The sequence below is a fragment of the Lepidochelys olivacea genome (genome assembly GCF_965140295.1).
Source record: "Lepidochelys olivacea isolate rLepOli2 genome assembly, chromosome: 2".
In the NCBI taxonomy this organism is placed as follows: Eukaryota; Metazoa; Chordata; order Testudines; family Cheloniidae; genus Lepidochelys; species Lepidochelys olivacea.
In genome coordinates, this window is record NC_140412.1 from 258,442,981 (window position 1) to 258,572,639 (window position 129,659).

Genomic DNA, 129,659 nt, shown 5'->3' on the forward strand with positions numbered 1-129,659 from the left:
TTTCAAAATAAATCACTTTTAAAATGTATAGTGTGTACCTTCTAAAAATGAAACCAATATCTATCTCTGAGTTGTGAAGAATATGTATTAAGGTTATAACAACCAACAAGAATGCACTTTTATGTAGAAATCCATGATTAAATCGAGTCTTCCTGACTAGTGATTTAAATCATGATTTAAATCAAATTCACCCTGGCTGCCACCATCCCAAATCCATGCTGATAAAAATCTTTGGTACCATTCCATCTTGTATCCTACATTATATACAATCTCAATCCATCTGCTCTCTCTTGCAACAAGAGAGAATCAGGGCTTCATCCAACAGAGAGTGATCTTTGACTGCAAGCAGTCAGTCAGTTTGCACTTGACCTTCATCCCACATCTTCCTGCCAATTCACAGGCACTGCTCTGAAGGGAAGGGAGGCAGACCTGGAAAATATAGCTGTAACATGTTGGTTTACAAAGCTGCTAGGCAAGAGGAATTCCATGGTAACTCCAAGCGTAATCAAGGCCAAACCGCTTGAAGTAGCTGGCTTCCTTGCAAGACAGATGAACAAAGTATCTCTGTAGCTTGGCCAGAGCAGTGAGTTCCAGACAAATGTAAATAGCCTGAGGGGCTTTTGGCACTTTGCATTCTGTCCTGCATGCAGCTGGTAATGTTTTAGGCTTTGTCTATACCACACTGAGGGCGGTCCCATCAAGGGTAGGGCTTCCCAGAACTGAACAGGAAACACTTCAGGTACGGAAATGGGTCTCGGCCAGGATGGATAAAAATTAATGATTTTTTAAAAAATAAAAACATTTTAAAAATCGGGGGGGTTTTAATTTAAATCGGATTTTTTTTTTATAAAATGCTTTTTGAGGAAAAAACTTATCTAAAGATAGTTTGAATTAAGATACATTATAGCTCAAAGATAGCTCCTCATGGAATAGGGATTATAAATTCTAATTCTATAGTATGAGACAATACACCTCCACCCCGATATAACGCGGTCCTCGGGAGCCAAAAAATCTTACCGCGTTATAGGTGGAACCGCGTTATATCGAACTTGCTATGGAGGGCCAGGTAGGGAAGGCTGTGCCTCCCCAAACACCCTGGCCCTGCCCCCTATCTGACCCCCACCTACTTCCCGCCCCCTGACTGACCCCTCAGAACCCCCGACCCATCCAACCCCCCCTGCTCCCTGTGCCCTGACCACCCCCCCGAGACCCTCTGCCCCTTATCCAACCCCCGAGCCCAGCCCCCTTAACACGCCGCTCAGAGCAGCATGTCAGAGCCAAACACGCTGCTGCCATAGGTGCCAACTCCGTGGGTGCTCCCCCCAGCAGCTCCCCGCCCCAGCTCACCTCCGCTCCGCCTCCACCTCCTCCCCCAAGCATACCGCTGCTCCACTTCTCCCCCCTCCCTCTCTCCCTCCAAGGCTTGCCGCGAATCAGCTGTTTGGCACACCAAGCCTGGGAGGGAGGGGAGAGAAGCGGACCGCCGGCGCACTTGTGGGAGGAGGCGGAGCGGAGATTAGCTGGGGTGGGGAGCAGTTCCTCTGTGGCTCCCCCCTTCCCCCGTTACTTGCTGCGGCCCACCCCGTGCCCTCCCCACCCCAGCTCACCACTGCTCCGCCTCCTCCCCTGAGCGCGCCGCTGCTCCACTTCTCCCTCCTTCCTCCCTCCCAGGCTTTACCACGTTATATCCGAACTCGCGTTATATCGGATCATCTTATATCGGGGTAGAGGTGTATATTCATGCAATGTTTAAGAAAAGTTTTGTAAATGAGTTCCAATACTTCATGGATAAGCGACCCAATCTTATGGGGTTCCACAGGCTTCTGCATAGATTATGTAGGTTAATCTTCTATCTACCCAATAGGACTCAGTGTTCAGTCTAGAAGATACCCTCAAAGATGCTTAGTTTGTTAGTTCTCAAACTGTGGATATGTGTCTCTAGAGGTAACATGCTTGTTAACAGCAAAAAAAAATTAATTAAATAAATAATATAGAGAGGTGAGAAATAACAGACCTCAACTCTATTGTCCCTCTGCAAATTTGTGTACACAGCGTCAATCCCTTGCCTCTCTCTAGAAGTGCAAAGTTTCAGAAAGTTCAATGACTAGAAGACTGTTGGGGGCGGAATAGATCTGGACAAGGAAAAGAAGTATGGAGATAAATGTGAGAAGCGAAGGACATATGTGTTTTGGTAAAATATTAGATGTCTGCTGTTGAAGAAAAACATCCAGAATACATAACATTGTTGTTTTAGTTAAACAAAACAATTTAAATGTCTGTCTGGTGATGTTCTCCTCCTAATACAGCATGGCAAGAAAATCCTCCAAATATTAATGATTAACCTGTTGAATTGGAGATAGTTCACCTCCCAATGACTTCATAAATATCTGCTTCAATTACCTTTGGTAAATGAAATAACTAAACAATCATGCATTTTCTGATATAGCTGTAAAACTAATCTTAAAAGTTTTCAAAATAAATCAGTTTAAAAATGTACATTGCGTACCTTCTAAAAATGAAACCTACATCTATCTCTGAGTTGTGAAGAATATGTATTAAGGTTATAATAACCAACAAGAATGCACTTTTATGTAGAAAACCATGATTAAATCAAGTGTTCCTGGTCTCAGGGGAAATCAGTGAAATCTTAAGCCCTTTGCATTTCTTTTTCCAAGTCAGTGTTCCACTTTTATACTAAAAAATGTCTGGAACTCCACGAAGGCTGTGTATATTTGGAAGCCATATTTAGCACTGCTTCTACTACTATCGGCCTAGATCCTGGATACACTTAGGCACGTGAGTAATTTTATGCCCCAACGAATACATGGGGCCAGATCCTTAGCTGGTATAAAACAGTGTGGCTCCATTGACTTTAATGGAGCTATGACAATTTACACCAGCTGAGGATCAGGCTTGTGGAGTTCAACAGAAATGCTAGTGCTCGTTGCATATGTGTTTGCAGGATCAGGGCCATGTGGTTCTAAGGTCAGATCATATCCACCTGAGCTGTCCCACTGATTTGATTACTCAGGTGAGGAAAGCAAGCAGGATTTGAAGCATAATCATCACTGTAGCACTGGAGGCTGGTTTCACTGGAAAGGAGAAGAGATTAGATATGAAAGGCTTCATGATTTGTCAAAAAAAATCAAACTGATATTTACTCTCTTTTTGAAGATGAGGTTTAATTGTAATTTAGCCTCTTCATTTTTTAACTGTACAGATATCTGTCCAGCCTCCGGGTAATTAATGTACAAAGGACCACAAAGAAAAACCACTCTCCTCCCACCTTGTAGGCTTCACGGATTTCTTTGGCTTCGTTTTGAAATGTAACACATGGTGAATAATTCCAATATTTCTTACAATGGGACCTCATAACAAGATTCTCCCTTTTTGCAGTGTACAGAACTGGAAAGCAAAAGTGTCACAATAAAAAATTCTTGTTGGAATGCCCTTGGTTTTCCATACAGCTGTCAAATGTGACAAATGGCCACACTTGCTATGTCTTTGTATTGCAGCTGCACATTATGGAAAGTCAGAGGGCCTGGCAAAGGTCTAGAAAGTCAGAGAAAAGGCACTGCAAGTAACCAGAGCCAGACTCATAACAGAAAGTGTGCTGTTAAAAGAAAGAAAGAAAGAAAGAAAGAAAGAAAGAAAGAAAGAAAGAAAGAAAGAAAGAAAGAAAGAAAGAAAGAAAGAAAGAAAGAAAGAAAGAAAGAAAGAAAGAAAGAAAGACCCCAACACACAAGTATATGAGCTCATAAAGGTTCTCTCAGGTTCGGGGTCTGATCCAATTCCCATTATTGACTTTAATGGGAGTTGCATCAGGCCCTTTATGTGCAATATTTAATCTCCTTCATCTCAAAATGCAGTGCCCTCTATACGTGTTGGACCTTCAATGGCTATATAAACTTTTCAGACATTTACAGTTATTTTACAATGGCAGATGCCAAAGAACCAATCTGCCACTAATTACACAACACAAAACATTAGGTTTACATTACAGTGTAAATCAGACTGTTGTCTAGTCACCAGGCTGCAAAGTGTTTGGGTTGGTCTCATGCTGATGACTCAGATGAGCAATGCCAATCTACACCTGCCGAGTGTCTGGCTCAGAATTGATAAATGAGTCTTACATACAGGAATTGGGGTGGAAGAGGCAGAGATCCACAATGGGAGGAGGCAAGAGGCTTGGCACTGGGTTTGGAGTCGCCTCAGAGAGAAGAGGATGAGGAGAACATAATTGTAAAGGCAGCCACTGCATGGCATAGACACAAAGGTGCTGGCATCAGGGCTGCTGGAACAATTTTTATGGAGAGCCATTAAACCAAACTGTAAACCCTGTATATAATGGAAACTACTTCAAGCCAGGAGGTGTGGCAGCAACCCTAGTTCCAGCACCTATGGCTGGCATCCTTTACCACAGTGTAGGCACTCAGTGTATGTCTCACTGGTTGCTTCCAAAAAATACACACACCCACAGCACGTGGCTCATCAGAGCCATCCCAATCACACATCGTGACATCAGTTGGTTGTAAACTTTTCTTCTGGACAGCTCTTAACCCCATATTAATATTACCATTGTTTTCATGGGCCCAAATTCTGGTCCCCTTTCTCATATGGAATAGCACTTTTCTCCACCAATAGCCTCATTAAAGGCAGTGGGGTGTAAGTTATCACTCAAGGTATCAGAATCCAGCATTTTGTAACTCCAGAAAAAAAGCCAAGCAAGACAAGAAAGCATAAAAAGCTGACAAAGCAAGATAAATCGGTGGCATAAATAAAATATGTGATGGTGCAGGAGGCGGTGCCATAAAGATATTTTTATTGCCACTTGTCTGGAAAGACCAGCATAATTCACTACCTCATCACTGCTCTGTCACTCATCAGTAATGAAGTCACTCACACACATGCTGATAAAAACTTTATAGCAGCCTGGACCATCACATCTGACCTGTAAAATGGGCAAGGAAATAAAAGAGTTGAAGATTGTTAATAAAGATGAGGTTCCCATCTCCATAATCTTGAATAACTGGTATAATTATTGTTTTAATATTAAATTTTTTTTATCTCACATACTATCTCACATACCTCAGTCCCTGTCCTGTCTGCCTTAGAGTGATAAGGTGGGTGAGGTAAAATCTTTTATTGGACCAACTTCTATTGGTGAGAGAGACACGCTTTCAAGTTTACAAAGAGCTCTTTTTCAGGTCTTGTCCTGTCTTAGGTACTTTAACAAAGCTGGTCACTATAGTATCTCAAGGATCTTGAAGTGAAATCCCAGCCCCATAGAAATTAACAGGAGTTTTGTCATTGATTCAGTGAAGCCAGGATTTCATCTTTATAGTCCAGAAGCCTGTGCCTACACTCGTAGTGTGGACACAGGCTCTGACACATGTTTAAACCCAAAAGCCCTATTATCCACACACAAAGCCAGACACAGATTAAACAGTTCAGTGAACATAGTACACTTGGTAGTGGGAGACAGGGTTTCCAACTTTCTAATCCCTGAAAATTGAACACTCCTGCCCCACCCCATCCCCGAGCCCCTGCCCCACCTCTTCCTCTGAGTCCCTGCCCCCTGCCCGCCTGCCAAATCAGGGCACAGCAGGGCAAAATTGGGGCACAGTGGAGCAAGGGGCCAGTCCTTGGAGCAAAGGGCTGGGGTGCGGAAATCAGGGCACAGCAGGGCGAGGGGGTCAGTGCTGGGAGTGAGGGGCCAGGGAGGGGAATCGGGGCATAGCAGTGAGAGGGGAATCGGGGCCTGGAGCAAGAGGCTGGGGTGGGGAAATCAGGGCACAGCCGGGTGGGGGGGCAGACAAATTACCCCCTCCCCCCCCCCGACGGTGCCAGTACCTACTTTGGAGCCTGGTCCGGGAGCCAGCAGTTCTCTCCGCGCAGCTGGGGTGGGGGCAGGAAGAGCAGCGGGTCCTAAGCAGAGTTGCTCCTCTCGCCTCCTGGTGGCAGAGGCCAGTTACTGCAGGTAACCGGACTCTCATAGTCCGGTCAGCTGTGCTGACCTGATGCTGCCAGTTTCCCTTTTGGACCGGACTTGTGTGTGACTGTATGTGCTAGATCAGGAATGAGAGAAATGAATAGTGCATGTCTATGACACAGGTAGCGTGCAACAGAAAAGCAGGTGTATAGATAGTGTACATACACGTCACTTCAGGGATTTGGAATGAGCGCATTTGTAATTGGGCCTTTGAACAACTTCACTCAGAGTTACAGCACTGACAAACCCAAACCCCCAACAATATCCAGCCAAAGTTCATTCCCATCTGCTAATTTATATTATGTTCTGGTAGCTCCGTGGCACCAGCCTGCACTTGGGATTAGGGGAGGCAGAGGGTCTGGAGACCCATGTCACTTTGTTACCCTCCCTTTTCCTGGTGACATTGTGTAACACTTCATATTGTTGCAAAGAGTCAGTTCAATATTGTCTCGTGACACTTTGGCTGTGTTACTACATCACACCCCAATTAAGCTCTAAGGGGATGAAGTACTACAATGAAATATCTCAGTCACCGGTGAGCTATCACCTGACAAAGCAAGGTCAAATCCCCTACAACTCTGCTTGAGTATTTAAATATAAGAGACTGGGTCCTCAGCTAGAATTAATAGGTCTAGCTCTACTGAAGTTGTTATAGCAAATCAAGGACATTGTGAAATCTGTCAAGTAGTCGTGATATACATATAGCTGAGTGGAATTTTTCAGCCAAAACCTTTTTTTCTGTACTAATGCAGATTTGGGTTGACCAAATTTTTCAGAAATTTCTGCCATTGTGGCTAAACACAACATGGGACTGAGGGTTCTCAGTACATCATAGAATCAGACCCTTTGCACTGAGAGGGGAAAGGTTCCATGGACCATTACCTATCCCTTCAGCCATCTTATCCCTGAAACCGCATTTGCTGGATAATTAGGGCATAATCCTCAGCCGACGTCTATTAGTGTTGACTTCAATGGAGCTAATCTGATTTACACCAGCTGAGGATCTGGCCCTCAAAGCTCTGGGCATACAAGCCCATTGCAGAGGGGCTGCTTGTTTATTCCAGAGTAGGGCTGCATGTTAAAGGGTGGTGGGCAGAGTTGAGGACTTTAATATGCGGTTTCTGGAGTTTAATTTCTTGTCTAGGGCAATAAAACTGAAATGGCCACATAAAGTTTAAATAGAAGTTAATGGCATTTAAAGTTAGAAGTGGAACACATCACCTGAGTCATGAGTCACTTCCCAGCTCCCAGCCCTTCAAATCATTTACTGCAGGTGACAAGCATGACAATGAGGAGGTCAGACATGTCCTGGGGAGCATGCAGGGAGACGCCCAATTAACTCTGAGCCACGGACAATAGTTTTTATTAAAAAAAACAACACTGACATTAGTAGCGAGCGGCACTTTGTGTGAGGGGCAGGAATTTGATGAGGGGATTTAACAAGGGCAGTTTGATCATTCTAAGGAGTGGAGTTCTCTCGAAACAGAGCAGATTCAACAACAGTGCAAGCTTCCCTGGCCACCCACTCTCTTGTGTGGATGAGGTCGTAGCTCCATCATTCCTTGGCCTTTCTAGCTGCCTTAGGTACATATATGGCCACTCTCACCACAGTATCTGAATGCCTCACAATCTTCCCTGTATTACCCTCACCACACCCTCGTGAGGTAGGGCAGTGCTGTTATCCCCATTTTACAGAGGGGGAGCTGAAGCACAGAGAGGTTAAACGATTTGCCTAAGGTTATACAGGAAATCTGTGGGCAAGCAGGGGATTAAATATGGGTCTCCTAAGTCCTAGGCTAGCAGCCTTGCCACTGGACCTTTCCACTGCCCACCAGGGTGTAACTAGGTGGGGTTTTTTTTAATAAATTATTTGTATTACAGCAGGCGATTCTGGTACCTAAATCCCATTTTAGGTCACTAATCAGGTTCCTAATGTTTAGTGCCTATCTTCAGACACTCAACTGAGTCTAGAGCCTCATTTTACTATGTGCAGTACAAACACAGGTAAAGACATAGTTCCTGATCCAAACCAGTTATAATCTAAGGGATACTAAACAAATTCCTAACAGGGAGGGTAATTAACCATTGGAACACATTGAAAAGGGATGTGATAAACCCATCAGCACTTGAATACTCTAATTCAGGGGTGGACAAACTGTTTGGCCCGAGGGCCACATCGGGGTTCCAAAACTGTATAGAGGGCCAGGTAGGGAAGGCTGTGCCTCCCCGAACAGCCTGGCCCCTGCCCCCTATGCACCCCGTCCCACTTCCCGCCCCCTGACTGCCCCCCTCAGAATCCCCGACCCATCCAATCTCCCCTGCTCCTTGTCCCCAGACCACTCCCTCCTGGGACACCCTAACCCTAATTCTAACTGCCCCCTGGCACCCCATTCCATATCCAACCCCCCCTTCTCCCTGTCCCCTGACTGTCCTGATGTTTATCCACACCCCCGCCCCCTGACAGGCCCCCAGGTCTCCCACGCCTATCCAACCCCCCCTGCTCCCTGTCCCCCTGACTGCCCCCAGGGACCCCTGACCCTTATCCAACCCCACCGCTCCCCGCCCCCTTACCATGCCACTCAGAGCACTGGGACTTGCATCTGCACCACCTAGCAGGAGCCAGCCATGCCACCACACAGTCTAAAGCACCAGGCCAGGCAGGCGGCTCTCACAGCCACGCTGCCCGGCAGAAGCTCACAGCCCCGCTGCCCAGACTGCCGGTGGCACGATGAGCTGAGGCTGCAGAGGAGGGGGACAGCAGGGGAAGGGCTGGGGGCTAGCCTCCCAGGCCAGGAGCTCAAGGGCCGGGCAGGAGGGTCCCACGGGCTGGATGTGGCTGTGGGCCGTAGTTTGCCCACCTCTGCTCTAATTGGAGACTTGCCTCCTCTAATATAAACACACAGCAATAATCATATTAATAAAAAAAAATCCCTTCCAAAACAAGACACTCCACTGTATATGCTTCTCCCTCTGGGGAAAGGATAAGAGAATGAACAACATATGATACATTTTAGTCACGTTGCTTAATGCATTACTGGAAGGCACTCAGACTCTACAGAGATGAGCAGAGTATAAAATCCTATATAGAATAGAAAAAAATAAAATAGATGCCTTTTTAAATGACGTATTCTAGTTCAATAACAAGTTATTGGGCTGGATAGAGCTCATGACGGATATGGCAAATTCCTGCAATATTGTTGGGAGCTCTTACTATATTAAGCTTAGGTATCATCGTGGGCCAGGGACTGTCTGTCATTCCATAGGGACCACAGCCTTCCAGGAACTAAGAACAGCCTGGGGTGATTAGGCAAATTCACTCAGGTTGAAACACCTCCTGAGAAGCACCACCACCTAGACAGACTGGCATATACCTGATTCAGACTGGATTCTCTAGAGGCCAAGAGACCCAGAAAGGACTTTTGAATAAATAGGCTGAGTTTAAGCTGACTCAGGGCCTCCTTTCTGATCCAGCAAACGGATAAGACCTTCTGTCTGAAGGGGGCCCCAATCCATCCTGGGAAGCGTTGGAAGAGGACTAGACTAGGGGGCTTCTTGTTCTGAGCAAAAGGCGTTATGAATTGGTCAGCACAGGAAACACCTGCGGGGGTTGGAATGACAGTTTGCAAGCCAGAGCCCTTGTTGGCATGATCTCTGTTAAGTGTGTTAGCATCCGGGTTAATATGTTTCCTCTGTAATGCTTTTACCTCAAGAATAGATGTGCTTGCTTAGAAAGAGCTGTGAGGTAGCTTAACTGTGGCCTCTGAGGAGAGGGCGAAGCAGGCCTGCTGAGGCAGAATTCACAGTGTAGGCAGTGGGCTGGGCAGCCTAGAAATACCCTGGCCAGGCGGGAGAGAGGAGCATGTCTCAGTCCAAGAGCAGTGATGGCTTGGGAGATGGAAGCCTGAGAGTCGGTGTCCTTGCTGGAGCGGAAATACAGATGCGGTCATGCTGAATTGTGACAAAGCTCATTTAACATAGAGAAAAATAATGCCCTCTGCTGGCAGGAAGCAGGTGAGATTCTATGGCCTCTGTTACTCATGAGGTCAGACTAGATGATCACAGTGGTTCGTTCTGTGGAGGGTAGCTGGGGGAGGGGGTATGGTTAGGAGCTCTTAGCGATATTTTTCATTCAGCATCGATAGCATGAAAGAATAAGAAACCAGCCCCCCATTTCCCTCTGCCCTACCAGCCTTCACCCATTTCTAGAACCAAACTCAAACTCAACTTCAAAGTTCTCAAATGCTCAGATACAGTATTGCCACCACCATCACCCTTCTTTCTGACATGCCTCCATGCTTCCTACTGGGAATGCAAACAAGAAGATATCATAGCATCATAGACATGTAGGGCTGGAAGGGACCTCAAGAGGTCATCTAGTCCATCTACCATCCTAAGGTAGGACAAAGTAAATCTAGCCCAGTGGTTCTCAAACTGTGGGTCAGGACCCCAAAGTGGGTCACAACCCCCTTTGAATGCTAGGGCTGGCTTAGACTTCCTGAGGCCTGGGGCTGAAGCTCAAGCCCCACTGCCCAGGGCCAAAGCCAAAGCCCGAGGGCTTCAGCCATGGGTGGCAGGGCTCAAGTGGCAGACCTCCTGCCCAGGGCTGAAGCCCTTGAACTTCAGCTTTGAAGCCCCCTGCCCAGAGCGATGGGGCTCGGGCTTTGGTCCCCCCACCTGAGGCAGTGGGGCTTGGGTGGACTCAGGCTTCAGTCCCCCCTTCTGGGGTTGTGAAGTAATTTTTGTTGATAGAAGGTGGTCATGGTGCAATGACATTTGAGAACCCCTGACCTAGACCATATCTGACAGGTGTCTGTCCAACCTGTTCTTAAAAACCTCCAGTGATGGGCATTTCACAGAGTCCATTGGAAGCCTATTCCAGAGCTTACCTACCCTTATAATATAGAATGCTTTTCTATCCTACATCTCCCTTGCTGCAAATTGAGCTGGTTATTTCTTGTCTCATCTCCAGTGGACATGGAGAACAATTGATCCCTGTCCTCTTTGTAACAAACAAACCTTAATATATTTGAAGACTGTTCTCAGGTTCCCCCCTCAGTCTTCTTCTTCGAGACTAAACACGCCCAGGTTTTTTAACCTTTCCTCATAAGCCACATTTTCTAAACCTTTATTCATTTTTGTTGCTCTCCTCTGGACTCTCTCCAATTTATCCACATCTTCCTTAAAGTGTGGTGCCAAAAACTGCAGAATAATTATTTCCCCATGTCTTACATATGACACTCCTCTTAATATACCCCAGAATGATACTAACCCTATTTTGCAACTGCATCATGCTGTTCACTCATTCAGTTTTCCTGCTGTGCTACCACCTAGCCAGTTATTCCCCATTTTGGAGCTGTGCATTTGATATTTTTGTCCTAATTGTAGACTTTGCACTTGTGTTTATTGAATTTAATCTTATGGATTTCAGAACAATTATCCAATTCATCAAGGTCATTTTGAATTATAATCCTGCTCTCCAAAGCACTTGCAACCCACCCTAGTTTGGTGTCATCTGCAAATTTTATATCATATCATATTTATATCATACTCCATTATCCAAATAATTAATGAATATGTTGAATAGTATCAGACTCAGGTCAGGTCCCTGTGGGACACCAGTAGATGCACCCTCCCAGTTTGACAGCAAACAATTTATAACTATTGTTTGAGGTCAGTTTTTCAATCAGTTGTGCACCCACCTTTTAGTAATTTCATCTAGGTCACATTTCCCTAGTTGGCTTATGAGAATGTCATGTGTGGGACTGTGTCGAACAATTTACTAAAATTAAGATATCATATCTACTGTCCATCCAGTAGGCAAGTAACCCTGTCAAATTAGGTAGGTTTGGCATGATTTGTTCTTGACAAATTCATGTTAACTATTACTAATCACCCTATAATTCTCTAGGTGTTACAAATTTATTGTTTAAACGTTTGTTCTAGTATCTTTTCAGGTACCATAGATTCACAGATTCCAAGGCCAGAAGGGACCATTGTGATCATCTAGTCTGACCTCTCTGTTGCATAACGCAGGCCAGTGAACTGCTCCAAAAATAATTATTAGAGCAGATCTTTTAGAAAAACATCCAATTTTAATTTTAAAAATGGTCAATGACAGAGATTCCACCATGGTACTTGGTAAATTGCTCCAATAGTTAATTAGCCTCACTATCAAAAAGTTACATCTCATTCCAGTCTGAATTTGTTTAGCTTCAACTTCCAGCCATTAGATCATGTTATACCTTTCTTGGGTAGATTGAACAGACCATTGTTAAATATTTGTTCCACATGTAGGAATGTATAGACTGTAGTCACCCCTTAATCTTCTCTTTGTTGAGATAAGCTCTAAGAGCTCAATCTATTTATCACTATAAGGCAGGTTTTCTACTCCTTTAATCATTCTTGTGGCTCTTCTCCAAACCCTCTCCAATTTACCAACATCCTTCATGAATTATGGGCACCAGAACTGGACACAGTATTCCAGCAGCGATCACACTAGTGCCAAATACAGGGGTAAAATAACCTCTGTACTCCTACTCAAGATTCCCCTGTTTATGGATCCCAGGATTGCATTACTCTTTTGGCCACAGAGTCACATTGGAAAGTCATGTTCAGATGATTATCCAGCACGTCCCCCAAATCTTTTTCAGAGTCACTGTTTGCCAGGATAGAGTCCCCCATCTTGTAAGTATGGCCTGCATTCTTTGTTCCTAGACGTATACACTTATATTGGCCATATTAAAATACATATTGTTTGCTTGCACCCAGTTTATGAAGCGATCTAGATTGCTCTGAATCAATGAGCTGTCCTCCTCATTATTCATCACTCCCCCAATTTTTGGGTCCTCTACAAACTTTATCCATGATGAATATGTTTTATGTTTTCTTCCAGAGCATTTATAAAAAAGTCATATAGTATAGAGCCAAGAGCTGACCCTGCAGATCAAAGTTAGGCTGACAGGTCTATAATTGGCTGTGTCCTCTGTGTTCTCCTTTTTAAAGATAGATACTATGTTTTCCCTTCTCCAGTCCTCTGGAACCTCACCTATCCTCTGTGAGTTCCCAAAGATAATCATTAATGGTTATGAGATTGCTTCATTTAGTTCCTTAAATACCCCAGGGTGAACTTCGTCAGACCCTGTTTACTTAAATACAACTAACTTATCTAAATAGTCTTCAACCTGTTCTTTCCAGATGCTAGTTTGTGTTCCTTCCCTCTTGTTGTTAATATCAATTGTGTTGAGTATCTATGGTCACAATTAACCTTTTTAGTGAAAACTGAAGAAAACTAGGCTTTGAATACCTCAGCCTTCTTGCACAGAGGAACTTGACCTCAAGGCCTCTCCTGCTCAGTTGGAAGCTGAAATGCTGGAAGTGTTATCAGAGAACCTAATTCTGTAGACACAAGCAGCCTAGAGAAGCAGCCGTATTTTTAGTACTAATTATTGCAATTTAATAATTGAATTGTGGGAGTTCCCAATAAGTAGGTATCAAGCCCCCATTGGGCTAGGGACTAGATAAACACATAGGAAAATGCTGTCCCTGCCCCCAAAGAGCAAAAATCTGAGGTTTGCCCATTATTGTGATTTACCTATTATTTCAGGGTTATTGTGGCATGGAAGAGAGGCATCACATGCAGAATCTGTTTAAAACTAAGGTGAAGGTGCCCTCTACTGTCCTCCCTTGGAAGCTGAGTTGTTTCATTAGTTGCTTCAACATCTGCGGCTCAGAAAACAGGCCTGCGCTTGTTCCCCCTTGTGTAAGTCTGTAACACCACTGCTGTGTAATGAAAAAAGAAGCATGAACAAGGAGCTCTTACTGTCTGACATGACATGAGTGCACTGGAAAAGCCCTATCTCCTGGTACAAATGCAGTAGGGGGAGGAGTGCTATTCACATAGAGACGTCTCTGCTCCCAAATCAAAAAATAGGCCAGTGAGAAAGCCAAGTGACTTTCGACGGAGCCACAAGGAAACCTTAGTGCTCAAGCAACCTACAGAGCCAACCATCTTTCTGTGAAAGATACAGACAGGGGCTATGGGGAGGATGCTGGAAAGCAGAGGGATTGCGAGCGTCGCTAGGTAAAATAAAGCCATCAGGAGTGAGAAAGACTTGGACAGACAAGCAGGGAATGGAGATGATTTGGGAAATGGGATGACATGAGTACTATGCAAATAGGGCCAGAGCCAGCTCTAGGCTCGGTGAGGCTTAATGCATAGACCAACATGCAAGGCCCTAGGCATAGGTGCTGGACCTATAGGTGCTGGGGGTGCTATGAAGTGGATTCCCTTATAAAAAGTGTTTACAGTTCGGTTCAATGGCTCTCAGCACCCCCACTCTACAAATTGTTCCCGCACCCCTAGCCCTAGGTAGGCTGAGGTAGCCTGCATGCAGGGCTACCCCTAGAGGGGCGCAGGGCCTGAGACATAGGTGCTGAGTTTAAAATTTGCCAGAGGGTGCTCCCCACCGGCCTCACTCCACCCCCACCTCACCTCTTCCTGCCCCCACCCTGCCTCTGCCCAGCCTCTTCCCGCCCCTGCCGCACCTCTTCCCCGCCCAGTTCCACCCCCACCCCCAAGCGCACTGCGCCCTCGCTCCTCTCCCCTCCCCCCAGCGCCTCCTGACACCACGAAACATCTGATCTGCAGCAGGCGGTAGGTGTTGAGAAGGAGGGGGAGGCGCTAATCGGCGGGGCCCACCAGTGGGCAGGAGGCACTGGGGGAGGGAGACGTTCTGATAGGGGGGCTCCCTCCTCGCCACCCCCACCTGCCTGCCACTCGCCTCCCCATTCACCTCCTCAGCCTGCCTGCCTCCCGCCTCACCTTCCCGCCCACCTCCGCATGATTTTATTGAAGCGTGGGGCCCCGCAAAGTGCAGGGCCTGAGGCTGTTGTCCCAATTCGCCGTACCCAAAGGACGGCTCTGTCTGCATGGCACATGCAGGAGAAGGTTGGACATCTTTAGAAGCACTTGTCATTAGAAGAATGTGGGAGACTAGTGTTTGCTAGGAGGGGAACTGAGGCACAAATTATCCTGGGCAGGTGGTTGCATGGATTGCCCGGGAGAATAGGGGTTAAAGTCAGGGGGAGCAGGTGAGAAGCTCAGCTCCCATCTTGGGCTAAAAGCAGAGGGAAAATCCCCCTGCCTGGCTTTAGTAAGCAGCACTTCTATAACACCCCCTCCTCCTAGGCTGGGGCAGCGAGAATTTTCCCTCCTGGTTCAGTTTACTTTATCCATTGCTGGGGCACCAGGCTGGGTTAAGCTCCAGCAGGTAGGAGATGCAACCAGGGAGAGGTGGGATGGAGTGCTGGAACAAATGGAGACCCTCAGAGTCACTGGATCCTATGAAGACCCTCAGTTGGCAGAGCCTTGAGGTGGTCTGGGTAACCTGAAAGGTGCAGGGGTCATGCTACACAGCAGACATGATGCCCACAGTAAGCGTGAGAGTGGCCCATCTGGCTCCTGTGTACTTCCCCTCATAGACAGGCACCAGCACAGAGGAAGGATGACGGTTCCTGTCCAAGTTCTTTCCGTGCACAAGAGCTGTCCAAAAATGGATGCTATCAAGAGACAAGACTAGCTCTGCTCCCACCAGCTTGGTCAAGGGAAGGCTCCCTTCTGGGTAACCTAGGAGTACTTCTGGCTGTGCACCAAGCCAGTCTCTGTTTGAGTTGAGAAGAATACCAGCCAGTGTGTGTGTGTGAAGTGGAGGGAGGGGGGAATCCACTAATTGGCTAAGCCTGCTATGGCATCTGACCACAAGTTGGCAAGCAGAACAGGCTAAAAAATATGTCTTAAATTCCTCTGAATGGGAGACGAGGAAAGAAAATACCACCCAGGAGCAAGGCAATGACTTGGCAGCCAAAACAGGTGACAGATGCAAGACCAATCCCAAAACAAAATCAAGGTCCTGTGGTGTTTTCCCAGTCCCCAGATGTTTCTGCTGGCAGGACCACTCCCACCGCTTGGCACCTGGCTCCTCTGAGGACGTGAGGAATGTGACGGAGCATGGAGTCCGTGGCATCTGTCCCTAGAATGAGCTCAACACTGGCTACTCCCCCAACACACAAACTCTTGCAAACAGGCCCAAGGCTCAATAGAGAAAACCTCTAACAGGCTCTGTGCTGCTTTGCTTGGCAGGCTGAGGTCGAAAGGCAAGATGGAGCGCTCCTGGATGCAGCAAATACAGGGGCAGGCAGGTCTAATAGACAGAGAGACAGTCCTGCTGTCCAAACCTCTGCAATCGCAAGCAGTGGGGAGGAGAAGAAGCTGCTCTTAAAGGGGCACTTAGGAGGAATTCCAGTTCACTGGGGCCCAAATCTGTGCGATGCTGAGCACCTGCCACTTCCATTGAAGCCCACTGAGAATTACAGATATTCCAGTACCAGGGCTGTTCAAAAAATTTCCATCAAAATTTTTTTCGATGCGAATTTGGGGTTTCATCTAAACAAGTTTTTTTGCTAACAGGTTTTTGTTGTTGGTGTTGTTGCTTTCTTTAGAAAATTTTAACTTTTCATAAAAAAAACCCCACAACACCCGAAAACAGAGAAATGTTGATTTGGAAACGCTGCCACAGTGCCTCATGAGAGTTGTAGTTCCGGTGCCTCATTTCCTCCATTCTACTTTGTAGGCTGAGTTACCCAGCACTACATCTCCCATGATGCACCATGGCTGGAGACTCCCACGATGCACCACATTTTCCCTCTTGCCGAGCCACAGCAGTGCATCATGGTGATCAGAAAAATAGTCTGGTCAGGGAGCCTGGGCCATAATGAGACTATGGGCATGGAGGACCCAAACTACCACTCTCAGGAAGCATCATGGTGACATTTCCGAGTCAAAGTTTTGGAGTGTTGGATGAAAGTTTTCAAGTTTTTCATCAAAAGTCAAAATTTCCAATGGAAATCCCCCACCATTTTCCAACTACACAGCACCTCTCAGAATTTGGCCCCACTGGACTGGGGTCTTTGCTAAAGGGGAAAAGAGCAGAGAGATAACACACCAACTGAAGCTAAACTTACCTGCTAATGTTTACTTAGGATACATGCTCTTGGCTGCATCACACTTTAAAAAGGCCACTGCTGTGGTTGCCAAATGTCTTACAGCCTACTGGAGAAAAATGTTGTCCAAATTATATTTGTCTCCCCAGGTGTGAATTTTGATACAGTGGTCTCCCGTCAGCTTTGGGGCTGCTGCGTTTACCTCTCATTCATACTTGTAAGTGACTAGGACATAGGTGGTTGTGCGTAGTGGTTGGAGCCTGAGTCATGCCTAGTGGTTAGAGCTGCAGTGGGTAGCCAGCAGTGGCAGCCCAGGGTCAGAGCTGAAGTCAGGGGCCAAATGCAAGGGCCAAGAGACAGAGCTGAAGTCAGAAGCCAGAAATCTGAGCCAAGAGTCAGGACTAGGTTACCTGGAGTGAGGTAAGGCAGGGGTGAGGCTGGGACTGTAACCCTTCTGCCCGTCAGAGTTGGCAGCAACAAGGGCCGGGTTCAATATCTAGGGGTTCCATTCCAATAACACAATGCAAACCGGCTCGAGCCCCCACCCAGTGACCTGGGACAAATATATACCACCCCCGCTGGGCGCCTCCAAGAGGCAATACTTCCCCTCTCGCAAGCACATAGTCTGAGTGTAGCAAAAGTCTTTTAATAACAGAGAGAAACAATGTGGCATTATGTTGGGGAAACACCACCAACAGGATTCATAACACAACCCATGAGCAAAAAAAACCCACCCCAGGCAAATTGGGGCATGCCCTTTTCCCTTTGGTTCTTGAGTCCAGCAACCCCAAATCACCCAAAGTCCCAAAAGTCCAATGCCCCAAAAGTCTCTGTCCCTGGTCAGGGCAGCCCCAGAGTTCGAAAGTTTATCTGTGGAGCTTTACCTCCCAACCTGGGTGGAAATGGGACAGGGGTAAGAGGCACCTTACGTGATCTGAAGCTGACCGCCCCATAGCTCCATAGCGGCGCTCCGCTCCGCCAGCTGCCCCACAAACTCCTTCGCTCAGCTGCGCTCCGCTCCGCCAGCCACCCCACGAACTCCTTCGCTCAGCTGCGCTCCGCTCCGCCAGCCGCCCCACGAACTCCTTCGCTCAGCTCCACGGCCCACAAGCAGCTCCTGCCATCCACACACTGCGCCGCGTCGAACTGCTTCACCAGCCGTCCCGCAAACTGCTCCACAATATATCTTCAGGCTCCCCCACTACTTAACACAACACTCAGTGATTTCAGCTCTTAGGCGAATTCAGCTTATAATAGGGGAGCCCCAGTGCTGGTGCACTGTCAGCCCAAAGTAAGCTCAGCAGCCTATAACTAGACTTCTAATGAAATCAAAATTAGCTCTGATATTCCACGGTGGAGAGAGGAGGAAGTGCAATTAGCATGTAAGGCCCTCACCAAGGGGCCCATGCCACCAAGTATTAATACTTGTCCCCAGCCTCTCTCCATTCACACAGTTTTGGAACCCATGACCCTTGCCTAGCGAGTGCTACTTAGTTGATGGTGAATCCCTCCATCATAACAAAAGGCCACGTGCAGTTCCAAGCACAGTTCCCATAATCAGGGTAATAACAATTTATTCTTCCTGCCCCAATAACAGAGACACTGGGGATCCCACAGCAGCCAAAGTGACCATTTGGGCAGCTATGGTCTCATTCTAGGCGTGGTGGGTGTGCCTATGCAAATGAGATCGGCCCCTGAAGTTCTTTTCCACAACTTGCCACACCTCACCACCAGATGTCAGGGTGGAGCTCATCCTGACACTGCTTACAGGACCAAGCCAGGAGCAGGGCTGGATCCGAGGCAGGAGTGGGGCGAGAACAAACAGATACGGAAGCTATCGCAGCCGTGGCCAAATGCTTTGAACAACCACCAAACTGCTGCTGCTGCAGAGCTTAATATTCATGCTGACTCTTCCAACCACTCAGGTGATGCAGCCCACCAGGCATCTTACTACAGGTCACCTGTGCTTGCTAGAGTGCCCAGAGCCTGGGTCTCTTGCAGAACCTGATTCCTGGCTGACAGTATTGGACAGAGTGGGAATTTGGTTGTAAGACTCAGGGTGGACGCAGGTTGCTTCGAAAAAATCAAAGGAAATAAAAGACGGGAGGGAATCTCGCACCACTCAGCCTCATTTACAGCACTAGTTAAGAACCTAGAGAGAGAGACGACAGAGCTGTCATGGCATTAAACTCAGAGGTGGGCCTGAGCTGCACAATTCAAACTGGGAGCTGAACTTCCCCAGGGTTTGGGGTATTCCGATCCAGGGGCCACTCTCTGATTAAAATGCTTTTCAGAACTTGCTCTTTCTTTGAGATTTTGCTTCTGTGAATGTGCCTGATTTGGGAAATTCAGAGTTTTATGGATCCAGATCTAGGATCTCATATTCATTTACCATCCACATTGCAGAGGGAATACTTCAAGATATTGTTGCATTTGGCATAATCAGTGTTTGGCAACCGTATGATTAGCGAATTGCTAACATAGTTCCTATTTTTAAGAAAGGAAAAAAGTGATCCGGGTAATTTCGGGCCTGTTAGTTTGACATCCGTAGTATGCAAGGTCTTGGAAAAAATTTTGAAGGAGAAAGTAGTTAAGGACATTGAGGTCAATGGTAAATGGAACAAAATACAACATGGTTTTACAAAAGGTAGATCGTGCCAAACCAACCTGATCTCCTTCTTTGAGAAAGTAACATATTTTTTAGACAAAGGAAACACAGTGGATCTAATTTACCTAGATTTCAGTAAGGCGTTTGATACCATGCCACATGGGGAATTATTAGTTAAATTGGAATAGATGGGGATCAAGATGAAAATTGAAAGTTGGATAAGGAATTGGTTAAAAGGGAGACTACAGCAGGTCCTACTGAAAGATGAACTGTCAGGCTAGAGGGAAGTTACCAGTGGAGTTCCTCGGGGATCAGTTTTGGGACCAATCTTATTTAATCTTTTTATTACTGACCTCGGCACAAAAAGTGGGAATGTGCTAATAAAGTTTGCGGATGATACAAAGCTGGGAGGTATTGCCAATTTAGAGAGAGACCGGGAAATCATACAGGAAGATTTGGATGACCTTGTAAACTGGAATAATAGTGATAGGATGAAATTTAATAGTGAGAAGTGTAAGGTCATGCATTTAGGGATCAATAACAAGAATTTTAGTTATAAGCTGGGGATGCATCAATTAGAAGTAACGGAGGAGGAGAAGGACCTTGGAGTATTGGTTGATCATAGGATGAAGATGAGCCGCCAATGTGATATGGCTGTGAAAAAAGCTAATGCGGTCTTGGGATGCATCAGGAGAGCTATTTCCAGTAGAGATAAGGAGGTTTTAGTACCGTTATACAAGGCACTGGTGAGACCTCACCTGGAATACTGTGTGCAGTTCTGGTCTCCCATGTTTAAGAAGGATGAATTCAAACTCGAACAGGTACAGAGAAGGGCTACTAGGATGATCTGAGGAATGGAAAACCTGTCTTACGAAAGGAGACTCAAGGAGCTTGGCTTGTTTATCCTAACTAAAAGAAGGTTGAGGGGAGATAGGATTGCTCTCTATAAATATATCAGAGGGATAAATACCGGAGAGGGAGAGGAATTATTTAAGCTCAGTACCAATGTGGACACAAGAACAAATGGATATAAACTGGCCAACGGAAGTTTAGACTTGAAATTAGATGAAGGTTTCTAATCATCAGAGGAGTGAAGTTCGGAATAGTCTTCCTATCTGGCTTTAAGATTAAACTCGATAAATTTATGGAGGAGATGGTATGATGGGATAACATGATTTTGGTAATTAACTGATCTTTAAATATTCGTGGTAAATAGGCCCAATGGCCTGTGATGGGATGTTAGATGGGGTGGGATCTGAGTTACTACAGAGAATTCTTTCCTGGGTATCTGGCTGGTGAATCTTGCCCATATACTCAGGGTTTAGCTGATCGCCATATTTGGGGTCGGGAAGGAATTTTCCTCCAGGGCAGATTGGAAGAGGCCCTGGAGGTTTTTCGCCTTCCTCTGTAGCATGGGGCACGGGTCACTTGCTGAAGGATTCTCTGCTCCTTGAAGTCTTTAAACCACGATTTGAGGACTTCAATAGCTCAGACATAGGTGAGAGGTTTTTCGCAGGAGTGGGTGGGTGAGATTTTTGTGGCCTGTGTTGTGCAGGAGGTCGGACTAGATGATCATAATGGTCCCTTCTGACCTTAGTATCTATGAATCTATGCACCTTTTTCTTAAGCATTTTTTAAAAAGCTGGGAGATCATAAGAACAAAAGAGACAAATAAAATGGCACCTAGAATCTTCTCTTTTTCATGAAGGTAAAGAATGGAGCCATTCTCCCCACAGTGCAAAAACCAAACCCAGTCCCATTGAAAGCAGGGCAAAACTCTCATGGATGTCAAAGGACCTGCAGCTATGTCCTTAAGCTGGGATCTTCAAAGGAGCTTAAGGGAGTTAGGTACCCAAATTCCATTGAATATAAATAAGATTTGGGAACCTCTCTCTTAGGGTCCTTTGAAATATTCCAGCCTTAATTTAACTGCGGCTGACCCCTCATGAGAAACTTTTCTCTTTCTATATATTTCTCCATTTGCTTTTACTACTGTGCACATTGGCCTACAAGATAGGATTGGTCTCTTAAGACAATTGCTCCTGAACTCAGGGGCAGATAGTGCAAGGGAAATAAGTCCTAAGCAGGAGGGAACCCAGATGCACAGACAACTTCCTGTTCCTGTGTTTGGTTTAATTGAGAGCTGGGGACCAATCAGGACCCCCAGCGTTCCACCAATCGAATCCCAGGACTAGGAGCAGTGGAAGCTCCCTAAAAGTGGGGGGGCCACCAGTGCCTGAACTGTGGCCCACCCCCTTTCCCTGAGGCCCCACCCCACGCCGCCCCTTGTCCCCGAGCCCCCACCCTTGCACCACCTCCACACCGCCTCTTATCCCCAAGACCCCGCTCGCTCCTCTCCGCCCCTCCCCCTCCCGTCGCTCGCCCTTATGGCCAGTAAAACAGTACAGCAAAGCCCTCCCACTTTTAAAAGTGATGGGGCCGTGTCCCCCTGTCCTCCCCCTCCCACCCCTTTCCGGTGCCCCTGCCCAGGACTTGAATTTCTGTCAGAGTTCAGCTTCCATGCCGGCAGCTGCTTGCAGGTCACTGGGTGGCAGGTTGGAACTGCCTGGCACCCACGGTTCTCCACACTCGTGTAAACTCTTCAGGTTAGGGACCTCATTGGCATAGTTGCCTGTAAACAAGGACTAGTAAAAAGAACTGATAGAATACTCATCCTTAAACACAGAAATAGATAAGGCCTCTGGCTTGTGTCTGCAAAGCTCAGTCCAAAGGTTGCTTGCCCTGAACCCAACAGTGGGTTTGCCAGCAGCCTGTATTCCAGTCTCAGCTGGCTTGCGTCCTCACTCTACTTTGGCTATATCAGAAAAGCAGAACAAGAAAGGGTTGTGACAAAACACCAAGCAGTTACAGCCCTGCTCTTAGCTTATAAGCAGTTGAGCACATGAAGACTGCTGGGCTGGGTCCTCAGATATTCAAGTGATGGGTGCCCCTGCAGACAACACCTACAGGATTAATATTTTTATGGGCGTGGAGGCTATAAAAAGCTGCTCCAGTAGCTAATTTACTCAGCGAGTAGGTTTCCCATACATCCACCCAGCCATAGAACCTTACTCTATGTACTCCTACCTGGTGGTGAGCCGCCAAAATCTTAACAACGGGTTCCCTCCTCACCCCACGAGGGGGTCATTGCCCCCCCCCCGCCCCTGGGACTCCTGCCCCATCCAACCCCCCCCGTGTTCCTTGACGTCCCGCCCCAGGACCCCTGCCCCATCCACCCCCCTTCCCTGTCCCCTGACTGCCCCAGAACCGGGCAGGAGGGTCTCGTGGGCCACCGTAGTGGGTGCCCACCCCACCCCTAAGAGCCAGAGGCACCTGCTGGGGGGGCAAGGTGGGGAGTCCCAGAGGTGCTTACCTAGGGCAGCTCCCAGGAAGCATCTGGCAGGTCCCTCTGGCTCCTAAGGGCGGGGGAGCGTAGCTGGGGGGAGCAGGGGGAGCAGCCGCTCCCCCCACTGATCACATCAGAAGTGGCACCTTAGGCACCGATGCCCTGGGTGCTCCAGGGCTGGAGAACCCATGGGGAAAATTGGTGGGTGCAGAGCCCCCACCGGCAGCTCCCCGCCCCACTCCCGGCCCCAGCTCACCTCCGCTCCGCTCCACCTCCTCCCCTGAACTCCCCGCCCCGCTCTGCTTCTCCGCCCTCCCCCCCCACCGCTTCCTGCGAATCAGCTGTTCGGTGGGAAGCCGGGAAGGGCTGAGAAGCAGGCCGCGGCTTCCCGCTCAGGCCAAGGGTGGCGGAGGTGAGCTGGGGCGGGGAGCGGTTCCCCTGCACGCACCCCCCCCCACGGGTTACCTGCTGTGGCGCGGGCAGCCCTCCTCGCGCCCCCCCACCCCAGCTCACCTCCGCCTCCCTGGGCCTGAGTGGGAAGCCACCGCTTGCTTCTCAGCCTGCCTCGGCTTCCTGCACGAACAGCTGATTCGCGGGAAGCCTGGGGGGGCGGAGAATCAGAGAGGGGCGGTGTGTTCAGGGGAGGAGGCGGAGGCGGAGCAGAGATGAGCTGGGGCCAGGGGCGGGGCGGGGAGCTGCCGGTGGGTGCTCTGCACCCACCAAATTTTCCCCTTGGGTGCTCCAGGGCTGGAGCAGCCATGGAGTCGGCACCTAAGGCGCCACTTTGGGCCAGTTAAATTTAGAAGCCCTTTTAGAATTGGTTGTTCCTCGCGGAACAACCGGTTCTAAAAGGGCTTCTAAATTTAACAACCGATTCTAGCGGACCAGTGCGAACCGGCTCCAGCTCACCACTGCTCCTACCTCCCGCTATCTAGCCCCTTCACAGTGTCTTCTCTTCTCACGCTCAATTTAGGTTGTCAGCTTTTCATGGTAGGGCTTGTATCTTTATTGGCTATGTACACCTCCATGAGTGCCTATGGTGTTATAGACAAACACGTCCTGTTTTGATGGGTATATCCCATGAGTGTCTATGATTTTACAGCTGTCTTGAAATATGTTCAGGGCTGATGAGACATTACTCTGTGGGATGGAAGTGGGCAACCTCCAAATCTTTTAAAACACTTTTTGTAGCAGCTGATAGTCCAGTGTTTCCTTTTCAAAACAGATGGCACTCCACTAAATGCTGGATTTCCATCTTCAGGAGCCTTTCTCTTAAATACCAGGAAACAAAGGGTTACTTCTCTCCCCTTGCACGTGTTTAGAAGATGACCCCATACACTGATGACATGGAAAGGATACCTACACCTAACCAGATGCTAGATTGGTGCGGGTACCTCAACAGACAGGCAAACTGACCCTGCTGGGAGAGAACTCCTGACCCCTATGGGATTGTCACCATTTCTCTACATCTATCCCCACATCCGAAAACTGAAAGGATACCCAGAAAAACCCCATGTTAGTTCAGGTAGAAAAGACACATCAACCCTTCTTTTCCCCCAGATTTGCATCCTTCCTAAGCAGCTGGAAAGCACAAGACTGCGAAGTGACAATTCTACGACCTTTAAGATACACTTACCCGGTTCCGCACTGCGCCCTACCAAAGGGGATTCGTGGGCACTGAAACATAATACCTGGGCCCCGGTCCATTTACTTATATTCATGAAATGGCTCCAAGGTTTTTGCTGCCCTAGGCAAAGTGGAAAATATCTGCATTTCAGCCCACAGTCACTCTAGCATTTAGTCTAGAAGGTCAAGCCAGCCCTTTTCATAACCCTGGATGAAGAAACAGAATACCTATTTTATTATGCACTTAATTTCCATTATGCTCTGTATACACTCAGGGCCAGATCCTCAGCTGGTGTAAATTGGGGTAACTCCGCTGAAGTTAATGGAATGACAGAGATTTACACCAGCTGAGAGTCTGCTGCTCAGATTCCCCAGAGTCAGACCCAGGCTAAGCAAGTCTCTCGGTCGTCTTGCCTTATGCTTATTGATAGGGTATTACAGACAGTAATGCTGAGAGGTACGCTCCTTTGGCCTCATGCCCACTTCGCTGAGCACAAAGCACACAGCATCTCTCCCTCACATAGATTTGTACTTACTCTTACTCCCAAGAGGGATCTTAATAGATTTCCTATGAACCTGCTGCAGTGCACTTTATCTTTCTTGGCAGGCAAAAGTGCCTTCAGACTTGCTTCTCCTGAGCCATTGTTCAGCTATCCCTTTTGTCTTAGCAGTTTAAGGTGGAACGGTTTGCGATGCTGGCTAAGAAGAGAGGTTTCCTAATAGTGAAAAACAATAACTGGTGTGTATTCTGAAGGAGCCCAGGACACACTACAAATTCCGTGTGTGTGTGTGTACAGATACTGATTACAGAATATATGCATTATATTCATTCATTCAACATACTAATTTTAGACATGGTCAAAACCCACCAATTGTTTTCTGCAAGAAGATTTGAATGGTTTTTTTTCCCTAAATTTTTAGCAAACCACCTTGGTTTTTCAATGAAAAACTAAATCTGAAACATTTTTTGGTTTGGAGCTTTCCTGAAAAAACAGAAAATTTTAACCAAAATGTTTTGGTTGAAAAATCATTGCTTGTCAAAAAAACAGTTCAAGGTAAGAGGCAACCAGCTCTAATGAATGTATTAATTTGATAGCAGTTAGAGGGAAATACAGTCTCTGCCCCCAAGAATATATAGACTGAGAATACAAAAACAGATGAAGGGTGGGGAAGAGAGATACACAAGCAGGACAATCCGGGTAGTGATAGATGTAGCGCTTGTTAGTTACATGATTGTTCTTTTTTTAAAAAACACCCTACATTCATCTCCTTTCACACACCTTCCAACATTCAGCCCTCTTTCCATCTGCTAGTCCAATCCACAGCTTCAGTTCCAGAGTCCTTACTCCCTCCTGTAGAGGTGAGCAGTTCACTCTTATGATACATAAGTGAAATAGACAGGGAGGTGACTTCACTAGTTTCCTGTAAAGGTCATAGAAGAAGAGGGTCTTCTGGAGAACTTTAAATGAGGAGGGGGTAATTTGCCTTGGGGACCAGCTCAGAAAGGACTGGGACCACTTAACTGCAGCATTACTCTCCATTGAAATGTAGCCATCTCTCTGGGAACGAACAAAGTCGCCAAGCTTTACCTGTTTGTAAAAGCAGATATCATCAGGCTCAAGTGAGAGAACAGGGTACTTACATCAACGCCAGCCCCCGACACCTATAGAAAGGGCCAGGGGTTGAGCACGTTGTGGGTGGGTGCTCGCTCAGTTTGACAGGCCTGGAGGGGGCAAGACTGGATTTAAACCTTACAGGCCACTAGGCACAGCATCTTCAGCACACCGCCCCCCCCCCCCGCCCCGGCCTACAGCTGACCTTTGTGTTTTCTGTAAAAAAAAAAAATGAAACAAAAAGAAATATAAACACAGCCTCCCCGGAAGGCACAATACCCTCCGCCATGCACGGCGCTCCCAGTCCGAGCTGGGGTGCAGCCCTCCCACCCAGGCAAGGCACCGTGGTGAGGGGACTGTACCTCTCCCCACAGTGAGCGGTCCCTAGGTGTCGTCTGTCCCTCCTGCAGCCCGATGCCGCAGCCATGCTCCGGTTCTGCTCGTGCAAGTGTATGGGGCACCGGCCACGCCTCTCCCTCTCCCTTCCTGGCACGGGGTGGAAGCAGCGGGGCGGCTGAGATTGGGAATGGGCTGGGACACTCCAAGCACCTTCAGCAGCCGCCCCGCCTGGCCGTGGCTCACAGTGCCCCCCGGCTGGCTGACTGGGATGCTCACCCTGCTCCAGCCCCACACCCTGGGGGACCACCAAGCCGTGCCGGGAGCCCAGCCGCCCGCATGGGAGCTGTATGCATTAACTTTTTAACTTTTAGCCCACTTTTGACTTTTAGGTGCCCCTAGGCACTTGCCTACTGTGCTGAATTGGAAATCTGGCCCTCGGGGGAGGGGAGGGGGCGGTCTATTTAAAAAGCAGCAATTTTCTTCTGGTGATACTGACTTCCTCACTTTGGGTTGCAGCACTTTCTTGGTACTAAAGTAGAACATCAGAGTGAGCTGATAACAAATCCCCCCCACCCCAACATAAACCACTCTATCAGTGCTGGCAGCGCAGAGGTGAAGCATGTGAACCAGGTCCTGTGCATGTGTCAGGACATGAACTTGGGAGAAGGTGAGTGCCTGGCCCTGTTGATCCAGGTGCAGTACTTGGCTGGCGTGCAGAGAGCTGTGTGGAAATCTGCCTCTCCTCAGTGTAGGGAGATGTAATGGCATGTCCCTATAAGGCCCCTGTGTGGCTGTAAGCCAAGAACCCGCCCACTGCTGGTACGATCAGTCTGTTGCTGAGTCTAAAGCAGCCAGTGGGAGCTCTGCCAATGCAACACTGTTGAATGTGCTCCCGTGTGCGTGCCTGGATTCATTTCCCACTAGACAACCCGGACTGGATGGATAACAGTGAGCCTCTGCGGTCTGAACCAATTCCTGTAGATAGATGAGCAAGTGCAAAAACCTGTTGGCTTTTATTCGGCTAAACAGTGCAGAATGGCGGAGCGAGGGGGAATAACAGAGAATTTGTGGCAAGCCCCTCCGTTTCCCTCCCCCCAAAATTTTTGATTTGCAGTTATATCTGCCCCACAAAACTCTCTGTTGGGTCAAACTATTCACCCACCCTGAACCATGGCCCAGATTTAGGTGCCCAACTCAAGAAAGCTTGTACCCGATCTTCACAGGTGCTTTCAATCCACAAATCCACTGCCTTCAACAGGAGATGCGAGTTCCAGGCGCAGCGCTGAAAATCGGAACCAAAAATGGAGGTGCCCCAAATTAATGACCCGTTCTGAACATGGTGGCCATCGTGCTTTGTGTTTTCAAAGCACAATCTGAAAATTAACAAATTCATCCTCACACCACCCCCTTGACGCAGGTAAGCCTGAGCCTCATTGTACTGATAGTTAAGCTGAGGTGTCCAGAGCCTAATCTAAAGCCCACTGAAGTTAATAGAAAGATCCCCATTGATCCCAGTCTGCTTTGGATCAGGCCTCTGAGATTAAGTAGTTTGCCCAAGGCTCAGCAAGAGCTGGATTGGAAACCAGGAGTTCTTGGCCTTAGTTTCCCATCCAGTGCCCTCTTCCATGCTGCCCCTCTTCAACCAAAACACCAACTGAACCTGAACGTATGGAGTTCAAAAAAGCTTGACTGACTTTTCTAACATGATAAATGACATGCTGTTTTACTTCCTGGCCCTGGCTAGCAAGGACCAAGGTTATTCTTACCAAGGTTATGGAAAGGCAGATCTCGTGCATGATCCCCAAAAGAGAGAAGTTTGGATCAAGAATCTAAAATATCCATTTTGGAACATTCAAACGCAATCTACAAACCCTGAGCCTCTTCCATCGCTTATCCTGGTGTCCTCCACATGCACCCAAACCTGAGGAACATGCACTTGAGGACCAGCACATTTGGAATGCAAGTGGAAACCTGGGCTTTCCAGGACAACCCACTGTTCAGATGAGCAGGGAGCTAGGGTGTGTGCCTGTGAATTTCCTCCATTGCAGATTTTGATGCTGTGGGCACCTAATTAAAATTGACTGCGTGTGATGCAACAACTGTAAACATAAAAATGGGCCTTTCCAAATAAGCCACATTTGTTCCACATGTGCATTTGAGAGATAATTTTTGTCACTTAACATGAAACCCACAATTAGGGAAATGACAGCTAGGGCCAGATTTTCTCCTCTTGAAAACAACACAGAGCTGAGAGAATGGAATTTGAGAGGCAATGCAAGGGATAGTTTTTTCTTTTCTTAAACAGAAATCACCAATAAACTGATAATGCAGAGCTTTATGTTCCAGACCAGAGGAAATAAAGACATCAATTCTGCTAGTATTTGCTCCTGAAGGTTGCACTGTAAGAACACCCCCACCCCCCCGGCCCCTTACATCCCTATACATGCTACCTGGGCCATGAGTCCAGCCAAGCATATATATGTATGGACACCACATACCGGATACTTTCTCCCAGCGCACATGTGTGAGGCGTGGGCAGGGAGTTTGGCTCCACTCTCCACAAAATGCCAGCCAATGCTGCTGAGTCAGCACAGAGGGAGTGTCATAATCTGCAGTGCTGGGACAGGCCGGCTGCAAACTACCACCATACTGGAGCAAGGGATAAGCAGGGAGGGAACTGTGCCTCAGAGCCAGAGGAGCATCTGTAAGGCACAGTTCCTCTCAGACCTGCTCCAGGAGCAGGACAGCTTATGCACCACTACTGTACTAAGGGCTGAAGGCACAGGGTTTGTTTGGGGTTTTGTCCTCCTGTGAAACAACTACGGATACTGTGTCTTGCTCCTATAGATACTGGTAGGGTGAAAAAAGCAGGAACAGTTCCGTTGGGTCATGTCCAGCTCTGCACGTGCATGGTCCAAGTTCACAGTGGCTGTAGCATCAAAGCTCTCAGTGGGGGTGCTACGGGCTATGGGCTCAGTTCTACTCACCCTTGCTCCTAGTGAGCAGTACCACTGAAATGAATGGGGTAGGTACTACTCAAGGTGTGTGAGGGTGGCAAAACGGGGCTGTGGGTAATTAATAATACCTGGTGCTTACATAGCACTTTTCCTACTTTACGGAGAAGGGGATTTGAGGCAAAAAGATGAAGGGAGGTGCCCAAAGCCACAGAGGAGTTGGTGTCAACAGTGGGATTAGCGCTACAGACTGCCACATATCCAGCTCTGTGCTTAAACCACTGGGCCACCCTTTTCTCTCTCAACCTTTCTAAAAACAAACGGGAAGTGGCCAACATAATGGCTAATCTCACTTTACTCATCTGCACAAAAAAGACAAGAGTGAGATTGTCTCTGGCAGAAGTCGACCTTACTACAGGCCTGGAGCATAGAGTATGGAGGAGGGGTGTGGAGAAGGAGACCTGCATACAGAGCCAGACTCAGCCCAATGCCACCTGCAGGACACAATCCAAGAAGAAAAGGCAATATGGTGGTTCAAGCATAGCACCTTTCCCCTTTGGAAGGACACTGGTTATAAATGAACAGGAAGTCCAAAAACATAAATTGGGTGGTTCTGAACTTGCCCCTACATCAGTTGTTGTGACCACATAGCAAATGCAGCCTGGAAGTCTTTGCTTTGAGGAGCAGAAGGAATAGCTTGGCTGATGGCTGCAGAGCAGCATGTGGGGATGCTTGTGTAACCCACAGGGTGAGTTATGGGGCTTCCTTTATGCTGATCCTCACACCATGTGTTATTACAGAACACACATGCACCTTCCTTTCCAGCTCTTTAGCTCAAGTAGGAGCTCATGCTTTTAGCACTGGAGGCCCAGTTCAGTCCCTGTTGTGTTGGCTAAGAGGGCAGCCTTCAAATTTGCAGTGTTGACTGCCATCAGTAACTGAGATCAGTCACTTCCATCGACCTTAATATCATAGATTTACAGATTTTCAAAGCCAGAAGGAGGCATTAGGTCATCCCACGTGACTTCCTGTATAACCCAGGAAACAGAATTTCACCCACTATTCACCCACTCACCTGTATTGAACCCAATAACTTGTGTTTTGACGAAAGCATCTTCCAGAAAGTTATCCAATCTTGATTTCAAGGCATCGAAAGATGGAGAATCTACCACTCTACCCATATTCTCCTAGTAATTAACACCCAAAGCCCTCTCAGGACAGAATCCAGCTGAGCCTTGAGACAACAAACCTCTCAGCGTCAGATCAGACAGTCCTGGTTTCATGTGATGAGACGCTAGAACCTGGCTTGAAAATAGCACATGACTTTAGGCCTAATTTTCAAAAGAGACTAATGATTTTGGGGGCCTCAGTTTCTCAGGGCCCAGTCTAAGATGCCTTAAACTGGGCCTGATTTTCAGGGTGCCTAGCACTTTCTGAAAATCAGGCCCCATCACATTATCTTGAGGAACCCCCAATATGGAGGTACCGCAGATCACTGGCCACTTCTGAAAGTCTTGGCCTTAATTTCAAAACAGTAGTACAATGATTTGTTTGGTTTTTGATAATTAGTTTTAAAAAGTTCACTCCTGACCTGACGTAGCATGTGGCAACCTTCAGCAAGACTCAGAGACACTAACCCCCGATATAGATTGTTTATAAAGGATGCAGCGGCAGAGTATTAACCGTAGCAGAACTAGATGGAACTGTTGTGAGACAAGTCTTTGAGACCTGTTAGCAGGTTCCATTTTTTGGCTTTACTTTGTTTTCTGTAAAGTAGATGGAATTTTTTTAAAAAAATCTTTGGTGGAACTTAAACAAAACATTCTAAAGCAATTAGAGTTAGAGCAGATCAGACATTTTTCCAGCAAATCTTTTTGTTGTTGTTTTTGCTGAAAAATGCAATTCCTTAAATCCAAAAGTGTTCATGAAACAGGGTGGATTTTGAAGAATCTCCTGACTTGAAAATGTTTTGGCTAAAAAGGTTAAAAATCATCAAGTCCAGAAGGTGGCGCTCTCTACCAGGTTCTGTCAAACAGTCTGGTGATGAGGCTTTTGTTACTAACCTGAAAAAAACCCAACCTGCCGGTGCTGATCTCAAAGCCCTGAATCAGCATTCAGTAACAGATTTAAAAATAGCCATCCTTCAACAAAAAAACTTCAAAAATAGACTTCAAAGAGAAACTGCAGAACTACAATTCCTTTGCAAATTTAACATCATTAATTTTGGCTTCAATAGGGACTGGGAGTGGCTGACTCACTACAAAAGCAATTTTTCCTCTATTGGTATTGACCACCTCATCAGTTACTGGGAGTGGACCACATCCACCCTGACTGAATTGGCCTTAACACTGGTTCTCCACTTGTAAGGTAACTCCCTTCTCTTCACTTGCCAGTATATTTATGCCTGTATCTGTAATTTTCACTCCATGTGTCGGAAGAGGTGGATTTTTACTCACAAAAGCTTATGCCCAAATAAATCTGTTAGTCTTTAAGGCATTACCAGACTCCTTGTTGTTTTTGTGGATACAGACTAACACAGCTACTCCTCTGATACTTGAATCAAGTCAGTCACTCCACACATGGGATGTTTGACAACCAAGCCAAGTGGTAAGGAACAAACAACCATTGAACAAACCAACACAAAGCAGTAAAAATTAAGCTGAGCACATGCAATATAAAAAAACACCACACACACACACAGAAACTCACCAGTTTTAATGGGAATACAAGTATCAAAACAACATTATATAACTGCAAAAACAGAGCTCCTCACATAAAATCCTGCCCCCCTGTAGCCTCAGGTCGATCCATCAGACATGCTGCTACAAAAATTATCTGTTGTCCTCTGATCACATCCAGTCCCTCTTCATATCCCCTCACTGGTTCCCTCAGCCAAGGCCCTGCTCAGTCTCATGCCAGGTCTCGGATACCAACCCTCATTCAAGATGGGCTATGTTACTATGACTGGGTATTACGGTACAACATACAGGCGCCAACTCCTACTAACAGGCAGTTCCTGCCCTGAGGAGCTTACACTCTAAGCAGATAAGACAGACAAATAGTGGCAGGGAAAAGAGAGGAGAAGCAACCCACCCAGCGTGAATCCAGCAGGCCAGTGGCAGAGCTAAGACCACAACCCAGCTCTCCTAACTCCCAGGCCACTGCCCTAGGCATTAGACCACATTGCCACTCAACTAAATAAACGCCCCCTTAATTTCTTCTTCCCAGCTCTGTCCATGCCTTTTTCCCATGCAGCTGTTTCCTTCCTACTCTCCTCCCCGGGCCCTGGATCTCTCTCCTACATTGGGCCCTCCATGCTTCTTCATGCTCGACGCAAGAAAATAAAGATTCCAGAGGAGCCTAGCAAGACAGGTGCTAACCCTTCTCTCTCAGTCACCAGCTTTTTGTTGCATACCCCTGTGCCTACCCCTGTCTGTGCCTTTTAAGAGCTGAGCGTCCCGGGCGGACAGAGTCTGGGTGGGTTGCTGTGAAGCTCTTGTAATGCACAACTAGTTGGGACGGGACACAGAATAAAGCAGGGCGCTGAGTGATCACTGAACACCACATGGTACCAGGAGTCAAAAGGAACCAGGAAATAGCCTGAGTGGAAGAACGGAGTAGTTAAAAGCCCCATCAGAGCTGAAACTCTCTGGAAATATGGAAAACATGTAAACAGCGTGATCACTGGTTTCAGAGTAACAGTCGTGTTAGTCTGTATTCGCAAAAAGAAAAGGAGTACTTGTGGCACCTTAGAGACTAACCAATTTATTTGAGCATGAGCTTTCGTGAGCTACAGCTCACTTCATCGGATGCATACTGTGGAAACTGCAGAAGACATTATATACACAGAGACCATGAAACAATACCTCCTCCCACCCCACTCTCCTGCTGGTAATAGCTTACCTAAAGTGATCACTCATTACCAGCAGGAGAGTGGGGTGGGAGGAGGTATTGTTTCATGGTCTCTGTGTATATAATGTCTTCTGCAGTTTCCACAGTATGCATCCGATGAAGTGAGCTGTAGCTCACGAAAGCTTATGCTCAAATAAATTGGTTAGTCTCTAAGGTGCCACAAGTACTCCTTTTCTTTTAGTGTGATCACTGAACACCACTATTCCCCCTCCCCCAACTTATATCTGATCTCAAAGCACATTACAAAGGAGGAGGTATCATTAACCCCATTTTACAGATGGGGAAACTGAGGCACAGAGGGATGATGTGACTTGCCCAAGGCCACCCAGCAGGCCAGTGGCAGAGACAGGGAGGGACTGCACCTCTGTTGAATCTGAGTCCAGTGAGCTATCCACAAGGCCATACTGGCCCTTCTCTCCATGTGAAGCTGATAGTGGTATTAGGGCCTAGCACTGTAAAATTTTCAGAAACAGAAAGTTGTCTTCAGACCACTTCTCCATCAAGTACCCACCTGACTTAGCGGAGCTATGTCAAATAATCTGTAAAATAGGACACATTATTTATATTACAATAGTGCCCGGAGGCCTGAGTCAGAGATTAAGGCCCCATTATGCTAGGCACTGTACATACATGTAATGACAAGACAGTCCCTGTCCAGAGTGTTTACAATCTAACTGTAAGACAAGAGACGATAGACAGATGGGGGAGTACAAGGTAACAGTGAGACAGTTATAAATAATGTAATAGGAACTAATGGGCTAGAAGCTAATGGGCTAGATCTAATAATAACATCTAGCTCTTATATAGTGCTTTTCATCCATATATTGCAAAGGACATCAGTATGATTATCTCATTTTACAGATGGGAAAACTGAGGCACAGAGTTATTAGGCTTCATTACCTATAATAGAGAAGTTAGATTAAAACATAGAATACTCTTGCTGGCAGGTTGAAATGTAACACTACTTATTTCTTAGAATTCAGAATGATAACCCATGTAAGAACTCAAAAAGAGAGAGAGAGACAAAGCAGGCTGCTCCCTAAAAACTGAGCAGCACAACTCATCCCAGCTTACTCTAGATTGGCTGTCTACTAACTGACCACTTTGAGGCCCAAGCAGGGGCTTGCTTTCCTAAAGAGCCCCCTAGCCTGAGAGCAGGACTAGGAACCCCCCTGAAATTTAAAATGACAACCTCCAATTTTAAAATAGGGAAGCAGATTTTACCCTGGACTTTCTCTGCCCTGTGCTGATTGACTGCTTATGCCAATCCTCGTCCAGAGTCTCTTCTCCTCAGCTTCACTCCGCACCTGCCCCCCTGACCCTTTGCTCCCCAGCCCTGTCCCCTCTACCTCTAAAATAACCCGACCAGAAATATATCTTTAAAGTCATGGCACAACACGCCATTTACTGCCACCACATTGATCACTTCTGCAGGTGTGTTCTACCCCTCTCTCTCCCGTGTGTATGGCTGGTCTATTTAGATTGTAAGCGCTTCAGGGCAAGGATTGTCTATTATTCTGTGTTTGCACAACAGGGCCTCATCCTTGGCTGGCCCTTAGGCATTACAGTAATAAACATGATTAGTAATAACAACATACAATGGGTCTCATTATATTTACCTACCTCATGGGAGCTGAGGAGCTAAGTTTATTAATGTTTATAAAGTGTTTTTTTAGATCCTTGGATAGAAGATACATAGGGATCATTTCTATTGACTTCAGTGGGCTTTGGATCAGGCTCTATAGAAATGTACAAAATGTTATTCTATAGAGTAATAACACACAGAGGAAAGAACTGCTCAGCCTCTCAGTTTGGGTCATCTGTCAGTTTATGTACCCAGTTCTCTGATTTGCACTCACTCACTGGCTCAAGCCTGGTGTCAAAGGTTTCTTTTTCAGCGTACACATTTCTGGGTAATGATTTTCCAGCTCAAAGAATCTTTTGATGATAAATGTGGCAATTCTTGGCCATTATAAACTGCCCTTTGCAAATTCAGTATTCACTGTCCTTATTTAAGCACTGACTTTGTTGTTTGTTGATCTCTCCAGACTGAGAAGAATAAACCCACAGAAAGAACTTCACAGAATGTCATTTATATTTTGGGACCAAGGCCCACAGTGTTCATGATCATATGAGATCCCATCTTGCTTCTTGGAAGAGCAGAGATATTACAATTTACAAATTCTGACTTCAGTTGTTATATTTTGTCTACAGTTCCCCATGTGAGAGCCAACTGGAGAGACCACTGCCCTTCCTAAAAGCCCTCACAATTAGTGGATCATTTCAATTAATTCTTTTTGGGCCCAGCCTACCCATAAGGCCTGGTCATCATTTTGTTTTAGACCTGCAAGAGCAATCTATTCACAAGAGTATTTTGCATCATCAAGAGTGGCTCTTCACTGCTGTGCAAAATCTTTCCAGAGAAGCAACAGACCTTGACGTCTGTTGGGACGACGTTGGGAAAACTGGCTGGTTTGGGGCAGGACCGTTCTTGTCGGGTCTTTACTCTTGCAGTACCACAGGGCAGCCGGAGCGGTGGCAGGCTTTGAAGGCCTTGCAAGACATGCCCACTTTTGAACTCCTGCTTGGCGCACTCTGCTCAAAACTGGGCACGGAACTAACCTGGTGTCTATTCCTGCGACATATAGCAATAAATCCAAGAGAGGGAGATTGCTCCTTTGGGCAGCTCAGCAAGCTAGCTATCAAAGAATCAAAGTGAATTTTAAATGCTGCTTGCTGCAATTTCTAGTTAGTTGCAATTCGGTGAGCTATTAAGAGTTACACAACCAGTGAACCCAGCAGATGGAACTCTGCCCTTGATAAGCTTGAGCAGCTCTGAACAGCCCATCTTCTCTGCTCTCACCCTGGCCTCCCACCCCGACCCTTCCATTTCTCACTCACCCAGCTTCTCTCCTCTAAGCTTCTCACCCTCAAATCTCAACTTCCCCCGACGCTTAGACTATAAGGCCAGAAGGGACCATCGTGATCATCTAGTCTGTCCTCCTGCACATTGCAGACCACAGACCTCACCCACCCACTCCTGCTACAGCCCCTAACCTCTGGCTGAGTTACCGGAGCCCTCAAATCCTGATTTAAAGACTTCAGGTAACAGAGAATCTGCCATTTACTCTGGTTCAAACCAGCAAGTGACCCGTGCCCCACGCTGCAGAGAAAAAACAACACTTGTGTTATTTCTGGAGGCTAGACAAAGAGCAGTTTTCCCAAGTGCCATAGCTTGTCCTTAGCAGATCACTTCCCGCACAAGTACACAGCCGGGCAAGTCTTGTACGCAGACCTGAGAAGAAGGATGGTCGTGTGTGTCATGTATTTCTGTACCACATAAGGACAGTCTACAGAGCTTGCGTACACACACATGATGTGTTCATCATAAGATCTTTTAATGCTCTGCTAGGTACGGCTGAGGTTCAGTTAAATAAGGTATTTTACACACAGTGCCAGTTAGTGGCTGAATGGTACAATACAGTTTAGCACTCCCTTACAATGGGTTTAAGACACTAGACTGGGACTCAGGAGATGTGGGTTTAAGTCCTGAGTTAGCCACAAATTTCTTGTGCAGCCGTGGGCGGGTCACTCCATCTCTTTGTGCCTCATGTCCCAATCTGTAAAATGGAGATAATGATATTGATCGCCTTTGTAAAGGAGTTTGAGATATACTGATGAAAAGGGCTATATAAGAGCTGGGTATTATCTGTAAAATGGGGATAATATTTCTTCCTTTTCTCCCACAATCCATCTGTCTTGCCTAGACTGCAAGCTCTTCTGGGCAAGAACTATCTCGTAGAGGATGTGTACACTAGATATGCTACAGCAGTACGGCTACAGTGCGGCAGTTGGGCGCTGCTGTGGAGAGGGCGATTACTCCATGATGGAAGGAAGGGGTTCTTCCGTCACTGAAGTAAATCCACCTCTCTGAGGAATTCTTCCGTCAACCAAGCAGTGTCTATCCTGGGGCATAGGTCGGCTTAATTACATCGCACAGGGCGTGAACCCCAACTTTGTCCTCTATACCAGTCCTTACTATATCTATATATAACACAGAGCACTATAGAGGCTCTGATCCCGAGTGGATCCTTAAGTTGCTACTGTAAACAATGGCCAGCGGTTTATTCCCTCCTCATAATCTTTTTAAGACTCTTTCTTTACTTTGTATGGCAGAGCAAACATCTGTCACCCTCTGGATCAGCCTGTTCTCGGTGCTCTTGTTCCTCCAATAGTAAGCCACCTCTCCTCCGTATGCAATTCGGTACATAACATGTACCCTAGCCACCAGCCTCTAGAGTGGCTGCGTGTATGACTCTGATGCTCAGACTGATACATGGCTGCAAAATGCTTTAACAAGACAGCACGTTTTGGTGAAAATGTTCCAACCAGCTCTGCTGAAATCTGGATTAGCCCCAGTGTTTTTCTAAGTAAAAGACTTTCTGAGGGGGAAACAGCCTCACAAGGACTGGTGGGAGCCATGCTCCTCTGCTCTTTGATGCCAGCTCTCTGAGTCGTGGTGACCCTGTTCTCACCACTTACTTTTAATATTTAATTGGAGTCCTGCTGGGGGACTTTGCCCACCTAAGTTCCTAGCACCAAAGCGAGTGGACGGGAATAAGGAATCAGCTGCATGGTAGCAAGGAACATCAAGGAACAAATTATATGGCAGAGTCATATCCCGGGCTCAGACCAGCATTCTAGCAAGTAGGTGACTTAATTCTGAATTCTCCCGAGAACTATTATTCTGTGCTGTGATGGACTGCAGAAAGCTGAATGCACTCAGCCTAGAAATTACTGTGTACTCTTGTCAGCTGGGGGGCTGCATTGCTCATATGGGAAATGTTTAGGGTGTTCTAGAAAGGTAAGTAATGGGTTGAAATTAAGAAAAGGGAAATATCAGCTGAATCTCAGGAAACCTTTCCCTAATGGTGGGATCCGGCTGTAGAACGATCTTCTAAAGGACCAGCACTGTGAGTCATTTAAAACTAGACATAATGCACTGCAACAGTATACAGTATGGCCTAACCCCAGACTGGCCCACAGCAGATGGGACTAATGATCTGTTAAGTCTTTTCCTTCTCTAACGGTCTATGATTTTCAATTGAAACATCCTTGCCGGTGAAACGGAAAATGTCGTGGCCAAAGGTTTCAAAAGTGACTAGTGCTTTGGGTGCCCCAGTCCTTGGGGACCCAGTTTGAGGGGCCTTGAAGGGGACAGATTTTCAGAAAGTGCTGCGCCACCAAAATCAGGTCCTTTAACGTGTCTTCAGTTGGGCACCCAAAATCACTAGTTTCTTTCGAAAATCTTGGCCAGGCTATTCTTTTGTAGAATGCAAATGGCTACTGAAATACATTTTGCAAACAAAGTGGGGAGTTTTAACATGAAAATCTAATGTAGGAATGGTTTCAGTTTCTCCACAGTCTCGTATTGTGAATTTTCATTGTAAATAAATAACTTACACACAAACTGCAGCCAGTTATTGTTTCTGTGAGAGCAATGTCCAGAGGACCCATTCAAAAACCAGGGCCCAGTACATATTGAAATATCAGTTTAATGATCTATAGACCAGTGCCTGATACTTTTGCTATTCTTGGGGCTTGAATACAGCCATATCTAGTTAACAGACATTAAACTAGACAGACATATTTATGGCAGCAGAGGCATACAAATGCTAAATATCACCTCCTCCATTTACCACCTCAGTTAAGGAGAGGAAGTTGGAAGTTCACATAACACTGGGACTAAAGGATCCATTGGTACTAGACCAAATTGTGCCCTCTGATACAGACACAAAACTTCCATTAAAGTAGTTTATTTTTGTAATGATAAAGAACTCTCTGTCTTTGGTATGTCTTCATTAGGGGCTCTCTACCCTACTCTGGCAGAGGGATGGACATGAAGATCCAATAGGGTTCCAGTAGCAAGAGACTGAAATGACCTAGCTCCTGCATCAGACTTAAATTTGACGTAAAGAGCACCTTTGAGCTGGATTTTACTTTTTAAAAATTAATGTCGCAAAGAATGAAAAAAGCGAGCACTGTCCTAGTTTAATCAATGTTGCCTCTAACCCTTGCCGTGCCTAGCACACTAGTAGGTACCATACAAATACTATATTTTTTATTAGTAGCATTTCCCAAAATTTGAAAAACCTTTCCCACATGGATTCAAGAGAGACAGACATAAAGGGGAAAATCCTGGCTCCACTGAAGTCAATGGAGTTTTGCCACCGACTTCAATCGGGCCAGGGCCAGAATTTCAACCCAAATGTCTCCTGGTGGAGAAAACTCCAAGGGTGAGTTATTTTTACTTTCTCCCTGTAATTTACTTTGTAATTTACAAGCAGGCAGCCTGGATAGAGTATGCACAATATCCCAGCCTTTGCCAGGTCTCTCCCTTCTCTGTCAATTCCCTCTTTCCCTGCTCCCTTTAATCTAATTTAAAGTGTAGCTGTTTCTAGTGTAGCTGTTTCTCTAAACACCAGGGGTTGGATGAGGATTCACACTTTGGGGTGCATAGCCAAGTTAGGCAAAGGAACTTTTGTATTTTCCTCCTCATTTCCATGCATCTATAGCCACCCTCAGGCTGTGCACTGAGGCCCCAGTTCAGAAAATCATCCTTCACCAAGGCAGAATTTAAGCAGGCGGAATTAACTTGAAGCACGTGCTTAAGTCATGCTGACCTGCTTTCCTGAATCAGAACTGTAAGCCTGTGATGGGGTGTACAAACCCCACTCTGGGGAACAGGAGGTTAAGGAGCAGATCTGGTCACAGGAAGCTCCACCCAGCCGCGCCTGGTGGGAATGCTCTCACTGGAGGTGTGTTTAAAAGGCGCAGCACACTCAGTCAGAGTGATCATGCAAGCAAGGAGCTCTGCACCACCCTCCACCCAAAGCCGCTAGCCACTGCAGAAGAGACAGTGGAGTAGCTGCTCGTGAGTGGGGAAGGGAATCTCTTAACCCTCTCCTGGGGGGATGCTGTAAGCCAGGCCTGCAGCGGGCCTCAGGAGAGGCCAAGAGATGGTAGTAGGCTGGGTGATACCTTAGCCCAGGTCACATACCTGAACTGCCTGCCCCCAGACCCTGGGTTGGAACCTGCAGGAGTGAGAGGGCCCAGGTTCCCCTACCATCAACTCCCTGGACTTGAACCACTGAGCACTACTGCCAACTATGGCTAGCCAGTGCTCTGACCACTAGCGGACTGGGTCTAACAAGATGGTCCCCATCACAAGCTGCACATACCGTGGTAGTATCAGAGAGCGCTTCATCTTTCCTATGATGTTTCTGCCCTGTGACTGGGGTCCCGGGGGGAGCCAGCTGAGGTCGCTCAATTAGGGTGAACTGCAAAGAATGAAGCAGGCAATCCTCCAAAACTGGTGGATAGTCCAATACTTAGATTTACCAAGCCAGCATTAAACAGATTCTTTATTACCCCACTGGTTACTCAGAAGTTAACAACACAGTTCCTTTAAAGTAACTGAGCCTTATGCCTCCACCTAGTTACCCAAGTCAGATATGATGAGGATTAATGAAAATCTTATTCATCACAGAAAAATGTTCTACCAATCCCAAAGGATCGGACACATTAAACCAGATTAATGAATATTCCAGATCTTACCCAAATACACACTTACAGCCAATTCTTATTAACTAAACTGAAATTTATTAAAAAAGAAAAGAGAGAGCATGGTTAAAAGATCAATATACATACAGACATGAGTTCAGTTCTTGAGGTTCAGATTCATAGCAGAGATGGTCAGCTTTGTAGTTGCAAAGAGTTCTTTTAGAATTTAGTCCATAGGTTATAGTCCAATGTCCAATATCATATTAAGGGTGTTCGATCTTAAGACTGGGATCTCAATCCTTATAGTTTAGGCTTCCCCTGCATGAAACCTTAAGCAGATCTGAGATGACAGGATCAGGACCCAAGGATCTCTTTTACAGTTTTGCTTGACCACACAGTCCTAGCTAAACAACAGGCTTTTGATGTAATCGTCTGTTTTCTAAACCTCACCGGTAATTAACTACAAGGATTCACATAAGATAATTTATCCATTAAGCAGTCTATCACAAACTTCAAAGAGACATATAGACAATGACATTATTTCACCCAAGATTCATCTAAATGTTAATATTCCCTTTTGATCTCTGAATCAATAGCTATAGAGACAGACAGGAACTGTCGGTTTACATGGCTAACATTTAAAAAGGTTAATAAGTAAACACATAATTAGTATCACCTTTAATTTCTAACAATATAGGTTTGCATTTCAAGGTTCTAGCCTATCTAACATTGAATGGCCTAATTACCATTCACATACTTTCTAATATGTCTTTAAAGGTCGGCTTTGGGTTAGTTAGCCTGCAAGCTGTTTAATCCTTTCTGGCCGTGTGTTATACTTTGTATACGTTGCCATTATATAACAGTGGTAGCAACAATGGTTTGCATAATTATATTTTAATTAGATAACATTACAGGCTCCATCAAATGCCAGAGTATCTATAGAGCCCTATGTTCGACCTTCCACTGCCCCCATTCAATCCCTCTGATGTAAGGAGTTTGCAGAGGTGTCATGGAAGATAGAGCTTGGCCAACACAATATACACTGTTGCATGGTATAAATGGACTGGAGAGACTTTCAAAGGCTTTCCACAGACTCACAGTGCATTGATTTTGCTTCTTTTCTCTGCTGCCAGCAGATAGAGAGTTGGAGCAGGTACGGAGAGCATGGAAAGGGATGATAAGCCGAGGCAGCCTCAGTCCTTTCACGCTGCCTTTGGCTCTCCAGGGAGCAGGTCAGCTCACAGAGCAGTGGCTCTAAGAAGAAACTCTGTCTCAGCATTAGTGGCCAGGTGAGCAGCTGACTTCCAAATGCCACTAACCATTCTGTATTATTGATGTATTGAGATCCGGACTAACTGCGGCAAAAAACCTCCAGTCCACCCTCAGAGAGTTCTTGACAAACTCTTAAACACACAGTTCATATGCAGCAGACTCTAACCAACAGGGCCAGTTACAACCTATCAAGCCCTAACTGGACACGAGGGCCTCCTACCTCTCTCCCCTGTCATAGCTAAGGTCAGCGGGGCATGCGAGCTGGGTATCCCTCATGAGGCAGCAGCTAACAGGGCATGTTCTGTGAGGACTCTGGAACTTGCTCCGCACCTTGATCTAAAATAGCCCAGTTTGGTGATCTTCCAGGCACACTGCAAAAGCCCCTTGGTGGAGAGGGTTTTTGGAGAGGGTTAACCATGCGCTTCCCACAAAGAGGAAGGGTTTCTAGGTGACTGGCGGGCCAAGGTCTGTTAAAGTGATCACCATGATGCTGCTGGGATTGTATTAACAATATGCCAGGCAGCTAGAGCCTTGGAAAGGCATCTGTTTATTATTTCAAAATAACACTTGCCCACTCGGAGCACAACCTCAGCAGCAACACTGCTCAGCAACACAACTCAGCTGTCTGGCCTCTGTTGTATATGAGGTTAGACTAGATGATCACAGTGGCTCCTCCTGCCTGTAAAACCTATGAAATCCCATTTCTCCGTACCTCAAATATCAAAATCTCCATGTCATCCCTGTGATGCTTCCCGGGGTACTCAGGGTAGTGAGGTACCTTGCTACCACCTGCCCTTAGCGTGAGGAAGCCTTGTCTGTGCCTGCCAGGGGTCAGCTCCCTGTCACCACCAGCCTAGAGGTAACACAAGCACTGCCTTCTGAGCCTAAGCAGGTTCCACTGTCCCTCTGCAGGTAAGGCAGACTCCAACCTCCAAGCCCTTCGAGCATCCCCCCCACACCCCTGAGTGTCCAGCCTCTGTTCCGCTGGGCACTCGCAGAATTCACAGATCCGCTGTTCCCAAAGAAACAGTGTCTCCCAGCTTACCACACCACCCAACTCACAGCACTTAGATTTGCTTACAGGGAAAACAAGTCAAAGTTTGTTTAACAAAGTCTAGAGATTCTAGAAGTAGCATGCAAAAGATTTGGAAACAGAGGCTTACATGTAAAGTAAAATTATACCCTGCTTTCTAGAGCCTAAACTTAAGACATCCTCCTGTCTCACAAAAGTTAGCTCACCCGAAGTTTCTCTCACGGGGTTAAACAGCCAGACCAGCTGTGATCATCCATTCATAAGATAAGCCAACTGGCAGCTTGTCCCCTACCTGAAGGGTACCTGGGTGTACCTCTGCACCCTCAGATATAGTTCCAGCAATCCACTGTGTTCACTTGTAAACAGGGTACCCCTTGCTGCTTGTTTTTACTGGAAAGACTCTTCCCTGGAGACTTCACAATCTCATGGTTAGCATCTGCTCAGCCTTTAAATAGGTGTTCCTTGTGAAGTATATAGTACTCAGTTTACATATAGCCAGGCAGGTATATAAGCATCTCCCAACTGAAAGAAACTGGTTTATCACCTTTTGGTACCCAGCCCCAACTTTGACCTTAAGAACATATAGATACATGACTCCTTACGAATTATCTGCACATACATTTCACAGCGATTGTGATGACCAGTGTGACACAAGCTTTCAGTAGAGACTTTACATGATACCCTTTGAGGAATTATTATGTCAATACCAGACCCAGGGGATCCCTGTAACCCTATGCACCGCTCTGACTTTTGGCACCAGGAGGTCGCAATCCCAAATTCAGACCCATCCCTTTATCCAAAATTCATATCAAAGCCAGAATTAGTTTTTCATGAAACCTGAGTTTCAAAGGTTTCAGAGCCCCTCTGCCCCACCAAGACCTTTGAAAAACAGGGAATTTCCTGTACAAGAAAAAAATGTATGTATTCAATGCAGTGTATAGAAAGGAAGTAATGTGCCACATTCTGTCTTGTGTAGGTATCAGAACATACTGGATTGTGAAAGTGCCTCATCAAAGCAAGACAACTGCAAGGTGAGCTACAGGCAAACGGGTTAGTATATGAGGGATAGAAGAGAGTACAGGCTGACACAGTGTATTGTCCTAATGAATGAAAATCAAGCAGTTCATAGGAGCTGGCTAGTGCCCTTCTCACGAGGGTTCAGTTCAGTCACATCCTTGGTATGCCCACAGAGAACCAGACACAGGAAAGGACACAGTCGGTACGTCTACACCTGAAATGCTCCAGCGGCACAATGGCAACACTGTCGTGTTTCTAGTGTAGATGCTTCCTGCAGCGTCACTGTAGTAAATCCTGCTCTCCAAAAAGCAATAGGTAGGTCGATGGAAGAAGTCTTCTGTTGATCTGGTGGTGTCTACCCCCGGGCTTAGATTGGCTTAATTATATCACACCAGTAGTGAAATTTTTCAGTCTTAAGTGATATAGTTAAGTCAACCTAATTTTCTAGTGTAGACCAGCCCCTAGTATTCTCTATCTATAACATTTTTAAAGGTTCCTTTAATAAAATTCAGTTGATTTTTATTTAATATATAACAGGCTTTAGGACCTTGCTGAATCCTAAAACTATTAGCAGAATTTCCCACTGGCTAGACTGCTGCTTATCATGCTGTGATGAGTACGGTCTCATTGTTGACTTGTACTCCTCCATCTGCCTGTATCTACCTACTGTGTCTCATCTTATACTTAGATTGCAAGCTCCTTTGACCTGTGTTTGTACAGCACCTAGCACAGGGGGGCCCTGATCCATGACTGGGGCCTCTAGGAGCCAGGAATACAAATAATAAACCCACACCAGGGAAAACATTCAACTCCCATTGAAGAGAGAGATATTTAACTAACCTATTTTCACATGACTAAATTCAATGTCTGAAGAAGTTAGTTGCTGATCTTGCAAGCTGATCCATGCAGGAAGACCCCATTGAAATCTGTGGGGCTCTGTGCAGGTGCAATGGTTAGCCTACGCAGACCAGCTTGCAGAAATGGATGCCTAGCATCTTAACCCAATACACCAACTTGGCCTATACCTGTGTGTATCTTTATTTGTTTAGTAACATAAAAAGGAACAAGAACTAAGAGCTTCCCTTCCCTGCTCCCATCAGTCAGCACAATGCACTGGTATTTCTGCATTAGGACGCAAGCAAAGTGTATTTGAACTCAATATTAAACAAACATTTCTGAAATTAATTATACTAATTGTTATTATCAAGCATTTAAACAGTACTGTAGATATAGAGTCTGATTCTCTTCTCACATCAGCCTTATAGCTTTGTAATTTGATTGACTTCAGTGCGACATTCTTGATTGACACCAGTGGAAGAAGGAATAGAATGTGGTCCAAACACAGCACTTTACAGAACGCAGAATAAGACAGTCCTTCCCACAAAAAATTACATTCTAGCATAGACAAGACAAAGCATGGAACCACAGTTCAGGAAAGGGTGAGCCATGCGCAGATCAGTGTCGCTAGAGTTTATGGAAGGAGTGGTTTCTAGGGAGGAGTAGTCAGAAGGGCAGGAGGAGAATGATTGATGGAAGACTGTTCCAAGCCTAGTAACATGACAGAAGACATGAAGTTGAGAGTGGGTGATGGGGATCAGGACTGGGAGTAGAGTATTACAACCACAGTGCACTCCCTATGGAGAGAGCTATGTGGGAGGTAGAGTGAGTCTATTTTGATGCAATTTATAGATCATGGTGAGAAATGTTCTACAGCAGGCTTCGGGGGGGGGGAAAACTTGCCTCACCTCAAGGCCACGTCAATGATGGGTTGAGGAGCAAATCCATGGAGAACCTCACCTTCCATCAAACCAATAGCACGGCAATGAACTCCAGGAGACTTCAGACCAGCTTCAACACTGGTAAAGCTGCTCCCACTTCACAGCTTATGGCTTTCCCTTTTGCTACACAGCAGACAGCATCTTTCAGTGGCAGTTTTAGGGAGAGTGAAATGGAGTCCAGCATAGTGACAACCACCCAGCCTCTGACCCAGGGAGCTAAACCCTGGACTGAATTGTCCTTCTCATCATCCCAGAGCAATAGCAGGAGGCAACAATGGAGTGCTGCAACCTCCACAGGGAAGGATTCAGCCAGAAAGGTTGGTGAACTTTCTTCTTCCAAACCTCCCAAGAAATGTATTTCCCTTTGGGATTCAGGACGGAACCCAGCTGCCTTTGAACTAGGTGATGAAATGCCAGTGGTTGTCAATGTGATAGGGAAGCACTACTGTAGAATGGTGAGCGGAACTGAGGAAAGGAGATCAGGTTTCAGGAGGGACAGATATTGGTGTGAGACTAGATGCTCAGAAAAATAGGTCTAGGGCTTGCTCCCGGGTGTGGCTAGGAGACAAAGAGCAGAGCCTAATGCGCGCAACACTGGCTTCTCCGCATGTTCACTTACACCATCTTTCTTATTACTCACAGTGCTTGCTGTGCGAAACAAGCACACTAGCAGCTTCCCAAGCACACACCATGTTTCCTGTGGACCAGTTTTTGCCACCTGTACTTATGTGCTCCATGAGCCGCCCCACTGGGTTCAATGGAACGACTTCTGGAGTAGGGTACTACTTCATGGGAGTAATAGTGGCAGAATCTGGCCCTTCATTAGTAATTGGTGGTGTGTGTAAAGGGAAATGTATTAGATTTTAGCACCAATTCATGTGACCAGTGAATAACACTGAGGAGAGCCAGGAAACAGCCACTGGTGAGAACAAACTCATTTCCACTTGTAGTTTAAACTAAATTTGAACCCTATTCTGCAGAGCGTACAAATTCACTGTGGGACAAAGTCCCCTCCTCCACAGCCTCCTAATCTAAACATGCATCCTTCTGACCCTGAAACACAGCTCAGCCTAGGCCATCCAGGCCTCAGTGATTTCAAACTGGCTGTTACCAGGAACAAGGGGCATGTGGCCCAACGTCTACTAAGTACACTGAAAATCCTTGAGCGATCCAGAAAACACAGTCACACGAACGCACTCAGAGTACCCCCACGACAGTCACAGAATTGAGGCCGTACTGGATCTCGTTGTGCATACTCTTTCTGAGACCGACCAACAAAGACAGGAGAGCTGCTTGCCCTGTTTTCTACAGCTCTTGGCAGCAGAGACAGTGACGGAATCAACTGTAAATCAAAAAGTCTTGGAAGAAGGGAGTTAATGCGCCTTGACACTTTGGAGGAGGGGGTGGAGATGAAGCACAAACCCGTAAGCCCGATGAAGGGAGTCAAACAAGATACTACTGCTAGTCATTAGCATCAAGGTAGATGACTTGCCATAGTACTGCTGGATGAGGCCCTTTTGAGACCCCATCTGGAACAGCATGTAGCACCGCTGTAGTGATCGCGATTCCACAGGGAGGAGAGGATTCAACATGAGGAGGCAACAAAGGACAACAAAGATAATTCCAGGCATGAGAAATCTACATGCTGTAGGGACAGGTTAAAGAAAGGGATGGGCTTACCTCGGTCAGAAAGATAAGACAATGAGGTGATCTTCAAAAAGCTGGCAAAACATTGCCCAGGACTTCGGGTTGATAGGCAAAGAAACCTTTCTGGAAATGGCTAAAAAATAAGGGATATAATTGCCAAGGGCCAGATTTTGATCTCTTTACTTGCATGGAGTAGTACCTTACTCACTATATATGCTATTGAAACCAGTGGGACTACTCCTGGAGTGATTTATTACTTCATGTGAATACGGGGGGCATAACTGAGGCCAAAATTAAGAACAAACCGGGGATTTATTTGCTGACCTGAGTTACCCTGGGGGTTAAGTGGCTCTGGCACATACCTAGATGAAGCTATAACAATGGAGTGGAATCCTTAGTGCTGGTTAGAAGTGCCTGGAATCAAGACACTGTCAGCTCTCTGGGGCTGGTGCACTCTCCTAATTATAAAACAATTTGGGCTTGACGATGGCACGCCAAAGTGTAATATGCAGTGGGTCTATCAGAACCACAATGGGACAATATACCCTATGGTCTAATGGTCTGATTGCCTTCCATACATGCCAGTGCCTAGCAAGGTTCTTAAAATCTGTTTATGGACGTGTAACTGTTCAGCTAGCACCTCAGACTGTTCTCATTCTTGTACAGGAAGTGAAGCTCTCCGGGAAAAGTAAGACGCCCATCTCTAAAGTGCCAGATACAGCCTATGACTCAGCTGTGGGCAAGCACTGTGAGTCTCTGATTTATTTTGGTTCCTGGGTGATCTCAGCTGTTCTGCTGCCATGTCTCTGATTGCGCCGATCACAAAAGAGGGGTCATCCCCAGCTCTTGTGCAAACCCACTGATATAAGTTAAATCAACCCAGTTTGACCAAGGTCATTCTTGCCAGCATCAGTGGCAGCTTGGATGGCAAGGAGAGGTAGCTTGAGGGTCTGTCTTCCCTAGAGAGATATGAACCCAGTAAAGAGTCACTCTCCAGGAGCCAAAAGAAGAGGGCAAATTATCTAGCAAGTAAGACATACTGCAAGTGACTCAAAGCAAATCAAATGTAAATCTATCATTTCATTGACAGTGAAATTTTTTTAGCCTGAAAGTGTTAGACATTATTATAGTCCGAGTTTAGAAACTGGGAAACTGAGGCACATTACTGTTAAGTGATTTGCTCATGACCGCACTGAGTCCATGAGAGCAGGGGTTGGAATGCAGGCCAGTGCTCAGTCCACTGGATCATGTTGACTCTCTCTATGCTGGTTAGTCTCGAGGCTAATGGTTAAAAATAGGTGATATCAAATGAGTCCATGTTTAGCCTGGCTGGGTTTGCACTGCATTCAAGATGAAATAATTTTTCCATGCTACTCAGTGAGCTATGCGGTTTATTTTGTACATACCTTATGATTGAACTACAGCACTCTTGGCTTGATTCCATTTCAGACATTGCATAGGTAATTAATCAGACCCAGTCATCATTGGCTTAAGATAGTATATAGAAAGTGATTCCAGTGCTGTGATCTCATTAGAGCCTAGCCATTGCTTTTGTACCATCTTTAGGAATGTACTCAATAGTACAGTTATTTGGGGAAAAAAGCAGCTCAGGAGAACATGGAGGTATCTGGTTCCCACCAGCTTTTTTAAACAGAAAGGTGATGGGAATCGTCACCGGACCTTGCTAAATAGGTATTGAGATCTTTGGGATACCATTAAAGTTAGCTACATCATTCATTTTACAATGCCAAGTATAGGAACAAAGCTCATCATCTGGCTGATGAATGATGATACACTATCTATCTTAGGCCCAGTCCAATACTTCTCCTATCAGGAAGCAAATAATGAGTCCTACTTTTGCTCGGTTGATGGTGGGGTAGGACCAGGGGCAGAGCAGAACCAGCAGATGGTATTGGTTAATAAACCCTTGAATTTTTGGCAGTCCCTATTAAAATGTTCTGGGAGGGGTCTGGGTACACAGCTGCAGTGCGTGCCCAGAGAGCAGCATTCTCGTTCTGCAGCCAGGCCACCGCTCTCATAGTATCTGGTTATCTGCAGCGTGCTGCACCAGTGGGGCCTGCAGTGCCATGTTTTCATCATGGAACTGGATGGATTGCCTGCACAGAGCTTGGTTCTCCATTGGGAGCTGTGACACTTGGTCTTGCAGCATGAGGAGCTCCTCCTGGGGGTGGCCAACCATTGAGGCATCTCCAGTATCTTCTGGGGCATGCTGGGCAGGGAACGGCCAGCTGCCTCCATGCTCTCCCAGGGCAGGCCTTAATCACGGGTTAGGGTGGTATGGGCAAACTGTTAAGAACCTGACAAGGGCAGTCAGGACCAAGAGTTAGAGTAGGGCCAAATCTGAGGCTGAGAGTAGCAGAGAAGTTTGTAGTCAAGTTCCAGGCTGTGGTAGATATCAAGAATCAGAGTCCGAGTCAGGTTTCAGGTCCAATTCAAGCCAGGAGTTCAAGAGCAGAGTGCAGGAATGGTCATGGCAGCTGCAGGAGATCCACACAGTTGCCTGGACGCTTCCTGGAATGCCCCTTAGATTTATATAGGATGGGGATCCAATCAGGAGCCATGAGGCTGCTCTCTGTCAGACCCCTTGAGGCGGGACTTCCCATGCTCTGTGTCTATTGTAGGTCATGGGTAGCGGAGCACAAGCTGGTTACTGCTGGGCCTTCCACTCGGTGACTGAACAATCCATGTCTGCCTTCTATACCTCAGCTGGGGGTGTTTTCAACATTACCAGTAGGTTGTAATGTGGGCCTCATGCCAAGACTAAGGAGCAGACACATTGGTGAAATACAGCAGTCTAGCTAGGGGAAGACAAAGTCTATTGGATAGTTTGGAGCTGCATGGAGTTAAATTAGCCACTGAATCTGGTACATAATCATCTGGGAGATTTAAATGTTCATGGCATTGTTTGAGATGTTTCCGCTGATCAGCATTTCACTGTCAAATAGATTCACACCCATGCAAACAAACACATACCAAAGGCGAAAAAGGCATCATGCAGGGGGCGGGGGGGGGGGGGGGATAGGATCAGGGGCAGAGCAGATTACAAAGCAAATGCACCAGTTGTTGCATTACTCTGCAGCCCATCTCTTAGTTTTGTCCTAGACCCCAGCAGCGCATTTAGCCCTTGGCGAGATCGTGTAGTAAACCTCAGCATCATGAGATGACCCTGCCATCACTAGCCAGAAACCAGGCGCTCCAAGGGCTGTTGTGAATGCTCTAGGAGCATGAGTATAGCGAAAGGAGTAAGTGCCAAGGAGGAAGAATGATTCAAAAGGGCATAATTAGGAGTAATGGGATTAAACAGAGCAATGGAAAATTTAGACTTACTGTAAAGAAATATTTCCTAACAGTGAAGTCTGCGGGATCATGGAATAGCCTCCTAAAGGAAATGATGGAAAGCCAGTTGCTTGTGTCATTTAAAATTAAAGTGGGCTACGCCCTGGAGACTACGCTGCAGCTGTGGAGATGGAACAATCTAGGTTAAAGAAGGTTTAAGAATTCAGATCTTCTCCCGGTGGAACCTTGACCACTGGAAAGAAGAGACAGAGCAGTCAGCAGAGGCACACGATACATTGGCTTTTGCGTGTCTGTGCGTTTCACTCCTCTAAAGGACAGAATACACGTATATGTATTTTTTACATTATTCAGGTATTTTTTGGGGGGTGGGAGTTAAATGAAAGGCAAAGTAGGATGTGACATCAGTTCAGTGGAACAAAGCTTAAATTGGTGTCTGATGTGACTACAAATTACAGCATGTTCAGAGCAACTGCGATATAGATATAGATATATAATTTCTTCTCTTTTCCACTCCATTTTGTATTCATTTAAGAATGTATCTACAGGGACTTTTCAAAACGCAAAGTGGGGAAAGAGAGAGAGAAAGTGAGAGAGTGTATAGCTAGATTATATATTTCTTTCCCTGGCGTAAGGTTCACACATCCTCAGTATAGTAGGAACGGACCATAAAATATCCAACAATCACTTTATTTTTATATTTATTAGCTTATGAAAGCATTTCTGTTAAGGTACCTGTCCTTCTGATCAAGTATCAGGGGACAGCCGTGTTAGTCTGTATCCACAGAAACATCTGGTGGCACCTTAAAGACTAACAGATTTATTTGGGCATAAGCTTTCGTGGGTAAAAAACCCACTTCTTCAGATGCATGGAGTGAAAATTACAGATGCAGGCATTATTATACTGACACATGGCCTTCTGATAGTCTCTCTGATGTGAGTGCTTACACTGCCATCTAGTGGTAGTGTGGTTTCTTCCCTGTACTCCAAATCCTTGGACTGGACCTTCACAATTGCACAAATCACCTGGCAGAGATTTCTGTTGTTCAGTAGTGGAGTGCGGGGGCGGGGGGGAGCTGAGGGAAGTAGTTGCTGTTTAGGAGGGAATATCTCATCTCTTACTCCCTTGGCTGTCTGGCAGAACAGAGGAAACTGTTCTCCAACTTGAGGGAGGTGAGCACCGTGTCACTCTGCAGCAAATTAAGGAGCAATATTGCTGCGCTCTGAAGATGTTGCCAAGTCGTCTTTAGCAAGGAGGATAGTGACTGTGATATGAGGCACTGAAGTGTGGGGAGTGAAAAGGAGAGAAAAATAAGAGATTTCTCTGGGCTGTAACAGGTCAGCACCTAGCACATTGGGGTCCTGGTCTAGACTAGGACTCCTAGACTCCAAGGTGGTGTGCCTCAGCAGCACTCCACTGAAATCAGTTGAGCTACATTAATTTACACCTGCTGAGGATAAAAGCAAAGAATCCTTACTTGTATTACAAATGTCTCTTTAAATGTAATACACTTCTGGTACTTGTAATAGCACAGGTTATTAAAATAGAAATCATTTTGAAAAACTCATGTCCCTTTCACCATTTTTCCTGTGTTTTCCCTGTGCACATCTCTTTCCTTGGAGAATGATAAACTGGTTGGTTTTACAAAGGTAGCTGGTCTGTTTCTAGTCAATTTCACACTCTGATTCTCATGCAGGATGCTTCAATGTTAGGATGGCAAACTCTGCTCTTTTGTTTAAACAAAAGCTGTTTTCTTATGCAGTTGAAACAAAAGGCAATCATGAAAACATTTCTATTGCATTTCTGTTTCGGTTTATAAACCTGTTTTTTTGCACAAATGCTGACCTGTATGAGTCTTTTTCAGTCTGAATATTAGCTTTGTGGATGGATAGATTGAAGATTGGCACCATTTCTGTTAAGGAAACTGTTGCATCATTTCTATTGCTTGAAGAAAATATGTATTTTTAAAAGCCATTTCATATACATATAAAGTTGCCTGATCTGATGATCCATTGTGCAAAAATGTCAGAGGTTTTTGTCGATTGAGTCTTATTGGTCTCTTCCCAGTGAAAGTAAATATATGCGCTGAATGTTGCTGTACATGGACTGGGACACTGTACTTAGTAAAGGCCAGATTGTGATACCTTAACTCACTTACTCTACGAATACAACGGGACTACTAATGCTGTGAGGTACTATTTAGTCATGAGTAAGGGTATCAAACTCTGGCCCTAATTTAGCAGGACAGAAACCTTGGCCAGAGCTTTGGAATGCAGGCAGCTAATCAAATGAGAAGTGCAAGCATTTGTGACTCTCCTTTATACAAGTAGGGCTGTGCATGTGTCCCAGCAAACACAATTACTTTCCTAACATGACAACAGACAACTGAATGCAAAGTCTATTGTAACTAGCCAATAGAGCTGGCTTTCAGTGGTTTGTCTCTCTCACTGTGTCCCAGTTAGCCAGGAACCTAGGTGTTTTAAAATAGGGGATCCAGCTACCTAGCTAAGATATAATGCTGTCTTGTGGCAAAGAAGCGAGGGAGAGTGTAACAGGGTCTTCCCTAAACCCAGCAGACCCTGCCTCTTCTTCAGTTTCCCAACTCTCATCTGAGCTGGCAGGAGGCCAACTCCCCAGCCATTTTGTTAATGAAGCTCCCATCACTGCCAGTATTTCATTCTGTTTTCCCAATGATTCCCTCATTGTTCAAACACAAGCATGGATCAGTAGGAATCAAGGCAGGTAAACCAGGCCCTGCCCCCTGGTTCGCCTGAGGTTTTGGCCACTGCCTACACAGCTGGTATCCCAGTCAGATTTTTTACCTAGCATTCCCTGACCAGGATCTCCTGTAGGAACCTCCCTACTTCCTGCAGCTCTCCGCCTAAGTGAGCTGCCTGTTGGCTTTGTATCTCACCAGCTGGGAGGCAGCTAACGAGTGACAGGTAAGGGCTATGCCCAACCCCCTGACTCACCAACTCTTATGGCAGCTACTTTGATTTAGACGTCTCTTCAAAGATGAGCAGTTTCAGAACCATTCTGTTAAACTGCCTTGTTTGTTTTGAATTAATGACTTTTTGTTACTGTGTTTGTGTCTATATAAATAACACATGAATTTCAGGTTCTGATTTGCCAACTGAGGATACACTTTTTTTTTTTTTTTAAGCAATTTTGTAAGTTGTGTGTTGTTTAAAGTGCTATTGTGACTTTTCGTTTTAAAATTGATGGTGGTATATTATAGTCACCTAGTGATTGTGGTCTATTATTTGAATGCATGAAAATACTCTAAGCAGAGCCGTATGAAGTTAGCTGAAAAACATCAATTTACATTCGACTTTAACTTAAGCTGATCCAGTATTTAAATCCATGTGAAAATCTCTGGATTTTTAAACTGTTTTTATATTACTTGGAATTCTTCTTCTTTCTCAGGGAACAGATGAATATTAGATTCTTTTCCGTGTATTTAAAACTAATTGTATAATAATAGCTCTTAAATTATGCATTGGGCAGGGACTGAATTAACGATTTGGTGATTTGTGCCCCACCTGTCAAAAAAGTCACAAGCTGCCACTGGTAGACACTCTTACGATGGGATCTCAGCCAAGCTGCTACCAGCTGCTGTCTTCTCCGGCAATGTGGTGCTGCCCCACCCACACCCTGTTGTGCTCTGTCCTTGACCTGGTGCCTTTTCAATGCTCACTGCCTTTTCCTCTTCCCCATCCGTACGAAATGAATAGGCTGCAGCTCCGCCGTGTGTCCTCGGCGTTCCCAAGCTAGCCTGTCACTCCGTTTGCTGACTCTTGCTTGTGATAGAGCTTATGAATAATCTAGTTAGCTGAGCTGGTAAACATATGACAGCCCCTGCCATTCCCATTCCTGAGTCAGAACCTGGCTGGTAATCAATGAAAGGTATATTGCATGCTTACTCAGAGCCCTGGCCTTTCCCCTCTCAGTGTTTGAGAGACCCCGTGTGGGGATATTTTATATGAGACTCTACTACTGCGTAATAGTGCCTTACTCAGAGACCACCCCATGCACGAAGTGCAATGTCTTGTTGACATGGGAGATTAATGACTGTGGTTTCTGCACGATAGTTTCTTCAGGGCTTTTTTTTTTTTTTTTTTTTTCCCTTCAGGTAGTTGGATTTCAATCAGTTCTGAGTGATCTCAACTTTCTTCCCTGATTCTAGTCTATCGAGGGAAACCAAAGAGCAGTTCCTGGAGGGGGCTGTTCTTGTGAGACACAGATCTGAACCCAAACCCCTAGATCTCAGCAAGCAGCTAGTAGGTTGTGGCCTAATTGTGTATTTAAGGCGCTGGGGGTGTTGAGGATTTGAGCCACTCCAGGAACCACAATGGGAAAGGAGAAATATACAGTATTGTAGAGCAGAGATACCCAATGATTGTAAAAAGGGATTGAGCAACATGCACTGAAATAGTAGCATTCTCAAGCTATTTGGCCATTGCCACAAGGAAAATAGGGTGCCCACTAGGGACCAAAATCTGCCCTCGCTACAATTCCCACTGAATTCTTATCCTTATTTATGTTATGCTAGTGCCTGCAGGCCCCTACTGATAGCAGGGCCCCACTGTGCAAGGTGCTGTACAAACACAGTCATGGCCGCAAAGACTTTACCATCTAAATAGTGAAGGAAGACTAAAGAAGTCTGGGGAACTGAGGCCCATAGGATTGAAGTGGCTTCCCCAGTGCCACACAGGAAATCTGTGACAGAGCTGGGAATGGCAGCCATCTTGTTTTCCAATCTGCTGTCTTAAGCGCAAGACCTTCGTAGCCTCTATCTCATCCAAACTTGTCCTTCATCTCTAGCTGGTGGTGGCCTTTCTACTTACGTTTCTAGTGGCCACATTATACGAACAGTCTCCTCTAGAGCAAGCCTACACCTTCTTACAATTCCTCAGCGGATAAATTAGACCAACTTAGACGCCTCTAAGAGATCAGCAGAATGGGTGAAACTAGATCAAAAAGGAATCTGAATGTAAAGGGACTAAACTAGTGCAAGATCTAACTTATACATCACCTCTGAAGCTGGCTGACAGGCATAATCTGAAGGTGGACTGAGACTTGAAGGCACTCAGACCTGCACAGGATTAGCTCCTGTATTTTTCACTCAGGCCAACAGTTCAAAAGAAAGCATGAAACCCACACAGAACACCTAGGTGCAATTTTCTAAGGGGGGAAAATTCCCTAGTAATCAGTTGTGCTCTGAGGTATGAAGTCCGTCCACTCTTGTTGTCTAGGCTAATGATAGGTGCTATTGTTGTTTATGTGTAGCACCCTTCTCCACAGTCTAAGAAGAAGAAAGGAAAAACAAAAGGCAAAAAATATAAACTAAATAAAAAGTAATGCTTTTTAATCAGTGGAACTCATTGTCACATGATATTATGTAATGTAGTGGCCTTATATTATGTTCCTCTGCCATATCTCCTCTTGCTGTTCTCTTTTCTAAACTAAAGAGTTCTAGAAAAAATACACATCCATTTAAAAGCTAATTAGGAATCAGCTTGGGTTAATTAATACTTGTTGCCATTACCAGCTTTTAACATAGTAAAAATCTTGTGACAGTCACAAGGTGCCAATGCCGTGGCCCAAGGACCCTTGAAAATGACTCAGGAAAGTGCCTCTTCTCCAATGCACAATATTTGGAAGCTTACACATCCCTTTACTGAATTACAGTGGGGCACTGCTGAATGAATAAGTCTATCGGCATTGCAAGCTGTTAGTGCCAGCGACAACTCAAGACTCCCCCCCGCCATAGCTGCAGGAACTCTTGATTGACTCAGCCTGATGGAACAGCAACTTCCGTATTCCCTAAAAATAAACCATTTGGCTCATCCTCTCAACTTAGCCCAGCACACTGTGATAAAATCAGCTGTCAGAGACCCATCAGAGGCAGAGAACAGGATCAAGGGACACAGATTGGCGCAGGGCTTCTCCATAGGATACACTAAGTGCTGCTTTGTTGTGAATTTCAAAAGCAACCAACTTCTGCTGGGATTTTCTACCGAAAAGACACGACTGGCTGGAACTCTCTGTAAGTAATCTTTTGCTTGGTGAGATTCTAGTGAAGATTTGCATGTGTTATGTGAACAATGTACCATTGCAAAAGGCCCAGTCCTGAAGTTCAGTGGGTGCTGAGGGCACTCAGCCCCTCACAGTATGAAGCTCCAAGTGAGTTTGCTGCCATTGGAAAGCAATGAATTTTGTCAGCCTGGAATCTAGTAAATCCAGATCTCTGTGGTCTCTTTTCCTAGGAAGGTTATTGTGTCTGTACCATGGGTTCTATTTTCTGTCTAGTGCAGCAAAATGTTGACTTAAGCATTATGGGATGCTTGAAATGGAGAGAGGGCTTTTAACATGGTGACAAAACCATTCCTCCCTTCCCCCATAACGAAGCAGTCAAGGTTGTCACTATTTCTAGCTTCAGTGCAGCCATTTTAAATTCACTGGGCAAGTTTCTCAACTTCAGTTACTTTAATAGAGCTACATCAATTTATACTAAGGGGCTGTCCCATTGTGGCAGTCAGATCAGGTGTACAATCTGTGCAAGGTCTGTGCATTCTGTACATCAGCTAGCCAGATGGCGGTGGTGATAGATAGATTAGATAGATGATGATATTCTAAGAGGTAACACCGCATGTGACTTGCTAATTTGCATCTATGTGGCATTTGAAGACTGTTCAGGATGAAACAGGTCCCACTTCAATTTACGCCCTTCAGGAGCAAGTGGCAGCATAGATTTTGCTAAGGATAGAATCTGATTCCCCCCTCTATGCTCCCACACATCAAACAATGAAGAAAGCATTTGTGTGTCCCTATCCAGGGATCATTCAAGGGGCCCGCTCTTGAGAGGTGCACAGCTCCTGTCTGAAGTCAATGGGAGCAGCGGTTGCTCAGTACCTCTCAGGATCAGGCTTATAGGTTATAACTTTTGGAAATCCTTTTGTCACTTCTATTCACTTGTCCAGCCCAGTAAGCGCCTTTGGACAAGCCCATAGATCTGTCAGATTCTTTGTACCTTCAGTCTCTCTCCTGCACTGCTGCTTCTCTTTGCTTATTTGTTTAATGGGCACCAGAGTTGCAGCTTTAAGGTGCAGGTGTTGTCTAATGGGTGGAGCAGGACCCTGAGAGTCAGGAATCCTAGGGGTTATTCTTGATTCTGCCACTGATTAACTGCATGACCTTGGACAAGTCCCTTAACCTCTTTGCTCCAGACCCTCAGTTGGTGTAAAATGGCATAGCTCCGCAAACGTCAGTGGATTTACATCAGCCAAAGACCTGGCCCTGTGTCTCTCTAAAAGAGGTATACTACCTTTTATCCTGTGGTCAAGCAGGTTTAAATTGTCAGGTGCTACTGACATGCAAAATATGCTCTTCATTTGTTTATTCTCTTATTTCTTTCTGGGATTTACCCACTGGCATTCTGCCAACTCCTGCAAGGACAAAAGGGCTGATCTTTCCCCTCCCAGTCATTGGCTAAAAACAGCTTCAACAGCTTCTTTTTTAGTAGAAAAATGAGAGAGCGCGAGAGAGAGATATTCCATCTGCTATAACAGCTACTTAAAGAGGGGAACAAAATGAGAAGAAGCTCCCCTGGGCCGACACCAGGTGGTAGATGGTTCGCTAGTCTAAGTAAGAGTAAAGAGAACCTTCGGCTGTGGGTGGGAAATGTTATGATGCACATTCAGGCCCATAAGTGCCTTGAACTATTAGTTATTTCTAAGGAAAGGAAACAGACGAAGCTCAAGATGATTCCCTGAGCACATTCCTGAAAAGCTGCGGGCTCATCTACTCACAGAAGTTGTACCCTGTAACTATCCTGAGATAGCTAAAGCAGTAAAACTGCCCCGAGTGCGGGCATAGGCACATCAGTCTAAAGGTGTTTTATATTGGTACAGCTTACTTCTACGTGGGACTGGGAATAACCTCTACCAGTATTAGGCACCTTTATACCAGTATAACACATCCACTCGAGGGGTTGTAATGGTATAAATGTAATCAGTAACACATCAACCGCTAACGGACATAGCTATACCAGTACTAAACCTGCGTGCAGACCACATCTGAGAGACACAGAGATGTCTGGAAAGTAACAAAATAGGATTATAATTAAGCACCCAACAATACCCATACGAAATGGGCTAATGTTGATTTCATTCTGCTGATTTTGTCCTTTAGCTCATCCTCTCAAAGATGTCATAGATGAAATCCCCACAGAGAATTCCATAGTGTCAGCTACTAACCACTAACTCATTCAGTGGTGACTCAAGGTTACTAAGTACCACCCCAACACACACTTACTTCCTGGTCTCTCGAGAGCTCATTGCCTGGCACAGCTCAGATCCTCTTTATTCCGTCCCTACCACAAGGAATGGATTTCCCAGAGGAATTTTTCTCTTTTCCAGGCAGGAGCTCTCAAAACTGCACTGAGAGCAGCTGGCTTTTGAGAAAGGAGATACATTCTGGAAGCTATACATTTGTATAGGGAGCAATAGATCTGTGTGTATGCACCTTCAGATCTCTATGCTTGAGCCCTTTGCAACAACTGCTGTGAGGAATTGGCCAGTTCATGATGCCTCGGTTAAAGGGCAGAATTCCCTTCACATCATGTTTAATTGTAAGCTCTGTAGGGCAGGGGCCATGTCTTTGTATAGCGCCTAGCACAATGATGCCCGAAAATGAGTGGTCCTGTGGTGCTACTGTAATATAAATAAATAACAAATAATAACAATCAGATTTTGTCTGTGGACTTGAAATGGTGCCACAAACTTAACGCTGTTATCAGAACTGGATGCAAATACATCCCCTGAACTGGGGAGAAGTTTGGGGCCCGGATCAAAAAATGTGGAGCTATTCTAGAACACCAACATGAAAATAGTAGGATTTCACTCTTCTGCTCTTTTAAAGGCAGTCCTCTTCCCCCCTTCTCCATTCACCCTCCTCCCGCCCCCAAATCCTAGCTAACAGTTTGCCTCTCTTGGGAAGAGTGGGAAATGCTAGTGGAATACAAGGGCTATGCTTGCTTGGTTTTTACAGATATTGTTGGGATTTTTTGAAATAGGGTTAGTTTCTTCAGAGCAGACGTAAGTGCTGGATCTAGGGGTGCTGCCACACCCCCTGGCTTGAAGTGGATCCCATTATATACAGGGTTTACAATTTGATTCAATGGCTCTCAGCACCCCCACTATAAAAATTGTTCCGACACCCCTGAGAGCAGAAGATAGATCTCTTGCCCATTACTGACTAAGAACAGTCTATAGTTTCATGGGTGCATATGATAATTTACCACCGCTAAATTAATAGAAAATATGGGAAAGCTTTGAAGCAATTACTTATGACTTAATTGGTGACAGGCATGCAATAGCAGAGTATAAATCTCCACTCAGCTAACCTGTAAGGTCAACAGCATTGCAAACACTGTTTCAAGGCATACAGTCAGACCCCTTTCTATGGGGCACAGATATTTACTTGTCTTTATGTACTGGGATTCCTTCTGCATCCCAGAAACATACAGTACATGCAGCAAAAGGAGACACATACAGTGCTCAGACCTGTCCTGACATTCTCAGGATGTCACTTCATGGTAATTAGAACAAAGCTGCCTTAAAAGGCATGGCATTCCTAGCACTAAAGGCGAGCCTTCTCCGCATTAAGATTTGAAACCAATGGCCAACTCCGTACTACTGTTCCGAGTGCTGTTGTCAGAAGCAAAGATACTGCTACGAGCCTGTCAGCTGTAGTTTGGCCACACACAGGGTGGAAGAACCTTTAGGAATCAACTCTTTGCTCAGCTTCAGGTCACACCAATGAGTCAAAAAGCACCATAGAAGGAGACTATAGTGCTTGTCTACACTTACTGGGGGATCGATGCAAGGCAGTAGATGCATCAGCGGTTGATTTAGCAGGTCTAGTGAAGACCCACTAAATCGCTCCCCCATCGACTCCTGTACTCCACCTGAAGGAGGAGTGCAAGGGGAGTTGATGGGAGAGCATCTCCCATCAACATCGCATTGTGTGGACCCCATGGTAAGTAGATCTAAGTACATCAACTTCAGCTAAGTTATTCACGTAGCTGAAGTTGTGTAACTTAGATCGATCTCCCTCTGTAGTATAGACAAGGCCTAAGAGAATAAGTTATCAAAAAAGTCACATCTAAATAAAGATCAGTTTTCCATTGGAAGAATGATCCTGTGTCTGTAGCACTGGATTGGGGCTCAGGAGAGTGAAATTCAGTTCCTAACTCTGTCACAGACTTTCTGCGTGACCTTGGGAACGTCACTTAACCTCTTTTATAACCTGGAGATAATATTCCTTTGTCCGTCTTACTGTTGAGATTGTGAGCTCTTTGGGATGGGAACGGACTCTCCCTGTAGGTAAATACAGCACCTACCACAATGAGGCACTGATCTTGGTTGCAGGGTTTCAGAGCTAAAAACAACAACGATAATAGTTAATAATTGGTAGTTAGATATTAAAGAGATGTGTATGGTAGAAAAGTAGAACAAAAGAGGCAATTTAAATAATAGTCAGAGGATCCATTTGTGATCACATTTTAGACTAAAATTCATAAAGGGTTAAGAGATTATTAATATACGTTACAAGAGTGCTACAGACAAGAGTAGCTCTTGTGGTAGGCTACTAAGCGCATCAGAAGTGTTATAGATGGTTATAAGGCATGGTTATGAGCAACCTATTGACCTGACGGAATCGATAATAATTTATTAAACATTGAATAAAACATCTGCTAATCATTTATTTCAACCCTTTACAAATGGAAGCTGACTACAAAGCGTGACCCCACTGGTAAAACAATTGTGAATCTGCAGCCATAGTTTCATCCATCTAGTCAATTAAATTCAGAATGCCTGGAAGGCTTGCCTGGGCGTGGCTTAAAGCCCTCTCTAAGCATGGATCTTTCTTACCAGTTGCCCCCTTGCCAGCACCCCCCGCCCTTCTCCAGTCAGCAATACCACGAGCAGCTGTTACTTGGGGAAGCGTCTTTGCATTTTTTGCACCCCAGGAATAGTGTCTCTGCATTCCATCGAGCCTGAATTTTTTACAAAGACCAAAAATAACAGCCCAGTGCTTCAAAGTGTCAGTCCAGGGCTGCGTTTTACTGAGTCACCTCGGGACCTCTTTAAATGGCATGGGAGTATTAAATTGTGAGATGCCACCTGCAAAGAACTGTCAGATTCAAGTTATATGGCCAGGATTTTTCAGGAGTGACTAATGACTTGGTTGCCTCAGTTCTAAGGTACCCAACTTGAGACACCTTAAAAGGGACGAGGAGTCCGGTGGCACCTTAAAGACTAACAGATTTATTTGGTGTTTTTTACCCACAAAAGCTTATGCCCAGATAAATCTGTTCATCTTTAAGGTGCCACCAGATTCCTCATTGCTTTTGTGACTACAGACTAACACGGCTACCCCTCTGATACCTTAAAAGCGGGCCTGCACGGACAGCACAGGAACTACGGGCTGGGGAGGCTAGCTCCCAGCCCCGCCCCTTCTACGCCCCCGGAATCCAGAGCCCCCCCACCATGGCCGCCAGCCCCCCCAGCCTGGGAGCACCGGGAGGGAGAGCGTGCAGCGTGGCACCAGCCCCTGGAGCCCAGTGGCAACACAAAGGGGAGCCCAGGGGACGGAGTGTGGGCAGAGCCAAGCCTGGCTGGTTGGGAAGGCACAGCCTCCCCCAGCCTGGCCTCCGCTACCTGCCGCCCAAGGGGCCTGATTTTCAATGGTTGGGGCCTTTCTGAAAGGCAGGCCCATTTAAGGTGCCTCAAACTGAGCACCCAAATTAGTCACTTTTGAAAATCTTGGCCATTTAGAATATATTTAAATCCTAACTTGTTTTGCTCGTAACACCTTAGATTATTAAAGCTGAAAGAATTTCCTTTCCACCAGAGCTGCTCTGTATTTACTTGTTTTGCATTTCACTCTGCTCTTTTGTTTATAGTTAGTTTCACTTTCCTGCTGACATGTATTTAGCACAATGTTGCAACAGGATTCTAAGGCACTAATACAAGGTTACTATGCAACAGGTGGGTTGAAACCTCTGCAAGAGGATGTTTAAATCCAAGCTTTTTTTAAAAAAAAGCTGATTTATATTTTATTTTTGGTAAAGATTTGTATTATGATCATTTATTTGCATCTATGACATAAGAACGGCCATACTGGGTCAGACCAAAGGTCCATCAAGCCCAGTATCCTGTCCTCTGACAGTGGCCAATGGCAGGTGCCCCAAAGGGAATGAACAGACAGGTTATCATCAAGTGATCCATGCCCTGTCACCCAATCCCAGCTTCTGGCAAACAGAGGCTAGGGACACCATTCCTGCCCATCCTGGCAAATAGGCATTGATGGACCTATCTTCCATGAATCTATCTAGCTACCTTTTGAACCCTGTTATAATCTTGGCCTTCACAACACCCTCTGGCAAGGAGTTCCAGAGGTTGACAGTGCGTTGCGTGAAAAAATACTTTCTTGTGTTTGTTTTAAACCTGCTACCTATTAATTTCATTTGGTGGCCCCTTGTTCTTGTATTATGAGAAGGAGTAAATAACCCTTCCTTATTTACTTTCTCTATAGCACTCATGATTTTATAGACCTCTATCATAGCCCTCCTTAGTCGCCTCTTTTCCAAGCTTTTCCAACCATGGCAGAGCTTAGAGACCCAAAAATGGATATCAGAGCCCCATTCTGCTAGTTGCTGTGCACACTCATTATAAAATACAGTCCCTACCCCAAAGAGTTTACAATCTGAAAACAGCGTTACTAGCTCACTTACTTAGTGTTTTCCTTAAAACCCCAGTTGCTGGAATCATGTGAATACATGAGCATCTCAGCTTTCTTTTTTGTTTAAAGGGACATTTCTAGCCCTCATAGCTGTGGAGAAAAGGCTGGAAATGTGACTCAGGTGCACCTAAAGGGTCAAAAACCAGAAAGGAAAAAAAAACCCAAGATATATTTTTAAAAAAAACCACCTCGTGATTTTTAGGCCAATGTCATGATTTTTTGGGAACAGACTCATCATTTTTGACTATTTGTGGTTGGCAATAATGAACTATCCCATGCTTGCCCATCCCTAGAAAGAGCCCAGTTTGAATTTCAGATTCCAACTGTACTTTGCAAAACTGGCAGTTAGAGGGAAACAGACAGTTTGCAAACCAGCAAAAACCTGATCCAGAAGGCATGGAGCAAGAGAGAATAAATAGGAAGCCTCTGGACATCAGTGTTCCCGATTCTTTCCTGCCAGCAGCCTCACTTTAAGCAGCTGTTTCCTGCCCTCCCCAAATGCTGCCCTTTCTTCTCACATTGGCAAAATCAGCACATGGCCTTTGAATGATTTTTCTCATGTGTCTCCCAAATGCTCAACAGCAAGTTGGAGTTGGACAGACAAGTCAGAAATAGCTGAAAGGCACTTTTATCCACTGCTGAGCTGCCTGAAGAAAACCTGCCGGTGCCCCCACCTTCAGGCCAATAGAAGGTCTATAGCATGTTCCACTTGTTCCAGGGGCGTATCCCCAGGATCACTTCCCCTTCCAGCCCAGCTGTGGAAACTCCTGGTCCTCAGAAAGGGAGAGTGATTTAGTCTGCCTGGTCAGTCCTCTGAGCTTCCCCTGCCCTCCCCCATCTGCTTCCCACATAGTTAGTATTCACCGCATGGATCATTCCATGAGGAATGTGGACCCAGCGCGGGGCTGAACAAGGCCCATCGGCCTTTGCTCAAAGTGATGGGATCAAGGAACTGACAGCAGCACAATGGGCTGTCACAGCACAGAATGGAGGAAGAGATTTGAACTTGTTCCCATTGATTTAACAGGGCCAATGAGCGCCTAGTCTCCCAGATTAAGCTGCCACACTGGCTTCTTCTCCAGCTATTATTAGTGCTTACCCAGCTATGAGGATTCCACAAGACCAGCCACATGAGTGGCGCTCGCATTGAGCGGGCCTTTTGTCAGGGGACTGATTATCTCCCCGTGAAGCAGGGGGAAGGGCGTGATTCAGCACAACTGACTTTCAATGCTAGCGACAGGTACATGATCCATTAAAACTGGGGTGAAGGCAAATTGTGATTCTGATGCACAAACACTGAGGGCTGGGGTCACTGATCGGCGCTGGCTCCATCTCATGGAGGCTGATGGTGAGTTTCCCAGGTTTCACTAACGCACAGGGTGGGTGACCTGGTGAGGTTCGTGGAGATGGAGGTGGGGGCAGTGGCAAAGAACGCTGCAGAACACCCCTCCAGCCGGCCACACAAACACACTGCTGAGGAGTCTGAAGCAGCTCCTTAGTTGGGTGCTCCCCACAGAGGACCTAGCAACTGGGTATCTCCGAGCCCTTCCCATGCAGCAAAGAATAGCTGGGATTCTAGAGATTCTATGCAACAAAACCAGCCAGCTTGGAATAATGCAAAGACCATACAGCCACGTGGGTTACGCTCATTCGCTAAACTGCTTAATCCACGGAGTTACCCCACCGCTCGAGGTATTGACAAACAGAGCGGGCAAATGGTAGAAAACATACCATGGAGAACAATCCTGCGTTGGCAGGTAGAGGAAAGAGAGCTCTTTGCCAGCTCTGACTTCCACAGACCTGTGAAAGGGCAGGCTGCTCGTCATAACCACTTCACATTCAGTTTAGTGAGGCACAGTGCATGTCTGCTAGTGACTCATGGTACACTAGTGACTGGCACAAACAGGGCTCCGAAAAGCCCACTGGAAAGAGTAGCCACCTATTTCCCCATGGCTGGGGAAACACCATGCAAGGCGAGGTCTCCAGTGGCTATAATCAGCCACACTTTCAGAGCAAGAAGAGGAAGCTATTTTGCCTGGCATTGCTGGCTTGCGTAGATGTGAGTTTACTGAGCTGAGAGCTCAGTTTCACACTTCACATCACTGGATTTGTAAAAACAAATTGCAAACACATTAGCCCACACGGCAGAGCTCAGATCCCATTACGCCATCCCACTGTACAGTAACAGGCAGGGAAATACCTGAATCACCACTACTGGGATGGTCAAGGTGGGGTTCAGATGGTGGGACTAAGGGAGTTTGCTTAGCAGCTGTGTTTGTTCAGTGCAGATGATTTCAGGAGCAAAGCTGATGACATGCTGTTAGCCGACCATCTCAGCTAGACTGGGTGCTGAGCTTGCAGCTTCTGGTTTTCACTAGGTGATTCAGTCATTCAGTAATTCACTGGGGACGGTGGTGCTAGCCGGTCTACGAAAAGTCCTACCAAGAAAGATGATGGACACTAACAGGTGGGTGGCATTGTTTCCCTACAGCACATAATGGTTTAATGGCAGGAGAAGCCAATCAGGGTTGCTAGCTTATTTAAAAATAGGTTTTTTTCTCAGTGGCAAAAGAATTTTGTTTTCCTTTACTGGGATTCTGGCTGTTGGAGCTAACATAGTTAAGAAAAAGAAAAAAGAAAAGAGAGAATTTTGAATTGAGTTTTGCATCATCATTACCTTCTTCCTATGTAGCTCTGACGCTTTCTTCATCTTGTAGTGTTACCTTCAATAGAAGGCAGTGTGCTCTGGTGGTTTTAGCTACAGTGTCAAGTGGTTAAATGCCTGTTTGTGTTTACGATTTAGGGCTTATCACTATACCCCCCCCATGAAGTCTAATAACTGATCAATTAATATGAATGAATATGATGCATAATTTCCCAAGCAGGGAAAAGTGTAGGTTTCTCAGGTTCTGTGTTATGCAGCTTTCCAAAATCCTTGTAACATTGGGAGACTCTGAGTCTAGCTTTAGAGACTGAGCACCAGGCTAAAACGTGCTTTAAACACAGGCTTGACAACAGAAATATACAACGCGTCAAACTCTACCCCGGGTGTCATTTAACTGATTTCAGTGGAGTCACACCAGGGATGAATTTGGTCCTCTCTTCTGTACTTTGCGGGGCAGAGTCTCAGCAGCTGTAAATCAGGATCGCTCTGTTAACTTGAATGTGTCTACACTAATTTACACAGCTGAGATTCTGGCCGTAGGCGTGTGTTTTAAGGTAAAGATGAATTAAATAATTGGAAAAGTGACAGACTAATGGCCGCTAGCTGGCGCTGGGCGTAGCTCAGACAGGCACTGTGCAAGCTAACCACTGATACACTTCGCTGATACTCAGCAGGCCTGCAGCACCTCCTGCTATTCCACTGCTGGGCCACTGCAGACTTCTACCCGCTGCATCTCAGCTCATGCCTGCAGCTTTCCTGGGCCTCGATCACTGCTCCAGGCCTCTGTTGAGCTGAGCCCGCCAGCTGGCCCAAGCTGAAGGTTACGGCTAACAGAACTAGATGACTACCCAGAGGTGTTTGCCGGGGTACCGAAACCGTTGCCGCTTCCCAGATTCAATTTTTAAATACTCCACGACATTCCAGCTCCATTGGAGCCAATGGGCATTTTGATGTCATCTACAATGGGAACCAAATCAGAGCTAGATCCTACAATCTTTACTCAGGCAAAATTCCCAGTGAAATCATCAACGGCAGGTTTTCCTAATCAGGACTGACTGCAGGGTGCAGCGGTCACGGAAGCACATTTTAATCAGCCGGCCAGTGAGGGTGGTTGTCGTGATCAGAGTATCAGCTTTTAAATCCCTAGACTCCCTGGGGCCACAGCAGGGTCTGTTTTATTTATGTCAGCATCTGCCCAGTGCTACTGGGATGGCTGTAATAAATAAAACAAACTCTAGAGGTGTCAGCCTGGCCCTTCATCGAGGGAAGGTAGAAAATTGAGTCCCGTACAGTTTACTAGAGCTTTCAGATGAGATGTTGCGATCCAGGGTCTCAAACATTTTAACCAGACCCAAGAGATTCCATGGCAGTTTTTGTGATCAGTAAGGGTTTGCCCCAGAGGTGGCCACGTTGCACTAGGACGATATGTTTATAGTTTGTGAAGCGCTTTGGGATTCCAGTTGCTGTCTGAATGTCAAATAATTAGACCCCGTATAAAATGCTGTTTAATAATTGCAGACAGTTTATAGCCTGGCTTTCTGGTTACCAGGATGAATTGTTGTTCCTCAGCTGTGTGGGCCATTATCTATAATTAGCAATTTAGTGAGTGGCTGCTGTGCCCGAGCTGTCCTGCAAAGCTGTGGGTCATTGCATACTTTCCATGCTTTCAGAGCACACAGCTCATGCTGCTGTTTTTAACTCCCTATATCTAAGGCATGTGATTTTCGGGACGGTGATAAGCAAAGAGCAGGTTTGCAAATCCCAAGCACCGTAGAAGAAAAAGAAAGAAAATGACAGGAAGAGACTTGACTGAAAGTCTTATATCTAACTGTGTCCATCATCCAAAGAGCAGCCCTTTGGTCTTTCATTCAGTGGATCCAAATGCTTGCGGCACTCAGAAAAAGAATTTTGCCACATGCTAGCAATGGAGTCATTCATTTCTGCTAGGCATATGATTTAATCTACTATAAATCTCAGTTAGGTGCTTAAAAAAAAGTTATATCCATAAATTCTCTGGGACAAGGACTATCACTTTGTTCCGTGTTTACACAGCACCTAGCACAATGCTGTCTTGGTCCATTTCTGTGGCTCATAGGACTCTGGGAATACACATAACAAACAGTACTCTGCAGTACCACCAAAATACAAACCTAGGAGCAGGTCTGCTGAAACAATTTGTGTACTGGGGATACTGAAAGCCATTGAACCAAACTGTAAACGCTGCGTATGATGGAGACCACTTCAAGCCAGGGAATGTAGCTGCACCCCCAGAACCCTTAGTTCCAGCACCTATGTCTAGGGTAACTAATGCAGACAGCACATCCCTGGATGGCTTCAGTATATAGAATATTTATGCAGCTCCATAATATTAATTTCTAAAGTGCCTGGACCCACTAGCTATAGGCCGTATATCTGAATTTCAGGCGGCATTATCAATCCCGCTATTTTTATCTTTTTATCAGTCTGTTTGAATTTATCATTTTCAACTCAGAGATTTCATACATATGTAACTCACTCACCTCCTGGGTGTGGTGTTCTGTTCCATCTAGTGGCACCAAGACCACTTAGAGAGAGATTAATGAGTCTGCTCTACAGCCTGAGCTAGGGGCCATGTGGCTTTTAGCTCATGCAGTAGAGGCTCATGCACTAAGCTTCAGAGGTCCCAGGTTCAATCCCACCCACCGACAAACAGTATGTTGGTGTTACACATACATAGACTGTGTTTCTTTGCAAGGGGAGGGGCTAGAGGGAGTGATGAAAATTAAGCTCCACCCCCAGTCCTAAACCCTGCTTGCATACCTAGGTCAGGTCTACATTCCAGAGTTAGGTCAATGCAAGGCAGCTTACATCGACTTAACTCTGTAAGCGTCCACACTACAGCATTGCTCCTGCCTACGTAAGTCCCCCACTACACCAACCTAATAACTCCACCTCCACAAGAGGCGTAGTGTGTAGGTCAATGTAATTAGGATGATGCAGTGTCTATGCAGACACTGCATTGCCCGTGAGCCCCGCTGCCAGGCTGTGGGCTCCTCTGTGGTGCCTTCCCTTTGTTGCGCTAAATGGAGATTGAGCTCCTTGAGTCTATCACTGTAAGACACGTTTTCTAATCCTTTAAGTATTCTTCTGGATCTTCTCTGAACCCTCTCCAATTTGTTGATCCTCCCCTTCCCATTCTCAAATACGGATGTGGTATTGCATAGAAAAGCAATAATTAGATAGATCCCCGTATTTGGAATGTTCTGCTGGTGGTATCTATTTCCTCTCCTCCTCTTATGCGCCAGTGACCCCAGCAGATCCAACTAGGCTCATTCCTCATTGTTTCCAGCTGCTTCCCAGGTACCCAACCTCCTTTCTGCATTGAAAGGCCTGGGCATTTGTAGAAGCAACTGGAAGCAAGGAGGAACACCCGGCACCATGTGACCTACCACCTTCCAATGGACTGCCAAGAAAGGTCACCAATAATCGCAGGGTGAGACACACCATTCGTGTGTGTGTGTATCATTGTCACCAGGTCTCACGATTTTATTGTGAGTCTCATGCTACTTGATGTATTACCTAAAGCCCAATCCCTTGGGGTCATATTATTGTGTGAGATTCTCAGCGTTCCATTGGTTTTGAAAAGTGCATTTTTCGCACTGATGTGAGCAGAGAAAAGCTTGACAATGTGAAATCTGAGGATCAAAATCAAGAAGGCAAAAAAAAAATGACCCTCCAATTTATTATTTTCAATGTGTCGTTATTTTAAGCCAATTGTGTGGTTCTTGGGGACCTGACTCAATGCGTGGGGCTGGCAATGCTGCATAATGAACCAAAAGGATTATTATTATTACTTATTCAGCACCGTCAATATGCATACAGTGGTCATCCTGTAAAAACCAAAGCAACCTTTACTGCACTGCAGAAGTTGGATTTATTGTGGTGTTTCCTATACAGTAGTTCAAGTAGAAAACACTGTAAATACTGCAGTAAATTCCAGTGCCACAAACTGGGTTTTTTTTCCAGAGGCATGCAGCATCCAGCAAGGTGCTATGGTCCTCTCTTGTACTGAGAGGGGAAATAAAATCTTGACTAGCAAGGAGAGAAAACACATATATCCATATGCATTCATATGTGGACATAGCTGTACATATACAAGTGATGGGCTGTGGCATTTGTGATATTTTGGCGCGCATTTGGGATATCTGCCTTCCTTACTCATGACAAAGCAAAATAGAAATACATTGGCTGGACTAGGGAGTGCTGGATCTCTTTTGGCATGGTCCAATCGGCCACAATAGGTGTATTCATTTCAATATCCATCTGTCTATTAGGGTCTCACCCTGATCTCATCTCAGTCAGTGGCAAAGCTCTCAATGACTTCAGGATCAGGCCCTTAGCTACAAACGCATGCACTGGTTGGGTAACAGTGAGCAGGGGAGAACTAGCTGGAAAAGGAAAGTGGACAAGCGGGCAAGCAACAGACTGTGGCCTTCTCCATAAGGCAATGTTGGAATTATGTTAGCAAATGCTTGGGATGGGTCCGGGCAGCTCAAGGAGAAGAGCAGATATATATCATAAGGGAGGAAGGATGGTCTTGTGGTTAGGGCATTAGGCCACGATCCAAATTCAATTCCCAGCTGTGCCACTGACTTCCCACATGACCTTGGGAAAATCAATTAACCACTCTGTGCCTCAATTCCCCATCTGTAAAATGGGGATTATAATATTTCCCTACCTCACAGGGGAGTTGTGAAGCTAACTACTTGTGAGGGGCACAGGTAGCATAGTGATGGGGCCATAAGAAGGGGGTGTTGATTAAAGTTTCAAGTAAATAAGAGTTTCATTTCCCCTCACCCTCTCATTTCTGGCAGTTGCATTCCAACATCAAGGTGGCATTGCCTTAGCTCTATGAGGTCTGAGGCCGAGCCTTACAGAAATGCAGCTTTGCTGATAAGACAACAGAATGAGGAGACTGTTTGAAAATATGTCTTTTGCTGCTCACAGGTGGCAGCCAGGATGTGGTCTTTTCTTCCAGCACATGGTATGGAACAGGCAGGACCTGGGACTAGATGGCCCAATGCTCCAGTCCAGTATGGCGGTTCCAGCGTCCCCTAGTTTCCGTCTGATCTCTTAGTTCTCCCCAACCCACATCTCAAGTTAATTTTCGTCCCCTTGAGAGTTTGGAAAGTTTCAATGTCTCTTTCATAACCCAGAGGAATCACAGTTAAGAAGGAACCTTGTGATCAGCAGGGCTCCCCATCTGCCACACATTTCACCCTGGGCTGCTTCCCTATCCAGTCCCAGAACATGCAAACAGATCAACGACTTGTCCTTGGAGCAGGGTCCCCTTGCCTCAGTGACTGACCACCCAGTTCCCCCCGCCACTCGAGACCTGAGCAATTGGGACAGGAGTTGCTGAAGCTACTGTCAGGACCCCATGCAGTCACTTGTCTCACTTGTGCATAAGGCCAGCCCTCTTTGCTGCCTCGGCACTCTGGCGTATATCTAACATACACCTTTGTCCCTGTTTCAGTTGAGAGGACACAGTCAGTTTTAGACAACACTAGACGCATACTGCACCAAGGACACGGGAAACCATCCTCTCCCTCCGTGAAGGAGCGGTCAGCTCTCTATCTGTCTGAGACAGCTGCTCACGCAGTCAGCCTCCCAAAGTCTGTAAGTATCTCATGCTTTTCATTCCTGGCCCTCGTATGAGTCACCAAAAGCATCTCAGCAATGTCTGTTCCCAGCAACTGGCCATAACGAGGGGAAAGAATATGTTTGTTTTATATAGATTTGGAAGAATATGGAATTAATCCTCCAAAAATCACCATCTTTCTCTTGCCAAGGAGCTGTAAAACATATTAATTTACCATAGATATATATATACATAAGCCCCTGGTAGAAGGGGTGTGTGTTATATTATACATGCATGTACACACACATATATTGTATATACATTATATACATGCAGACACTCATGTGTGTGTGTATACACACACACAATTCTATATCCTGTATATTTAATAACCATCTTCAAGTACAGTGCCTATGTTAAGCATCTACAGTATTCTTGCAGCTTCAGCGGCCTGTGATTTTGTTCACTCCCATCCCTACATTCTTGAGCAGTGTTGCTGCGTGCTGTTAAATTGCTCCTGTATTACACCCCAGAGGTGACTACATTTCAGCAACAAATAAAGTCATCCTCAGCCTTGCTGGTCCGATCCCACTTGCACTGCAGTAAATAGCAAAAGTCCAATAGACTTCAAAAGGGCAGGATCAGGCCCTGTAGGAAACACATAGTAATTTGTAATATGCATTGGGGCTTTCAAAAGGTGCCAGACCCTAGGGTCTGATCCTAACTGAGGCTGAGCACCCGCAGTTCCCGTTGACCTCAAGGGATGTTGTGGATGCTCGGCACCTTTCAGGATCAGGCCCTAGCTACATCCTAATGGATAAATCAATTTCAGACTGGAAGGGAAAGATTTTCTATGACATTTACTTGGATCTTCTTTCCATGAAGCACCTATATAAAACCACGTCAAGTCATCCTGTGCCGGCAGGGCAGCGGCACGCACAAAGTTGGTGCACTCTAACCCAGTGCGAGGGGAAGTTATCCAGTCAGGCTTCGTCTACATCCGAGCTGGGAGGTGACACGCCTGGCTCATGCAGCTAATCCTCTGCTGGCTCTGCTCAAACTAGCACCTAAAGTAGCAATGTAGCTGGGATGGCACGGGCAGCTTCTCGAACTCGCCACCTGAATCCAAACCCACCCAGGCCCCCTGGAACCTCAGGGGCGGCTAGCCCAAGCTGCTGTCTCTGCTACCACAGCTCTGCTACGACGGTACATCTACCAAAGCTGGGAATCCCAGCTCCCAGCTCAGATGGGGATGTATCCACAGCCGCGTTAAGCCCTAGGGCAATCGTCCGTACCAAGCGGCATGAAGTCTGAAGCTCTATTCACGTCCAGTTCCCTTATTCACAAATGGGCGGGGTACCAAAAAGGGGCAGGTAAAGAATGGATACAGCTGAGAACAATGGTTTAAATATGAGCTCTCTCAAGTAGCTTAGCTATCTGGTCCACGCTTAGGGCTCACTCCTGCTCCTAAATCAGAGGACAGTATCATTGTAGCCCCACCACAATGCTCTCATCCATGCAGGTTCCAATTCCCATATGCTCCCCGTCCTTTGTACTTATGTATGTAACACTCCATGCCTCTCCTGTGAATCAACCTGTCCACAATGCACTTACCGGTCCACTAGGGCATTCTTGGTTTTCAATTATAACGCCTTCTTCTGGGTTTTGTGTTGGAAAACATAATTCTGAAATAATAAAAAGGTCTAATGTAAGAACTAGTAAGTTACACAGACACACACGCACACAGAGCACATGTGAATGTGTGCAGTTCTATATAATTATGTTTTATTTCTCTTTCAGAATACCACAAAGGAGAGCACTGCTCATCGTCTTGACAGCCAGAAAGCAAGCAAGGTAGGAAATGCTAAGAATACGTGTGGTTGTCTAACCAAGTCTTTGTGGACTGGTGTCTAGTGTGATTTAACTAGCTGTGCTTGACAATGAGGAGCGCTCTCATGCAGAATATGGAGGTCTGACATCTCAACTACCCAGCCGTATTTAGAGCTTGTTTATGGGGTTCAAAAACACCTTACATAAAAAAGGTCCAGGAATTTAGAAATATATCAGCTCATATGAAGTTGCAGTGTTTTGCAACTTGCCATGAAATATACTCATTTTGGTATTTTGTTACTAAGGTTCAATGCATTTTTTTAAAATGGAAGTATTTGTGTGCTTAACCAAGTGACATAACATTGCACATATCCGATCTTGAGTGAAAAAATACACAAAGTTTAATGGCATGCAAAGGTTTCTGCTTGTGTTGAAAGATGGACTGCTAGAATTAGGGTCTCTCCTAGGTAATGATTATTAGCATCAGCTACCTCCCATTGGTAAAATCTCCTATAGATTATAGTAGATATAGTAAATCTCCTATAGAATAGATGCTGTGCATTCAACATAGCATTATGCCATACCACAATCAAACTTCACAAGCTAAAATACTAGGGAGCAAAGTCAGTGTATAAGCAGACAAAATTCTAATGTCACAGAGATGCAACTCCCATTCACTTCAATATCAATGTTTCCATGTAACCGAGAGCAGAATTTGGCCCAATAGGTCTGGAGGGAATCTAGTGGTGTAACTTACACCTTCTCCTGGCCCCTCAAAGTGTGTATGTTACACCTGCTTAGATTTCCTTTCCCCTCCTTATGTATCACCTCTGAATTTGGCCCACCAAGTCTAATTGCATCTTAACTGGTTTAATTCTCATGCTGAGGAGCCAGAAGAGAGGTGAGGACTCATAAGGAAATGCAACGAGGAGAAGGGTTTAAGGCAGTGGAAGTTAAAGGGGACCACACACTACTTTATTGTACACCTTTGTACATTTTCTTCTGGCTCCATGCTGTGTAAGTTACTCTCCCTTACCGATCACAAGTGGGCATGAGGGGCTCTCACTTACACCAACTCTCATCTTGGCCCAATACCTATGTCATTCCAAGTTAAACGTCACTCATCTTAGGTCTCTGATCTGCATTATGTTTTCCAAGCATATTAACTATCGTTGTTTCACCTGGAGCTATGGGACACCTGGTAGAGCCACAACAGAGGAAATCATTAATGCAGTGAAGTTTTTCTTCGTTCTGGAGCTGTAGGTTTGCACAGGTTGTAAGAAAAGGCTTTGGCATAGATAGAGAAAGGCTAGCTCTGATTAAGACGCATCATTCTGACTACTTCATGCAGCGTTCCAGCCACCCAAATATATAGATGGTCTTCACTCATCATCCTAGCCACTGAGTTCTGCCTCCTCACTGGGTCTTCTCCCATCTGATTACCAGGAGGCGGTAGGTCCACCGGCTTCCTTCTGAATCCCTAACTGGGTCTTCATTCCCCAGACCCACTGCAGTACCGTACACCTGGGAGAGATCTAAGCAGGGCATTAGCTCCCTGCTATTCAGACGTGCCCCCGTTAATATTATTCTGATGCTCATCCTCTCTTGCTAACACTATCCAGATCAGGTCTCTTTGTTGCTCTCTAGCTGACTTTAGACGTGGAGATTCCAGACTATAACTGCTAGAAATGTGTGAATTAGAGACCTTGATTTAAACTGCCTGGCTGTGGACACAGATTTAACACCCTAACCCCAAGCCTGGAGAGAGTTTGCTGTGGCGTGATGCTTTTGGGTGCTGTGTGCCGCTGAATCCAAGGTATGGAATTCATATTTGCTAGGTGCATGGGTTTTCCTCACTTGTTTGCTGTACTCACTACTAACCGGGCTAGTGGGGAAAGATAATGCTGATGTTTAAAACTGTTTCCCCAAAGATGGCAGAGCTTCAGAACCAGACGTCATCTAAAGTGAATGGCAAGAAAATGGAAGAGGACTTACCTCCACCTCCCCCTCCCCTGCAAGACTCCTTCCAGGCCTCTACTTCCCTGGTTGGGAGCCAGGATTCAAACCCACGGCCGCCCCCAAAGGGATCCTTCTCAAAGTTCTACCAGCAGCGCCAGGTGAATGAGCTGAAGAGGCTCTATAGGCACATGCACCCTGAGCTGAGGAAGAACCTGGAGGAAGCTGTGACCGAGGACCTGGCGGAAATGCTCAGCACGGAAGATCCCAGTGCCCAGGCCTCAGTGAATCTGGATGCCGTGCTCCCGGGGGAGGTTCAGTCCATGCGCTGGATCTTTGAAAACTGGACGCTAGACTCTATTGGGGAGCATCAACCGACCAAGACGTTGGCGGAGGAGGAACCCATCCCAAGCGGGGATGTGAAAAGCACCTCCCGGAGGTTTGAAAGCCAGTCGTTAAACGGAGACAGGCTGTCTGCGTTGACCAAAGTGCCCACGACAGTCCACACCAAAGGGGACGTGCATACAGCCCGGTGGCTATTCGAAACCCAGCCGCTGGACTCATTAAACAAAATGTACTCAGATGAAACAGACGTGCAGGAGGCAGTTCTCAAGGAGCCTGTTCAAAAAGGGGACGTGAAAGGTGCCAAGCAACTCTTTGAAACCTACTCCCTGGAAGCGCTGGGCCACTACAGCTCAGTGGAGGAGCAAAGTATCCTGCAGCTCAAATCAGAAATCCAGGAGCTAAAGGGCAATGTCAAGAAAACCATCAAGCTGTTCCAGACAGAGCCACTCTGTGCCATCAGAGACAAAACTGGCAACATCCACGAGATCAAATCCGTCTGCAGAGAAGAAATACAGAGCAATGCGGTCAGGACCGCTCGCTGGTTGTTTGAGACTCAGCCACTGGATACCATCAACAAGGACACGTCCAAAGTGAAAATTATCCGGGGGATTTCATTAGAAGAGGCAGGAAGGGGGAATGTCAGTGGAGCAAGATGGATGTTTGAAACTCAGCCACTTGATGCGATCAAAGAATTGACAGTGGAAGAAAAGGATTTCAGGGCTTCCATGGATTTCGTTGATGGGGCAGATGTCAGTAAGCAGCGTCTACTTTTTGAGACCCAACCTCTTGACTCTCTGAAAGGAGAAGTCTCAGACAGCAGCCCAGCCAAGGAAGAAGTCATCGGCGGTGACGTGAAATCTACACTCTGGCTGTTTGAAACCCAACCAATGGAAACCCTAAAAGATAATTTTGAAGTGGGTCATTTAAAGAGAGTGGGGATTTTGGAAGAGGAGAGGGGGGATGTGAAACAAAGAAAGCACGTCTTTGAGACCTGTCCCCTCAGCAGCATCTCAAAGGCATCCTCTGAAGACCCCCTCTCAGCCTCTAATGTACAAGAGGTGATGAAGGGGGATGTTAAATCTTTCAAAAACCTCTTTGAGACTCTCCCATTAGACAGCATTAAGCAGTCTGATGCTGAGCCCATCACCAAACAAGAAGAGGAGATACCAGCTGGGAACGTCAAAGCCAACCAGGTCCTGTTTGAGACAATACCTTTGTATGCCATCAAAGACAGCTTCGGAAACTTCCACAAGGTCACCTCTGTAAGCAGAGAGCAGGTCATGAGCGGCGATGTCAAGAACTACAAATGGATGTTTGAAACCAAACCTTTGGACCAGTTTGATGACAGCACCAAGAAGGTGGATATAATCAGAGGGATCACAAAGCAGGAAGTGATAGCTGGTGATGTCAGAACAGCAAAATGGCTCTTTGAAACCCAGCCCATTGATGTCATCCATCACCAAGCCAACCAAGGAGAAGAGCACTCCTCGGTGAAGAGAGAGGTTACCCAGCAGGGTGATGTGAAGACCTGCAGGTGGCTGTTTGAGACACAGCCAATTGACACCCTGTATGAGAAGGTGGAGAAAAAGCAGGAAGGGGAAAGTTCTGTACCACAGGCTGATGTTAAGTCGTACACATGGATGTTTGAGACCCAGCCCCTGGACTCCCTGAAAGGCCAGGAGGAGCAGTTTTTGCAGGTTGGCAAAGCATACTGCCAAGATGACTTACAAGGAGTCAACGTCAAAACTGTCAGACATCTGTTTGAGACTGAACCACTGGTTACCAATGCCTCCAGCGAGACTGACTCAAAGAAAATGGTCAGGTACTCCAGCCACGTGGAAATACAGTCCGGTGAAGTGTCTCGGGTGAAGGAGTTCTTTGAAACCAAACCCTTGGATGTACTGGGTAAATTGGCTGCAGCCACAAAAGAGAATGGTGTCCCTGCAGATGGGAACATTGAAGCTGGATCAGTGCACAAGTTCACCTGGCTCTTTGAGAACTTCCCCATGGATACTTTAAAGAACAACACTGAGGGCATACAAGAAATCCCCCCAGAGAAGGATATCGAGGGGGGGGGCATCGGAGGCAAGAGGTTCATTTTTGAGACCTACTCCCTAGACCAGATTCATGACAAGGTGGATGAGACGGAGATCAAGAGGATCCAGGAGGAGACAATGAGCAAAGCCAGCATCAAGTCCTGCACCATGCTCTTTGAAAGCCAGCCCCTATATGCCATCCAGGACAAGGAGGGGGAATACCATGAGGTCACCTCACTGAAGAAGGAAGAAATAATGAAAGGTGACTTGAAAGGTGCCCGGTGGCTCTTCGAAACCAAACCTCTGGATCAGATCAAGAAGGAGGAGGAGGTGTTCGTGATCAGGGCTGTCACCCAAGAGGACATCAAGAAAGGGGATATCCAGTCTGCCCGATGGAGGTTTGAGACGGAGCCTCTCGATTCCTTCTCTGGGGGGAAGAGGTGTGTGGCCAGGACAGTGGATGATGTACAGAAAGGGGATGTCCAGACCAACAAGCAGCTTTTCGAGTCTCAGCCGGTGAGCCAGAAGAAATACGTGAGGATGGTCAGCGTCAGCGATGTCCAGCAGGGCAATGTGAGGACGTCCACCTGGCTTTTTGAGAACCAGCCCATCGATTCCCTGAAGGGAGAGTCTGAAGCGAGCTCCAGCATGACCACTGTGCAGAGAGAAGACAGCCAGAAAGGGGATGTGAAGCGCTGCACATGGCTGTTTGAAACTCAGCCCATGGATAGTCTCAAAGACCCCAAGGGGTCTGCCAGCACCAATGCCCCGGAGGTGGTCCCTCATGCTGATGTGAAGAGCACAACATGGCTGTTTGAAACCACCCCTCTGGATAAACTCAGCTCTTCTAAACACAGAACCGAAACTGAGGTGAAAGAGAGGACAGTGAGGGAGACTTTGGAAGGCCTCTGCGCCTGCCAGGCCATCCAGCATGACGGGATCCTCATAGAAGCCAATGACGTAGGGAGCGTGAGGATGGTGAAGTACCAGTTCAGCAGGCAAACTACTCCAGAGATCCAAAAGGAAGAGATTGTGGGAGGCAATTTGCAAAGGATCATGCTGCAACTACTGCACAGGACCAATGTGGAGGCCCAGGGGATGCTGGTGGAGGAGGACGAGGAGGGCAAGATCAAAGTCAGCCCACTGCAGCTACTGGACCCAAGCGAAGCCGATAAAAGCAAAGAGGAGTTGAGGGATGACGTTGCTAAGGCTCTCCAAAGTCTCCTTAGCCAAGATGCCTCCATCAAAAAGGGAATGGTCATGCAAGAGACAGAGGTGGGGTCGGTGAAGATGACTATCTACTCCCTCCTGCACCACTCCATCCAGCAGGAAGTTGTCAAGGGAGATGTGAAGTCAACCATAGGGAACCTGCTGGCTTCCTCGCAAGAGCAGAGGATGATGGCAACCATCAGACGGGAGGACAACGAGAAGGGGAATGTCCAGCTGTACACCAGCTGCATCGAGAAGGGAGACCTGGACTACCTAAAGAACCTTCAGCGGGAGTCTGAGATAGAGTCCCTCATCTCCTCTCAAGCAGACCAGGAGCCAGCAGAATTCATCCAGCAGGATGTGCAAGGGGCTAATATGCATGCCTTGCAACAGGAAGAGCCAGCAGATAAAGTGACTGAAGATGTGGGGCAAGGGGGCATTAAGGGGACTAAGAGAGTGCTCATGTGTGAAGGTGTAAGCAAAGAGAACATGTTAGAAAGAAAGGCAGTGCATGCAGGTGACACAGACTCCACTGTGCAGTGTCTTGGGCAAAACCTGAGCCGGCCCACAGGGGTGGGAAAGGAAGATATTGTGTGTGGGGATATTCAGGCAACCACACAATCACTGAAAAAGGCTAAGAATGTCAACAAGAAGGCAGAGAGAGAGGAGAGAGTCTCTAGAGATGTGAAGGAAGTGAAGATTGCACCACAGGGAGCAGCCTCCACTAAAGTGGTGGCTCAGAAAGATGACATGGCCAGAAGCCAGCGTTCAGTGGCAGGGGAAACCAGCCAGATGACAAAAAACATGGAGGAGGCGGCCCTTGGAAGTGATCTTCAAGCCGCAATGCAGAGTCTAAGGCTGGCCACAGCTGAGGCAAAAAGCATTCAGCACCAAGTCCAGAGCAAGCTCCACAAGAGCACGGAGCAAATCCATCTCGCCTCTAAGCAGCAGGCACCCAGCATTTCGGGGACAATGACCATGCAATCAACTGTTTGCCAACAGGAATGTGCACCCCCCAAGCAGCATCAAGCCAGCGCCACCATCAGAGACCAGGAGTCATCCAAGTCCCACGCAAGTGCGTCTCAGAAGAGCATGACGTCACACAAAAAGGTCAGTACTTCCGAGGAAGTACAGGGAGGACAGCATTTGTGCCAGGAAAGCCAAGGTGTGCCTAGTGCAGATGTTAGCGTTAAGGATGGTCTGTTTACTGCCAAGCCAGTGAAACCCTATGTAAGCCCTTTTATTGAGTCTGATTACAAAGAGCAATCAGTGCAAGAAGAAAGAGAGCAAGATGTTATGCTCAGAGGGGATGTAAAGACAGCTATCAGAGCACTGCAAAGTGCTGCAACAGAACAGAGACAAGTAGAGAAGGAGGATGTTGTTCGAGGTAACTTAAAGGCCACTCTTCAGTCGCTGGAGAAGTCTAATGTTAATGTCTCCAAAGGGGATTTTAAAGCCGCTATGATATACAGAAATGCAGGGCAGTCATATTCCATATGTAAAAAGGAAAACGATACTCAATCAATTAGTAACCAGACAGCTGTAGTGACTTCAGGGTCCCAGTCTGATAATGACTTTCCTCCTCCTCCCCCAGTTGCTGTGATGAAAACTAAGTGTTGTCCACCCATGACACAAGCAAGAGAATCTGCCCCTTCCCAACCAAGCAAAAAAGATGAAGCCCTGGGATGTTCTGCACCGATGCACAACGCTATCCCTAAGACCCTCACTCTCGCCTCCACCAAAGCCAATGATCAGAGGCCTTCAGAGAAACCAGCGATTCTCCCCAAACCAGAAATTACTGCCCCACCAAGGAGGAAACCCATTCCACCTCCAAAACCTGAGCGCTTCCTGCAGGAGAAACCTTCACGCCCTGCTAGCAACAGTAAAGGGAGGTTGACAAAGCTAGTCCCACCCCCACTGCCTCCTAAACCTTCAGGCCTGAGCGAGCTAAGCAGAGCAAAAACCCCACCCATGAATCAGGCAAAGGACTCGTGTTGCTCTGATGCCTTAGCACAAATGGGATGTGGGGACTGTCAGTCAAAGTGTTGTACCCCTCAATCACCAGTGGCCAATGCTGTTACTGTAAAGAACCAGAACTCTGAGAAGAAAGCACCAAAAGACATCATCAAAACACCTCTTCAGATAGCAGAGGAAAGGTACAAGGCAACCAAGGAAGAACAGGGCAAGCAAGAGTCAGTAGACTCTAAGATGTCAAAGCCACTTAAAAATCGAGTGGCTGTCTCTGAAACAGAACAGGTGATGACCAAAGAGAAGGCAACAGCTCCAAGGAACTGCTGTCCAGCTGAGGAAATTCCGGGACACAGACTTTCATCTGGCCAAGAGAACAGCTGCACATTAACATCAAAACAAGAATGGCTGGATGGGTATCTGATAGGTCTTACTAACCCCGAGAGTGAGAATAAGCCAAGTACCTCTCCTAAGAATCAAGCTACCCTTCTGAGAAAAGGATCTGATACAGCACTAAATGCCTCACCTAAGACAGAAAGTGCAAGCATGTCTAGTACCGATGGGTCATGGGATAATCAGAGCACCACCCAGAAAACAAATCAGAGAAGACAAGAAGAGCCTTCAGCATCTTCCCATCAGCTTTCCAGGGACCTCTTTAAGGAGCAGCAGCAGGTGAACAGTAGACAAGGGGGCAGTCTTGAAGCGAAGAGGGAGCAGTTTGCTCAGAAGCCAGTGGTGGTCATGCGAGAAAAGCCCTGCAGAGAAACGGAGGATGAACGTCTCAAGAGGCTGTCTTTCCACAAGGAGGAGATCATGAAGGGCAGCGTCAAGGAGGCTATGGAGATCTTTGAGAATCTGCGAAGGCAGGAGGAGCTGCAAGAGATCCTGACCCGAGTGAAGGAGTTTGAGGAGGAGACATTTAAGGTGGATGTGAAAGCCCTGAAGAGCTTCTTTGAGAATGTCCCAGAATGGGTGGTGCATCAGAAGGCTCACCAAGTGACGCAGCAGCACAAGGCTGAGAAGGCCGAGCAAACGACGAAGGAAGACTCTGACAGCGTCTCCTCTGTGGAGCTGGCTTTTGAAGACCTGGAGAGGGCAAGTGCTGAGATCATCCACCTGAAGGAGCAGACGTTAGCTAGGTTGCTGGACATTGAGGAGGCCATTAGGAAAGCTCTCTATTCTGTTTCTAATCTAAAGTCAGAATCAGACATAGCTGGGCTCTCTGGGCTCTTCAAGGAGTCTCTGGGGAACGCCCAGAGCCCTACAACCAGCAACAATATCCGTAAGATCAGCATAGTCTCCAGCAAAGCCAAGCAAGAGAAAGCAGCACAAGGGATGCAGAACGCAGCATCTGTGGAAAGTGCAAATGGGTCCGAAAAGACGGAGATGCTCAAAGGAGAGTTAGAGGTCCCCTGCATCATTGAGCAGCGAGTAAATTCTCCATCGTCTCCTTCTTATATCTCCATTGAGTCTGCAGCCAGAAAGCCTGCTGAATCACCCAAGATGGCATATTCCCCCTGGGATGCCCCCTTACAAGATTATCCCGACATGCCAGGAAAAAGGGACACATTCACTCAGAACATCTTTAACTCATTAACTCGCAAATCAGTGGGGTCCGGTGAATGCAATCCAGCTCCCTTGCAGATTGAACAGGAGCCCATCCAGATGAAGATAGGATCAAACTCAATTAGGCAACACTATGTCAGCAACCCCGAGTGTCCGCTTAGTGGCAACAGTGGCAAAGAGGGCTGTGCACTGAACTCATCCAAAGGCAGCTGCCATGGTGCAATCAAAGGAGGCTTTTCTGACTACAAAGCTCCCCTGAACATTTCTAGCCCACAGAATCCAAGGAGGCAGAAAAGCATATTAGAACTGCAGACAGGTCCGGATGGATCCAAGCTTTACGGAGCCACCAGAACTGTGACCGAGCAGTACGAGGAGGTGGATGAGTTCGGAAACAAGATCATCACTTCATCCACCACCGTCACCAAGCAATCAGAGACCCAAACCTCCTCCACGTGCAATGTGGTCTCTCCTCCCCGGTATGAGATAACCGCCTCGCCCCTCCTTCGGAGGTACCTAAACAGTCCTGGTGAAGACTTCCACTCCAACGGCAGCTTCCAGGAAACAGGGGTGGTCTTTGTCACTTTTGGCAACTCCAAGCCAAAGAAATAGAAGGCTTTGAATAGTGGGGGATGCTAACCAGGTAAAGAAGAAACAATGAATTCATCGATTTAGCCATGTGACATACAGGAACTCCGCCAAGCCTTGTGATGCTTTTAGAATGTTCTCCTAGAGTTTGGTATACAAATACAATTCAGGGCCAGCACTTGTGGTAAACAACATCCTTCACCTCACTAACCCAACAGACTTGGAGTTACCCCACATCCGAAGATCTGAGTCTTGGATAGCAGCATAAGCAAGAAAATAAACAAATGGGTGTTTTAGATGGTTTCTTCACCTCTGAATAGTGCTTGTGGGTGTGTCCAGGACATCTCTGAACACAGGCAGGAAAAAAGGACAACTAGAGCCAGCCAAAAGAACTAGCCTGTCTGGGTATTTTGGAAACAGACTCATTTATCCTACCTTGTCCATCTCTTTCTGATATCAGCGCAGACCTCATCTCTCACTCTCACTCTCACTCTCACACACACACACTCATGGGTGTGTTGAGTAGTTTTCACTTAGCTATTAAAAGAAAGAACATCTTCAAATTGGGGCGGGGGAGAAGGGGGGAGGAGAGATACTTAGCAGAAACCAGTACATAGCAAGTATTCGGTACTACCTAAAATGGTATAAATCAGGATTTCCAGAATATTTGTCAGTGTCATTCTCCCTAAGGTGGACATGAAGAAAGATGCTCTAGTTAAGATTGTATCAAGTTCAACTAAAGAAATAGATGGCTATTGCTTTCCTTTCTTTCTTTGACCTGTAATTTATTATTCATTATATACAAAATATTTTATTTTACTGTCCATGTATTCTTATGTTTAATGTTTAAATCCACTTTGAAACTTTGTAAAGAAATTCTTTTTATTATGAACTTGTTTTGTACATTCTCAATTCAAGATATTAGATATTTTGTGCCCCCTCCCCCTTTTTTTTAATTTTTATTGCTGCATTTTGAAGGTAAACATTACCTCTGAAAATAGACTGGTCTGGTTCTTTTGTTTTGCCACGTGTTTGATTGAGTTCAAAGTATTTAGAATGCCTCTGCTGATGAAGTAGTTGAGTCTTTCAGTGTCACCACCAAGCTTTATCAATGGAAGCTAAAAAGAAAACAGAGCTAGAACTGGTAGAAAAAAACCTGAATTTTCCAACACAAATGTATTTCCAACCAAAAAAAATCCACTCCACATTTTCGCTCTTTTACGGCCATATTTTTTTGAAAATTCAGAATTAAAAGAAAAATTCTATGTATTTTGACCAGCTATAAAAACATGAGCAAAGAATGTGTCTAACGTTTGATTAGTTGATTGGAGTTACTTAGGGCTACCTTGTGATTTGGTCATACAAGAGAACAAGAACACCTCTTGGCTGTCGAGTTCATTTGGGTGATATGCATCCGGTTCTGAGCCAAGCCTGGCAGGAGCAGTCACACTACAAAGCCACATCCCCATCGGTGTGTCCTTACTGATGCTGCGCTCACTCACATGCCTCACTAGGACTTCTGGGGGCATAGCCCGTGGCTTTCAGAGCTACAGTGAATTGAGCTGCTCTGTGATTCTTTTCCAGCGACTTATGGGTGAACTTGTCTGTTTTTCTGGGCACAATTGTGGGAAGGCGTTGGAGGACTATCAGCACTGGAGTGGTTTAGCCTGTGTCCTCACTGCAAAATATGTGGGTTATCTGCCTGAGTGTAAGCAGCATTTGGGTTTTACCCTCTATCCCAGATGAGCCAGCTAGCCCAAGTGTAAAGCACCACCAAACTCAGGCCAGAGGGGTTTGCGTGTGGATTGCAGCTGGATTAGGCACAACACCTATGTAAGAACCTTCTGTTCAGGCTGGTCAAACCTTGAGTTAACAGGCCTTCTCTGGAGTGGCAGGCTCCAGCCCCATTACTCGTTGGCCAACACCAAGGTGTAGCAGTTCACTGCTAGTACAGGCCAGGAGCAAATTACTCCCTCTCCGCCAGAGCATGGAGGAAGCAAAGCTGTTGTGACTCAGCAGGGTGTCTGTGCCCCTCAGGGCTACATATGGGGCAGTGCAGCTGATGACCTCTGCTCGGGCTCTGCCTAAAGTCACAATCTAGCCCTTCCTCTGGAAAGGAGAAGAGTTAGTGGGGATTTTTCTCAAGCTGTGTGAGATCATGGAGGATCTATTAAAAAAAACTAACCCAGCAGTGCGGCGTAGTGGTTAGGGCCCTCTGGATTCTTTTCCCAGCAATGTGAGTGGGCATGTTGGGTGACCTTGGGCAAGTCACTTTGCTGCTCAGTGCCTCTGTTTCCCCTTCTGTAAAATGGAGCTAATGACACTGATTTATTTTGCAAAGCACTTTGAGATCTACTCATGAAAAGCACAGTATAACAGCTGGGAATTATTAATTATTATTGTTATTATTCTTTCTACCAATTCCCCTTTGAGATAGAAGGGGTTCTGACACTTACACTGATGATTAACAAGAAGAAAAAAAAATGAAAGAAAATATCTATTCCTGCCACTTGTAGTTAATATATGGAACCTGCTGCCTCAAGATACCCAAGGGAGTTAAAGTGGCTAGATTCAAAGGGCAGGGTTATTCTATACTTGCCTAGCTCTAGGTGAACTCAGATAAGGAGAAAGGTAATCAGACTTCATACTTCAGGACATAAGCTGATCAACTGTGGGGAAGCCAGGAAGAAATCTTGTCTCCCATATACGGTGTTGCATGCATTGGTCAGCTATGTTATGGCTGGTTTATTCCTTCCTTTGAAACATATGGCATTGGTCCCTGCAGAAGGTAGGATGTCACATTGGGTGGACCAAACGATCAGATGCAGAATGGAAACTCGTGGAAGATACATTAAGAAGGAACACAGGAGCTCATCCAGTGAGCTGATATGGTCATGTGGTGGGGATCTGAGTTCACTCCTCACAGAGCAGGGTCTGAGATGGCAAAGCTCTGGAAGGAAGGAGCACCTCACATATAACTCTAGGATGACTCTTCCAGATGACATATGTAGTAGCCCTGATAGGCTCCAGCCAGAGCCCTGATGAGCCTTTCTTGGAGCATAAGAGGACCCTTTGAAATGGAAAAACAAGTATAAGCCAAGAAGAAACAGCTCGACCCCTTAGAAAGAACACACACACACCCAAGAGTGATTTTTAACTGAATGCATCCAATGAACTGAGCTGTAGCTCACGAAAGCTTATGCTCAAATAAATTTGTTAGTCTCTAAGGTGCCACAAGTACTCCTTTTCTTTTTAACAGTGGGAAGATAAGGGATTTGGCTTTGGGCCATGTTAAATTGAAGTTGATGGTGAAACATCCAGGAGGCAAAGTCAGAAAGACAAGAGGCAATAGGGAAGTTTCAATTCTGGCCAGAACCCAGAAGAACAGAGATGCACAAAACAATAAAGAAATGGGCAAAAGCACCTAGGGTCCAGGCAAGACACCATCCATTGAGTGTACTTGATCTTGGGGGATAAAAAGATATCCAAGCATTTTAGCTCCTCCAGCATTGTTTTGTTCAGGATCAATTCTGTAAACAGGACTAAGGGGGTTTATTTTGATTTTTTGGAGTTGCTGTAGAAAATGTTTCCACACTGCTTTACTTATTCCTCCTTGACACCAATATTAATTTGTTTCAAGTTCCCTATGCATCTGCTTTATTTAATTTTAAAGACAGCTGCAAAGCTGCTTTAGCAAACTGCATATTGCTTGCATGGGCTGTGTATTCTGGTTCCACAGGAACTCAGATAAACCCAAATATCTTGCCTGCCAGCACTTAATAAATAATAATCTTATTGTTTGTGTTGCTGTTTTTTATGGGCTTTTCCAGTGCCTCAGTGAGCCATTTATGGCTGAAGTAATTTGAGAGGTCTTCCTTTCATGCTATTTCCATCACCCAGGAAAGGAAATATCATGATAAGATAGATGTTGCATTATTTCAGCTCTGTATGTGGCCTCTTGAAGTGTGAAAAGAGCCAAAGTAAAACAAATGCAAACACCTGCAACACAAATACAAGTTGAAAAATCAACACATTCTCACTGCCTCACCACCATTTGAGACCCTACAACAAACCAGTAGAGGGTTTTTCCTCTCAAATTCCAAGCAAGTTTGTATACTGCTTTCGGGGGGTCTTTGGAGACAATACATTGTATTGTTCAGAACATAGGCACCGACTTCTGCAGGTGCCGGTGGGTGATCGACCTGCCTCTGCCCCCAGCCCCGCCCTGACTCCACTCCTGCCCTGCCCCTCCTGTCCCTGCCCCGCTCCCATTCCAACCCCTTCCCCAAAGTCCCCACCCCAACTCCGCCCCCTCCCTGCCCCATTAGACTCCTTCCCCAAATCCCCACCCCTACCTCCTCCCATGAGTGTGCCGCGTTCCCACTCCTCCCCCCTCCCTCCCGGAGCTTGTTATACCACAAAACAGCTGTTTTGTGGCGGCAAGCACTGGGAGGTATGCGGAGGAGCGGGGACACGGCACACTCAGGGGAGGAGGCAGAGGTGAGATGAGGTGGGGCAGGGAGAGGAGCTTGGCTGCCAGTGGGTGCAGAGCACCTACTAATTTTTCCCCTGTGGGTGCTCCAGCCCCGGAGCACCCAAGGAGTCGGTGCCTATGGTTCAGAATATTTGCCCTGCTGTGTGTCTCTGCAGAGAACGGGGATCATTGTAAACGCATACTTGCAAGAGGAAATTTGAAAAAGACAAGTGCAAATTACTACACTTAGAAAAGAAAAATAAAATGCACAAATACAAAACCATCTTGGCAGTAGTACTGTGAAAAAGGTGTGGGGGTTATAGTGGATCACAAATTGAATATGAGCCAACAATGTGATACAATTACAAAAAAGACTAACAACACTCTGAGGTATATTAACAGGAGTGTCATATGTAAGACACGGGAGGTAATTGTCCCACTCTCCACAGGCAAGGAGGCCTCAGCTGGAGAATTGTATCCAGTTTTGGGCATCACACATTTAAGAAAGATGTGATCAGATAGGAGACAGTCCAGAAGATAGCAACAAAAACGATGAAAGGTTTAGAAAACCTGACCTATAAGGAAAGGTTAAAGAAAACTGGACATGTTTAGTACTGAGAAAGAAGACTGAGAGGGGAATCTGATCACAGTCTTCAGGTATGTTAAGGGGTGTTATAAAGAGGATGGTGATCAGTTGTGCTCCACTGAAAGTAGGGCAAGAAGTAATCAGCTTAATCTGCTGCAAGAGAGATTTAGGTTGGCTATTATGGGGAAAATGTTCTAACTATAAGTGTAGTTAAGCTCTGGAATAAGTTTCCGAAAGGAGGGTGTGGAACCCCCATCATTGGAGGTTTTTAAGAATAGGTTGGACAAACACCTGTCACATATCGACTAGGTTTATTAGGTCCTGCCTCAGCACAGGGGACTGGACTAGAGGACCTCCCAAGGTTCCAGCCCTCCATTTCTATGATTCTATGAAAGCAGATGGGTGGATTGACTGGGGCAGAGGAGGGTATGTATCACACTTATTATGCAGACCCAAAATTTCCAATCATGGCTCTGTCCCTTTAAATAATATCACAGCAATGAAACAACAAAAGGAGAGAGGAATGGACTGAAGTGTCACCCTTTACTCAGCTAGTTAGGCCTACAATGTCTGTAGCAACATGTAGAGTGCATGTCCCATCAACCATTGTTAGGATACTCCTGTCACATTAGGAAACAATAATGTATAGCAGAGGTGGAGCCTTTGCCTGAAATTTGAACCTCCCAATGGTTACCAAGTTGCATCACCACCTCAACTTGAGTTGGCTGGAGTTTGTCATCAGTGAAATAGGCTTGGGGAAAGGAAGGGGGCTTTGAATCAGGCTCTGGCCCCCAAACTCAGGTCTTTCTACTTTGCTCTTCATTACTCAGCCCTTAAGGAAGCCAGGCAGCTTTCACATGTCACTAAGAATGGACATGGCCCCAATCAGAAGCCTCTAGACAAGCTCAATTAAAGAAACATTCTGCATACCTCCCAAATTATTAAAATTACTTCCCAACTCCATTATCCCACCCCCAGACCTTCACCTCTAGCCCAACTAAATATATTTGCTTCAGCCCAAGGGAAAGAGTTGAACATGAGGAGCCTTTCACACTGCAATCAAGTCCATGGGCATTCAGGATTGGGAGGTTCTAAGCGATGGTTCTGTTTCTCACATTCATACCCAGGGGCATTTGTGATTAACTGGGGAGGCCAGTAACTAGTAGAAATACTGGATGGATAATCACAGAATCATAGTAGCTGGAGATGGAAACAACTTACTACTCATTGACTCTGTGCCCTACAAAGAATGGATCTAATCCCCCAATAAAGGAGGTATCAAATAGTAAAGTTATACCACGCTTGAGCTTAGCCAAAAGGCCAAGGCACCTGCAGTGCCGAAGACCATAAAAGCTTTGGGCAATTGCTTTCCTGCTCAGAGCACCTGGTGACAACAAATACTAACGGCAGACTGTAGACTTGAACTAACTGCCCAAACACTTTGATAGCGCAGAATAAAGTTTGCCCAGGACTGCCTTGTGCCCTTTCAGAATGTGGAAAGTGGCTCAACTTAAACCTCTGAAAACCAGGAAATACAAAGTTATGATACATGCCAGCCTCTGACATTTCCTTCAGACCCCTTTTTCCACAAAGACACAGCACTTTGAGGAGTGACATTGATAGGTGAGATCCCTTGGCTCATGTAGATTGGATGAATTATTGTCGAAAGTTGACATTTGTTTTCTGTGTTCATTTTTCAGGATAAACGTAAGTTACTGTGTTGACTGAGGACAATATCCTGGTATCCTGTTAGTCAATGTTGACCATAGGCCAGTTCTAAGGCCATGTCTATGCTACAGACACAACAGCCTAGCGATAGCACTGTAGCTATACCGCTGTAACCCCGTAGTGTAGGCTCAAACTATACCAACAGCAAGGGCTTTTCCATCACTGTAGGAACTCCACCTTGCCGAGCAATGGTAGCTAGGTTGACAGAAGCATTCTTCCATTGACCTATCTGTGTCTACACTGGGGGTTAGGTCAACATAGCTAAAGTGCTCAAGGGTCTACATTTTTCACATCCATGAGCATCTCAGCTATATCAACCTAAATTTTAAGAGTAGACCAAGCCTTAGAAGGCTGTCAGGGTTCCTTCCCCACTCTGAACTCTAGGGTACAGATGTGGGGACCCGCATGAAAGACTCCCTAAGCTTATTCTTACCAGCTTAGGTTAAAAACTTCCCCAAGGTACAAACTTTGCCTTGTCCTTGAACTGTATGCTGCCACCACCAAACGTTTTAAACAAAGAACAGGAAAAGAGACCACTTGGAGACATCTTCCCCCAAAATACCCTCCCAAGCCCTACACACCCCCTTTCCTGGGGAGGCTTGAGAATAATATCCTAACCAATTGGTTACAAAATCATCAAAGACCTAAACCCCTGGATCTTGGTACAATGGAAAAATCAGTCAGGTTCTTAAAAGAAGGATTTTATTAACAAAAAAGAAAAGGTAAAAATCATCTCTGTAAAATCAGGATGGAAAATACTTTACAGGGTATTCAGATTCAAAACACAGAGGATCCCCCTCTGGGCAAAACCTTAAAGTTACAGAAAACAGGAATAAACCTCCCTCTTAAAGGGAAAATTCACATAAAACAAAAGATAAACTAATCCACCTTGCCTGGCTTACCTATGCTGGTTGCAATATTGGAGACTTGGATTAGGATAGGTTGGAGAATATGGATCTCTGTTTGGCCTCTCAGTGCTAAGAGAGAACCACCACATAAACAAAGAGCACAAACAAAAGCCTTCCTCTCCCCCACCAAGATTTGAAAGTACCTTGTCTCCTTATTGCTCCTTTGGGTCAGGTCTCAGCCAGGTTAGCTGAGCTTAAAAGCCCTTTACAGGTAACAGGATGATGCCTCTGGCCCGGAGGGATTTTATAGCACTGTATACAGAAAGGTGATTATCCTTCCCTTTGTATTTATGACAAGGGCTCTCTAGTATGGGCACCTTTCCTAATGTCCAGCAATCCCTTTGATTATACAGCCATGGACAGTCTCTGCTACTTGCTTTTCTTTGATGACACTCAGTCCCATTGTTCAAGAAATGGGTCAGGAGCATGAGTCGTGATTACATTACCCTTACCACATTACCCTTATCACGTAGTGTCTTTCATCTTCCCTCTATTTAATTAATGCTATTTTCCTTGACAATTCTTCTAAAGTAAAACTGGAGTCTGTGTGGATTTTAGAGCACTTTGAAATATCAGCTCTTAGGCCAGAAGCAAAGTCTCAGGGCACCTCTACATTTAAAACGCTGCATCAGCACAGCTGCACCATGCAGCTGCGCCACTGTAGCACTTTAATGAAGACACTATGCCGACAGAGAGAGCACTCCCATTGGTGTAGTTAATCCACTACCCAAGATGTGGTAGCTATGTCAACGGGAGAAGCTCTCCTGCTGACATAGTGCTGTCTACATTGGGAGCTAGGTCGGTATGACTGTGTTGTTTGGGGTGTGGATTTTTCACATCCCTGAGCAATGTAGTTATACCAACATAGGTCTGTAGTTTAGACCAGACTTTAGGGAAAAGGCTGCCAGAGAACCCTTGGAACAATTGCTCTCCAGGGCGTGAGAGGACTTCCCTGCCTCCAGTAGCCTTTGATTAAAATTATTCACCCCTTTACCTCCAAACTCTAGGGATGACTTAGCCCTTATGCTCATGAAAATACTTCTGATGAACAATTGTTTGTCCTTTGAAATGCACCAGGTGGCAGGCCCTTAAATTAAGTCCCCTGGGGAAAGATATCCCTGCCCCCCCCAAAACATTCACCCCACTTTATACACATACGATGTGCCCCACTATCCATGTCATTCTGCAGAATTATGTACATACATTTCCAGCAAAAGTCAGATCAAATGTAAGTTTGCTCGCTAAGTGGCATTGCCTCCTTCCTAAGTCATAATTAAGAGAAAGCATTTTGGTTTATATGGGAAAACAAATTAATAGATACCCCTCTTCTCTGCAAGAACGCACACACCCTTCTGATATATGAGGGTTCAGCACCTTTGCGGGAGCACCTTTGCGGGTGTCTAGATGTCACTGTGTTCAGTGTAGAAAAAATAGATCTGTAGCTTAAAAGTACATCTAAGAACATAAGAATGGCCATACTGTGTCAGACCAATGGTCCATCATCCAACAGTGGCCAATACCAGATACTTGAGAGAATGAATAGAATAGACCAACCAGGAATTTGAGAGCTTAAGAAAAAATTAACATCATTTGTAATATGATGAGAAAGTTCAACAAGAGAAGCCAAATCAGCAAAATGATGTTGCATGTTTAATTGCAGGAGTTGGGGTCACAGAGCTATTTAACTTTGGGTTTGTCATTTCAGTCGATGATGAAGGAGGTATGTTCCTCATGCCTCCAGCCTGTCTCTTCTATGGAGTGTGTGGCAGCCAACAAGGTCCTTCTACACCACTCATGCTTCTGCTGCACGCTCTGCAAGAGGAAGCTAAGGTAAGTAGTGGGAGTAGGTGCCATTTACTCCTGAGGGATCTCAAAGTGGTTTACAAAGCATGGGCCCAGCAGTCCCTTTCAGTAACTCTGGTAGGGAAAAGTTCTGCAGTGGTCACAGAAAGGGGAGCAGTGTTTCTGTGATATAATCTCTCTCCCCTTCCCTGGAGCTTGAAGACTGCCCTTCTCAAACCCATGGTGCTAGGGTTCTGTGGATCAGGAATCCTGCTGAAGGCAGTTGGGGCTACAAGCAGAAAGCAGCTGCAACCCCCAGGCATGCTCCCCGCAGACATCTCTGTAAGAATTAATGACATTTCAAGCAGCACGGACTCATACCGGGTCTCCTGAGTACAGCACAGCCATGTGGCGAGGCAATCAGTGATAGTGAGCACTCCCTGCAGCTGCCCTGGGGCGAGGCAGCCAGTGACAGCGTGACTCCCACAGCCGCCATGGGGCGAGGCGGGCAATGATAGCGCGGCCCCCCCAGCAGTCATGCTACCAGGGAGAAGAGACATGCCAACAGGTCAGCACAGAGAGGCACCTATTCCCTGCTGAGGCTGTGGGAACTATGGGGCTTGAAGCAGCGTTCCCAGTGGATCCTAGGCCCTGCAAACATTCCCCCTGCCTTCTTTAAGGCTCCCCAAACTCCTCATCCCTGATGGGAGTATTAGGAGGAAACTGAAGGGCGAACCATGGCATTTCCTGGGCCCTCGCACTCCTGCAGCTGGCTTTATCACAGGAGGACCCTCTGCACTGTTATAATAATACTCAGAATAAAGGAATTATTTTACTTTTGACATGCAGCCACCTCTGGAGTGGAGACTGGCAACCAACCAGCACACAGTGTATTGCACAACAATGGCAAAAAGGGGAAAGGACAACAAGGTGAAACCTTGCAAAAATGTCCTGAGATCTTTAAGAGGTGACAGAGCATCAGCTTTCAATATCTTTCACACACAGTACATTGCTTGTGGCACCTTAGATGCCTGTGGCATCATCAGATGAAGTGAGCTGTAGCTCACGAAAGCTTATGCTCAAATAAATTTGTTAGTCTCTAAGGTGCCACAAGTCCTCCTTTTCTTTTTGCAGATACAGACTAACACGGCTACTACTCTGAAAACAGTACATTGCTTGCCACTCAGTTTATTGACCTAGATTCGTAGATATTAACGCCAGCAGGGGCCATTCTGATAATCTAGTCTGACCTCCTCCACAGGCCACTGAATTTCACCCAGTGATTCCTGCATCAAGCCCATATCCTGTGGTTGAGCTAGAACATGTATTTTAGAAAGACACCCGATCTTAATTTAAAGATTTCAAATGAGGGAGAATGCACCACATCCCTCGGTAAACTCCATCCAGCTTACTGTGTGCAAGAGGCCTTCAAAATGGACGCCCTCATCAGAAGGGTGAAGGACTTAGCTAAACCAATTGGGATTTGAACCAGTGTTGTCAGGGTGCCATGATATTTCGAAGGCCACTATTTTAGTCCCTCCATCTGGACTTGTTTTCAAGGAACCTGAAGAGCCACTGTGGAGTTGGCTCTGAGATTCCCCAGCCTTAACTCCCATAATAAAAAGTTGCGATAGGAAGAATGAACACTTGGTAGGCGGTATCCTCTCCCAGGCACGTTTTGAAATGACACCTGCTATTTGATGCAACAGGGTCATTCCAAAGGTAAATATACACACATCACTCTTGATGTGTATCGTTAAGCTCTTGGGGCAAGTGTCAATCACAGGTTAGGGTAACCAACTTTCTAATGTCTGAAAACCGGACGCTACAGCAGGAGAGTAGGACCCTCCCACCGCCCATACTCTGCCTCATCATCTGTGGCCCTGCCCCCTGCCCCGTCTCTTCCCCAGGCCCTGCCCCCCTGCTCATTCTTCTCCCCCCCGCCATCACTAGCTGCTCTCCCCCCTCCTCATTCCTTGTTGCTCAATCCTCTACACCTGCTCCCTGCCGCCGCAAGCTGACTCCCTCTGCTCCAGAGCTAGGACAGGAACTGCAGCCCCTGGTGCGGAGCCTGCCTGCCCATGAGAGGCACCCCTGGCTGAGCAGGGGCTGGCATGAGTTGATGACCCAGCGCCTCCCTCCCCGCTCTCCCATGGTAACTGGACTTTTGGTGTCCAGTCAGTACATCTGACTGGACACTGCACAGGTCCCTTTTGAAAATCAGATACCTGGCAACCCTAGCCACAGTAGGATTGATCTAGCAGTATACAGAGGGGAGGGAGATCACAAACCAGTTTGAACCTCAAGATGGGGATCTGTGGGCCACCTGGGAAATCTCACAGCCATCCAAGAGAGCTGGAGACACCAGTTTGAGAACCTTGTTGACATGGTTAGTGTTTAACACATACACAGTGACAATAGATTCATAGGTTTCAGAGTAACAGCCGTGTTAGTCTGTATTTGCAAAAAGAAAAGGTGTACTTGTGGCACCTTAGAGACTAACCAATTTATTTGAGCATAAGCTTTCGTGAGCTACAGCTCACTTCATCCAATGCATCCGATGAAGTGAGCCATAGCTCACGAAAGCTTATGCTCAAATAAATTGGTTAGTCTCTAAGGTGCCACAAGTATTCCTTTTCTTTTTGCGAATAGATTCATAGATTCATAGATATTAAGAATCAGAGTTAGTTGGAAAATGGGCTTTTTTCTGTGGCAAATTCGACAAGAATAAAAATCATGTGTTTTCCTCAGAATTTTCCATAGAAAAATTTGGCTTTCTGGTGAAAAATTGAAAAGAGAAATATTTCAATTTGAAAATGCTGCTGTGGCATCTCATGGGAGTTGTTGTTTGGATGCCTCTTGCTCCCATTCTCCTTTGTAGCTGGGCTTCCTGGTCAGACTACAATCTCTCATGATACACCGTGGTCTCCCCTCATGGAGAGGTGAGACATTTGTGTCATGGGAGTCCCCTCTCATGGTGCATCAAGGGAGATGAAGTCTGTCTGGAGAGCCTGACTCACAGAGGAGAATGGGGACATGAGGAAATGGAACTACGACTCTCATGGTGCACTGCAGCAAGATAGCCAAATAGAAATATTTCAGTTTGCAGGCGTTTGGTTTTTTGACCCCACTACCCGCACAAAAATCCATAGAAACCAGAAACTTCTAGTGAAAATTTTCATTTAATCAAAAACCAAAAATGTCCATCATAAAAGTATTTTGATGCAAACTTTTCAACTAACACTAATGATAATGATAATTCTTTCCCTCACACATAGTACTCAACTGTTATCCTGATGTGTGTTTTACAGCTTGCATAACTCCACTGCCCTCCATGGGGTATTTTACTGCAAAGTCCATTATAAGCAGCTTGCCAAAGCCAGGGGAGGAAGCGAGGAAGAAAAGATTGAATGCAAACAAGACCAGCAGCTACACGCAATGCTAACACCAGGCCAAGGATCAGAGCCTCGGAATAGATATAACAGGGCAGAAAAAAAAATTGTGCAGAGAGAGAAACTGCAACCCAGATCCTTTAATTCACATCCATGTCGCAGCTTGGCGCCACCTGATGGAAGTAGGCAACTAAGCAGTGAGTTTGTCTCGAGAAACCAGCTCAGAACTAGCTGGCCGCCTTTGAAGAAAAGCTCTGCAGAGGCAGCCAGGAACCCGGACAAACCTGGAAAGGGCGAGGGGCGAGACACTGCATTGAGCTTAGAAACCTGTCAGGCCACAGGCAGCAGAGCCGATGGGGTTATGCTCAGGACGCATGATGGAAAATCAATAGCAGAAACGGCTGTGAAAAAGAAACCGAGCCTGTTACCTGGGGTCACCTTTCTAAAGGAGGAAGGGCAAGGTTTTCCCTGGGTTAAAGCAGCGGGTGGGAAAGGAGAGCTCAGAGATGGTAAAAAGAAACTGGGGTTCATGGAGGGAAAGGTGGCGACAGCGCTGAAAGGAAAGCAAAGGATCGGAGTATCTGAGAAAGTTGCTGGGTTCCAGCAGAGTAAATCCAGACTGGAGAGTAAGAGTCTTCCTGCCATCTCACCATTAGCATTGGTGCCTGTGAAACTTCCTGCCCATGGTTCCTTCGTCTCCCATTCAAAAGCACTAAGAGCTACTAATTGGACATCTACAACAGCTGTTCAGGCTGGTGCTCTCCGTACTGCAAAACTCCTGCCCAAGGATAACAAGCTTAGTGTAACTCCCTCCACCGAGGCCCTGTTTAAGGAAGGCAACATAAACCTTAGCATAGAGAAAGCTGGATCTGTTCCCAAAATTACAGTTAATTTGCCTGAACTGACTCTACCCATGAGTTCAAATACACAGGACCAGCAGCATCCTCAGGATCCTGGGCGTGGCCCATTGGCCTCTCACGACCTAGGAGAAGCTGAGATGCACAGCATTCCAAACATGGTACCAGAATGCGGAGCGGGGGGTTACATTTCTTCCCTGCATAAGCCTGAAGCTCAGATGCATCCAGCTGAACATGATGCTCTCAAAGGCAATGAAACAACTTGCCTCCCCAGTGCGTCAATGACATCTTACACAGTGGCTGGCTCACCAGAGCCGGGAGTTTTGGTGCCATTACTCCAGACAGCTGAGCAGGTGAATGAGAATTCAAAGACAGACAGCCAAGAGTTCTCTGGAAACCTAATGCCACTAACTTATGAGGCAAATGTGCAGGGATGTGGAAAAGACCTCAAAAGCAATGGGGCAGAGGTTGAGAAAGTGAAAATAATGCAGCCAGAGAGCAAAGACTGTTATGAATTTGTGGAGCATACTTCTGGACATCTCTCTCAGGAAAGCAAGTCAGAAGGAAGAGCCATCTCTTCAGCTGGACAGGCAGGGAGAACAGATGATCAAACTGGGTCCTACTTACCAGAAATAGAATCTCAAAACATGTATGATCCCCTAGTAAATATCCCACAAGGGGATATTTTGATAGATAATGTTAAACTATCTACTAAGGACATTTCAGGATCAATGGAGACACATTTGAATACAGCCAGCACTACTGGGATCTCACATGATAAGTCCAGCAGCTCAGAAGATACTAAACTGAAGTCAATGGGTCAAGATGACACTTTGGGACAGAGCAGCCTTCATATTTCTGAACCACTGGGCAGAAAGTTAGAAGCTTTCAGATCTAATGAATTAGCAGACAAACCTGAAACTCACCTAGCAGGAAATGGGAATGTGGATGTGAAACCCCAACATGAAAGTGAGTCACATGGAACTGCTAGTGCTCCTCAAGGCAAAGGGACTAGAAATGATCATGCCAGGAAAGATACACTCGCAAAAGCTTCCAGTCTTGGGAAAAATCCCTTTGCTAGGCTTTTTGCTTCCGAAAATAAAGGCAGCACCTCAAAGAAAGACCTTGCAGGGAAAAAGAAACCCACGAAGCCCCAATCTGCCTTGGTGACATTATTTGGCTATTCCTCAAATAAAGACAGGAATCCAAAGGAAAGTCTTACAAAACCTTCATCAAAACTTTCAGAGCAAACAAACAATGGAGATCAGCAGGAACCTTCCCAGACTGGAAGCTCCTCAAGCCAGGCAGAGCAACAGGCCAACAAGAAAATGACAGCATCAGATGCTGTTACTCAGATCGGAAGAGCAGAGGCAACCCCACAAGATTCACCGCCGACTTCTGGGTACCACTTGGGAGATGGACAAAGTGAACGTTTTCCACATTTAGACAGCACTGAAGTCTTAGGGTCCAATGTGCTTTTGTTGACTCCTGGTGCAGACAGTTTGAGCAATGCTCGACATTTACATGAGGCACCTAGTCTTGAATTTCATGACCAACCTGATTTAAATGTGCAAACTGCACAACAGGGTGATGCCAATTGCTCATCTTTGATTCCATCAAGGGACTCTCAGGAAGAATCTCCAGCAACCACAGAAGGCAGACAGCCTCCTATGGGACCGACAGCTGCAACAGACACTAGTGTGAGTCTGACCAATGAAGGAAAGCATTATGACACATGTCTACATAAAATGGAAACCCTGGCTGGTTTGGATGATCAAGATTCAAAGATCAAGACTGGAACCTTTTCCACACTAAGTCATTTAGGAGCGTCACACAAAGAAATTGACCTTCCTTTAGAAGACAGAGATCTTTTAGAGTCCAGTACACTTTTGTTGTCTGCAGGGGCCAGTAATTTAAAAAGCACAAGCAAAAACTTTCCTGGCATCAGTGGCACAGATATCCAATGCCCAGCTGATTCAGACATGCAAAATTCGCAAGTGAAGGATCAACCTTCCTCCAATTTAAATTCCTCAGAATTATACAATACAAGTCCATGGCGGAGAAGTGACCCTCAGCTGTTATTAAAATCCAGCTCCCTTCTCCTGATGGAAGATGACCTTTTAGATATTGATGATACTCATGGAATTTGGAACTCTGAGTTGTTACAGCAGTTTGAGCTAGACTCCCACTCTCAGGTGGACACAGATGATCCTTTTGGACTGGGTCTCGACACTAGACAACCAACTACTGATCATCTGTATACTTTGAGAGACAACTTTCAACCAATGTCCACATCTATTCCCCACGTTGCTAAGCCCCTTAATGATATCCTGGATACCTTGAATACTGAGGCAACAGCAGCACTCCAGCAAGCACTGATGATAGTGGAAAAGAGTGTACAAGCACCAGATCTTCCATAGTATTGCATGATGTCCAGCCCCACGCAAACCTGGCTTTGCTTAATGATGATTTTAAAACCCAAGACTGTTTTTATCGATGTGATTAATGGCTAAAAGCACAAGCACACACACATGCACGTACTATAATTTAGCCAACACTGAATTTGAATGTCTGTGATAATTTTTGAACGGCATGGAGATCAGAGTTGGAGATCACAGCCCAGGTCCTGGTGGATAAGTGCCCGTATCACAAAATCCATGATCACAGCTGGAGACTGCTGACAAGGATCCTCAGAGAATTGGCCACAAGGACTAACCTACCTTTTCTCACCCCTTGAACAGGGCCTCTTCATGTTGGAGCTGAAGCATGACATCAGGACAGCACGGAGAAAGCTTGAACTGCTGTTTTCTATGTTATAGTGGATTCATAGAGGCCTTCAAGCTCCAAAGATGTCACTCTAGTAAGCTTTCATGGGCAACAGATTCAATCAGAAACCAAAAGGGAATAGCACTGTCATTTGAGAATCTACCTCTCCTTAATAAAAATGACAGCAGTGGAGATGCAAACTCTGCAAAGCAACAATTTCCCATCGCTTTTCACCATGTTGTTTGTATAGCACCTAACAATAATCCTTGACTTCCTCCTGCCTTCAACACTGGTGATCTCGCTCCTTCTCCTCCACATCCTGCCCTCCCATTGGCTTTCCTAGCACCTTCCTCCCATAGTTTCCCCTTGTCAGTCTCGCAGCTTTCTCAGCAGTCTTTGGCAGTTCCTCTCCTTTTGGCCCATCTCCCCTTCTCAGAGGGAGTCCCACAAGATTCTTCCTGTGTGCATGCATGCCTGTATATGCATGTATTGCTCCCCTCTACTCAATACTCCGTTCTGTGCAATGGGTCCTATATACTGCTAATAGAGATCTTCCCTTTTCTAAAGTGTGGGGGTATGCGGGGGGGGGGTCCCTGTGCTTCTTGAGAGAAGTTCTATCCCCTGCTGCTGCTGTGACGTTGAGCAGGGCCACACTGTGCAACTTAACAATAAATGTCACATCTTTGATATCCATTGATTTGTTTCAGGTGTAACCTGCCTCCCTCCCCTTATGGAGTTTGCCAGCTCCTGGAGCTCTGGACTGAGCCTTTAGAAGATAGCTGTCAAAGCCCACGGACCTCACTCCCAGCATATGTGGAGTCAGGGTTGAAACAGACAAAACTAGAAGCTGCTGCTGGGATCAGTGAGCTTTTATGCAGGAGGTGATTTGGACAAGCAGTCCACTAGACAATGACAACCCAGGGCTTCACAGCCCTCGGCAAGTTAACAGAGGAAGGGCCAACCTGACAAAGAAAGTGTCCCTCCTAACTACGCAGGAGGCTAAAGCGGGATGGGTGGGGAGCCCAGGTGCTGCCCCGGGGGAGTTGTAGACCAAGCTCACCCTGCACTCAACCCTGAGCAGAAGCTGTCCTGCAGGTCTGGCTGGGCTTGCCATTGCAACCCCGGCGCTCGGGGTGGCAGCACCGCTCAGGTTTGGCCCAGCGCCCCCTGATGGCGGGGTTCACAGGCCCACATCTGAGTGAGTGTCATGTCACAGTGCCACTCACTGACATTTGGCCTTGAGACCCTCTGTCAGACCAAACCTGAGCAGTGCTGCGACCTGGTGCACCGGGAGCTGGGTTACAACACGCAGAGCAGGGAGCCAAGCCCAGCCAGCCCCGTGGGAAGAGGAGCTACGTGAACTGGGACGGGGATTGTGTGGTTCAAAACAGGCTAGTCCTGCAAAACATGGGGCTGCTGGGAGGTCGGAGAAAGCGAGTTTAAGTTGGGAAGCTGGGAGAGAGAGAGAGAGCAGCTCAGGGCATCCCTGCCACATTCCCACTGCCCCCAAAGGAGTTGGCGCTGCTCTGAAATCTAGTTGCCCAGATCCAGTGGCTCCAGCGATCGGAGACGAACAGTAACTCTTGATGGGGGAGGCACAATTTAAAGGTTTGGGAGGCGCACGGTGACTGCCCCACGCGTCTCCTCTGGCCCCTTTCCCACTTCCCCTGCACCTCCCACACCCAGCACCACCTCCCCCCCACTCCCCACACAGCTCCTTCCTCACTTACTTCTCCCATCGCCTCCTACTGTGAGCGCAGCACGGGCCAGAGCAGGCTCCAGCCAGCTACTGCCGAGCAGGTAACTGGCTGCGGGTGAGGAAGGGACGAGACTCAGCGGGCTTCCTTGCACCCTCTCTGGCAGAGCTGCACTGCCAGCCCCATCTCTCATCCCAACTCTGGACGCCTTCTAGTAGGGGGTCAGTGGGAGCGCTAGGTGTTGGTGCCTTTCCCAGGCACATCCCCCTCCAGCATGTTCAGCCCAACTCCCACCCTTGCAGAAATCTGGGCGGGCATGTGACCCCAAGTGGCCCCCACACATCTTCTCTGGCAGTGACCAGCATTGAGGGAGAGATCCAACCTGCCACCAGCTATTGAGGGCCAGCCAAGAGCCCAGAATTGCAGACCAGGGAAACCAGCAAGCCCAGCTCCAAGGTACTAAAATCAACAAAGGAATAAAAATTGACAGTTCTACCTCCAGCAAAATGGAATGAATCAGCCATTGCAATTTTATTAGATGTTCCTTTCTGTTGTTTCAATAGAAGGTCCTGGGTCCTTTGATATCACACATGCATGGTTTGGCTGGTGACCATGGTGTTCAGCATGGCCAGCCATGAATTTTTTGCCAAGTGCAATGGAAGGTACTTGCAAGTTTCAATTACTTTACTCCTGGGGCAATTCTGCATCACTGTGCAATGCAGAATTTTGCACAGAATTAATGTTCTGCTCAGAATTTCATTTTCCCACCACAACTGATGCTGCAGAGCTGTTGGCTACCCAAGGGGCGGCTGGACCCAAAAGAGTCTGGCTCTCCAGCTCGCAAATACAGGGCGCTGGGGGAGGGGAGGGGCGAGGGGAAGGAGTAACTGGATGGTTCCGGGAAGCTGCAGTTCCCAGCATGTCCTGAAGGAAGGAGGCAGCATGCAGGAAACTCTGTACTCTCTGGATCCCTGGCGGGAAGGGATGGGGGTGTCTGGGCTGGAGGGCGTTCTGCGGCTGGGCTCTGGAGTGTAGGGGGTGTGGGTGGCTGGGCTGTGGAGGGGCGTGCCTGGGCTCTGGGAGGTAGGGGGTGCCGTTGTCTGAGACCATAAGGGCAGAGTTTTCCCCCAAGATGTGGGCTTGACATACCCAGACTGACACACCCAATGAAAGAACAACAGACAAACAGGAACTGGGTTGTTGCAGGGGTTCCTTTAACTTTCTATTCCTGAGGGGAATCTTTTTTGTTGTCAGTATTGTTTCAGACATATTTGCTGACAGGTATTTTGAAGTAAATTACCAAACTAATTGAAAGTGGTGTGATTATATTGTGTTATTTTGACAAATAAAATAAGCAAAATTTTAAAATACTGTGCATAGAATTTTTAATTTTTTAGTGCAGAATTTTTAATTTTTTGGCCAAAATTCCCCCAGGAGAAATGACTTGCAGGACTTTTAAGGACCAGTGCGGTCATGGAGCATCAGCAAATGGCACATCATATGAACACAGCCTCTGAAGTTCTCTCTCCTCTTTTGGCAAACAGGAAAAAATATTAGGAGCTTCTCTGAGCACAACATGAATTCACAAGTGAGGATTGGTTTGCTCATATGAGATTTGAGAATATTAGGATAATTCTGTTTCTGGGGGAGATTTAAAAAAATTCTTAAGGAATTTAGACACCGCAGTCCCACTGACTTGCGACATGTGCACCTAAATCCATTAGGTGCTTTTTAAAATCTCCCCCCTGTATTTTGGGGTGTTTGCTAGAAGACAGAAGGAGAAATTCCCCCAAGAGTTTCTTACCAAAAAAACCTTATTTTACGGTCTAAATAACACTGAAACAATAAGGCCTGAAACTGGATGTTCAGTCCTGGAACACAGTAAAGCGTTATTCACAGGCAGCACAAGAGTCATTAAAAACATTTTAAAGCTATTTATCCACTTATATAAATATTTATCTCTGTTTTACCCCCCAAAAAATTGGTCTCTGAATCTTACACTTATATATATATTTTGTAAATACCCCCGTCTCAGGATTTATGACCTGATCAAGCAGTTCTGGAGAGATGGTCCGTTTAGTCACAGATGCTGCTTTTGAATCAATTTTTTGGCTTCCTTTACCTTCTCTTTTGTGTCAGGAGCCACCGAGCAGATTCTGGAAGGACCCTACAAAGCACGTGAATTCCAAAGAGTTCTTTGCTATCAAAATCCCAGTTACTCACTTAACTTCATCCACTTGATGCATCTTCCATAGCAGTAAAATCTATCCGATGATGTGTGTTTACTACGGGAGATGTAATTCTTCTGAGGTGCTATGGTTTGGGTGTGTGTATATGGGTTGTTTAGTTTCAATAGAAATAATGTTACCGTCATGCCAAGATTTTCAAATCTTGGTGCCTAAAGTTAGGCACCTACATAAAAGTGGCTGATAGCCAAAAATGCTGGGGGCCCAGCAGATCCCATTAACTATGTATAAACCTTTACAAGATATGGGCTATATTGGGAAAGAGCCAACCCTGCAATAAGTAGTTGAATCCACCCTGTAAAGCCCGTGTATAACCTGGATCACAAATAACACTGCAATGCTTGAGAAGAGCTCTCTGGCAAATGCATGCTTACCATATGTAAAAGAAAAGACAAAATACAGGGGCAGGTCCAGCAAACTGCAGCAACCTCTAGTTGCGAACGCCATAAGCTAAGCCAGCCAAAACCATCTGTCCAACGGAAAAGCAGAAGTGGGTAACAATTACTGCATGTGACCAGTAGGGGACTCCAACCCATTCAATACCTAGAGACATTAACGCAGATTGAACTGCTGAGAATCCTAATGATTCAGCACCTTTAAAGGATTTTTTTTCTATTCTAAACTAGATCAGCTTTCATTTGGGGAGTGCTATCTAGTAGCTAGAGCAAAGGCTCTGAGGTCAGTACTCTGGGGTTTGGCACTAGGTGACCGTAGATAAATCACATACACCCAGGCTTTCAGAACTGACTAGTGACTTTAGGGGCTTCCATTTCTGACTGTCCAATCAGAGTCATCTTAAAGGGGTCCGATTTTAAGAAACTGTGTGCTTGGCACTTTTTGAAACTCAGGCCTCTTTAAGTTGACTCTTATTGGGCACTCAAGATTCACTGGTCCCTTTTGAAAATTTCTGCCATAATTTCTGGACCTCAGTTTACACATCTGTAAAATGGGTATAAATAATAATTCGCTGCCTCTCAGTACTGCTGAGAGGTTTGACTAAAGAACTTTTGTGACTCTCCAGGGAAAAGTGCTCCATACATGTAAAGTACATTGATAAGAGAGGGGCTTTCCTGTCTGTGTGTAGCCAGTGATCTTAGAGATACGATAGCTAATAGCCACTCATGGGAGATACTCAGGAGTGCAAGTACGGCTGTACCCTCTGGTGCCCCATACCTGCAAGAGATTTCTAGCCAGTACAGGGTACAAGAAAGACGTGGGGCCACCAGATGGCCCCACACTGGCAGCTCCGGCCCCAAACCCACAGAGCTGCATAGCCCCACCAGAGAACATGGCTGGAGGGGCAGGGCTGCGCTCTGCTCCTTTCCCCTCTGCTGCAGCCAGGAAAGGAGCAGAACACAGCTAGGGCATTTGATGGGAAGGAAGTGGCTTCCCCAGCATCTGTGAATAAGCACATGAATGGGAGGAAAGAGGGTCTCCACCCATTCCCACAGGGGAGGTGTGAATCACACTGGCTCAAGTGTAATCTCCCTGAGGCCAAAGTCGGTGCCCAAAGAAGCCAGTTCACTGCCTGCTCTTATCAAGGAGATTCAGGCAGAGCTGAGCATTACTGTGGCTGAAACTGAGGCACAGCGGAGGCGTGCTGTGTATCACCTTCCATCCAAGACGTGATCATTCCCCTCTATTCGACATTGGTGAGGCCTCATCTGGAGTACTGTGTCCAGTTTTGGGCCCCACACTTCAAGAAGGATGTGGATAAATTGGAGAGAGTCCAGCGAAGGGCAACAAAAATGATTAGGGGTCTAGAACACATGAGTTATGAGGAGAGGCTGAGGGAGCTGGGATTGTTTAGCCTGCAGAAGAGAAGAATGAGGGGGGATTTGATAGCTGCTTTCAACTACCTGAAAGGGGGTTCCAAAGAGGATGGCTCTAGACTGTTCTCAATGGTAGCAGATGACAGAACGAGGAGTAATGGTCTCAAGTTGCAGTGGGGGAGGTTTAGATTGGATATTAGGAAAAACTTTTTCACTAAGAGGGTGGTGAAACACTGGAATGCGTTACCTAGGGAGGTGGTAGAATCTCCTTCCTTAGAGGTTTTTAAGGTCAGGCTTGACAAAGCCCTGGCTGGGATGATTTAACTGGGAATTGGTCCTGCTTTGAGCAGGGGGTTGGACTAGATGACCTTCTGGGGTCCCTTCCAACCCTGATATTCTATGATTCTATGATTCTAAGAGTGGGGAAACTGAGACAGTTAATGAGTACTGCCAAATATAGAATACCCGTCCGACTGCCCAAGATAGAAGTAAAGCAGATGCTTGGGAGAATGCTGAGAATGGCTGTAGGCCTGTCACTTGAAAGATGCTGCACATAGAGAGACTGGGGGAGACAGATAGGGCAAAGGGACAGTTCACCCCAGAGCCATAACAACACTAATTTAAAATGAGAGAGATGCATATTGTCAGTGAAGAAATACTGCATGACTGAGATTTCAAATTCTGAGTCAGAAATGTGGCTTCTCACAGTTTTTCTGTGTTGGCAGAACATACCGAATGCAAGTTCCCTGCCATTTCACAATCTGTGGGTCTGCAAAACACTCCAGTATAAAATAAATGCTACGCTAATTATATACAGAAGTAAATCACCAAGAAATTAAGTACCTTAAATATTAGAAGAAGAATTAACAATCGAAGTACTAGGTTTCAGAGTAGCAGCAGCGTTAGTCTGTATTCACAAAAAGAAAAGGAGTACTTGTGGCACCTTAGAGACTAACCAATTTATTTATGCTCAAATAAATTGGTTAGTCTCTAAGGTGCCACAAGTAATCAAAGTACTAGTCATCATCCTGGTAATTTATGGGTACACACTAGGGACCCTATCCACGGATGCAGATCCTGGCAGAAGGCTCCGAACAGCGGACAATCCAGCTGGGGAGGATGCGGTTGTAAGCAGTCTGTTGCAGGTGGTGGGAGGGCTGGAGCAGGGGAGCAGTGCCTCAGTAGCTGGCAGGGCTTAGCAGAGAAGGAGAATGACCAGCCTGACTAGGAAATGTTCACTAAATCCGATTCATTCTTAACAGCACAATATGTATGCTAACAAAGGCTTTGTTTAAGCTTGTTGGCATATGTATTGCTGTTTTACATTGATCAGGACCAAGTCAAAGACGCAGTTGTAAAATTTTAAGATGGGTAAGGAGGGTGTTGGAGACAGGGAGAGTGTGGGGGCCCGGGCTGGGGTGGGGAGGAGTCACATGGAGGGTCACGTGGGGAGGTCACGTGCCCCCCTTTGTGTCCCTCCCATGAGTGCAGTACCAGCGAGAAATGATTTCTACTTGCACCGCTGGAGATACTAATGACAAACCGAGCACAAATAAACCAATATTTCACATTCTCCAACTCACTGAACCTGCTCCTATGCTTTCTGCCTACCTCCCACCAAATATGTAAATACCCAGGCCGGATTCTCCTCTTTCCTTCACTGGTGTCACTCACCTGACTTTAATGTGATTACTCCTGATTTACCCCAGCGTGAGAGGAAGATCAGGCCCACTGTATTTCGAGCTACATTAATTTGGTAGTCAATTTTTAACGCCATGTAACATGTAATTGCACCGAGCGTTTGTCCCTGGAGTCTTTTCATTGCCTTTTGTCAGACCAAATATCCTGTGTAGCTAAAAGATCGAGCAGTGAGAGAGTCTTACCTAAAGCCAGGGCTCCTGTGAAGATTCCAGATGCAGCAGCACCCACAAGACATCTCAAGACGACGTAGACATAGAAATTTGGCACAAAAGCTGCTCCAACACCAAATGCCCCCTTATAAGCATGGGGAGCAAAATGATGGGATGCCGCCCAATCCTAGGGGAGGAAACATTTTCGTAAATCTCTGAGGCTACTAGCAGCTTTCACTCCTAATACAGCAGGTAAGGCACCTGGAAAATGTAGTGATAGTCATCAGTGTCAGAACTTGGCTGGACACGCTAGTTGGTTGATATAGGGCTTAAATAATGTTAAGATTGGAATCCTGTCACATCCGAGTTCTGGCCAAGATGATCAGAAGAGAAGTGACTTTGGGTGCCCAAAGTGGTACACCTTTAAACGGCCCCTTTAAGGTGTGTCAAGCTGGTCACGGAAAACTTGAGGCACTGGAGGAAGTGGGGCCTGGGGGACAGAGCATTGGACTGGCAATCAGGAGCTCTACGTTCTATTCCTGGTTTCAGAGTAACAGCCGTGTTAGTCTGTATTTGCAAAAAGAAAAGGAGTACTTGTGGCACCTTAGAGACTAACCAATTTATTTGAGCATAAGCTTTCGTGAGCTACTGCTCACTTCATCCTGAACTCTGTGACAGGCAGGATGACCTTGGGCAAGTCACTTTCCCAGTCTATATAAAATGGGGAAAATGATCCATAGTTTATATTTACAACACCATCCTCTCCATCAGAAACACATTCACTTCATCCCACTTCTGAGCTCCCCTCTGTGTCGCCCTGTCTTAGAGAAGCTAAACTCTTTAGGGCAGGGGCTGATTTTTATTTTTATGGCAAAGTACACCTTCACCAGTAAATAATAATAAAACTTATGGTAGGTTCTGAACCCCATTCTAAACATAACAAAGGGCCAGATCAGTGAGCACTTTGCCTGCTTTGGGTAGGACAGGAACACAAGTAGAAGAACGGGGATGAGGAAGAATGAGCAGCAGGGAATTGTGAGGAGACAAGGGAGACTGAGGTGTTGGGGGCTGGGGTAGGAAGAAATTCAGAGAATGCCCTCCCCCAGCAGTGGCTAAACAAGGCCCCAAGGGCCCTGGTGCAAGAATAGGTTGGGGGCTCCATTTCCATTTCTAAAATCCATCCCAGTCCAGCTTCCCGCACTCTTGGAGATCTCTCCACAGCCCCAATCCAGCCCTCCGGTCCCCCACCACCTGCCTAGCTCCCCCACAGCCCCAATCCAGCCCTCCCCTCTCCCACTTCCTGCCTAGCTCCCCCACAGCCCCAATCCAGCCCTCCCCTCCCCCACTTCCTCCCTAGCTCCCCCACGGCCCCAATCCAGCCCTCCCATTCCCCACCTCCTCCCTAGCTCCCACACAGCCCCAATCCAGCCCTCCCATCCCCCACCTCCTCCCTAGTTCTCCCACAGCCCCAATCCAGCCCTCCCATTGCCCCAATCCTTCCTAGCTCCCCCACAGCCCCAATCCATCCTTCCCGTCCCCTCTACCCTGCCTAGCTCCCCCATGGCCCCATTCTAGCCCTCCTGTCCCTCAACTCCTGTCTACCTCCCCTACAGCCCCAATCCATCTCTCCCATCCCCCCAATCCTGCCTAGCTCCCCAGAGCCCCAGTCCATCCCTCCCATCCTCATGTTCCTGCCAAGCTCCCCCACAGCCCCAGTTCATCCCTCCCATCCCCCTCGGCCATAATCCAGCCCTCCCATCCCCCACCTCCAGCCTAACTCCCCTACGGTCCCAATCCATCTCTCCCATCCCCGCAATCCTGCCTAGTTCCCCATGAGCCCTAATCCATTCCTCCTGTCCCCCACCTCCTTCCTAGCTCCCCCACAGTGCCAATCCAGCCCTCCCATCTCCCATAGTCCCAATCCAGCCCTCCCATCCCATACCTCATGCCGAGCTTCTCTCTAGATCCTTCATGTCCCCCTCAGCCACACTCTCCAGCCTCCTTCAGTCTAGCTGTCAGCTCCCCCAGTCCCAATCCACTCAGCCTCCCAGGCCCTTTTAGCTGCCTTTCTGGCCCCCATTTCCCTGATCTGCCCTCCCCCCAGCCCCATTTCAGGCCTTCACAAGCCTTCCCCAAGATCCCCCGACTTGGCCTCCTTCAGCTTCATTCCATTACCCTCCACACACCCACAGCCTCCCATGCTCTGATCCAGAACCCCTGAGTCCCGCTCCAACCCCCCTTCCCCAATCCAGCCCTGCAGCTCCACCCAGTTCGGTTTCAACCCTCCTTTCCCACTCCCCCCACACCCTACCTCCCCACGCACAGTGGCTGATGCTTAGACCTTTCACTCCATCTCTGGAGAAGCCACATCTAGCCTACAGGGCACATCAGTGTCAGGGCCTAGAGGTCTGGGCTCCAGTGCTCTAACATCAGCCTTCACCGCAGCCCTGTGGCAGCGAGGCTCCATGCAATACGCCCCCAAGCGAGGTTAAGTTGCTGACTTTGCACAGGTAACTGCAAGTAGATTTTCTCTGTGTTTACCTGTCACTTAAGAAACCAAAGACCACGGCTCCAAGGAGAAGTCCCACCATGTAAATGATTGGGAGATGTCATGTAGCTCTTTTTGGTCACATACCAGGTCAAACTGAAAGAAGGAAACAAAGTAGGTTTCGTTTTAGAGGGGTTTTATTTTGATGGCTGGATTCATGACTTGCTAGCAGCACAAATGTTCCCAGAGGGAACTGGAGATTAAGGTACACTGCCTATAAATCCAAACCACCATTCATTCACCTACTATAGCTGAACCACGGGTAGCCGTGCCCATGAGAGCTTTAATCTAGCTAACATAGGTAACAATAGCAGTGAAGATGGGGCAGCATGGACCCTCAGCAACACAAGTACATATCCAGGTTCCCCCAGGGTCTTGTACTGCAGCTCCTAGTCCATGCCACCACTTCTGCTACGCGCACTAGTCAGAGTAAAGCCAGTGCAGGCATGCTTACCCACGCTACAATTACACCCTCATTTGCAGTGTAGACGCACCCTAAGTGCCTTGCACTGGGTCAAACCAGATATTTGCAGTAGAGGAGGAACTGTAGCTAGATCCCCCATGGTCCAGAAGTGCTCTAACCACTGGACAATGCTTCCTCTCTCCTTTCTGCCTGGCTGCTCGCAAGCTGCAAACACTAATGGCTGGTCCACACCTAATAGCTGCACCTGTTTAACAAAAAATTGGCATTTAAAATGACCAGACTAAGCTAAATCAATATAAGTCAACTGTAAAGCAATCTATGTGCATCCACACGGTTGGGCTGGTTTAAACTGATTTAAAATCCAGCATATCCATTATGTGTAGACAATCCCCAGTGTGTGTGTACACTTTCAGATCAGCATGATCCTTAGCAATAAATATAGACTCAAAATGCAGTTACAAACCTGAGTCACCAAACCCAAAACACTGGGTTTTGTCCTGAAGAATAGACCCACCCCTCTTGGCACTTCTAAGTGACATTAAGGCCGTATTCTCCGATGGAGTCAATATCCCAATTCACAGGAGTTTACATGAGGCATTCTTCATAAGATCCCTGTGTGTTCCTAGGGATATTTAGCTTCAGCAGCTGTTCCTCAGTCAGGTTTGGGCTAATGGCATAGATCCAGCTTGTCTTAGAGTGATGAGGCACATCCGGAACCAGGAACACTTGGCCAAACATGGGAAAAGTCATTAGAAAGTTTGCAAGGCTGAGCATCAGCACCAGACATTTTTGAAATGGTCCCAAATCTCCTATTTTGTTGATAATATCTTCAAAGTCTGTCGTTTGCTTGTCCAGTGGTGCAGTGTAGCATGGAAGCTTTTTTCATATGGGCTGAAGTTAATGTTTAAAGCCAATGTGAGTCCAAAAAATAATCAGCTAAGACAACATGAAATGTTGTTGCATGCTCCATGCTTATGTCAACCTAATGAATTATTTTTTTAATCTTCAAGCATGTACTTCGAAACCCACTAATTACTTTCCACACTCCAGACTTCACGTGCAATAGTAAAGGATCTGTTAGCATTTCCACAGCAAATAAAACCAAGACACACAGAAGTTTCACTTGTCATGACTAACTGGCTTCTGAAGGCAGAAGCCTCAGCAAAATGGATGCAACCGGAAAGCATTGGTTGGGATTTTCAAAGCAGAGCAGGGGATTTAGCCACACATGTGTGGGAGCTTGGATCTAGGCCTTTTTGGGGTCTAACACTGATGTAATTCTAAAGGTTTAAGAGGAGAAAGGAAGGGAAGTCTAGACATTAGGCACTAGCCTAGGACGTGTGAAACCTGGGTTCAAGGCCCTGCTCCGCCACAGAATTCCTGTGTCTCAGGGCAAGTCTACAGTACCAATGCAGCTATGCCACTGTAGGGTGTCTGGAGAAGACACGTTATGCCAATGGGAGAGGCGGAAGCTATGTTTGTGGAAGAGTGTCTCCCGCCAGCATAGCACGGTGTGGACACTGCTCCGTGTCTAGTTGGCAGCCGGTATCAAGCGGAGTGCCCCAGGGGTCAGTCCTGGGGCCGGTTTTGTTCAATATCTTCATTAATGATCTGGAGGATGGCGTGGATTGCACCCTCAGCAAGCTTGCAGATGACACTAAACTGGGAGGAGTGGTAGATACGCTGGAGGGTAGGGATAGGATACAGAGGGACCTAGACAAATTAGAGGATTGGACCAAAAGAAATCTGATGAGGTTCGACAAGGACAAGTGCAGAGTCCTGCACTTAGGACAGAAGAATCCCATGCACCGCTACAGACTAGGGACCAAATGGCTAGGCAGCAGTTCTGCAGAAAAGGACCCAGGGGTTATGGTGGACTAGAAGCTGGATATGAGTCAGCAGTGTGCCCTCGTTGCCAAGTCGACTAAACGGCATTTTGGGCTGAATAAGTAGGGGCATTGCCAGCAGATCGAGGGAAGTGATCATTCCCCTCTGTTCAACATTGGTGAGGCCTCATCTGGAGTATTGTGTCCAGTTTTGGACCCCACACTACAAGGAGGATGTGGAAAAATTGGAGAGTGTCCAGCAGAGGGCAACAAAAATTATTAGGGACTGGAACACAAGACTTATGAGGAGAGCCTAAGGGAACTGGGATTGTTTAGTTTGCAGAAGAGAAGAATGAGGGGGGATTTGATAGCTGCTTTCAACTACCTGAAGGGGGGTTCCAAAGAAGATGGATCTAGACTGTTCTCAGTTGTAGCAGATGACAGAACGAGGAGTAATGGTCTCAAATTGCAGTGGAGGAGGTTTAGGTTGGATGTTAGGAAAAACTTTTTCTCTAGGAGGGTGGTGAAGCACTAGAATGGGTTGTCTAGGGTGGTGGTGGAATCTCCTTCCTTAGAGGTTTTCAAGGTCAGGCTTGACAAAGCCCTGGCTGGGATGATTTAGCTGGGGATTGGTCCTGCTTTGAGCAGGGGGTTGGATTAGATGACCTCTTGAGGTCCCTTCTAACCCTGGTATTCTATAAGTCTGATTTATTAGCCCAATTAGAATCTGGTTCCCCCATAGATGTCCTGGATCTGCAGAATGAACAGGAGGGAAAACTTATTTTTGGCATTGAAGTCAGCAAATACAACTTGAGACACACACAGGGAGTCAAACCATGGGTAAGAAGGCATCAGTTGTACACAGTCACTTGTCAGACTAGAACCACACTTTACAGAATCCCCAAGGTTTCCAGTGCAACTTCAGCCAATGGCCAAGATCAACATTTATTAGGTGATCAACTGCAGCCACTCCCTGGGATGAGAGCTTGAGATAAGTTACACTGTAATACGCTCTAGGAGCCAGATAGAGAGGTGCAGTGAATCATCCACGGGAAGTCAGCAGAGTTCTGTCAGCCACCAACTTCACTGGATTTACACTAGCGTCAAATTTAGCTCGTGATGCTTCAGAGGGAGATTTTCAAAGGTACAAATAAGAATTATCCCTCAATTCCAATGAACTTTCAGTGGGAGCTGGGTGCAAAACTGTCCTGTGTGTCTTCGAAAATCTTTCCTATTATGTTCTTTTTTCTTATTTTTATGATTATTTATTATTTGTTATTATAGTAGCACCTAGGAGCCCTAGTCATGGACGAGGTGCTGTACAAACACAGAACAAAGTGACAGTCCCTGCCCCACAGACCATACAATCTAAGTACAAGACAAGAGAAAAACAGTGGAGCACAAGGAAACAGTGAGACAATATTGTGTAAACAGACCAGACAGAAACAGGGTGGGAAACAGGGTAGAATATACAAGCAGAGAGATCAATGTGCTGGTGGCTAATTGCACATTAGTGTCACAATTTTGGGGGGGGGGGGTGAGGGTTACATAGGAGGTGATTTGCTCCATGAAAAGAAAAGGGAAGGGAATGGGGAGATGGGACCATGCAGGGGTGGAGAGGCATAAGAATGGCCAAAATGGGTCAAGACCAAATGGTCCATCTAGCCCAGTATCCTGTCTTCCGACAGTGGCCAATGCCAGGTGCCCCTGAGGGAATGAACAGACCAGGCACTCATCAAGTGATCCATCCCCTGTCGTCCACTCCCAGCTTCTGGCAAACAGAGGCAGATGTGGAGTAAAGGTGAGGTGAAGAGACTGAGGAGGGATGGGGAGAGTCGAAGCAAACAGCCAGTCAGCACAGAGCAGCGTTAGTCAGAGAACAGTCATACCATTTTGGCTAGAATATCCAGAAGTCAGAAGTCACCTGCTTGGGTCCTAGGGCACCTGGAGCGAGGGGGTCTGCAGAGTTCTGGGTCCAGAGAGCTGCTGTGGGAGGTGGTAGCCCCTTTTAGTTTAGTTAACTAGCACGGGGTATTCAGATTTTCTAATCTACCTACCCAGATGCCAGCAGGCTATTGTCGCTACTCAAATCTCGGGCTCTGCCACAAACCCCAAGCACTGGCGAAGGCTGAAGGAAGCATGAATCGCACCAGCCTGTTTCAGTCCCTTTGAAAAGCACTAGAACGGAACTATGGCATCAGCGAGTTCAACAGAAATTTGTAACCGGTTTCCTTGCATTTTGTACAGTGCTGAGCACACTGCCGGCACTTCCAGAACAACAACAAGAGAAGGCAGTGAGATCACAGGCAACAGGAGAGAAAAGAAGAGGAAAAAACAAGGAGGGTGGGAGGAAAAGAAAAACACTGCCAGCCCTTTATAACTCCTCCTCGGCCTGCAAGAGGGAAACGTCTCCTTGACAGGCACACCATGTTGTTCCATGGAGCTTGCCTGTGAGACCAGGGGGATTTTAAAGAACCAGGAATGTAAAAAGAAGAAAGTAACACTAAGAAAATCCAGAAATTGGTCAGGAATGGAGCCATGTGGGCGGCATCTCCGGAGAAGGTGGCTCAGGCATTGAAATCAAGTGTTAGGAGCCAACAGAGCGGGCCCTAGTCAGCTCAGCTATAGAAGGAAGGAAAATGGAGTACAAAGGAACGTGTCTGGGACTCGACTGCTCCAGGCACCAGGTAGGTTGGGCTGCACTCCAGGGACTTGCCGTGTACCTTTTGGGATGCTGGTGATAAGACACACGGCTCGGCCCAGGAGCAGAAAGAAGCCCTGGCATTTCTTCCTCCCAAACCACTGCAGCAGGAAGATACAGCCGAAGCGAGCTGGTATTTCAACAGCTCCGAACACAAGCTGCATCCGGTAAATGTCCAAGCCAAAACTCCCCACGTTAAGGCTCAGGCCATAGTACACCAGGCTGTTCACAAACCTGAATGCAAAGCAGAGCAGAGTGCATACATCTCCAGGAGTGTGGTTAGCTTTAGGTGACCCCTGTTTCCATGGGGAGGAGAAACATCCACTACTTATGCTACAGAGTAAGTACTCCATGAAAGCCAAGCCATGGAGTGATGGAAGACCCAGTGAGAGAGGTAACATCAAAATGGCTGCTACTGAGCCTGTATCACTGTAAGCAAATCCTCCAGCAGCTGTGAGAATATGCCTGGGAAAGGTTCAAACAGCAAGTTGTGCTGTATATGAAAGCCACAGGGGCAAATAAACTGGAGAATGAGCAAAAGGTTGCCCTGCTCTTAACAGTAGCAGGCACAGATGCCCTAGGCGTATACAATGCATTCCAGGTGGGAAAAGAGAGGAAAGCTTTGCAGAAATAAAGCAAATGTTGGAGCATCATTGTGTCATTAGAAAAAAATGTTACTTGTGAAAGATACGTGTTCAGGATGAGAACATAGAATGAAGGGAAACAATAGAGAAGTTTGTTACAGACTTACAATGAAACAGGTCTGCCAATGTGGCATATTAAAAGATTCTCTCATTAAAGGCCAGAGTGTCCTGGGGTGTACCAATAAACAAGTCCACTAAGGAAGATGAATCTGACACGAGAAAGGGCAATCAATATGTGTATGGCAAAGAGCAGAACAAATACAAATTAAAACCCTAGAGAAAGTCACAAAGCATATGACCCAGTAGCAGAGCTAAGCCAGCAAGGGAAAGGTTCACAGAAATTAAAATGGAAAACAGGAAACAATGCCAACGATGTGGCAACCAGCATGACCATAGGAAACACCCAGCATTTGGGCAAATGTGTGGAAACTGTAAAAAAAAAAAAAAACCAACCATTACGCTAAAGTGTGCAGAGAAGCAGGAAAGTGCATGTATTGAATGCAGAATGGGACACCTCATATGAAGAGGAAGATCTGCCCTTATGCACAGTAATGGAGGAGGCTGCAGACTCAAAAGGGTGACTACTTAAAATGTACACAAATGGCACACGTGACATACAAGACAGGCACTGGGGCAAAAGTGAATGTAACAAACTGAACAGTGAGATTAAGGAGAACATAAAAGTGGAAAATTCATAAGTGTTGTGGAAAGACTACAATGGAGGAACTATTCCAGTGTCAGGACAGTGCACACTGACACTCAAATACAAAGGGAAAACAATAAAATAAGAGTTGTGTGGTGGTACACAGAGAAGCAACCAGTCTTGGGTCTATATACATGTGAGGTGCTTGGTCTCATCAAAGGAATATATACCACAGAGAGCCAAAGACAACACAGAACCAGGTATGAGAGTTTTAAGAGCATCATATAAAGATGTATTTACAGGAAATGGATCCCTCCCAGTAATATACAAGATGGGGTTAAGAGAAGATGTAGAAGCTGTTGAACATGCTACAAGAAAAGTTCCACAAGCTTTAAGAAAGAGGCTAGAAGAAGAGCTGGGAAACTGGAAAGTACATGGTATAATCTGGAGAATGGAAGAACCAATAAACTGGGTTCTCTCCTTTATAATCATAGGAAAAAATGGAGGGGCACCGTGGCTATGCATGTGGAGGGGCACAGTGGCTATGCAAGGAGCTGAACAAAAAAAAAATAAAGAGACCACCTTTCCTTTTGCCCAAAAGAAGTGAAATATTATCTCAGGTGGCCAGAGCCAAAGTCTTCAGCAAAGATGCACCAGCAGGATTTTGGCTGATCCGCTTGGACACAGACAGCTCCAAGATCAGCACTTTCAACACACCAGTTGGCAGACACTGCTTCCTAAAACTGTCTTTTGGAATATGTTCAGCTGCAGAAGTACTTCACTGTACAATGAGCTGGATGGTCTAGAGATGTCCATGTGTACGTAGAGGACATCATCATTTGGGGAAGCACCGCCATTGAACATCAGGAACCACTGAGAAGAGTACTGGAAATTGCAAGAGCTAATAATCTTAAACCAAATAAAGCCAAATGTCAATGTTAAACAATGGACATAGTGTACTTGGTAGAGAGACTAATCTTGTCTGATGAATCATCGAGTTAGGCAATGCTGAACATGCCAAGACCTCAAGATAAGAAAGGGAATGCAAAAACTGCTGGATATGTTGAATTATGTCAGCAAGTTCATACCTTCATTGCATCCAATGATGTAAAGCACATCCTGATACCAACTAAAATGCTGCCATTTTTTGACATATTGAAAAACATCAAACTCTCCATAGAAGCTGAGAAAGGAGGGCTGGGTCCAGGACAATTACAGGGTCACAGAACTGGTTAGTTGCTAGTCTGCTATGCATCAAGGGCTATGACAACTGCAGAGAAGTAGTACGCACAAACTGAAAAAGACACCAGCTCTGGAGTGCGGAGGTACAAGATTTCATGACTTTCTTTTTGGGCGTAGCTTCAAAGCAGACACTGATGACAAACTACTGATTGCAGTACACAAAAAGGGACTTGGAGAAGTACTATCAAGGATACAGCAAAAGTACAGAAGGAAGTATGGTGTGATCCTTGAGTTCCAACCTGGATGCCACTTAGCAATGGCAGACACATCCTCAAGAGAGTATGCTCCATCTGTCAGTACACAGCCTGATGATCTAGAACAAACAGTAAACATACCTGTGAACATGATAAAAGTATCACGTCTGTATCCCCAGGCATTTGAGATGACTGGGAGACAGACACAGCTAAAGATGAAACAATCTAAGCAGTGATACTAGCTATAAGCCTAGTCTCACTATAAAATGAGCTTTCAGTGATCTCAGGAGTGCTCTTGAAGGGTACACAAATGGTGGTTCCCTCAGTAATGAGAAGGAAAATGTTTGCATGAATGCACGAAGGACACCTTGGGAAGACCAAATCAAAAAGGAGAGCTAGAGAGATTGGTGTCGCTATTTTTCTCTGGCCAGAATACAAAGAAATAGTGAGCAAATGTGGAATATGTCAGACATACAGATATTCCCAGCAGCAAGAATCAATGATATTGCATAAACAACTCACAGTGCCATGGGACAAAGTCAGAATTCACATGTTCAGCCTGAGAAGACAGGATCACTTGCAAATCATGGAAATTGATCAATTTCCCAGAAGCAGTCGCACTCAAAGATACCACACAGCTGCAACAATTGTCAGGAATATTAAACCTGTATTTGCACATCATGGAATTCCAACAATAGTAAACAGAATACAGCCCTGTATTTACAGCCTATACAATACTGTAATCATCTTTCTACCAAGTATGTCTTATAAGGTATCATTTGAAAACTCATAATTTGCTGGTCAGTATTGTCCTGATAAAATGTGTGGTAATATTGTATGTGCAGTTATAAGATTTCCCTGTATGACATTAAGGGTGCATGTTCAAAACTCACATAACAACAAACTGGTCAAACAGTTCTGTCTTGAACAAAGGAGTGTATGTTTGCCTTAATTTGTATTTAAGTATTGAACAGAGTCATCAAGCAGGAAGGGAAAACAAAGGAAGCTCAAACAGGTGGAAAAAAACAGCAGAGAACATCCTTCCACACAGATGTTGTCTCCTAGTTCCCAGCTGGAAATGTTTTTCGAAAGGGGGACAAACTATAAAAAGCAGGGGCAAACACCCCAAGAGAAACTTCTCTCTCTGACCCTGCCCATCACATTCGCTGCACCTGAGAAGATAAAAGGAAACAGCCATTGTACTCTGGGGAAAGGGTTCTGACCTGAAGAGTTTGGTCAGTAATCTCGCTGGAAGCATGTGGTGAGGAATTTTGCTTTAATCTAATATAGTTTGTTAAGTTAGGCACTAGTAAGCATTTTGTCTTTATTTTACTTGTAACTATTTCTGACTTTTATGTCTCATTACTTGCACTCACTTAAGAGCCACCTCTCTCTTTGTAGTTAATAAACTTGTTTTATTGTTCCATATAATCCAGTGTGTTTAAATTAAAGTGTCTGGGTAACGTCACTTATGATAAGCTGTTGCATATTATTTCCTTAAAGGAATAACTAACTTAATATTTCTGGACTGTCTGGGAGAGGGCTGGACAATGCAGGACATACATTTATGGGGTGATAGTCGAGGACACGGAGTGTGATGGGGTCTGGTATGGTAAAAGTCAGGGTGTGACTGGAAGGCAACAGGAACACAAACACACTGAATGCTGGTGGCTGATTGTGAGCAGTCCAGACTGGAGGCTAGAACAGCAAGGCATTGCAAGGCACCCCAGGTTACAGAGCAGGGGTAACAGCCCTGCACTGGTCTGGATTGTATCCCAGCATGTCACAATTTGCACATCATGGAATTCCAAGAACTCTGGATTTCCTGGACTTTGCTAAAATGTACACTTTTCATCGTGAGACACCAAGTCCCAGATATCCTCCTTGCCAAATGATTAGCTGAATATGGAGTATGTATAGTGAAGAACTTGCTAAAAAATAAAATAATGGATGCAAGAGATGATCCAGATTTGAGCACAATTTGGCTATAGAGCTACAATCTGGAAAGTCACCTGCTGAACTCCTCTACAACAGACGTATAAATACTCAATTACTAAATATGGGACAAAACCAAAGGATGACAAAGGTGTCAGTGATAGCAAGGAACAGACTGGGAAAAAGTTTAAGTACACAAAATATTATAACAATGGAAAAAGATATCTTCCACAGTTCCAAAATAAAGACACAGGGAATTTTGCAAAAGACGGTTACTTACCTTCTCGTAAGTGTTGTTCTTCGAGATGTGTTGTTCACGTCCATCACACATCAGGTGTGCGCGTGCTGCGTGCACGAGCATCGGAAACTTTTTCCCTTAGCGGCTCCCGTTGGGCCGGCAGGGCCCCCCGACTAGCACCACTGCACCGTGCATATATACCCCTGCCGCCCGGCCCCCTCCAGTTCTTTCTTGCAGGCGACTCTGACAGAGGGGTAGGAGGGTAGGTGGTGAAAAGGACGTGAACCACACATCTCGAAGAACAACACTTACGAGAAGGTAAGTAACCTTTTTTTCTTCGAGTGCTTGTTCACGTCAATTCCACATTAGGTGAATCACAAGCTTACCTCTGGAAGAGGGTAGGAGTCACGGAACAACTGACTGGAGGACTGCTCTGCCAACCGCCGCATCCTCTCTGGCCTGCTGGTTGACCGCGTAGTGGGTCATGGAGGTGTGCACTAAGGACCAGGTGGCTGCTCTGCAGATCTCCTGGATCAGGACCTGTGCCAGGAAAGCAGTGGAAGTCGCTTGCACCCTAGTCAAGTGGGCCGTGACCACCGGGGCCGGAACACCTGCTAGCTCATAGCACACCCGGATGCAGCTTGTTATCCAAGACGAGATCCGCTGCGCCGACACCGGGAGGCCTTTCATCCTCTCGGCTACGGCCACAAACAGCTGCGCTGATTCATGAAAGGGTTTGGTGTGCTCCAAATAGAATGCCAGCGCTCGACACGCATCTAGGTGTGTAGGCTGCGGTGACTCGGGTCCATATGGGGTTTTGGAAAAAACACCAGCAGACAAATGTCCTGGCCCAAATGGAATTAAGAGACCACCTTAGAGAGGAACTTGGGGTGTGGTCGGAGCTGCACCTTATCCCTGTGAAACACTGTATACAGTGGCTCAGAGGAGAGAGCCCTCACCTCGGACATCCTTCTGGCCGAAGTAATGGCCACCAGAAATGCCACCTTCCAGGAAAGGTGGAGAAGGGAGCAGGTAGCAAGGGGCTCGAACCGGGGGTCCCATGAGTTTAGAGAGGACCAAGTTAAGGTTCCAAGGAGGGAGTGGGGGGTGAGAGTATGGAAACATCCTCTTCAATCCTTTAGGAAACCATCCCACCATTGGGTGGGAAAACACCGAGCCCCCCAAAAACCCCGGATGGAAGGGGGAGATGGCTGCCAGGTGCACTCTAAGTGAGGACGGGGCCAGCCCCTGCTGCTTGAGGTGCAGGAGGTACTCGAGGATGGCTTGCACCAGGGCCTGGCCCGGCTGCACCTGTCGAGGCTCACACCAACAGGAGAACCTTTTCCACTTGGCCATATAGGTAGCCCTGGTAGAGGGTTTCCTACTGCCAAGTAGAACCTGCTGCACAGGAAGGGAGCACTGGCTCTCCAAGGCGTTTAGCCACAGAGCTTCCACGCCGTCAGGTGTAGTGATTGCAGGTCGTGGTAGAGAAGCCGCCCACCATCCTGCGTGATGAGGTCCCGGTGTAGGGGCAGGACTACCGGGGCCTCCACCGACATCTCTAGGAGTGTTGCGTATCAGTGCCGGGGGGCCACGCCGGGGCGATGAGGACCACCGCCACCCTGTCCCTGCGTACCTTGAGCAGGACCTTGTGTACCAAGGGGAGCGGGGGAAACGCATACATCAAGCCCCCTCTCCACGGAATCGCAAATGCATCCGCAAGTGAGCCCGGGCTGCGGCCCTGGGTGTTGTCCCTGGTGGCAAACAGGTCTACCCGGGGAAAACCCCACCTACAGAAGAGCAAAAGCAAGACATCCGCTCTGAGCGTCCACTCGTGCATGCGATACGACCTGCGGCGGTAGTCCACCAGCTCATTTCGCACCCCCGGGAGATATGATGCCTCGAGAAGAATGGCGTGGGCTATGCAAAGGTCCCAGAGGAGGAGAGCCTCGTGACAGAGTGGCAAGGAACAGGCTCCACCCTGCTTGTTTATATAAACCATGGCAGTAGTGTAGTCTGTCAGAACTTTCACGCTGTGACAACTCAGAGTGGCATGAAAGGTCTGGCAGGCGAGACGAACCGCCCTGAGCTCCTTCACATCGATATGGAGCGACCGCTCTGCTCCGGACCACAAGCCCTGAGTCCCCCCTGGTGGGCCCCTCAACCGAGATCTGATGCGTCCATCACCAGCGTCAGGTCTGGTTGTGGGGCAACAAAGGGGGTGCCTTCGCAAACCACAGCTTGGGACTGCCACCACCACAGGGAGTCCAGCACGTCCCTTGGGGCTGTCACTACCAAGTCCAGGGGGTCCCTGCCTGGGCGGTACACCCAAGTGAGCCACACCTGCACTGTCCTGAGTCTCAGTCAGGCATGCCCGACCACGTGTGTGCATGCTGCCATGTGGCCCAGCAGCCACAGGCAGCACCTGGCCATTGTCATTGGAAACTGGCACAGGGAGGCCACCGCTTGCTGGATAGCCAGGAATCGGGATATCGGAAGGCTTGCCCTGGCCTGCACCGCGTCCAGGACCTCCCCTATGAATTCCACTCTCTGCGTGGGCACGAGCATGGACTCGGGGACGTTGACCAGGAGCCCCAGCTCACAGAACTATCTCAGGGCCACCTCCACGTGGCCCTGCACTTCCGTTTTGGATCGACCTGCCAGGAGCCAGTCGTCGAGATATGGGTAAACCTGGACCCTCTGCCTCCGTAAGAAGGCTGCCGCCACCGCCATGCACTTTGTGAACACCCTTGGGGTCACGGCTAGACCGAAAGGGAGAAGCGCAAACTGGTAATGTTCTTGGTGAAGCGTAGGAACCGCCGACGTGCTGGGTGGATGGTGATATGAAAGTACGCCTCCTTCATGTCGAGGGCAGCATAGCCGCCTCCCAGATCCAGGGAAGGGATGATGGTGCCCAGAGAGACCATGTGGAACCAGGCCTTGACCAGGAACTTGTTGAGCCCGCGCAGGTCTAAAATGGGACAAAGGCCCCCTTTGGCCTTGGGGATGAGGAAGTACCGGGAGTAGAAACCTTTCCCTATTAAAAAACCACCTCCATGAAGGGAATAGCTTCTAGAGCTGGGAGCGCGGCTCCCTGTTGTGCACGGTCTACCCTGGCGCTTTACAGCGCTGAAACTTGCGGAGCTTAGGGGGGTGTTTTTTCTCACCCATGAGCGAGAAAGTTGCAGCGCTGGAAAGTGCCAGTGTAGACAAGCCCTTACTCAAGATTTGTAAAGTACCTTGGGATCCCAGGATGAAAGCTGCTTCAGGGTAAAACAGTCAAGAGCATGGACTTCCATGTCCCAGAGGAACTCTTGAAAAGTTTATCCACAGTGTAGAAGCACAACAGAGTTTATTAGTATTAGAACAGTGTTTGTATTTCCATTAAAAAACATTCATTTTCCAAGAGTTTACAACATGGCCAGAGGGGCTGAATCTCTGGCACGGAGGACATAAGCTAGGGAGAAAGTTACTTTAAGTTTACAAACTAACAAAGGGAAAAAATTGTTTTGGTCATTGAGTCACTGGAAACTATTTTTACAGAAGCATAGAGGAAACAGCTGTTTTGAAACAAACGGGTTTAAACAGGAGGTTACTATAGCGGGGTAATTGGTTCCCAGAAATAACATTTGTCGTGAGAATGCTCTGTGCACACGTGGCGTCTGCACTGACCCAATAAGAACAGAGTTGCTGTCCTATACGCGTGCTTCCTAACGCAACAGTGTAGTGAGCTTCCTAACACAACAACCTGAGCAGTGAGACCGGTTTCAATAGCGAGCACAGAGAGGACATTAGAAGACCAAGTGCAGTGTCACAGGGCCTGCTAAATAACTGATCAACTATTTTTTGCATTTATCCAACAGCTGGATGGGTTCTTAATTCTCATATAAATTAAGAGATGCCTTCATGGCCTGCAGCATTAGGCCATTCAGTGACAGTCTTTGCTCTAAACAACTAAGCTACTTGGATTTGGTTTCTCTGCAAACTTTTGACTGGCAAGGGACTGCACAGTTAATACTTGTCTGGTCTAAAGAGAACATTGTTTGGGAGCCTCCTCTGTCCACATTCACCTCTCCTCGCTCCTGCTACTGGGGTCTTTGCTTTTTACACAAGAAAAACAATGTGGAGAAACCACCAGGGCAGGTAAGTCCCAAATAACCATGTTGATTAAATATACCCAAATGTGAGGCCTAGCTTCATGCACCCTGCTGTTCTGGTGGCTTCTAAAACAGAAGAGATTGCGCATTACTAGAGGGCTCAAACATTATTCAAAGGGTACTCCTCTGTTCCTTTGTAATACAGCCCCATGTCCTTTATCCATTCAATGAATCTGATACTTCCTTCATCAGGGAATGCTTCTTCCTGAAGAAACCACTTCAGAATAGCCCTAAGGTTTCAAGTAAAGCTTGGACTAACTGGTCAAAGACCAACCTCTATTAAACAACTAATTTTTGCTGGCATCACTTGTGACTGCATTTCATGCCCTCTCCTTCAGGGGGAGAGACCCTGCTTATTCAATGCCTATATAAATCACAGGTTTCGGAGTAGCAGCCGTGTTCGTTTGTATTCGCAAAAAGAAAAGGAGTACTTGTGGCACCCTAGAGACTAACCAATTTAGTAGAGCATAAGCTTTCATGAGCTACAGCTCACTTCATCGGATGCATAGAATGGAACATATCCGATGAAGTGAGCTGTAGCTCACGAAAGCTCATGCTCAAATAAATTGGTTAGTCTCTAAGGTGCCACAAGTACTCCTTTTCTTTTTGCGAACACAGACTAACACGGCTGTTACTCTGAAACCCATAGTAAGGAGAGAGATTGTGTGTGTGTATATACACAGACACACACACACAAGTTGGAAGCTTCCATACAAACTGTAAGAGGCTAATTAGTTAAGATGAGCTATTATCAGCAGAAGAAAAAAAACGTTTGTAGTGATAATCAAGATGGCCCATTTAGACAGTTGACAAGAAGGTGCGAGGAGAATACTTAACATGGGGAAATAGATTCAATATGTGTAATGATCCAACTTCAGCCCCCAACTAAAACCTCTCCAGCGCATCAAAGATTTAGAACCTATCCTGAAAAATGATCCCTCACTCTCACAGCTCTTGGGAGACAGACCAGTCCTCGCTTACAGACAGCCCCCCCAACCTGAAGCAAATACTCACCAGCAACCACACAACAAAAACACTAACCCAGGAACCAATCCCTGCAACAAAGCCCGATGCCAACTCTGTCCACATATTTATTCAAGTGATGCCATCACAGGGCCTAATCACATTAGCCACCCCATCAGGGGCTCATTCACCTGCACATCTACCAGTGTGATACATGCCATCATGTGTCAGCAATGCCCCTCTGCCATGTACATTGGCCAAACCGGACAGTCTCTATGCAAAAGAATAAATGGACACAAATCTGACATCAGAAATCATAACATTCAAAAACCGGTAGAACACTTCAACCTCTCTGGCCACTCAGTAAAAGATTTAAGGGTGGCAATTCTGCAACAGAAAAGCTTCAAAAACAAACTCCAACGAGAAACTGCTGAGCTTGAATTAATTTGCAAACTAGATACCATTAAAGTGGGTTTGAACAGAGACTGGGAGTGGCTGGGTCATTACACATATTGAATCTATTTCCCCATGTTAAGTATCCTCCTCACACCTTGTCAACCGTCTAAATGGGCCGTCTTGATGATCACTACAAACGTTTTTTTCTCCTGCTGATAATAGCGCATCTTAACTAATTAGCCTCTTACAGTTTGTATGGAAACTTCCAACTTCTCTGCATGTCTACATATCTATATCTTCTTACTATATGTTCCATTCTATGCATCTGATGAAGTGAGCTGTAGCCCACGAAAGCTTACACTCAAATTTGTTCGTCTCTAAGGTGCCACAAGTCCTCCTGTTCTTTTTGTATAAATCACCACACCGTTAGTCTAAACTAATGTATCTTACGGCTGGGAGATTCAGGAACGTAGACCCAGCTCTGTGGATAGCTTTTGCTCTTTGGCTCTTTCAGTACCTTATGATAGTTACATATTTGGTTCAGACCAGGACAGGAAGTCAATGAAAGTTATTGTAAGCAAACAGTAGAGATATGGTAAACTTATGACAAATAGTTAGTGTCTAGCAGGATACGGCCATTTTAAGGGAACTAGCTACCTGGAGCTCCATGGATGGTGTAATCAGGCCATTTGCCAAGACCCAGCAGGGGAAGAGAGGAAGGAGAAAGCGTGGTCTGCCCTGAAGGCGTACACAGGTTGCAGTTAGGCTCGGCCTGTGTGGGAAGCTGCAGTCCCACACCTTTCGATATCCCTGGGCGTTTGGAATGTCCGGAAGCCAGAACCACTGCAACCTCCAGGCAGGCTGAGCTGAGTGGGAGGATTGCTGTTAAACCTGTATGGCTACAGGGCCCTTTTCCTAGCTCACTTGTGCCACAAGTTACCCACCAAGCAGAATTCTACTCCTGGGGGAATTCTGCACCAAAAAATAAAAATTCTGTGCACAATGTTTTAAAATTTCTGCAAATTTTGTCAATAAATGTGGAGGCTCCAGCACGGCAGTGGGGAACACAGGCCACTGGCTGCATGGTGGTGGGAGATCACCCTGCACCACTTCCGCCTGGAACGTGGAGTCAATAGGGAGGCTGCACCCATCTCTGACACAGCGCAAGGACTGGACCTGCCCCAGAAACACCCTGAGGCCCTGCCCCTCTGCGCCAAGCGCACCAGGTGTAAGCAGACAGGCTCAGCCCAGCAGGATCCAAGTGTAGAGGGGCTTAGCGTGGGGGGATCCAGGTGTGGGGCAATCTGGGTGTGAGTGGCTCAGTGGGGATCCAGATCCACAGGGTCTCATTGGGGAGTTCCAGGTGAAAGTGGTTGGGGCTCAGCGGAGGGGACTGGGTGCAGAGGAGGCGGGGCTCATCAGGGTGGGGGTCCTGGTGCAGCTGGTTGGGGCTCAATAGGGTTGAGGTCTGGGGGGCTCATCAGGGTGGTCCAGGGGCAGGGGAGGTGGGACTCATTGGGGTGGGGTGGGGTCGATGGGCCTGCTTAACAGGGGAGCCCCAGCTGCAGCTGAGGGAATGTGACATGCCAGGCTCCCACTCCCCACACCCCACCCCTGATTCCACTATCCCCTTTTCTTCCCCATCCCATGCCCCTTCCCCACGGCACCTTACCCCATCCCACCACCCTTCCTTCCCCACTGCTTCTTTCCCCCAGCCCCACTCGCCCTCCCCCACCATGGGCACTCACTGTTGTAGAGAAAACAGGATGGCTCCCAGGACACAGAAGGGGAACAAAACTGGCTCTAGGACCAAGGAGGTGGTGTCCAGCCGCAAAGTCAGTGGAGCGGAGCGGCACTCTTTCAGCCAGGCAGCTCTGCACTCGCAGAAATGCAGGGGGGTGGCGGCAGTGGCACTTGACCCCATGTGCCCCTCACCTCCATTTGGGGGCAATGCCCCCCCCAAAAACTATGCCCACAGGCATCCCCACCCCCCACCTCAGGCACCTTTGCTTCCCCATCACTTTCTGCAGAGAAGCAAAGCAATCTGCGGGGGAAAATGTTTTCTGAACGTGCAGTGGTGCGGAATTCCCCTAAGAATAAGACTTCCCAGGAGTTCTAACTGTAACCCTTCTGCCCGTCAGAGTTGGCAGCAACAAGGACCGGGTTCAATATCTAGAGGATCCATTCCAATAACACAATGCAAACCGGCTCGAGCCCCCACCCAGTGACCTGGGACAAATATATACCACCCCCGCTGGGCGCCTCCAAGAGGCAATACTTCCTTGCAAGCACATAGTCTGAGTGTAGCAAAAAGCCTTTTAATAACAGAGAAACAATGTGGCATTATGTTGGGGAAACACCACCAAGAGGATTCACAACACAACCCATGAGCTAAAAACCCACCCCAAGCAAATTGGGGCATGCCCTTTCCCTTTGGGTCTTGAGTCCAGCAACCCCAAATCACCCAAAGTCCCAAAAGTCCAATGACCCAAAAGTCTCTGTCCCTGGTCAGGGCAGCCCCAGAGTTCGAAAGTTTATCTGCAGAGCTTTACCTCCCAACCTGGGTGGAGATGGGGGCCGGGGGTAAGAGGCACCTTACATGATCTGACGCTGACCGCCCCACAGCTCCATAGGGCTCCACTCCGCTCCACTCCACCAGCCGTCCCACGAACTGCTTCGCTCAGCTCCACTCCGCTCTGCAGCCCACAAGCAGCTCCCGCTGTCCCACGAACTGCTCCACCAGCCGGTACACAAACCACTCCGCATCCCACCAGCGGCTCCCACCGTCCTATGAACTGCTCCACCAGCCTGTCCACAGGGCACTCCAGCCGTCCCGCAAACTGCTCCACAATATATCTTCAGGCTCCCCCACTACTTAACACAACGCTCAGTGATTTCAGCTCTTAGTCAGTTCAGCTCTTTGGTGAATTCAGCTTATAGTAGGGGAGCCTCAGTGCTGGTGCACCATTAGCCCAAAGTGAGCTCAGCAGCCTGTAACTAGACTTCTAATGAAATCAAAATTAGCTCTGATATTCCACAGTGGAGAGAGGAGGAAGTGCAATTAGCATGTAAGACCCTCACCAAGGGCCCATGCCACCAAGTATTAATACTTGTCCCCAGCCTCTCTCCATTCACAGAGTTTTGGAACCCATGACCCTTGCCTAGTGAGTGCAACTTAGTTGATGGCGAGTCCCTCCATCATAACAGAAGGCCAAGTACAGTTCCAAGCACAGTTCCAATAATCAGGGTAATAACAATTTATTCTTCCTGCCCCAATAACAGAGACACTGGGGATCCCACAGCAGCCAAAGTGACCATTTGGGCAGCTATGGCTTCATTCTAGGCGGGGTGGGTGTGCCTATGCAAATGAGATCGGCCCCTGAAGTTCTTTTCCACAACTTGCCACACCTCACCACCAGATGTCAGGGTGGAGCTCATCCTGACTCTGCGTACATAACCAACAGCTTTATCAGCCACCAGGACCCAGAGAGAAATAAGAAAAGTATGTCAACCAAAGACAAACAGCAGCTTAGGAATTAACACATATTGAAACAGAGGACGATCCAAGCAGGACAGCACACAGGATAACACAGCTACCAGCCCTGCAAAATTCCATTCACCACGTTAATGTTTTTTTTTACCGAGTAAAAATTAGTTTATTCATTACCCTGAAAGGTTTAGAAAACCTGACCTGAGGAAAGGTTAAAAAAAACTGGGCATGTTTTGTCTGGAGAAATGAAGACTGAGGGGGACCTGAGAACAGTCTCTTCAGATGTGTAAAGGGCTGTTATAAAGAGGGCAGGGATCAGTCACAAGAGGTAATGGGCCTAATCAGCAGCAAGGAAGTGTTAGAAAGTTTCCCTAATATCTAACCTAACTCTAAGGGTAGTTAAGCTCTGCAACAGGCTTCCAAGGGAAACTATGGAATCCCCACCATTGGAAGTTGTTTTTAAAAACAAGGTTGGACAAACACTTGTCAGGGATGGTCTGAGTTTATTTGGTCCTGCCTCAGCACAGGGGACTGGGTCTCAATGACCTCTCGAGGTCCCTTCTAGCCCTACATTGATTCTCATGGAGAGCGGGAGA

At 46.6% G+C, this 129,659-nt stretch overlaps 2 protein-coding genes and 1 pseudogene across 12 annotated transcripts; 2 read left to right on the forward strand and 1 right to left on the reverse strand.

The window, feature by feature from the left end:
• The first annotated feature begins 37,986 nt into the window (after positions 1-37,986).
• LOC311516095 (uncharacterized protein) lies at positions 37,987-100,790 on the forward strand. Of its 10 annotated transcripts, none has more exons than XM_084619779.1 (9): positions 38,005-38,095; positions 42,085-42,240; positions 44,233-44,287; positions 46,183-46,368; positions 48,365-48,446; positions 72,005-72,147; positions 73,910-73,963; positions 93,006-93,130; positions 96,394-100,790. In XM_084619779.1, exons 2-9 carry the CDS (start codon positions 42,116-42,118, stop codon positions 99,749-99,751), a joined length of 4,128 nt encoding a protein of 1,375 aa, XP_084475905.1. In that variant the 5' UTR covers positions 38,005-38,095; positions 42,085-42,115; the 3' UTR covers positions 99,752-100,790. The 10 variants fall into 10 exon arrangements, with proteins under 10 accessions (XP_084475910.1, XP_084475913.1, XP_084475905.1 ...); XM_084619783.1 differs by having other exon boundaries at positions 46,186-46,368; XM_084619785.1 differs by having other exon boundaries at positions 46,306-46,368.
• On the forward strand, positions 75,871-84,379 carry XIRP1 (xin actin binding repeat containing 1; the record flags this gene model as incomplete). Its single annotated transcript, XM_084619789.1, has 1 exon — positions 75,871-84,379. One exon carries the CDS (start codon positions 75,871-75,873, stop codon positions 83,626-83,628), a length of 7,758 nt encoding a protein of 2,585 aa, XP_084475915.1. The 3' UTR covers positions 83,629-84,379.
• A 2,869-nt stretch (positions 100,791-103,659) lies between the features above and the next one.
• On the reverse strand, positions 103,660-121,616 carry LOC311516799 (solute carrier family 22 member 13-like; annotated as a pseudogene). The gene is made up of 9 exons: positions 121,559-121,616; positions 121,017-121,061; positions 120,100-120,164; positions 110,204-110,306; positions 107,760-107,849; positions 105,214-105,226; positions 104,415-104,509; positions 103,840-103,961; positions 103,660-103,665 (listed from the first exon to the last, which is right to left on the reverse strand). The product of its transcript is annotated as a solute carrier family 22 member 13-like (transcript).
• Positions 121,617-129,659: the final 8,043 nt, after the last annotated feature.

Excerpts from the sequence above, each read along its gene's own strand:
- LOC311516095 (XM_084619779.1), top strand. The coding sequence starts at position 42,116 with ATGGAAAGGGATGATAAGCCGAGGCAGCCTCAGTCCTTTCACGCTGCC. Across the intron at positions 44,288-46,182 it reads CAAAGCAAGACAACTGCAAG|CAGACAGCATCTTTCAGTGG; the intron begins GTGAGCTACAGG and ends TTTGCTACACAG. Across the intron at positions 46,369-48,364 it reads GGAAGGATTCAGCCAGAAAG|GAAGTGAAGCTCTCCGGGAA; the intron begins GTTGGTGAACTT and ends ATTCTTGTACAG.